The sequence below is a fragment of the Ambystoma mexicanum genome, chromosome 13, assembly GCF_040938575.1.
Source record: "Ambystoma mexicanum isolate Mex_15411 chromosome 13, UKY_AmexF1_1, whole genome shotgun sequence".
Classification (NCBI taxonomy): domain Eukaryota; kingdom Metazoa; phylum Chordata; class Amphibia; order Caudata; family Ambystomatidae; genus Ambystoma; species Ambystoma mexicanum.
In genome coordinates, this window is record NC_090938.1 from 845,671,450 (window position 1) to 845,815,628 (window position 144,179).

General features: G+C 48.2%; 1 protein-coding gene across 1 annotated transcript; it reads left to right on the forward strand.

Moving 5' to 3' along the window:
- Positions 1-16,886: 16,886 nt before the first annotated feature.
- Positions 16,887-105,402, forward strand: LOC138520611 (uncharacterized). Its single transcript, XM_069632934.1, has 5 exons — positions 16,887-17,061; positions 69,455-69,796; positions 71,866-72,162; positions 103,442-103,732; positions 105,341-105,402. Exons 2-5 carry the CDS (start codon positions 69,721-69,723, stop codon positions 105,400-105,402), a joined length of 726 nt encoding a protein of 241 aa, XP_069489035.1. The 5' UTR covers positions 16,887-17,061; positions 69,455-69,720.
- Positions 105,403-144,179: the final 38,777 nt, after the last annotated feature.

Below are 144,179 nucleotides of genomic sequence, written 5' to 3' on the forward strand. Positions count from 1 at the left end.
CAACGGCAATGGAGGGAACGCGTATAGAAACAGGCCGTCCCAAGGGAACGAGAAAGCATTGCCCATGCTCCTCGGCTGGGGGAACCTGCTGGCGAACCACTGTCACTTTGAGTTCGTCACCATCGTGAACAAGTCGATCTGGGGTTTGCCTCATCGTCGGAAGAGTCGATCCACTTGATCCTGGCGCAGTTACCACTCGTGGCACGAGCGTAGCTCCCTGCTGAGTGAGTCGGCGATGGTGTTTTGTATTCCTCCCAGGTGGAAGGGAACCAGAAACATCCCCTGGGGGATGGCCCAGTGCCACAGATCCTGGGACTCCTTGGATAGGGGTAGGGATCTGGTGCCCCCTTGCTTCCGTATGTAGAACATCGTGGTGGTGTTGTCGGTGAAGATCCTCACCACTTTGTCCTTGAGGGACGGGAGCAACGACTGGAGCGCCCAGAACACTGCACGGAGCTCCAGGATGTTGATGTGAAGAGACCTCTCCTCCGGGAGCCAAAGGCCTCTTGCATGGAGATCTCCGGTGTGGGCCCCCCAACCCTCCAGAGACGCGTCCGTAGTCACCGTCTCCTGAAACGCTGGGGTTTGAAAGTCCGTGCCCGTCGTGAGGTGAGCCTGGGTGCCCCACCATAGGATCGCCCAAAGGAACTCCTCGTCAAGGGGGATCCTGTCCTCAAAGCAGCCCCCCGCCTGAAACCAGTGGGCGTCGAGGAACTCCTGCAGCGGACGCATCCGAAGTCTGCAAAGGGGTACAAGGTAGATGCATGAGAACATCATCCCGAGAAGGGACTTGATGGACCTCACCCTGGCCACATCCGTGGCTAACAGTCGCCGTACCTTGCCCAGGATGGTATTGGTCCTCTCCTCTGAAGGGGAGGCCAATTGCTCCACTGTATAGAGCTTCGCCCACAAAAACAGTGCTACTTGCAACGGAACCAGGTGGGATTTGGGGTAGTTGATGGAGAACCCCAGCTCTGTGAGCAACCGGACGGTCCTCGCCGTATGATCGACGGCGAGTTCCCTTGACCTTGCCCGGATTAGCCAGTCGTCCAGGTAGGGGTAGACTTGGATCTCCTGCAGGCGCAGCCGCACCGCCACTGGTGCCAGGCACTTGGTGAAAACCCTGGGTGCCGACTTTAATCCGAACGGTAGGGCTCTGAATTGGTAGTGGCGTCCTTGAACCACGAACCTGAGGAACTTCCTGTGCCTTCTTAGAATGGGTATGTGGAAGTAAGCATCCTCCAGGTCCAGCGACGATAGGAAGTCGCCTTCCTCCAGCTGTCCCAGCACGGTCTGGAGGGTGACCATCCTGAATTTCTGTGCCTTGATGTACTTGTTTAAGCGGCGCAAGTCCAGGATGGTGCGCCAACCGCCTGTCTTCTTCCTGACGAGGAAGTACCTTGAGTACACTCCGGAGCCCCGGAGCCTTCTGGGGACGAGCTCGATGGCACCTTTCTTGAGCATCGCCCTTACCTCCAACAGCAGTTGAGGGACGTGATTTTCCTTCCTGGCCACGGGAGGAATGCAAGGGCACTTCTTTTGGAATTCCAGGGAGTGCCCGTTGGCCAGGGTGTCCAACACTCAACGGTTGGTGGAGATGGACTCCCACACGCCGATCCCACACGCCGACAAACTTCGTCAGCCGGCCTCCCACCGGGGTGCTTCGGTGGGGGCCCTGACAACACGGCCGGGTCATTCTTGCTTAGAGGCGTCCTTGCCTCCTTGGCGATGATGGAGGGAACCCCCTTGTTTGTTGCGACGCTGTAGGCCGCCTGGGAAGAGGAGCGGGCCGCCTGGCGGTAAGTGGAGGAGCCACCTCTGGATCCTTTGGAGGTACCCTGTCTACCTCCAGAGCTCCGAAAGGGCCGTCGCTGCTGAAGCACCCCAAGGGCCCGGGCCGTCTCCAAGTCGGTCTTTTTGGCCTGTAGAGACTCATCCACTGCCTTACCAAAGAGGTTGTTGCCATCGAACGGCATGTCCAACACTCTGGTCTGGACGTCCTGGCGAAAGTGTCGCCTTGAGCCATCCTCGACGTCAGAGGCAAACTGTTGCCCAGTTGGCGAAATCCAGTATCGGCAATGTCCGTTGCCACCGTAATGGCGTGATCCGACGCCACCTCGCCCTCCTGCAGAATCTCTAGGGCCTCTGCCCTTTTGTCATCAGGCAGGAAATCTAGCAGGGGAGCTATCTTGAACCAGAGCTCCCTGTCGTAGCGGGCCACGATCGCTAAAGCATTGGCCGCCTTAATCGTCGTCGCCGCCGACGAAATGCCTCGTCGTCTCATAGAGTCCAACTTCTAACCCTCGCTGTCGGGCGGGGAGGTGGAAGTTGAAGCGGCCGCGCCCGCTGCCTTCTTCTTAGCCGCTGCCGAGATGACCGAGGCCGGCGTGGGCTGGGCCATGAGGCACAAGGGGCGGCATCGGGGACTCAGTACTTCTTCTCATACCTGTCCCTCTTGGCGGGTGTCGTGGCAGGGTTCTTGAGGACAGCAAGCCCCTCGTCCCAGATGTCATCGAGTAAAGGCACCGCGACGACCGTCTTCCTCTTAACCATTCGTCGCTGGTACATAAACCCCTCCTTTTTCTGTTCTTCAGGGCAGAGCTGGAAGAGCTCGGATGCCCTGGTTATCATGGCGTGGAAAGAGCCAACCTCGTCGGCTGGGGACGCCCGCGGGGGAGGCGACGACGGGATGTCCGCTGTGTCATCGCCGCCGTCGTCATCCGTCCCCGTCGCCGTATCCTCTCCCGGCGAGGGGGATGAGGGGTCCGCCGGTCTCGCAGGCAGGAAGGGCAGAGCAGGGTGGGCTCTCCTCCGCTTGTTTGGAGGGCTTCCCGACGGGCCTGGCTCTGGCTCCTCCGTCGGGGTGGGTGGTAATCTCGTCCTTATCTCGGTACATAAGGATTGGATTGCCAACAAAATGGCCACCGAGCTATCCCGGGGCTCGGGCAATGGCTGCGACGGACGGGATGGCCGCTCCCTCGGGCCCTGTTCGTCGTCCTCATCGATCACGTCAGTAGGGACCGTCCCCTGGGATTGAACCTTCTCGAACCTCTCTTTGAGTTTATGAACCTCTCGTTGAGGCCTATGGACCTTTCGTTGAGGCCCCTCTCGGTCTCCACCAGTTCCTCCTCAGAGTCTGATTCCGAGTCTGTAACAGCCACCAGCCCCTCCCCCCTCTTTTTCAGCTGGAGGCTTCACGGGGGTCTTAGCGATGGGCTGGAAAGAGGATTCCCTCCGCGGCGGCAGGGATACTCTGGGCCCAGAAGCCGTTTCCATTGGCGTAGTCTCAGCCGGCTGCGCCGGTGTCGCAGAGACCACTTTGGTTGAGGCCTTAGCCGGGTGGATCAAGGCTCTCCACCTTAGGTGCGTCCTGGGCCTTTGCCTTGGGGGGAGGGTCAATGCCTCACTCCCCCTTCGAGATCGACCGGGTCTGCTCCAGCGGCCTACCCGGGTTCTCGGACTTCCTCTTCCCCGACCCAGAGCGCTGGCTCGTGGTCGAATGTGCCGGGGAAGTAGCGCCCTGCTTGGCAACCGAAGAGCCCGACCTTTCGGTGCTCCCGGAGCCCACGGACTTGCGATGCTTGGCCTTCTGTTGGGCCCCCGTCGCCGGGGTGCCCTCAAAGGACTTAAAAGCCCACTCAGACTTCTTCTTCGCCTTCTCACTTGCTGTGCCCTTCTCCAGCCAGGTGGCGAGGCAGGAACAACGATCTTGTTTGGTCCGTTCCAAAAGGTTCTTGCAGAACGCACAGTCCTTCTCCACGTGCGTCTTGTCCCCATGGAGGCAGTAGAGACATTGCGAATGCTCGTCCTCCTTGAAAACGTTATATAATCCACATCCAGGGCAGTTCCTGAACAGCTTGGATCCGGGCGTTGAGCTCCCTTTGTCCTGGGCCATGTCTTGAGGTAGGCTGCAGATCTTCCGGAATCCTCCAAGAAGTGTAAACTCGACGAAAACTTCACCCTTGAGAGGCGTAGAAGAATTCCGAAATGGGTCCCCGTTATCGGAAGTAGAAACGGTGGAGCTCAAGGCTTGATTAAACCGAAAAAATTAGAAATTCTCCTGAAAAAACGTGAAAACGCAGTAAAAAAACTCAAGAGCTAAACACAAGGACTCCCAACACTTGAGCGTGCAGTAAAAATCTGAGGATGGCTGCCAGAGGCGGGGCTAAGGGAGAGTGCAGTCATTGGCTGGGGACAGTATGACCCAGAAATCAGTGATTGGTTACTACTAAGAAAGACAGATCAGAAACAAAACTGATACTGATTTTTTCCTTTACCGAGGATTCCCAGCTTGACGACGGGGAATATTCATGAGCATGTGAATCCATGCCAGACCCCATGCTGGAGAAATAATCCCTACGTGAGATACCGGTTGCAGCCCTGAGGGCGTTGTTCTGTGCCAGCTGTAGTTTAGCCAGGTTTTTTCTGGATGTACCAACAAAAAGGGCATTACAATAATCAAGCCTAGATCCAATGATGGCCCTTGCAATAGTGAGGCAGTTGTCTCGTGATAGGAATGGCCTCACTGCATCGATTAGTTTTGAATGATAGGCTGCTGAGGACGCGATAGCATTAACTTGTCTTTCCATGGACAAGCTGGGTTCAAGGTATACGCCCAGTGTTTTGATAGTTTAAGACACAGTGATAGGAATGTTGTCTATTGTGAATGAGCACTATTGCTTGTCCAATTTGCCCAGCATTGCTGTTGATCCTATTAGCAGGAGTTCCATCTTTTCACTGTTAAGGCAGAGCCAGTTTTCTGCCATACATGATTGAATGGTAGAGTAGATGAGGTTGAGGGTTTTCATGTCAGATGAGTAGTCACCGGTCAGGGGTATGAGCACCTGGGTGTCATCTGCATAATTGGAATATGAGATGCCCATGGCGTCAAGGATTTGGAATAGGGGCCTTGTGAAGAGTTTGTAGGGAGTTGGGGCTATGCAGGATCCTTGAGGGACACCACAATTGATCTGACTAGGGGCCACGTTGGGAATTTGAGCGGCCGGGAGCTGGCTCTCCTTCCAGACAAAGTGGTTTTTGAAGCAGATATATCTATCTCCATGATTGCTTCCCCCTTGAGATTTTTTTCTACCTCTAATGAGGATGATGGCAGTGGAAATGCTGACCTAGCTGCCCATCTAGCTAAGGGACTAGCCGACCTTTCAATAAAAATAGCAAAGCAAAAACGGCAAAGTTTTTCCCGTGTGGCGGACTGCTTGCGCATTTTGGATATGTCGCTGCTACAGGCGGATGTGACAGTGGAGAAGCTGGAGACAGGTCATGAAGCTAGGGAAACCTTAGTGATGAAACACTTCTCGGCGGACGGTAGCCTGCCTCCCAATCCCGCGCTGCCTATGAATACAACTGAAAAATAAGACGGGATGAATTTAAATAATGGGTTAAGCCTAGCTGGCCCTTCAGAAAGAACTGAAGTATCTAGACCATACTAGTGGAAATGTGGTGGGGATATCCCTGACAAAGAGTGTGACAAGGAGGAGGTGTTTAATTATACTGGCTCCACCTCCTCATCTTCGGCAAGGGCATCCTCGTATGCCAGCGCTAGACGTAGGAGTAGGGGGCGCAGGAAAAGTGTGGCTCACGGAGCTTCAACAACTGGCATCACTGGTAACCTCACTCCTACTATCTACAAAACTTATGAAGCTATCCATACTAGTATGCAAGCCCAAAGTACACTTCTATCAGAGGTGAGCCGAAAGCTGATCATCCTGGAAACTTTTGAAACTAGAGTGGAAATGAGGTTGGGTAGGGAAGCCGAAATATCTACAGTTTGGCAAAATCGTCTATTCGACATGGCGCGGAATGAGACTACTGATAAAAATCTAATGATGTAATCCCTTCTTCTTGATTGTAAGTGGATGAGAGAGCACTACAAAGAACCTCAAGGCCTGAGAATCTACCCTAAAAAAACCCAGTAAAATCAATGGACCAGCTAAACAAGGGGGCGACTAAAGATTGGGCCGTCGAGGTGATGGAAATACTTGACCCCCTTGCCCAGAACAAATAGTCTCTGGAAAAAATGTCCAATCCTCTAAATTAGGGGTACTGGGAAAAAAGGATGAAGGGAAAAGGCAAGGTGGCGCTAGGAAAGAAGTCCAAGAATATGCTGAGAGTCCCCAAAAAAGAAAACTAACGGATCCAGAGCTTTGTTGCGACATCTTCGCTCCCCTCCCTCCAGAGAAAAATCGAGTAACTGAAGGACACTCTCTTAAAGATATCGGAAGGTGATAAGGACAGTATTTCTATCATGGATCTGAGCGATCTGAGTGAGGAAATTGAGATGATTAAGGAGGATGAATTATGGAAAGAAGTAAGCCTCTCCGACTGGGAAACAATTGAAAGCCAATTGGCGATGACTACAAGATCTCCCGGCTGACCGACCAGCTGGGAGTCAGGGCGGGGAGAAAATGCCTGAAATCGTTATGGGGTGGAAAAGGTCTCAGGCAGTGGTAAGGGTAAAGTTGTCCCCTCTGTAATAAAGGATAACAGAAGCAAAAATCCTTTATTGCTGGGAAAACAGCAAGGCCGGAATGGTCTTGGGAAATCGACTCAATTAAGCCCAAAACCCCTGAACCTGCCGAAAGGTAGGAAATTGCAGGGTAAAACATCTAATGCAGGGAGAAACTTCCATACTCTTGAAGAAAAGAGGAATGAGTCATCGAGGAAAAAGTACACACTCTACTAAGTACCCACAGGAGAAGGTTGTAGAAGGAAATAAGACATCTAGAAGTGGAAATGTGAAGAATGACAACAAAAAAACAACCTGAGAGTTCAAAGAACTGGGAGAAGAAGAGGGTTAAACTCTATATTAAAAGAGTAGAATCAGCACTGTGTTGCCCGCCACCAAACAGGCGGAATGTACTCAGATTGCTGAATTGCATTATTCCTATGCATAAAATGGCTTCAAGAGACATTCGAATTGTGGAATTCGTGGTTGAGAAGCAGACAGATTGGGTATTATTGCATCTATACTCAAAATATAAGAAGGACCTCATTCTATCTAGTAAAGACTTTTTTTTTAGGCTGGGATATGGAGTAAGTGATCATGAAGGGAAAATCCTAGAGAGTTGTAGGGAGGCGACTGTCTGTTACACTTCAGGCTTCCCGCGGGCATCCTTGCCGAATAAAACTTCTTTACAGGCTCCTCTATGGTCCAGGTACAAGCTACCATGGCGTCTGTACAAACGTCGACGCATTCCAGGTCATCTGACACGTCTTGTACGTGGAAGACGTACAGCAAGCCACGCCCCTCTTACGACTATAAAACCACCGTCTTCCAAGGGGCTCGTTGCTGCTAATTAGCGTTACCAGCTACACGCGGTTTCGTTCGTTTCCTCTTTGTGTCTTCCTACACGAATCCTTATCTGAACTCCTGGTTTTGACCCTTTGCCTGACTTTTTGATTGCCTCGTCTCCTCCTTCATTCCTGTCGTGCTCGTCTGGTTGTTGGACTCGGAACGCTACTGGATACGCCTCTCTTCTGTGTCTTGCGGTTCTTTCCTGGTTGCCGCTCTGCACTTCAATTTTGCTGTCTACTATCCGGATCATCTCAACAACTATTGAACTATACTCGTGTACTCAGGTACATACCTATTGTCTTCCATGGAAATTGTCTTCTGTTGGATTCTGCAACATTGAGTGACTTTTCTGTGAGATTGCTCTTAAGTGCATATGAACGCCCTCCTGAACTGCACCAACCCGGCACTAGTGCGTCCCTCGTGCCGTTCGGGGTTACTTACCTATACTAACTTCCCTGTTTGTTATTTTCTCCTGTTGTTGTCTTCAGAATCCTGGACTCCTCTTACTCCATTTATCTTTATTCAGGTCAGTTGTTTATCAATTCTATAGCTATAGTGGGAATACTGATTTAGTTTAATTCCAATCATTTGTATCATTTATCTTTATTCAGATCATCCCGGGGAAACTCAACTCCACTCCAATATCTATCTAGGTAGTTGTCCAATCATTTCAACTGTTCAAATCACTTGTATAATATCAACAGTGTTTAATATCTTGGTATTCTTTTGCAGCATTGGTATTGGCAGTGTGTGTTCTCCCCGCTCTTTTACTCAATTGACACCTCTGTCTGTTCTAACTGAAACAGCAGAGAGGTACATTGTGGAAAAGAGCCCCTCTTTGAGGAAGCCTGAGTCTTGTACTCAGGGGAGCTGGGATGGAAGGCTCAATTTGGAATCTTATACCACCAACATCTCCAAGGACATTTTCTCTGCATCTTCGGCCTATTCGGAGTGGTGAGTAACACATACAGGCAAGAGATTACATTACAAAATTTAAAACACTATCAGCATAATAACAATCTTACTAATTACATATATTACATAGGTTACGGTGCAACTAGGATTAACAGAGGATGTATCCTAGGGTGAATTGATATAGTTAGCAGAGGTAACGGGCCGAAAATGGTGTCAGGAGAAACGGACCAGAGTAAGTAGGACAGAGGAGTCGAACATTTCTTATTGCTGGTCAGAGAGCCAAGATTTGGTTTTAGTCTTGAAGGTGTTGAAGGAGTCTTTGGCTCTGATAGTAGCAGGGAGAGTGTTCCATAGTTTAGAGGCTAGGACAGGGAAGCTGGTACCTCCTGCTTTTTGAAGCTTAAACTTAGGGATCGTTAGGCAGTGAGTCTGAGCAGTTCTTAGTGGTCGGGCAGTAGAGTGGCGCGATAGCCGACTGCAGAGATAGTTCGGGGCCTTGTTGGCTAGGCATTTGTGCATGAGGGCAAGAGTTTTTAGAGAGATTCTTTGCTTCACAGGTAACCACTTTAGGCTGGTTCTGGCTTCTGAAATGTGGTGGTTGCAAGGGATGTTCAAGGCCGCTCGAATAGCATTATTCTGGGTAGTTTGGAGTTTGGACAGGTTCTCTTGGCTGGTGCCTAAGTAAAGAGCACTACAGTAATCAATGTTTGCCATGATAAGTGTTCTGGCTAGTGTGACACTGTTGGGGGTGGTGAGAAGCGGTCTGCATGCTGAGATGAGTTTGCACGTGTAGGCGGAGGCAGACCTGACTGCGTTTGTTTGTCTAGCTAAGGATAGGGTGGAGGCCAGGTAGAAACCTAAAGTTTTGGTGTCTTTCGAGACTCGAATGGTATTGCCGTCTATGGTTAATGTCTGATAAGATGGTTCAAGTTTGCTCAGGCGTTGTGAGGTACCCAAGATAAGGAGCTCCGTTTTATCATCGTTTAGACATAACTGGTGCTGGGCCATCCAAGCTTGGATGACCAGGTAGACGTCATTGAGGGCCTTGGTGTCAGCTAGATAATCACCTGAGATGGGAATGAGTATCTGGGTGTCGTCCGCATAGTTGGTGTAGGAGACACCCAGATAATAAAGCACATCAAAGAGTGGTTTCGTAAAGATGTTCTAAAGTGTAGGTGACACGCAATGAATAGGGGAGGGATCCGCGGCTGCGGACGGTGCAAAGACCCTCATGGATCTGTTGCTCAAGAAGGATTTGATCCAGGCCGCAGCGGACGGTGAGAAGTTGGCAGCCGAGGGGAGGTGCCTGCAAAGGATCTGGTGGTTAACCAAATCAAATGCGGCGGAAAGGTCAAGGAGTAATAGCATTGCTATTTTGCCCTTGTCCTTCAATACTTCGATCTGAGTTTTTAGGTCTAATAGAGCCGTTTCTGGGCCGAAATCCGGATTGTCGTAGACCTAACAGATTGTTTGATTCGAGATAGTTTTGGATCTGCAGGTAAGCTGCGCGGTCCAGTATCTTAAGCAGAAATGGTACTGTAGTTATAGGTCGGAAGTTCGTGAGTATACTTGGGTCTAGAGAAGGTTTTTTTAGGAGCGGGATCACCCACGCGTCCTTAAGGTTGTCCGGGACAGTACCTGTTTTAAAGGAGGAGTTGATGAAGGCAGTAATAAATGGAGCTAAATCATGGGCAGAATCCTTAATGATGGGAGCTGGGCACGGGTCACCTTGGCAGTTAGACGGTTTAATCCTCAGGATGATGTTTTCTACCTCAGTGACAGTGAGCGGTGAGAAGGTGAAAGGTTTAGTGTTAGCAATGTTTGAATGGGCGGGCCTAGTAGGGGAGAGTGAGCGGTTGTCACGCTTCAGGCTGTCCTGCTTTTCTTTAATTTTGGATTGGAGCATAGATATTTTGTTTAGCAAGGCTGCTTGAATGTTAGCACACCATTTGCTGTCTTTCGTGCATGTGTCTGGAGGGGAAACTGGAGTTTCGAGCTCTTTTAGGATTCTAAAGAGTTCCTTAGAGTTTGAATCAGCTTGCAGGATACGATTGTTAAGCGATTCTTTTTTAGCAGTGATGATGGCATCTTTATAAGTAAGGGAGGCGAGGAGGAAGCCATCTTTATGCTCATCAGACGGGTGGCTTTTCCAGCGATTTTCCGGACAGCGCTTAGCTTTGCGGAGGATTCTTAGCTGTGGAGTGAACCAAGAGTTGAGATGTGCTCGTGGTTTGGCCTTCCTAAGTTTGATTGGTGCTATAGAGTCTATAGCCGTGAGCATAGTTTGGTCATAGGTGTCTGCTAGGGAGGTGGGATCAGAACATGAGTTAGTAGCCGCATTAAGGGAAGGGAGTAACAGTGGGAGGAGTTGTTCCTTCGTTATATTTTTTTTATTGCGAGTGGGGAGTGCAGGGGCCATTGCTGTCGGGGCTCGCGGGGTAGCTTCAATATTAAACATTATGATGTGATGGTCGGACCATAAGCATGGGGAGTTGTTGAGGACCTGGATGTTGCAGTTGGAGCCGGCTAACCAATCGATGGTCCTGCCTTTGATATGGGTTGGTTCTTGGATGTACAAGGTGAGGCCAAGGTCAGTAAGAGCATACTCCAGATCAGTTGCTACGGGATCTTTTGGGTCCCCACGACCTAAATTAAGGTTGCCTAAGATGATTGTTTGGGAGTTGTTTTTCGTTTTGTCAAGAAGGAGAGTAGAAATTTCACTGACAAAGGTGGGTGCCGGACCAGGGGGCCTGTAGATAAGATGAAGGGTGGCCGTTTGGTTGGGTGTTAGTAATAATTTGATAGATAGCAGTTCAGCTGATTCGAGTTTGGAATCGGATACCACTCTTAGGTCAGGATGAAGGCCACGCCGCCGCCTCTAGTTCTTCTGGAGTGGAGGTCGAGTGTCCTTTCCTGGAGTTTTTCGGGAGTTGCTGCGGGGGTGTGGAAATTTGGAAGAGTTTGAGTTCTGACTTCGTGTGCGGGGTTACACGAGGAGCACGGCAAGTTCCTGTTCAGGACTGTAGTAAGTGTTTGCGTTTCAGAAATGTATTATTTTTCTATTTAATTGAGTATGTTTTCAAATGAACTGTGTTTTATGAGTAACAGTTTTTCTTGCAGGTGGACTCAAATCTGTGGGTTTTGGGACTCGTGAGTGGCAGGTTCCAGCATAATAGCGTTGTATTGTTGAGTTCAGATTATTGCGGTGTGTAACATGGTTTTATTATACAGGTTACAGGAAGAACTGAATTCGCTTTCTTTTTTTTTAACGTGGACTTGTGGGTGGGCTTTGGACCAGGGGGTTGTTGGTCCACTAAAAAGGCTCGTGGGTGGGTTGGAATTGTTGGTGATAGTTCAATTCCTTAGAGTTGCATTGTGTTTTTATCAGCATTGCATACAATCGATATCCAACATGGGAACTGGAATTTTCATCGCTTACTGATGACGTTTAGTGTCATCATTGTAATTATTCGTGTTTTTTGTTCCCTGTTTTCTGTGTGGAGACTGTGGCGAGTAAGTCAAGGTTTGGGCAATGATTTTAGGGGCAAAGTTGGTCCTGTGCTGTGTTGTGCAAAAGGGTGTGTTCCGTCAATTTTATATGGGGTGTCCTTATGGCAGCCTAGTTTGGTTTAGGGGTCCCTTAGGTGAGTGATGGTGTGCTGCTATGACGGCCTGGCAAGGACTAGGGGTCCTGGGTTGTAGTTATGGTGCGCTGCGGTGTGCAGTTGGCTTGGACTAGGAGTCCTGGGTTGTAGTGGTGGTGTGGTCCAATTGGCTGGACTAGGGGTCCTAGGTGTGTGTTTGGTGTAATGTTGTGGGCAGTTGGCAGGGACCTGGGGTCTCGTGGTGTGGTTCAAGGCGTATGTTTGGCGTTGTTGTGGCAGTTCATGGTTTCTGAAGGTGTTTGTGTAGTAGGTGTGCTGTATGAGTGCTGTTGTGGACTGATGTTTAGTGGGGATGTGAGTGTTGTTGTTCTGTTGAGCTGGGATATTTTTTTTTTTTAAAGATATTGTTTTAGTTGAATTAACAACTTTTTCAATAGTCAATACATTTCAATTAGTGCTCTTTCTTATCAGTTTCTATGATTGATTCAGTTCATAAACACATGCACAACTTACAAGGAAGCCAAATATCTCGACAAAATCAGGGAGGTGGACCAAGAAGCCAGACAACAATTTTTAGAGCAACATTACTTCAACATTATTATATCCATGCTCATTGTTATTACTATCATTACTAACATTTGTAGACATTACATGGAGTCAGTCCTGAATTCATTGTTTGGCAAAGGAAGGGTGGAAGGGGAGATGCTTGTACAAATTGGTGTTGTAAAGGAAAAATGTTCAACTCCCTTAGAAATTGCACTATGTCAATGGTAAGTGAATATTTTGGAGCATTAAACATTGCTGACCATAATTCATCATTAGATAACAAGGTAGAATGACGAAAGTGTTTATAAAGGTATTGCGTCCTCTTGCCGATCAAATATTGACAGTCCAACATCAGATGTTTCGTAGTCTGAATGGAGTCTAGTAATTCACAGTAATTGCATATCTTTGCTGAGTCTGGTAAGTTATTGTAAACGGCAGGTTTTCTTTTGGTAAGAAGTAAATCAAATCGAAATCGTAAAAATGAATCAGCATAGATACGATCCGGAAATTTGGTCAAGTAATGTGGAAGAGTATTGAGTAGCTTTGGTTCAAATGCACCCATCTTGACCACCTGATATGTGTTGATTTTATCAAGCGTTGCTATCCAGTAGGGATGTAACGGTATTACAGTATACCGTTAAAGATACCCTGAACAATAATAACCGTCACATTGTTTATACCGGTATACCGTTCATACCGTTAAGTGTGCTTTTCAATCTGATTTGGAAAGGCTGCAGTAAGCAAGTGCTGCGCAGTCTTGGTCTTGCACTGTTGGATGTGCCGTCTGCCAAGTAGTTTCAGTTGGAGCAGTTTTTAATGCCATTCCATAAACCACACGTGCCTGACACAAAATCAACATGTTAGCAATAGGAAGAATAAATACAGTGCCAAGAAGGAAAGGGGTTTACTTTTTTTAATTTACATTTTTTTTAAAGCGCTCACACAGCCCCAGGGCAACGAGGCGCTGTTAAAGAAATTGGTTTTGTTTATTTTGTTGCATAATTGTTTTTGTCTTAGTTGCGTATTTATAACATGCTTAAACACCCAGAGGTTTCTAATCGCGGACCCAGGGATCAAACCTGTATTGCTTCGTGTCGTCTTGCTTCCAAGGCACGCACGTTGCCGCTGAGCTATCCTCCCAGGACTTTGGGTTGGCGGCTTTGGCATTTATATATTTATAATGGATAATGTTTTCTAAACATATGACAATGGCGGATTTCCCTGGTTCTATCATTGAATTTACATATAATAAATCACACTGCGAAATTTAATCATCTCTGTGGGTATTCCCTGCTGCCATACCAAAGGGTAACATGTCTGTGATTACTGAACACCTTTTGGCCCAGAAGTAAACTAAAGGCTGTAACGTAAAGAGAGAGTGCGTGTGTGTGTATGCGCGCAAGCGTATACTACCATCAGACTCCATTGATCTGTGGCATGCAGGTTATCAATTTGGCAACATGTTCATCTTCACCAGTAGCCAGTGGGAGAGCTAAAAGCCTAAATGACCACTTAAGAAAAGCTATTCAGTTTGCTTTGCCAGTCGCAGCAGGGCCCCACCTCCCCCTCCTCTCCACACGTGCGTTTGTGTTTGGTGCAAGCAAGGGGTGGCATTTCAGTGGAAAGTAAGTTGAAAAGCCCAATTCTGGCCCTGGGTGCATGGTTTTGTTTGTGATGATAAATCTGACAATTTATGACCTTTTAGAAAATATTTGTTAAGATTACTTAACTCCACCTGCTATACCGCGATAACCATGATATACCGTCATTTGGCAAGAAGGTTATTGTACCGTCATAAAACTAATACCGTGACACCCCTACTATCCAATCTTGTCTCCACAATTTAGTTTTGGCTTTGTCCGGATATTCTAAGAGTAAAGCTTCCGAGATATCAGCCTCCTCTAATACTGCACAACATGGTATTTTCCATTCAAGCATAGGTCTGGATGATGAGGATTGAAATGCTTCTTTTAGGACAGGGAATAGATTACTTGAGGTATTTTGAGATATTAGGCATTTCCTATAAATTGCCAACATTAGCCAAGATACCGATGTATGAAGGGACACAAGGCCTAGTTCATAGCGAATTAATGCACTTGGTTTGCTTGCAGGCACAGGGAGTATGAATTTCCAATAGATGCCCTCTAAGATGTCCCACCGTACAGATTGTGGAGAGGCTTTGGATTGGCTCCCGTAAGTGATGATGGGCACAACTTTTTGCATATAATATATTCTCGCTGGCGTGAGAAAATGTACCATATTCCACTTGTATTGCTTTCCCCTGAATAGCTAAAAGTCTCATTCTCAAAGTCAGTTCTCCTTTATATGGTTGATCAGATGGGAGAGAATTTATGTTAACTCCAAGGTATTTGATTTCATTTATCTGGAGTAACGAGGTGCCACCCAATTTCCAGTTACATTTTTTAAAAATTGTAGTGCGAATATGTTGAAAGGTAAGTATGATCGATTTATTTGTATTGATTATTAAATCATTTTTTGAGGCAAACTCTGATAGAGCGCTCAGTTTCCTTTGTAATCCGATTGGAGTTCTGTCTAAGACAATGAGATCGTCAGCATATAGTAGATAAGACATCTCATGTTTTCCCAATTTTGGTGGAAACGAGCGTGCTGAGTTAAGTTAAAAGTCATTGATGTAAAAGTTTAAAAGTATTGAGGCAAAAGGGCAGCCTTGTTTCAGACCCGTGTTGGTCTCTATTAAATTCGATAATGGCCCATCAGTTGTCAACTTCACTCTGATTGAGGTGTTTGAATAAAACTGATAGATTAAAAAGATGATATCCAATGGACACTTAGCTTTAAAATGTTTAGACCATAAAATTTGTCTTGAAACCGAGTCAAAGGCTTGCTTAAAATCGACAAGCGCTGCAAAGGTTGGATAGTTAGCTTGAATTGCTTGTTGTTTTAAAATTGCTCAAATTAAAAGATTCAAAGTTGTTCCAACCCCTGGAACAATTCCTGAATGATTTTTGTCCATTAACTGATTTTGGGTAAGCCATTTTGTAAAATCATGTAAAATCAGTCTCGCGAAAATTTTACCAGGCATCAAGCAAGACTATAGGTCTGTAGTTGTCAGGATTAGAACAATCTCCTTTTTTAAATTTGGGTATCACTATAGCTTGCTGCCAAGATGGTGAGATTTTGGCAGTGTTTAGTACTCGTAGAAAAATGGTTTCTAGTACCACTGCCCAAGATTCAGGATTGGATTTTAGAATTGCATTGGTTAGTTTGTCAGGTCCTGGAGCTCTTGACGAGCTTCGTTTTTTGATTATCAGCTCGATGTCGAGTTTATCAGAGTTGTTTTAAGTCAGGCAAAAATGACAAAAATTAATTTGATGATGGGTAAGGTTTTAGCAAGAGTGATTGAAAGTGAGAGGTCCAAGATGCCTCTGATATCCTGTTCAGAATGACCAATTGGTGTGCATTAGAAGGCAATTTATTGATTCGTTTCCAAATTTCGCCAGAGGATTTCGACATAATAGCTTTTAACATCAACTCAGCACGTCCTTGTTTGTAAGTTGATAGTATGTGTTTGATCTTGTTTCCTTAACTTGTCTTAAACTGGGTCTTTAAACTTTTGGAGAACCTAACAGATGGAGATCTGAGTGCAGATTTAAGATCTTGCTTGAGATTGTAGATAGCATGGATTTTGGTGTACTTGTGTACGATTTTCGAGGAATTTAAAGGAGAAGATTCCTGTATTGATATCATGATGCAGTCATTGTAGAATGTTTGCGAGGAACAGGATGTTTGGGATTTTTTCCACTTTCAGTCTCTGATGTAATTTGTTGATTTGACTAGGAAACCATCTAATACGATTGCCAGCATTATTAATTTCACGTTTGTAGGAGAACTCAGATGGCTTGACAAATGAGTGAGGAAGCCAACTAACTTGCAATCTATTATGGTCACTCAGTGTGGTGGGTAGAACCTCAAAGGAGGCCATTAGCTTGTTTGAATCAGAATTAATATACACATAATCTAAAATGGATTGGCTCGAGTTCCGGAGTGGATCCGTTGAGCATGGTGAATTTTCTCGAGCTCATCAAACGTATCCATTTTGATGCTCTCGAATCCGGACAATTTTTAGAAGAAAAGAGGGTATTCATATTGAAATCACCTGCTAATATTGTAGTTTTGACTTCAGGTTGAAGTAAAATTTTGTTTAGAACATTCTCAATTTTATCTAAGAATTGTAATTCCGAGGATGAAGCAGGGTTCCAATAAATATTTATAATAATACTGGTCGGAAAAAGGGGGTGGTTAGAATTGGTTGTGGACAATTTAGTCACTTGAATGCCTGGGTCTGGAGATAACCAACCTGAAGTGCCAGTTGTGAGTCATTGCGTTGAGCTGTTTCCATACTTACCTGTCAGAGAGAAAACACCGTCGTGGGCGGGGTATAAAAGAGAGCACTGCAGGGTTGCGGACGCACTTCAACGCTGATTGGACGGCGGCTGGCAGGCTGATTGAGCTGATTGGCCAGCTCATATTTAGGTGCTGAAGCCTTTATAAAGGGCTCCCGGGAGCCAGAACTAGATCACAGCGCACCCTCCACCCCGAGCGGGCATCGCTGCTGGAACACGGACCCCCGGCAGGGATCCGGCTCATCCTCCCCAGGGCATGCACTGAACTGCAACTAGAGCGCCGCGACGCCCCCAGGTGAGTGCAGGCGCCCAACTCGCCCTGCAGCTTCAGATTCATTTCCTTTACATTCCATATTCCTAATTCCCCCAGCGACCCTCCTCTAGCTGCTTGCACACTGTCCGTAGTCGCCCGGCAGTGCGCCTCGCGTTCCTGCACTGGGCATCCAGGCGCTAGCCCAGCCGGGCTGCCGCTGTCCCGTTACATGAAGCGCGCCGCTCAGTCCCTCGCCCTGACTGCCACTGCCAGGGTGCTGGCCCAGTGCTCCAGTGAGTGCTGCCGCGTGCTGCCCTACTGCCAGGCTGCTGGAGTGGGTTCTGCTGCGTGCTGACCCGCTGCCAGGGTGCTGGGGTGGGTGCTGCGGCGTGCTGCCCCACTGCCAGGGTGCTGGGGTGCGTGCTGCTGCCCCATTGCCAGGATGCTGCCCCATTGCCAGGGAGCTGCGGTGTGTGCTGCTGCCCCAATGCCAGGATGCTGCCCCATTGCCAGGGTGCTGGAGTGGGTGCTGCTGCGTGCTGGCCCGCTACCAGGGTGCTGGGGTGGGTGCTGCAGCGTGCTGCCCCATTGCCAGGGTGCTGCCCCATTGCCAGGGCGCCGCGGCATCTGTTCAAGTGCAGGCACTTGCTCTGCAAACTTTCCAAGCGGGCGCGTTACATGTTCTCAAGCTCGTGCGATCACTTCGGCATTGTGGTGCCGCTCCCCCAGGGACGTGCTCCTGTGCTCGGCCACACCTGCACCGATTGCTGCACCCCCATGCTCTACTCCTGCCCCTACACAAACTGCGATGCCCGTTCACCCGCTGTGTTGCCCACTGCGACATCGATCTCTGATACTGATCCATATTGGCCCCTTTCCGATTACACACCAGGGTTCAAAAGGACCTAAAAACACAATTTGAAGAGTTGGACCTCCCTGCAGCGGCCAGAGGGTCCAGATACGGTCACATGGAGCCATCTATATAATGTTCAATAGCTCCTTCTTAGCTCTCCTGCAGCTGCAGACTGGAGGGCAGAGCAATGCCTTCTTTTTTCACCCTAAATACCCCCCCCCGCCAACTTCCTAGATTTCTTTGCGGGAGGGGTGGGGGCGTGATCTTGCTTATTATTTTCCTAATTGCATGCAGAATGGACCTGGGACATGCCTCGTGGCGAGATGTGCAGACATTGCCAGGGCGCTTTCTACTCAATGTAGTGCCAGTACTAGATAATAGTAAATGTTCAGAACCCCCCAAACACCCCCGCCCCCCAGTTTTGCACGGCGCATCGCGGCACATTCAACTTCTCGGGTGCAGTATAGACGTAAACGCGCAGGTATTCTATTCAGTGTAAACGGAGACGCAAGCGTGCAACCTATTTCTAAGAGGCCCCCATTTCTGACAAGAAGAAAAATGAGGGGTGGAGTTCTGCCCAGGGTCACACAAACACACTGAGGGCGGAGTGCTGCCCAGGGTCACACAAACACACTGAGGGCGGAGTGCTGCCCAGGGTCAATCAAACGCACTGAGGGTGGAGTGCTGCCCAGGGTCACACAAACACACAGAGGCTGGAGTGCTGCCCAGGGTCACACAAACGCACTGAGGGTGGAGTGCTGCCCAGGGTCACACAAACACACTGAGGGTGGAGTGCTGCCCAGGGGCACACAAACACACTGAGGGTGGAGTGCTGCCCAGGGTCACACAAACACACTGAGGGTGGAGTGCTGCCCAGGGTCACACAAACACACTGAGGGCGGAGTGCTGCCCAGGGTCACACAAACACACTGAGGGCGGAGTGCTGCCCAGGGTCACACAAACACACTGAGGGCGGAGTGCTGCCCAGGGTCACACAAACACACTGAGGGCGGAGTGCTGCCCAGGGTCACACAAACACACTGAGGGCGGAGTGCTGCCCAGGGTCACACAAACACACTGAGGGCGGAGTGCTGCCCAGGGTCACACAAACACACAGAGGCTAGAGTGCTGCCCGGGGTCACACAAACGCACTGAGGCTGGAGTGCTGCCCGGGGTCACACAAACGCACTGAGGGTGGAGTGCTGCCCAGGGTCACACAAACACACTGAGGGCGGAGTTCTGCCCAGGGTCACACAAACACACTGAGGGTGGAGTGCTGCCCAGGGTCACACAAACACACTGATGATGTTCAGGGGTATCCTCTTTCCAGAACAAACTGAATGTGTCCCAATGCACCATGCAAAACTAGAGCTGGTCTTTTGGATGTTCTAAGTGGTACCACAATGAGCAGATTTCATTAAAGTGCATTAACTGTACTCGGGTCAAATGTCACACAAATCAATTTAATAAAGGAAACCAACAATAGACATAGGAGGAAAGCAGTTGGTTAGAACAATTGGCAGAATACTGGCCCCTACCACTAGACACAGTTCTGTGTGGAGATCACCCACCCACCTGTAAAGTAAAGATATATCACAAGCCCAGTCCATATATTGTTCAATTAGTCTTATTCCCTTCTACAATGTTTCTACCACTGCAATGTACCTGGAATTGCAGAGTTCGGCGACGGATCCTTCTTGAGCAGCTCCCTTTAAAGCAGGAGCCACGGATCGTCGAGATCCCTCAAAGAAAGTGAACTCGGCATTGAGGCAGCAGCGTCAGTCCTGGCAGTGCTTTTTGATGATAGGTCGAAGACGTCCTGCAAGGAAGATGCGTGCAGGGCACCTCAATGTCGATAGTTCAGGACCGTAAAGAGTTTGAAGAACTGTGGCCCAGCAAGGGCATCGAGTCGTCCGGCATCTCTACGGTCTTTGGGTGGCGAGAAACCCACTGGTGCATGCTCCTCGGTGCGTCGACGGCCTGGCCTTCTCCGGTGGGATAAAGCGGTCGGCTATGAGAACGAGCATGTCCGGGAATCAAAATGTCTTAATCAAGGAATCGTTGCAGCTCCGGTCGTCAATGGCACGGCATCAGGCGGTCCCTGCTTCTGGGCAACACGGCTTCAACGGGCCTCCAGCATTTATATAGCAAACCTGCAAACCCTGGTTGACGAAGGTGGACGGAATGTCTGGTGCTTATCTTCGTTCTCCTCGGCGGTCCCCATCTCCGGTCGGCAGCCTGTCGAGGGTCTGATATCCAGGGAGCTTCGGCGAAGGTTAGCAATGCTCGATGGTCCCTCGGAGCACGGGAAGAGTGCGCTTAACCAGATCCTCTCTTGGATCAGTCTCGATGTCACGGCAGCTTTCAGATTGCAGTGAAGGTAACAGCAGTCAACCTTCTTCGGGTTCGGCTTCGAAATTCAGCTTCAGTTTCTACTTCAGCTCCTGAGCTAATTCTAGCAGTGAGAGGCCCCCAGATATACCAGTTGATCTCCCATTCATTCTGCTGGGTCACACTCAGGCAACCAATCACTCAGAAGGGCATTCAGCAGTCAGTCAGCCAATCAGGCGTACAGTGCATTCAGGCCACCCTCCTCCCTCTCAGACACTCACAACAAGAAATGTGGATTGGGACAAGTTCTCAGCCATTCAACACTACACACTGCATTCATACCAGTTTCGGGCAGGGCTGTCTCAGTCATTGTGTTTCATACTGCAAACCAGACATCCACAACAAGTGCATATTGATCACACACTCCATTCACTCAGGTCGCACAACATACAGTCACTGGGAAGGCTCCAGCCAGTCTGGCCTGGACTTCACTACAATACCATATATGTAACTTCCACCCAACAGCCAGTAGGGGGGGAAGGGACAGAGACGGGGCTTCCCAGGTCTTTGGGAAAACAGGGTAACCGGTAACAGGCAATAGAAAGCAAGTAGTTTGGGAGTGGCGCGCATGCCCAGTGCGGGGAGGGGGCACATTTTGGTGTTTCGCCCTGGGCACCAAATGGACTAGAAACTGCCCTACCCCTGACATACCCCCATCATTTCAATTGCCTACAAATGTATGCATAAGAGTGCGGGTGCTAACGACAAAGGCTTTACATTATTAATTGCTGAGCCTTTGTTAAAAGTTCAGCCCCAGCACTGTTTACTGTGTGTGTGTCGGGCCCTCTGCTACCACGGCTCTGCACTTCAGCCAGCTCAACTCAACATCGCCCAAAAATGTTAGGGGGGCTAAAGCCACGTCTCCTCAATGGCCGTTGTGCCACCGTCTCACGTTTTAGTTGTACGTATGCATGTGTGTTGTGTGCACACAGGGCATGTCAATGGAGGTGCGAGTGAGTGTGTGCAGGGATAGCCGTGTTGACTGTGTCTGTGAAAGAATGATAAACAATACATTATTTGTTTGTATGTTGTCAGTGGAATGAACTTTGTCAATGTTATGTTCTGTAACTGGGCGAAGATGTCTGGGGGCTGTTAGGGAGAATTCTCAGAAATGTGCGAATTCCTCTCTACCTTAGAGACCCCCAGCTCTTTTGCTTGTCTCTAGGACTTTCTCATTTTTACTTGGAGTTAGTGAGACCCTTTTTTCCCACTCTCTCATGTATTTCTTTTTTAAACTGTTTTTATTAATTTAAAAAAATGTAACATTGTATACAACATTTCACCCCCCCCTTGTCCCTTACCCCCTCCTCTCCGGAAAAGTTTAGTCCATTCTCTGTCTTTCAGGAATTTGCTGATTCACTTAGCTACTTCAGTTGAAGAGGTCCAGTGTCCTTATTTTATGTGGGCACCATTGTTCATTGTAGTCCGACTGGAGGTACCCCAGAGCTATACCCCAGTCTGTTCTGAACTTTTGATGTTCCCCCTGGATAGAGTAAGTTATTCACTCCATGGCTAGGTATGACCATACTCTTCTCGTCCAATCCACTGTGAGTGGGAGGCTATTTCCATCCATGCCCCTATCAGTAGAACCATAAAGTTTCTTTTCTGTGTCACGTTCCACTGTTTGTCCCTGTTGTCCCAGAGGCCCCCCAGCCACACTTGTTCCCCTCAGCCCTTCGCCTCTGGGAACATTCCCTGCTCTCCCCAGAAAGTACTTGGGCTCGGGCAGTCCCACCAGACATGTCGCCAGTCTCCTCGACCTCCACATACCCTCCAGCATCTATCTGGGGTAGTGCCATACATTGCGTGTAGTCGTTCTGGCGTGTAGGGCCATTGCATTATCATTTTCATCCACTTTTCCCTTGTTTGAATGGCTTTAGTGAGCTTCGGTATTCTGCCCCATATAAATTCCCACCTGTCCATGGGGAGTGAGGTTTTAAGTGTTTTCTCCCATCTTTTTATGTATTGCCACTTTACAGTTTCTTCTTGTGCGTTTAGGTATCTATATGTATTGGAGACAAACTTGCGATTACCTGTGAGTCATTCTGTATGTTTCAAACGGGGTTAGAGCTCTAGTCGCCGCGCTTTGTATGCGCTGCGTACTCAACCAATGGTGTATTTGTTCATATTTGTATCTGTCTCTGGGGGACAGACTAAACGATGTCTCGCATTTCGCAACTGATTTGATCTGCTGGTCTTGAAACATATCTCCTACCATTTTACACCCCGCCTCTTCCTGTTTCCGAAATGCCCCCTTTTCCATTCCTGGGGGGAATTCCGGGTTTTTAAATAGTGGCATAAAAGGGGCTGGTTCCTTTGTTAGGGTCCCTTTCTGTGTGGCTTTGTACCATAGACTCATGGTCGATTTCATTATTTCACTTATATGGACATTGGGGTGTTTGTGTTGTTTGCTGATCCATAGGAAGTGTCTGGGGGATGTTGTCGCCACCGCCCTATCCTGTGCTTCTCAAATTTTTGTCAGTAGGGGTTCTAGGTATAATTAATGCATTTAGTAGTGGGGATAGTGGGCATCCTTGCTTGGTGCCTCTCTCTATTTGTAATATATCGGATAGCCCCCCCGCCATTCACTGCAAGCCTTATCGTCGGGGATTTGTAGTTAGCGCGGACCATATCTATGAAAGCTTTGCCCATGCCCATTTACTTCAGTATTAAGAAGAGGAACGACCACTCCACCCGGTCAAACGCTTTCTCTGCGTCTATGGCGACCATGGCTGCGGGGAATTGAGTGACCCAATTTTTTCCACTAAATGTAAGACCCTTCTAACGTTATCATGTGTTTGTCTGTTTGGGACAAACCCTGATTGATCTAAATGGATGAGCTTCAGGAGGAGTTGTGCCAGCTTTGTGGCTAGTATCTTGGAGTATAATTTTGCGGCCAGGTTGATTAGTGCTATCGGGCGGTACACGCTTGGGAGTTGTTCATCCTTCCCCTTTTTGTGGAATACCAATACTTTTGCTTCATTCATGGTTTGGGTGACGTTCCCCCTCTCTTTAAATGAGTTGAAGAGGTCTGTGAGGACGGGGGCAAGAATATCTTTATATGTCTTATAGAACAGAGCAGTGTGCCCATCTGGGCCTGGGGCTTTATTTTTGGGGAGGTCCTGAATTGCTTTGTTTACCTCTTCTAATGAGATGTCCCTGTCCAGGTGACATTTTTCTTCCTCTGAAATTAATGGGAGGGTAACCTCTTCTAGATGTGCCTTCTGCCGTTCCATCCCCGGACGGTCCGAGGAGCACAGCTCCTGGTAGAAGCGTTTGAATATATAACGTTTTTATCTGTCCCATGTCGTCTTTGAGGGCCTCTATTGTCTGGGACTGCTCCTTCCCTTTCAGTTGTCTAGCTAAGAGTTTGTCGGCCTTGTTAGCTTTCACATAGTACCAATGCTTGGTGTAAAGGAGGTCCCTCTCCGCCTTTTTAGTGTTTCCAGCGGCCCTTGGACGTGTCTTAGGGTTTTTTGGAGTTTCCTAGTTGGTGTTTGTATGACCTTGGCTTGGATCGCCCTAATGTTTGCCTCCAATTCTGCTTCCCATTGACGGATCTGTTTCTCCCTCTGTGATTTATGAGCTATGAGATGTCCCCTTGTGACCGCCTTCAGGGCCTCCCAGAGAGTTCCTGGTGTCTATGTAGTCTGTAATGTGCTCTCTGAGAGTCTGTCCCATGACCTGATCTCTTGACAATGTCTTCTGGAAGGTGCCAGCCCTATAGTCTTGCGTGTTTTTGACCAATGGAGGGAGGCCCAGACTGGGGCGTGATCAGAGAGAGTTGTTGTGCCCATCTCAGCCTGCTGTATTTTCCCTAGGAGCCCCACAGTGGCCCAAAGATAATCTATTCTTGAGCCCGTGTTGTGTACGTGCGAGAAATAAGTAAATCCTGTCTGGTTGCCCTGGCTCTATCCACTTGCACCTCAGATAGAGGCGGAGGGTTCAGGAAAGGGGTGGGGCCCTTGATTAGTCCTCCGGCTCTATCCACTTGCACCTCTCAGATAGAGGCGGAGGGTTCAGGAAAGGGGTGGGAACCTTGATTAGTCCTCCGGCTCTATCCACGTGCACCTCAGATAGAGGCGGAGGGTTCAGGAAAGGGGTGGGAACCTTGATTAGTCCTCCGGCTCTATCCACGTGCACCTCAGATAGAGGTGGAGGGTTCAGGAAAGGGGTGGGGCCCTTGATTAGTCCTCTGGCTCTCGGAGAGGATGCTAGAGAGCTGACCAAAATGGCCACTCATCTGAGCTCCCGTGTGGCTCTTGATAAATCCTGGCTAATCGAGACTGATCCGGTGGGTATTAGACCCAAAAACTTGCATCAAATCTGACAAGAGAAGCATAAGACCGTTCACCCCAAAATCACAAAGTTTGGAGAACCAGGAGCAGAGAAACGGCCCATTGGGCAGCCAGACCAGAAACGAAAAGGACGCACTGGCCTGCAAACACTCCGCCGCCGCCCAAAACCTCTCAGTGAAAACAAGCCCAGGGATCGAGCAAAGAACTGGAGGCACGTCCGGAGGACTATTCAGAGACACCAGTCAAGACGCATAACACCAGCCCCCCACAAGAAGTCCTCCAACTACACGTCAGTGCTGGGAGGGCGCAAGAACGAGTCCCAGCCCCGCCGCCATAGCACGCACAACAGGGACGCCAGCCGGCACGCCAGACCAGGTTCTGAGGCACCCAGTGTGAAAAATCCTGATAAAGGAAAACAAGCGGGGGGGCCCCGGCGGGACATCGGAACCACGGCTGCCGAAAGACACCCACCTGGGCTGCTAGCAAAGCCGTAGACGCCTGCGGAGGGGCCCCGGCAAGCACTCGGCCAGTGAGCGGGCACAAGGTAAGCTGCTCGCTGGGGCAGAGATGAGCAGCATCTCACCCTACATAACCCAAAACACAGCCCGTTGGGGGAGAGGGCTGAAGAGGCGCTCCACCAGCGCTCCGGAGACCAGGCCAACAGCGGACAAAACGTGACAACGAGAACTCTCCACCCAACAGTATATATCGCCGATGACGGGAGACACCTGCTGCGGGCCACGGCGCTCCTCGCCGACAGCTACTACCAGAGGCTGGAACATCTTCCCCGACATCCATAGCAGACTGAGAGCTGGTCCCAACGGCGAGGCACCGAAAAGGACCATCACAGACCTAAGGTACGGAGGCCCGGGGGGTGCATACCCATTGCTGTGACATATCAAGCTGGGATTAGACTGTGCTGAGAACCCCAGCGACACCCAGAGAGCGAATCCTGGTCCTGACACTCAGCCACACCCCGGTAATAAATACACTGATACTTCTCAGCGGGAGCACAGGGAGTGAGACCATAATTGCCAATAGCAAGCCCCATCAACGCCCGAAACCAAGCGCTATATCAGCAAGACCAACACGTTGCATAAAGCAAACACCCCTGGGGTTGTGCATAAGGCAGTTCAATCCATCTAAGACCCAGCGATCATAAGACCCCCCACCCCCCGGCCACACGAACTCGAGCGCAGTGGACAACGCCCTAATACTCCTAAGCATATCCCATCAGTGCGAGAGGCAGAATCACAATCCCAGGACCAGTGCAGAACAGGCGCGCCCCACTTGCCTCTCACCACCACACACATAAGGAGACAAAGCGAACACAACGGATCAACATTGCCTTGCGTCAGCAGCTCAGCCTCTACAGCCAACATCTTCAGATTTCCCCCCTAATTTGCCCGACCACAATATGGGAAAAACAGATAAACTACAACGCAAGCTGAACTTTGAAGCTGGTACTACATCCAAAGCAGGCCGGGGTCTCCATCACAAGAGACACCGCACGAAGATGACCCCCCCCCAACCCCAAGTCCCTAGACATCAGAGAAATTCTCCTTGAACTAAAAGCAGGGATTGGAGGCCTTGACAGCGAAATTGATGGCCTCTCCTCCAAGGTGGATCAACTACATCGGCTGGACAAGCATGCTGACCGTCTAGACAATGTAGAACAACGAGTATCCGACTTGGACGACAACACAACGTCCCGGGCAACAAGAGTAACAACCTTGGAAACACAAATGAAAGCAGTACACGCAAAGAACAAAGACCTCGAAGGGCGCTCTAGGAGAAACAACGTGAGAAATGTAGGGGTCAGGGAACAACAGCAACAAACAAAAATGGAAGACTATATCAAAACAATGTGTACAGAACTCTTTGGGTTCAGAAGACTGTTCGTCATTGAAAGGGCACACAGGATCCCATCCACGAGACCGATCCCAGGAGCCCCACCCCGCCCAATCATCGCAAAACTACTTAACTATAAAGATCGCGACGCGATTCTGAGACTTGCAAGAGAGAAAGGCGACCTGCACTACGACGGTGACTCAATCCACTTCTACCCAGACTTCTCCCCAACTGTCCAAGCACAAAGAAGATCCTTTGAGTGTAAAACAAAGACTATGCGATAATCAGATACCCTACTCAATGCTCTTTTCTGCTAGACTTCGAATTCAACACGAATGGAAAATTAAATTCTTTCAATTGCCCGAAGAAACCAATGCATATCTGGACCGAGCTGGATGTGGGCCTCCCAACAATAACCCACGGCTACCACAGAGGGATAGAGCACGGAGAAACCCGCCGTAACATGGCACCCGAATCCAACCAAGATGACGAATATCGCAACAGACCCATCGGAATCAACACAAAAAAGAGAAGAGAGCCACAGGACTTGGGAAGCTCCCAATGCCCCTTGCACGGCACAGTTACAGTTCACAGGGTGGGAGCTAATGGGGAGGGCGCAGGAGAAAAAGCAATTTGGGGGTTGCTCGCGAGAAAGGGAGGGGGGAGAACAGGCAAGTTGGGGGACGCCGAGTTTAAGAATGTACAGAAGGTAACACATGCAACGAACCAAAACAAGACATCTCGAGCCCTCACCCCCCTCACCCCCCGCGCTGGAACGCACCAAGCCAAGACCCGGATATCCAACAATCAACCACAAGCCGACAAATATGGAGCCTTGAAAACAGCTCACCCGAAGGCACAGTAGCACTCAAATACCCAGCTGAAACACTGAGAAAAAAACGTACCTGTTCAACTTAACAACATGGAATATTAAAGGCGGCAACCAGTCCACCAAGACCAGGAAGATAACACAGTACCTCCGCCGACACAAAACTGATATAGCCCTTATCCAAGAAACACATTTACACCCTTCCTCCGAAAACATGTGGGCTAAGGAATGGGGCTGCCACAGGTACTTTGCATCCTTCTCCTCATACGTAAGAGGAGTCGCCATCCTAATAAACAAAACGACCAACTTCAAATTAATAAAAACTCGACGGAGAAGAGATTATATTCATAAACTCCTATGGCCCAAACACGGACGGACCCAATCATTTCAACTGGATAATGTCCCATTTAGAATCAAACAAGAAAGTCAAAATCATTTGGGGAGGAGACCTCAACACACCGCTAGATCTGTGCAAGGATAAATCCCACAACACAACAACTCCCCCCTCAAAAGCAAGTCTGCAAATCACCGAGATATGTTAGGCATACGACCTCAAAGACATCTGGAGAAGCAAACACAGGGAATCCCAAGAATATACCTACTACTCCTGGGTCCATAAAACCAGCTTGAGACTAGACTACCTTCTCGTGTCCTCCGACAGCCAATATCAATGGGGCGAATGCCACATCCTTCCCAGGTCGCTATCAGACCATTCAGCAGTTACCCTTGAGTGTATCACGTCTCAAGAAGATCCCAAAAGACCGCACTGGAGATTTAAACCCGGAGCCCTCCGGGACCAAGTGTCCGCTGAGGCACTACAAGTCAAAATCACATCCTTCATAGAAATTAACCAGGGCTCCGTGGCCTCAGCAGGCACGCTATCGAAAACGTTTAGATGCTATGTCAGAGTAGTCTGCCTAGCAAAAGAAAATGGGATACTCAAACTGATAAGAAGGGAACTGATTGCTAGCGAGACCAGGCTAAAAGATTTGGAACACACGCTTTCTTCCGCTAATGATCTTCGAACTCTAGCAATGCTTAAACAAGAACTAGGGACCTTTCAAACCACGGCAGAAAGGGAAATAAAATGTCTTACAAGACATCATAAGGTCCGACAATACGGCGAGGGACAAAAACCTGGGGCACTCCTAGCAAGACTTATAGCGACGGAGAGGAAACCCACGACGATAGAATCAGTCCTCAACCATACAGGAAACCCCTTCTACACCGAAGAAGAAATATTGGAGACCTTTCGCAAGTTCTACCAAGATCTTTGAGTCGCATTATACTGCCGACCCCATAGAACTAGCACAATACCTGGACACAATAGAGCTGTACTGGACGAATGCTGAACTTCGAGAATCTCTTAACCAGCTCATCAATAATGAAGACATTTCCAAAGTGATTAAGGAGCTACCAAACACAAAAGCACCCGGCCCAGACAGGCTAACGGGTGAATTCTATAAAGCCTATGCAGACCTCCTGGCACCACTACTGCTTCAAGTCTACGAAGAGGCCCTGATTAATGGACAACTACCGCCAACACTCTACATGGCCAACATTATCCTCCTTCTTAAACCCGGCAAACCCAAAGAAGACTGTGCCTCCTATAGACCCATATCATTAATAAATCTAGACGACAAAATGTTTGCTAAAATTCTTACCAAGAGACTATTCCCCCTAATGCCAGCTTTAGTGCTGGCTGATCAAGCAGGTTTCGTGTCAGGCAGGAATATCTCGTTTGGCATCAGAAGAATGTTTGGCTTGATGGAAGCTCTTGACCCAGAAAACCAGGCAGTAGTAGTACTATTAGATGCAGAAAAGGCATTCGACTCAGTTGAATGGCCCTTCATCTATTCAGTCTTAAAACGTATGGGCCTCGGCAAACGCTTTATACACTTGATTGCTCGACTGTACAAAAAACCCACTTCTTACATAACAATAGGCAACAGATGCTCAACCGAAATAAATTTACGACGAGGAACGAGACAAGGCTGCCCCCTGTCAGCATTACTATTTGCCTTGGTTATGGAACCCCTGGCCTCTGATCTAAGACTCTGCCACCTACATCGCGGACTCTCCCTAGGTACGCACAGGATGATAGTTTCCATTTACGCAGATGATATTGCACTATTTTTGCAAGATCCCGCTGAAAACCTAAACCCAGTGATACACACAATACTGAAATTCGGCAATTTCTCAGGACTAAAAATGAATAACTCAAAATCGATAATATTCCCACTGACGGCAACCACCAAGGAATTCACTAATGACTATGGCTTCAAATGGCAGCACTCAAAAGTTAGATACCTGGGGATCTTTATGTCCAGATCCTGCCGTGATATTATGCAAGATCATTGTGAATCTGCATTAGTGACCATTCAAAACAAAGTCAACAGATGGAAAACACTCCCACTCACACTTTGGGGCAGAGTAGCCCTGGTTAAAATGGTCATCCTTCCTTCCAAAACTACTCTCTCTTCTCAAACATCCCACTAATCCTAACACAGAAGTTCATACAACGTATCAGAAGCGTGATCCATGACCTGGTGTGGGCAGGCAAAATTGCAAGAGTGGCATACACTAAGCTGACACTCTCGGTGGCACAAGGAGGACTAGCTCTCCCAGATATAGAGCACTACTACTGGGCTGCCCAAGCCCAATTCCTCAGCCATTGGTATGCTAGTCATTTTATTAGAACTCATGTCCAGATAGAGAGAGCTCTGGCAACACCTCACCTGCTCCGAGCCGTGATCTTTGGCGAAACACAACCACCCAGAACACAGATGAATATCGTTCACACAATGTATTCAATCTGGAAATAGATGGCAAAGAGCAGAATCCAAAACAGATATTCCCCCCCTCCTTCCGGCGAAATTTATTCCGGGACTACTGCTCACCACAGAAAAGATTTTCCTCCAATGGACAGAAAAACTACAAATAAAATCCCTTGGAGATCTGTTCCCAAACGGCACATTTTTGTCACCCCAACAAGCTCGGGAAAGGGGAAGCAACAATGCACTAGACACATTAATCTATTTCAGACTACGACATACCCTCTGAGCTAAAATCCCCCACGTTCCCAGACCAGCCCGCTACCTGGCCACTACTACATGCAACAATACAAGCTCAAGGAGAAGGGTGCCTGGTCGAAAACATTTACAAGTCCCTCTCGATCAGAGACTCCACCAAACTCAGGACCTAGGAGAAAATGGGAAAGAGCTCTGAATACCACGATAACTGATAAAGACTGGAATTATATTCTCTGGCTCACAAAAAAAGTGGCAATTAACACCAGATACAGGCAGATCCATTTCAATTTCCTCCACCAGGTGTACCGCACACCGGCAAAGCTTCATGCACAGAAACCATCTGAATCCGCTGCATGCAACCGGTGCGGCGAACCAGAAGCAGACTTTGTGCATCTGGTGTGGTTATGCCCCACAATTGCCAAATTCTGGAATGCAGTCCTAGAGAAAACGTCAGCAATTATCGGAACACAACTAGAGGCGGACCCACTAATGACACTGCTAGGGCTCACCAACCAGACACAGTCCGCCGACTGATGAATCTACTTCTCGTCCTGGCCCGCCGCAGAAGAAGTGCATGTAATTGTGAAAGGCCCGGCCTCCAAGCTGGCAACGCTGGCTACAAGACATCACGTACTGTCAAGACGTGGAAACCAGCTTTATTAAAACGTTGCCATTACATGCACGTCCGCCAGATATATGGGGCCCATACATAGACTATTTGCTGTCATCTAACTGGGACTCACAAGCCTCGTCTCCAGATCATAGCCAACAACAACCAATCCAAAACACAACCTGACTTCTCGAGCTCATGTAATGTAACCCGTTATTACTGGCTCCAACGCACACCAGATCTGAAGGGTTGAAAAGGATGTAAAAAAGAAAGGGGGAGGGGGGAGAGATGAGGGGTTTGTTACACTTGTGATTGCCGGTGCATGGCCCTTGTATTTAATTGTCATGGAAAATCAATAAAGAAAGTTTAAAAAAAAAAAGTCCTCTGGCTCTATCCACTTGCACCTCAGATAGAGGTGGAGGGTTCAGGAAAGGGATGGGGGCCTTGATTAGTGCCCTGGCTCTATCCACTTGCACCTCAGATAGAGGTGGAGGGCTCAGGAAAGGGATGGGGGCCTTGATTAGTGCCTGGCTCTATCCACTTGCACCTCAGGTAGAGGTGGAAGGTTCCGGAAAGTGGTGAGGCCTTTGATTAGTGCCCTGGTTCTATCCACTTGCACCTCATATAGAGGTGGGGGGGTTTGGGAAAGGGCTGGGGGCCTTGATTAGTGCCCTGGCCCTATCCACCTGCACCTCAGATAGAGGTGGAGGGATCAGGAAAGGGGTGGGGCCCTTGATTAGTGCCCTGGCTCTATCCACTTGCATCTCAGATAGAGGTGGAGGGCTCAGGAAAGGGCCAGGGACCTTGATTAGTGCCCTGGCTCTATCCACTTGCACCTCATATAGAGGTGGGGGATTTGGGAAAGGGATGGGGACCTTGATTGGTACCCTGCCTCTATCCACTTGCATCTCAGATAGAGGTGGGGCTCAGGAAAGGGCTGGGGGCGTTGATTAGTGCCCTGGCTCTATCCACTTGCATCTCAGATAGAGGTGGAGGGCTCGGGAAAGGGGCGGGGGCCTTGATTAGTGCCCTGGCTCTATCCACTTGCACCTCAGGTGGAGGGTTCAGGAAAGGGGTGGGGACCTTGATTAGTGCCCTGGCTCTATCCACTTGCACCTCAGGTAGAGGTGGAATGTTCAGGAAAGGGGTGGGGCCCTTGATTAGTGCCCTACCTCTATCCACTTGCACCTCAGGTGGAGGGTTCAGGAAAGGGGTGGGGACCTTGATTAGTGCCCTGGCTCTATCCACTTGCACCTCGGATAGAGGTGGAGGGCTCAGGAAAGGGGTGGGGACCTTGATTAGTGCCCTGGCTCTATCCACTTGCATCTCAGATAGAGGTGGAGGGCTCAGGAAAGGGGCAGGGACCTTAATTAGTGCCCTGGCTCTATCCACTTGCACCTCAGATAGAGGTGGGGGGGTTGGGAAAGGGGTGGTGTCCTTGATTAGTGCCCTGGCTCTATCCACTTGCATCTCAGATAGAGGTGGAGGGCTCAGGAAAGGGGTGGGGACCTTGATTAGTGCCCTGGCTCTATCCACTTGCATCTCAGATAGAGGTGGAGGGCTCAGGAAAGGGGCGGGGACCTTAATTAGTGCCCTGGCTCTATCCACTTGCACCTCAGATAGAGATGAGGGCTCAGGAAAGGGCTGGGGGCGTTGATTTGTGCCCTGGCTCTATCCACTTGCACCTCAGATAGAGGTGGAGGGCTCAGGAAAGGGCTGGGGGCGTTGATTAGTGCCCTGGCTCTATCCACTTGCACCTCAGATAGAGGTGGAGGGTTCAGGAAAGGGGTGGGTCCCTTGATTAGTGCCCTGGCTCTATCCACCTGCACCTCAGATAAAGGTGGAGGGTTCAGGAAAGGGCTGGGGGCGTTGATTAGTGCCCTGGCTCTATCCACCTGCACCTCAGATAGAGGTGGAGGGTTCAGGAAAGGGGCGGGGACCTTGATTAGTGCCCTGGCTCTATCCACTTGCATCTCAGATAGAGGTGGAGGGCTCAGGAAAGGGCTGGGGGCGTTGATTAGTGCCCTGGCTCTATCCACTTGCACCTCAGATAGAGGTGGAGGGCTCAGGAAAGGGGTGGGGACCTTGATTAGTGCCCTGGCTCTATCCACTTGCACCTCAGATAGAGGTGGAGGGTTCAGGAAAGGGGTGGGGCCCTTGATTAGTGCCCTGGCTCTATCCACCTGCACCTCAGATAAAGGTGGAGGGTTCAGGAAAGGGATGGGGCCCTTGATTAGTGCCCTGGCTCTATCCACTTGCACCTCAGATAGAGGTGGAGGGTTCAGGAAAGGGGTGGGGGCCTTGATTAGTGCCCTGGCTCTATCCACTTGCATCTCAGATAGAGGTGGAGGGCTCAGGAAAGGGGCGGGGACCTTGATTAGTGCCCTGGCTCTATCCACTTGCATCTCAGATAGAGGTGGAGGGTTCAGGAAAGGGCTGGGGGCCTTGATTAGTGCCCTGCCTCTATCCACTTGCACCTCAGATAGAGGTGGAGGGTTCAGGAAAGGGGCGGGAACCTTGATTAGTGCCCTGGCTCTATCCACTTGCACCTCAGATAGAGGTGGAGGGTTCAGGAAAGGGGCGGGAACCTTGATTAGTGCCCTGGCTCTATCCACCTGCACCTCAGATAAAGGTGGAGGGTTCAGGAAAGGGGCGGGGTCCTTGATTAGTGCCCTGGCTCTATCCACTTGCACCTCAGATAGAGGTGGAGGGTTCAGGAAAGGGGTGGGGCCCTTGATTAGTGCCCTGGCTCTATCCACTTGCACCTGGGATAGAGGTGGAGGGTTCAGGAAAGGGGTGGGGCCCTTGATTAGTGCCCTGGCTCTATCCACTTGCATCTCAGATAGAGGTGGAGGGTTCAGGAAAGGGCTGGGGGCGTTGATTAGTGCCCTGGCTCTATCCACTTGCACCTCAGATAAAGGTGGAGGGTTCAGGAAAGGGGTGGGGCCCTTGATTAGTGCCCTGGCTCTATCCACTTGCACCTCAGATAGAGGTGAGGGCTCATGAAAGGGCTGGGGGCGTTGATTAGTGCCCTGGCTCTATCCACTTGCATCTCAGATAGAGGTGGAGGGTTCAGGAAAGGGCTGGGGGCGTTGATTAGTGCCCTGGCTCTATCCACTTGCACCTCAGATAGAGGTGGAGGGCTCAGGAAAGGGATGGGGGCCTTGATTAGTGCCCTGGCTCTATCCACTTGCATCTCAGATAGAAGCGGAGGGTTCAGGAAAGGGCTGTGGGCCTTGATTAGTGCCCTGGCTCTATCCACTTGCACCCCAGATAGAGGCGGAGCATTTGGCAAAACGCTATATGTAGCAGTTTTAGATTAAACGGCAGCCTTTGACAATATTGACCTAACTTTACTTTGGGAGAAGTTTAAGAGGTGGGGTATTTGTTGAGGCCTCCTGACAGTAACAATATTGTAAGTGTCAGATGAAATACCCATGGAGATTTATCAAACCCTATCACAGTTATAAGAGGGGTTCGCCAGGATTGTATTCTTGAGCCCATCTCTTTAATCTCTTCCTGGCAGATCTGTGGATGGAGTCTCTCTCATGATGGGGTGGGGTAGGGCTTGTGCCAAAATGGGGTGATTTAAGAGTACAAACCACTCGGGGAGAAACATTACTAGTTTTTTATATTCGATGCACCTCGTATGGGGGTACAGACCTTCCTGTTACATCTAGCATCACAGTATTACACAAAACAAGGACAGGTACATGGTCATTAAGTCGCGAAGCTATTTTTCAAAGTCTATTATTGTGTTCCCTGAGCTTCACCCTAGCTAGAAGAACACCCTGTCCCTCCGTGGTGTTCTCCCCCTAGATGGCGATGGGTGCTGCCTATATAACAGGATAGGAAGGGGTAAGCTAACCCTAAAACTACAATGAGAAATGCATTCTTATTAAAAACTCAATCTGGCGACCAGTCCCATGATTGGCAGCGTCGCGGTAGAGCAGTTCACGTGGGAGTACTCAGTAAGTAGTGCACTACCATATAGTTATTCACCCTCTGCGAAGTGTGCTCGACCTAACCATGTAAACTGTAATAATTGCTCTGACATCTTTGCAAGAGGAAGTTCTCTTGGGCTTGAAGAACAGAATGGCTGAGGGCGAAGCAGCATGGACAGAACTATGGGCTTAGTATTTGGTGAAGTCAACTCACTCTGTGGATTTTTGATTTACATTGTGAGAAAAGTTGTTGTACTGATGGTTTTTGCTCATTTTTGTTGCCGTATTTTAGTATTTCTTTGTATTATCCTCCTGTTTTAGTTGAGTGTAAAAGTTTCTTGTAAACTGTAAAACACTTTTAATAATAAAAAAAACATTTGGGACGAGTGCTTTGGAGAGTGCAGTTAAGTGCAGGGACGACTCATACCACTTGCTGGACTTATACTGCTGATGTTGTGCGAACATTATTGATTATAAAACATACTTCAAACAACTTTTTTTGGGAAAACTTACCTCTGGACACTTAGCCACTCGCCCCCACTTCCTACTGCCTACATAAGCACAAGGCCACGCGCATTTGCGTGCGCGCATTTGGGACGAGTGCTTTGGAGAGTGCAGTTAGGTAGTTTGGTAGGTGGGCTGTGGCTAGCCTGTAATTGCTAGTTATAATTTGCTTGTCAACCCATTGAAACTGGTTTACTGCTCGAACAGTCATTGCGTTTCTGCACCGTGCCTTGGGTAAAAAAGTTGGCCGCGTTTTGTGCTCGTTTTTTTTGCAATATAGGGAAGGTAGGAAAAAGGGAATGTCAACAGTTACTACTTCTCTTAGTGATTAATTCGCATTTTGGAAAAATATATAAACTTTAATATGAAGTAATTTTTAAGATAGACATAATACATATATTAATACACATAAAATTCATTTTCAGACACCCTAAAATGCATACACAATTGAGACATTGACAAAAACTGTTTCAGACATAATAGTTCTAAAAAATTAGAAGCGTATGTTAATATAGCCGTTTGCATTTAACCTTTGCTGTGAGTCCTTAGTTTGCGTGTGGTATTCGATCTTTCTAGATCTCAAAATATTTTAATGCAATCTATTTAAACTTTTAGATTGCCAACTCAACATGTTTCAGTCCTCTATAACAAGTGCTGGGACTTTCTTCAGGAGTAGTCATAGACATCAAAATAGAGTGGTCAAGCAAATGGTCTGCGATCTTCCTTAGGTGAAGAGTCTTTGGTTAAAAAGAGAGATGTTTGTTGTGGTAACTGTTGACAAAACCGAAAACCAGAATCCGTATTATATAGTATTCTGGTAACACAATTTAAGGTGTTGAGGAACGGGACAAGATAGATAAATTACCTTTCCGTTCTTGTGTAGGAACTCCCTTGGCGGGTAGAGAAAAATCCACATTAGTTGGGCAAGTTCTCTTGTGGGAAGTATATATTCTTCCTTTGATACCTGCAATGGGTAGAGTGAGGGAGTAGTTAGATCTGCCTTTCCTCTATTAGTCGGGGCTAAACAAAGCCATATACATAAGGCTTCATATTGTTTTTGAAGCTTATTAGAACTAGAATGTTCTGCCTTTTTCTAAAAAGAACGCCTACCTTTAAGGGAGGTTAGTAGGGTGCTACATTCTGATCCCTGCCAGTCGGGTGATTCCTCGTGGCTTGGAATATGGAGTAAGCGAACCTTCTATTTTTCAAAATTCGTGCCGGTATACGTTCTGTGCAGCATCTAGAGGGTAGTGTAGAAGGGAATTTTTCTCTGTGGATTTGTGAAAAGGTTTTACAAGTAAGTGGCCTTCTTCATGAAAGATAGTGAGGTCTAGGAAATCGAGTTAGCAGCAGCAAACTGAAGATCAACAGAACCAAAACGTTAAGCCTCACACAAACCTGGGGCCTTAACCCAATTGTGGGCCATTATCCATGTGGTAATTGCATGATGTGTAAACAAACACAAAAAACCAAAGAAGTAGATATTGGACTACTTAAAATGTGGCAACAAAAACAGTTTACGAACTGCAATTCGGAATATGTCCTCTATCTGATTACTTGTCCCTGTAATAAACATTATATAGGAAAAACAAACAGAAGAGTAAAAGTCAGAATGCAGGAACATAAAAGCTGCCTTAAGAACAAAACACTAAATGCTCCTTTAGTAAAACACTTTTCAGAAGCCAAACACGGACACAAAGATTTCAAATGGACTATACTGCTAATGGTAAAAGGGAACGACCATTTCACTAAAAGTAGAATTCTCCTCAAAAAAGAACAAAGGTTAATTTTTCTAACACAGAGTGACAAGAAAGGGCTCAATGAGTCCATTGAATGGCTAAAAATGTAAAAAATGTTTACTCTGAAAAAATGACGAATCAGTGAAAAATCTGTATTACGAAGAACGCAATGAAAAATAGAATTTTTTCAGGGCAGTAAATACTTTTTATGATAGTGAATTTCAATGTCAGCAGAATACTATAGGATAAAAGCCTCCCATTCAAATTGGTAACAACTTAGTCCTCTAAGAATTTTTAACAACACAAAAGGACAACACAGAAAATCAGGCTCTTACGGCTATTTCCTAATTTATACACCCAATATGGCGGCCGACACCGGCGTTCTTCCGGCATCAATATGCGTCTTTCGGCTCCACTAACACGATCCTACAGAAGGACTCAAACCTTGTGTTAAGAATAAGGAATCCACCAAGAAAGGACACACACGAGTCCACCTGCTTCGCTGAAAAGGTAAATAGTCCTACATTAACAATAAACTCCCGGATCCCGACACCCAACACTATGGCATAACTAATGTGGATTTCCCACCCTCTAGATGCTGCACAGAACGTATACCGGCACGAATTTTGAAAAATAGAAGGTTCGCTTACTCCATATTCCCAGCCACGAGGAATCACCCGACTGGCAGGGATCAGAATGTAGCACCCTACTAACCTCCCTTAAAGGTAGGCGTTCTTTTTAGAAAAAGGCAGAACATTCTAGTTCTAATAAGCTTCAAAAACAATATGAAGCCTTATGTATATGGCTTTGTTTAGCCCTGACTAATAGAGGAAAGGCAGATCTAACTACTCCCTCACTCTACCCATTGCAGGTATCAAAGGAAGAAAATATACTTCCCACAAGAGAACTTGCCCAACTAATGTGGATTTTTCTCTACCCGCCAAGGGAGTTCCTACACAAGAATGGAAAGGTAATTTATCTATCCTGTCCCGTTCCTCAACACCTTAAATTGTGTTACCAGAATACTATATAATACTAATTCTGGTTTTCGGTTTTGTCAACAGTTACCACAACAAACATCTCTCTTTTTAACCAAAGACTCTTCACCTAAGGAAGATCGCAGACCATTTGCTTGACCACTCTATTTTGATGTCTGACTACTCCTGAAGAAAGTCCCAGCACTTGTTATAGAGGACTGAAACATGTTGAGTTGGCAATCTAAAAGTTTAAATAGATTGCATTAAAATATTTTGAGATCTAGAAAGATCAAATACCACACGTAAACTAAGGACTCACAGCAAAGGTTAAATGCAAACGGCTATATTAACATACGCTTCTACTTTTTTAGAACTATTATGTCTGAAACAGTTTTTGTCAATGTCTCAATTGTGTATGCATTTTAGAGTGTCTGAAAATGAATTTTATGTGTATTAATATATGTATTATGTCTATCTTAAAAATTACTTCATATTAAAGTTTATATATTTTTCCAAAATGCGAATGAATCACTAAGAGAAGTAGTAATCACTAAGAGAAGTAGTAACTGTTGACATTCCCTTTTTCCTACCTTCCCTATATTGCAAATTCTCAGTTCTTCCCATACTTAAGGTAGGAATCCACACGAGTGGACCTTTGGGATCTCCCCCTTGTTTCCTCATGCATTTTGTGCTCCCAAAGTTATTTATTTTCAGTGTCTGCCACTCGCTTTTTATTAATGTCACGCTAAAGTCAGCAATGCCTTATAACATTGACTTGCAGCAGCAGGCAATAATTTCTAACGTAACTAAACCAAAAAAAATGCAACCTGCAATAGTCGATCGCATTCAGGTGAGAGATCGCAAGAGTAATAAATCATGTACAGCGGATATCGGAGGGTACTCCAAGCCGTCGTTCGAATCAAAGGCAGCCTAAAGCAGCCGTGGTAGTTCAACGGCGGGCAGAAACCAAACATGATTTAATAATTGACTTCTCTGAAGTCTCCGATATAACTATGGCGACTGTGGTCCTGGCCTCAGAGGAGGGTCGAGACTCCAAAGAACCAGTTACTCTTACTTCGGAATTGAATACAGAACATTCAGACACAGTTAATGCACATATTAAGGATATAGAATGCCAAGATTTTAAAAAAATACTTTTTATTGTCCATTTAGTTTATTACAAATTTTAGACACACACAAAAACAGATAATTATATTAAATTATAGTACTGTACAGTAGAATTAAGGCTACATGAAATACACATTTAAACAACATCTCTACATTTAATTTCATCCCAAAGTTGATACAACAAGTTTATATGTGTTAAAATTACAGCACAAATATGTCAATTTGTACATTTCCTCAAAAATTCTTTCTATATATTAAAAGCTGCAGCCGTGATTATGATTGATGATGCGTCCAGTATGGGAGACCAACATTGGTCACCAGAGCAATTGTTGATATTAGTTCAAAAGTCATTTGTAACCACGAGAATAGAGAATGTACAGTGATTTATAATTTGTCAATACATGGCGTCTTGTCTCTATTTCTGTGTAACATAATTGGCAAAGGCGGTCTTCGAAGGGAATTTTTTGCCAGATTCCAAGTATATTCAAAGTGGGGCGCAGATTGAGTCGTAGATACAAAATAAAACGTTTGCGTTAGATAGAGCAGAACTTTAACAGATGAGTAGACGGTGAGTGTCTGTGGAAACGTAGTCCTAAAAAATCGTTATCTACTTTTTGCCATAAAGTTTAACATTATTTGCTATATCCCAATATCTAACTTTTCTTTTTATTTATTTATTTTTTCTACGTAATTGGGGTCAGAAGTCAGCACGTCAGCAGTTAAACTTAGTTCAGAAATAAATGTCATTGCAGTATTCGCAGATTCCGCGAAAGAACTATTTTCAACAACCTGATCCCTCTCTTTACCCATACGTAAAAACAGGTCATTTGAGATCTGTTTGTTGCCCAAGAACGTCCCATATAAAAGGGTTCTTTGTACATACCAAGATGTTTTCAGCGAGGTGACCCCCGAACTCGAGTCGCAACGCCTCTACAGGTACACAATTTGGGACATTTCTAACCGATCTTAGTATTTTACCCTCAAATTGTTCCAATCAAGTGATCTGTTTGTTGTTCAGGACAACCGTGCCGTATACTATAGCAGGTAACATACTGGTACAATTTACTTCCAAAAGTCCCTCAATGTTATACTCACCACGGTGCATGATAAAGTATTTGAGGGCTGACCCTTTTCTCCACTTTTTTGGGTTTTTTTTTTTTTCTTTTTTCTTGATAGTAGGTAACACCAGGTTTTGAGCTGATCGAGAAAGCCAAATAATTATATTTTAGCACTCTATCTAGGCGAGTCTCATCTATATCCCAAGCATATTTACCCTTGTCAGTTCCTTTTTTACTTATGCACAATATTTTGGATTCAGGTATTTGGATAACATGGCGTTCTTTTTAGCATAGTCGGCCAAGGCGTTTATGGAGCGCTGTAGGCCGACTGGGGTGAGGTCGAGCATATCGATATCTTCGGCATATGATAGCCACAGTATCTTTGTACTGTTTATGCTCAGAGGAAAGTTATTTATAGATGAGAAAACAGTGCTCAGGTCCGCAGTGAAAAGATTATAGAAAATCGGTCCCAGCACACAGCCTTGTTTAAGGCCGCTATTAGTTTGCATATATTTAGTGCAGAGTTCCACCAAATTCAAGCGAGCTGTGATTGAGGTATTGCTATACAATTGCTGTACATTATACAGTAAATCCCCATCTATATCCCAGGCTATAGGTTTATCCCAGAGTAAAGCTTGTGGGACGAGGTCAAAGGCCTTGCTGAAATCGACACAGCAACAAAAAAGATAGTCTGTTAGGTTTTTTTGTTTCCCCTGATAGGTATTGCAAGACACTTATATTTGTGATGGTATTATAATTTTTTCTGAATCCTGTTTGAAAAGGACTAAGTATTATCGTAGGCCCATCTGGTAAGTTTGCGCAAGAGAATAGTAGCAAATATCTTTTGACTCTTATCCATCATGGCGAGTAATCTATAATTACGGGGGTTAAGTCTATCGTCCTTCTTAAAAATTGGAACCAAGATGGATTTTTGCCAAATATGTGGAATGATTCCAGTTTTTTCAATATGCTTATACAAACAGACAAATATCTGTGCCCACAGAGTAGGATGGCCCTTAAGTACGACATTAGGGAGGGGCCGTGGCTAGAGAGCCATGTAACAGGACGTGTTCTAGCTGAGGCTCCTGCTGATCCTGACTACATCCGACAAAAAACCCACATGAAACCAGACTCTAGAGCCATTATTGCTGGAGAAAAGAGTGTGTGAAGCTCTAGGGTGTAAGTGGATACATTAATGCACCCAGCAGATAGTGCGGCGCAGAAGAACAGAACTAAAGTCCGGGGAAGATAGAGTGCGGCCATCTAAAGATGGCGGCTGCCTAAGAACAAACGGATCAAATCAGCAACGGCTGAATCAGACTCCGGAGGATCGCGTGTCCGTCAACACAAAGGTCGCAGCGCACACTGCAACGGCGGCACCCTTGATGCGAACCATGGCAGTGACACAATAGAATAACGTCCTGGAGGACGAAGGGAAGAAATCCGAGGCGAGTAAACAGTGCAGGGAACAAGACAGCTGGCCGCAAGAGATCGCTTGCAAGTCCTGTGGAACGCCCATCGGCTGGGTTCAGGAGGGGGTCCGACTGAAAGGCACAACTGCGCAGAGGCGAAGCCGGGCCCGTGAAGGTGTATACAGCAACTGTATCATTGGATTGGTGTGAGCGGACTGAACAGCAACGCTCCAGACCCCGCGGAGTGGGCAGAGCTGAGAAAGCAGAGTGGTTACAAAGTATCGAGGACAACACGGACCGAGCAGAGCTGGGACAGTGGAGGGGGGGACCCGGCAGGCAGCAGAGAGTGGCCGACCTTACGCCACCAGTGATACGAGGCACAGACCAGAGGCGCTTCATCACAGAAGTAGTGAACAATGTGGAAAGCGCTCGCACAGGATGTTAAAGGCTTGGAATTATATGGCGGAACACTGTAATTTAGCCCAAAATTGACAGAAATGCTTGAGCATCATGGAACACTGCTGAGAGTGCATTCCGTAGGGCTGCCAAACTGCGCCGGTGTTTGCATAAACAAGGAAGAAAATGGCGGCCGGATTCCAAAGTGTGCAGAGACAAGTGAGATGAAGACGGGAGCTGTGCCCGCTCAGTGGAGCCTCTGACAGACGGTTGATCGGCTGAATGGACAGGCCTGCAGCCCTGGACTGGGTGTAGCAGGAGACATTTGGCCATTAATCCGAGTGCAGCGGTGTGTGCTGGCAGGCTGAGGCGCGTAATACAGTGCTGTGCATGTAACGAAGGATGGCCGGAGGCAGTGAGCAACTCCCCTGCCGGTGACACTGGTGGGCCTGCGGAGGTGCGGCTGGAGGAAAGCAGAGCGCCCGAGCGGAGAGTGGAAAGCAGGTGGCTTCTGGCGTGCACAAAGACCATAAATGAGCTGGTGCCGGTGATCGAGGGGGGAGCAGGCTCATCGTAGAAGAAGCAGCGGAAGCGCCCAATCATTCCCCCAGCTGAGACCAGGCGTAGCACTAAAGACACAGACGGTGGGGGACGAGAGGAAACCAGAGTGGATGGGGAGGCCACGCAGGACTGGATAATAAGGCGGCATAGACCCAGGGCACACCTGCCACCCACCATTCCTAAATATCGCTGAGTCCAGACGCCAGCTGCACCTGGGTGATGGCAGACTAGATGTGTGCTGCTGGAAAAGGCAGCAAGACCCTGCCAGGACCAATGGTGAGCGAAGGGCACAGGGACTAAAAGAGGAGCGAATAGATAGCAGCGGCAGACAAGTGAAATATCACAACAAGCCCACAGAGGGAATCCTGGAAGGGGGACCATAGCTGGCCCTCAAATGAAGCGCGAGCCGCAGTAATAGGAAGATTGTGGATTGATAAGGACATAATAACAAAAGGAGCCCCGCTGCAGGAGAGGCTTGTCTCCCACTGGAGTGGGGCAATCGACTGAAAAGGGGAGCAGTGGCTTTAGTAAGGCGTCCAGACCCCAGTGTAACAGCGCTGCCAAGGGAGCATTGGAGTAACACGACACGGGAAAGGGCAAGGCAACGGACCGTCTAGAGACGCCACACGGTACACAACCCACTCGTGAAACACGCCTACAGAATACGAGGACTTCTACCACAGCCTCCCTCAGGCATCATAGTTGGTTATAGACTAGCCCCGAAGTGCCGGAGACCACACATCCAAGAGCCTAAATTGAGGCATACGACAACACCGACATGCCGAACAAACAGACCAAGGCAAAGGGCAAACAACCCACGTTGGAATAATATGCAAGAACACTGCAGTCGGCAGAAGGGGCTAGGAGCAAAGGAGAAGAACGCTGCCACGGACACCGCCACGGCGAGCAAAGACCAGCAGATCCTGGAAGCAAATGCGGATCTGAAACTAGCGTGGGAAACTAAACTGGAATCGGCCATGGTCGAATTGAAGGCGGCACTGGAACTTAAAGTTGGCGCAGTACAGGAAGAGGTGAATATCCTCAGACAAGATGTTAGAGCACTAGCAGATCGCACAGGCGAACTGGAAAAGGAAGTGACCCCGAATACAGCTGCATGTGCATCTCACACATCGGAAATTCACATCCTGGAATAACGCGTGAGCAATTTGGAAAATATGGCAGAAGAAGCGGAGGGATGCGCCTGGAGAAACAACATGCGCATCGTGGGAGTACTGGAAGGTGCAGAGGGATCAAACCCAATGGACTACGTTGAGACAATGCTGCTGCAAGAAAAAGGAAGGGTGCTCACCCAAGGATTTACGGTGGTACGAGCACACATGGCCCTGACAAGGAGGCCACTGCCAGGTGCCCCCCCCAGTTCCCTCCCCCCCGAGACCAATAATCGCCAAAATCCTGAACTATCGAGACAGGGAAAAAATCCTAGAACACTTCCGGAAGGGAGGCACGATACAAAGGGCGTCAGCGAATATCACGGTATGCCCAGACTACACACTGTTGGTGCAAAGACACTGCATGAACTATGGGTCAGTGAAGAGAAGATTGCGGGAAGCAGGCTACAAATATGTTATTGTACCCGGCCAAACTGAAGGTGTACCACAAAAATAGAGCACTGTTCTTCGACACCCCAGAGGATGCGTCAGAGTGGCTGGACACACAGAACTGCCCATCGGAAACTGACAACCAGAAAGAAGACGGTGCAGATAAGTAAAATAGAGCCTACGTTGCTGCAGAATCAGACACTGGGACTAGAATATAAGACAGGGCGAAGCCAGTTGGGATAGATGCAACATGGGCTGCATAAATACGAATGCTCATACGGCGATATAGTGCAAATTTGCAAGAGCCTCAACGGACTCGCTCTCATACCCCCAAGAATAGATTAGTTAGGTTACCTATCTATCGGTAACACCCTGCTAGGTTCCTGATTTTGGCACACCGAGATAGGACCTAATGCAGGGGAGCCTGAGATCCAGGGATGGAGCTGGGCATTTGTTGGGGACGGGCAGGGAGGGGGGAGGGTATGTGTGTAGTGAACCTAGTTGGAGAATATGGAGTGTGGGGGGTTAGTTGGGGAGTTAATGTTGAATAGGGACTGGGAACGAGCCCACATTCATGCCAAGCAAAATCAGAGAGAAGAACGAGGAGGGAGAAGGGATAAAATATGGATGACAATGGGAGGTCTTAGAATAGTAACTTGGAATGTGAGAGGCCTCAACAGTTACCTGAAGAGGAACAAAGTAATGATGTATTTTAGAAGGCAAAAAGTGGATATAGCATTACTGCAAGAAACCCACCTTACCAAAGAGAAACTAGAGGTGGTCAAGAAAAAGTGGAGAGGGACCACCATGGGAGCAACGTACTCCGCTTACGCCAGGGGGGTGGTAACCTGGGTGGTACCTAATGTGCCATTCCAGATGCTTCAGGCCACGGCGGAGCCGGATGGGAGGATGATAGTGATGCGGGGGCTGCTGGAGAATAGAGAACTGAGTATCATGAATACGTACGCCCCCAACCAAGATACGGCGGCCTACTTCAGGACACTATACAGCAAAATCAGCCCCCATATGGGAGCCGCGATCATATGGGGAGGGGACTTTAACTGCACGCTATACCCTACAATGGACAGGTCAGACACAAAACTAGATAAACCCACCCCCGCCGCGAAGGCACTACAGGCCCTGCTGAGAGACTTCGGGCTAGAGGATATCAGCACTCGAATGATAGGCATTACTCACACTACGCCGCCCCGCACAACCAGTATACGAGACTGGATTATGTTTGTCACCTCAGAACTTGTAGGGGAAATGATGGGCTCAGATTATAAGGCAAGAATATTATCGGACCACTCCCCTCTGGTCCTAGAGTGGAGACATCAGCCCCCGAGAGCAAGAATTCCGACATGGCGGCTTAGAGCCGAGGCTCTGCAGGATTCGGTATTTCGAGAGGACCTAAGGGAGGAGATCATTGGGTACTTCGATACTAACACAGGGAGCGTACAGTCAGAGGGAACCCTATGGGAGGTGTTTAAGGTGGTGGTGAGGGGAGCGGCCATATCTGAATCCAGAGGGCTCCAAGGGGGCATAGAGCGTGAGCTACAAGAGACAGAGCAGAAACTAGAAGAAATAATGAATGGGGGAGGTACCTCACAGGAGGACGCTGAATAAGTGAGCCAACTACAACAAGTTAGCGGGGGCTATAATCTGAACTATAAAAAATACATTGAAAGGCAACATGCAGGGGGGGATAAACCGGGGAGGCTGCTAGCATGGCTATATAAAAACGAAACACCAAGACCAGTAATCAGGGAGATGACGGGACAAGGCCAGATCTGGAACACCCAGGAGAGGGGTTCCTCAGATTCTACAAACGTCTCTATGAAGACACAGGGGAGATCGCAGAACGGAAGACTCAGAACACACTGGAAGACACAGGATTACCTAAATTAAACGAGGAAGAAAAGGAGAACCTGGAGGCCCCAATTACAATAGAGGAATTAGAGACAGTGGTATTGCACCTACCCACGAGCAAAGCCCCAGGGACAGATGGGCTCCCCAGTGAATTTTATAAACCATATAGACAAGAAGTGCTCCCCCCGCTGCTGGCTATGCTAAATGAGGCGTTCGAGAGGGGAAGCTTGCCGGAATCCCTGAGGGAGGCAGTAATTATTCCGCTTCTCAAACCTGATAAGCCGAGCACGGAATGCGGGTCGTACAGACCCCTATCCATGTTAAACCAGGACACCAAAATTCTCATGGCCGTGTTGGCGAACCGACTCAAAAGGGTAATAAACAAACTCATACACCCCGATCAAACGGGTTATGTCCCAGGCAGGAATATATCCGATAACCACAGGAGACTCCACCATATCATAGAATAGACACAGGTCGACCCTAGCGAAATGGCAATAGTCTCGCTGGATGCAGTAAAAGCCTTGGACTCTGTGAGGTGGCCTTGGGTGATGGCGGCCTTGAAAGAATACGGGATAGGACCAGGGTACCTGAGGTGGGTGAAGATGGTGTATAGCTCTCCAACAGCTAGGGTCAAAACGGGAGCGATAATTTCAGATAAATGGCAACTTAGCAGGGGCACGAGACAGAGCTGCTCCTGGTCCCCCATGCTGTATATCCTTGCATTAGAACCACTATCGATATGTCTCAGACAGCAGTACGGAGATATAGGGGTCCATACGAAGGGGGGACCGCACTTGATATCATTATACGCAGATGATATGCTGCTATACCTGCGCTTCCCAGAGGAAAACTTGCAGTATGTCCTGGAAGTGATGGAGCACTATACGACCCTTTCGGGCATAGCAGTAAACCCTAAGAAGTCATGCATGTTCCCCCTGGGGAGATATAGGGGAGTCCCACAGGGGAACCTACCTATCCTGCAGATACCCTGGCAGACCAGAACATTCAGATACTTGGGGATCAATATATACCACACGATTGTAGACGAATATAAATACAACACAGAAAGAGCAGTGGAAGGCATCAAGAACAGCATGGGGTTCTGAGCGAAACTCCCCCTGTCCATGGTGGGACGGGCGGCCTTGCTCAAGTTGGTGGTCCTGCCTAGGCTACTACACGTCTTCACGAATATCCCATATATGCTCCCCAAACGCTTCTTCACGAAACTCCAGAGCTTATGCAGGGGCTTTATATGGCATAACACTAGAAACAGGGTGGCTCTATGGAAATTGCAGAACACGTATGATAGAGGGGGCATAAACCTGCAGAATTTTGAGATATACCACCTGGCGGGGCAGCTACAGTACGTGGCCAGATCTAGCTTCTGCTGTCTCGTCCGAAGACGAGACAGCAGAAGCTAGATTGCTCAGGAGGGACTGTGACCCATTCTTCTTAAAAGAACTGATATGGCTACCTAAACTATAGCTGCAAGGGTGAGCGAGATTGCTGGAACTAGGCTGGAAAACATGGCGCAAAGCGTGCCAAGTAGAGGGAAACCCGACCCCATGCACCCCGCAGGCGCCACTCGTGGCGCTATGCGGAGAGGATGAGCAATTGATGAAAGGTATCCGTATCTGGGAACCGGTGGGCCTCGCGACCCTAGGAGATATATGGCAAGAGGGGGAGGCACTAGACTTCCAAAAGATAATGGAAGAAACCGGAGTACACAAGGGACAATACATTACATATACTAGAATCATTAAACGAGTGGGAGAAGTGGCCCGAGGCAGTACTAGCAGAACAACCCGATACTGTCATTGAAACGATGTATGATATCTCGGAGGGTGGGCATGAAATATCCCGAATTTACGAACTATTGATGTCTAGAGTGGGTAAGGAGTTGCTCCAACGGAGGCAGGATTGGGAGGAGGAAGCAGGAGAACCTATGCAGGATGGGCAATGGGAAAGAGCCCAGAGATATCATAAGAAGGTGTCCAGGAATGCGAGGCTGCAGCAAATTCACTTATATGTCACCCACAGGGCATACATGACCCCCAGTAAAATCGCCAGGTTCGGAAGCACAGCAGTACAGAAATGCCCCAAGTGCGGGGAGGTTGGCGCCGGGATGATTCACATGTTCTGGGCGTGCCCGGAGGTGGGAAGATTCTGGGTGGAAGTTAAACAACGCCTGTCCCAAAAGGGGATTAAGCTAGAGGTGGAATCAGTATGGGCATGCATGTTGGGGGGATTTACCAGACCGCGTAACCTAAAGCATATCAGTAAACTGAACGATCTGGCCCACATTCTGGCCTAACGGAGAATTGCCATGAGCTGGAAAGCAGCCCAAAGACCTAGATTAGAGGTGTGGTGGAATGATCTCCTGAAATGGGCAGAGGCGGAGACGGTACGAAGCAGTTAGTAGGGGAGGAGGAAGCGGGACCCCTGATAGCATGGAGACAAATGGTGGCTACGATGTCGGGACTCTCCCATGTCGAACCCAGTGAATATGATACGTCTGAGAACAGTGAAGAGGATTCACCCAAGAGAAATAAAATCCGAGGCATCGAAGTAGGAGCTCGAGTTAATGGGGAGGGGGGGGGACTGTAATGTGTAACATGTAAATGTAAGCTAAGAAGCTAGCAAACGGAAATGTCTGATGTGTTGGTTAAGTTTGGTGTGTTGTTAAAAGAAAATTGTTTTAAAAATAAAGTACGACATTAGGTATACCATTAGTCCCCGAGCACAGGAACCGTTTAGACTTTTAATCATGGTACATAATAGCTGCTCGTCGATGACGAAGTTGGCCATACTGAGTAGTCACCTGCATTTTGTTTAGATCTAGCACTGTTTCAGAATCGAAGTACAGGCTAGCAATATATTCTGCCCATATTTTTTCAGAGACACGCTTAAGTTCACATGAACCAATACCCTTCTTATGATCATTAAAGTGGGCTCAGAATTTTTGCTATTGTGCAACTTCAACCACTGAACAACAAAAGCCAATTCGAATAATGTTTGTGCCAATTCTTATTTGTAAGAAAGCCTCATTGAAGACCTTAATTCTTTGTGCTGTCCAACTTATACGTTGCCCCTTGTATTCAAACTGACACTAACTGCCGTACAATTTTGTGCGTCAGTAAGAGGTATGCGACAGTGCCATTTGAGTGCAGCATGATCACTCGGGTTGTTGAATACAGTCCTAACTGCGCTAAACCTAGCTTTGGACACTGGATCAGCAATGATGTAATCAATATGCGTCTTAAAGTTGCTGTACAACCATGTATAGGTCCTCCCAGTAATAGTAGTATTAGGAATAAGCAAGAAACCCAGCTCCTAACGAGCCACAAAAGTAAGCCAATCGTTCGAACCATTCAAATTACAAGAGGAGGAGCCGTGTAGATTTCTTGCGTTTAGATCACATGCTATAATAACAGATCAGTGTCTGATGAACGGAACCATTGGAGAATATTGTCTTCGATAACTGCGATAATGATCCTGGTCTGTGATCCTCCAGGTAATGCATATAATGATGCTCATTCGTTAGACCCCCCCCTCCATCCCGTAATCATGGCACACCACTAGCAGGTCCCTGAGAAGCAGCTCAGGCCATCATATCAGGGGAGATCCCCCCCCTCCTCCCTCCCGTAATCACGGCTCGCCCCCTGGCAGGTCCCTGAGAAGCAGCTCAAGCCATGCGATCAGGGGAGACCCCCCTCTCCCTCCGCCCCTCCCGCCCTCCCATAATCAAGCCATGCCCCGGCACGTCCCTAAGAAGCAGCTCTGGCAATTGGGGCAGGCCCCCCATAATCATGGCTCACCCCCAGGAGGTCCCGGAGAAGTAGCTCAGGCCGTCAGATCAGGGGAGACCCCCTCCCTCCCCCGGTAATCACAGCTTGCCTCCGGCAGGACCGTGAGAAGAAGCTCAGGTTGTCAGATAAGGGGAGACCACCCTCCCCTCCCTCCTGTAATCAGGGCACGCCCCCAGCAGGTCTATTAGGGGAGATTCTGGCGCCAGCAGAGCCGTACCTAGGGACCGTGGACCTCCCGCTCACGGAGGGCCCTAACTCCCTCCAATGTCCCAAAGAAGTCGAGGTCCACACAAGGAGCAAAGGTTAACTGCCGTTTTATTATATCAAACGAGCAGGGACAACATACAGGCATCAAGTTTCATCCGAGCATGTCTCGCTAATTTCAGGCTCGCAGGCCTTTTTGTACACTTGTGACGTCACAATTGTCGTCACCTACCAAAATCCTTCCCCGAACCTAACGCCACCCTGATTTTATGATGTAACTGAAGAACAGGGAATTTATGAGTTTATGTTTGCCTCTTCTTTTAGAATGTAATCTTTATCTCCTGATGAAGACGTTACTTAAATAACGTAAACACGTCGAAACCGGTAGAGAAATCTGAGATGAGGTCGCATTTGAAGATCTCTGGGACCCATCTCAACTGTTGACCACATTTATAATCTATTGTGGCCATGCGTTTTTGCACATTATTTGTATAACAATTAAATTGACAATGAATTGTTTGTTATGACTTTTATAAGCTTTTTATCGTATACCCATTGTTGTTTGGGATGAGTGGATTGATGTATGATGGATGTATGTGGATGAATGGTTGAATGATTTAACAGTATGTATTTTACTTAATTGATGTGATCTTAATTTTCTTGCTATGTAAATAAGTGCAGATTAAATCGTGATTCAATTCATTTAATAGAAGATGTATCAGGGTTAATAAAATCCTTTGATACTGTATCTTGAAATTGTACCCTCTGTCTCCCTGGTGATGCCATTATTGGATGTTAGTGGGGTAGGTGATAATGATCTTTTCCTTCGCTTGTTATTTTCATCCATTTTTGGGGAAGTCGTCCATCTTGACATGTTTTTGGGGTACCACTAGCGAGGATACATTGACATGTGCTAGGGAGCATATTCCTCCCCAGTTAGGCAGTAGTTTGTCGTATGCTTTTGTCCCACATGACCAATAGTGGTCCATCAGTACCGCCCTGCCTGATCCCATGTTTCCTAGCATCTCTATTCCCCTGCATCCCTCGTTTGCCCTACTTCGACATCTCCGTCGTGTTGGTAACATAGCGTTGGTGTTGTAAGAGCAATGATTGTCAGTAGACCGTCTTCTTTATGCAACCACGTCAGCAAGCTTGTACTCTAGGCCAATTCCTTGAGGCACTTATTATTTTCTTTCTGGACCTTGTTCACTGCAGCCTTTGTTAGTGTTAAGGGTTTGCTTCCCACCACTCCATCCACCCATCCTTCCTTTGCGTATACTTTTCCGTATATCAACATCTGGGGGCGTTCCTAGCAACCAGGTTCTCCGCCTGTTTCTCTGGCTCTCCATTTGCATGGCAGGTAGTCTAGTGCCACTTCCATCGTCTCTCCTTTTTCTGGCCCGTCAGTTATGTACCGCAGTGCTTGTGTGTGCTGCCAGTAGTTGTCAAACATAGGTAATGTCTTTATGAAACTATCCTCATACGGGTACGTTGCTTTTGATCTCCAACGGAGGGTTGCCGTTTTTCCTTGGAATCTCCCTCGTGTTTGGAACAACGCAAGGTATAGGAGGCATTGGGCCGTTGTTGCTGGTACTTCTGTGCCAACAAATGTTCTGGACGCGCTCAAGGCATATGGGATCAATGAGCAGACATAGCAGCTATCCCGTGTTGTGTCCTTACCAATTTTTGACATGTGCTTGTACCACATGTTGTTTGTGACATGTGCTTGTACCACATGTTGTTTGTGACATGTGCTGTACCCGTGAGATATGTGTGAACCCCATTAACATCAGTTCCAATGCTACGCTTACCTCTCCTTACCTTCTCGTTTGTGCTTGTCGTACCACTTGACACAGTGCTCCTTGCAGCTTGGGTGGGAGGAATGTTAGTATGGGGTGTTGCGGATACATGCATAGCTGTGTAACCAATCCAGTAGACAAAACTACCCATATTATTTTTATTAAAATCTTTATTAAGCTAGTCATTTTTACCACTTACCTTGCAGTCGTTGAGATGATATAGTTGCCTGCCTGAAAATTGCTGTAAATCAGCGTTAATGTATTAGTATTGGTAAGTAGTTTAAACCCGATGAACTAGGTCATCGTTTAATGCCAGGAGAAAAGTTCCTCGCAAATCCTCCTTATTCTATTTCTGAGTATGGGTAGGATGTGGTGGAGTTGTGGGTCAGATTGTGCTATATATTCAATAAACGTGTTATGATACACGCATGGGGGTCTTGGTCTGGAGTGGGTGGGTCTTCACAGGGTGTGATTGGTGGGAGAGTGCTTCAGGGTGTTCAATGGGAGGCAACATCTAAATCACTAAATTTCCAATCTATTTTCAACATTTTAGTCCCATACATTTGTCAAACGCAGAACCCTGCATGCGCAAGACAAAAAGAAGATAACATGCAAAGACAGGGTGACAGTGTAGTCCTAATGGGTGGGTGTGTGCTACATAGCCCTATCTATGTCATAGCGTTCTTTAATTTGTACAACCAGCATTTGGATAAACTTCCACATATTTTGGTGATACCAGCAAATTTATTATAGTTCAGTTACGTTTGTGTGTGGACGTCAGATATCTGTGAGTGCCTGACCATTGAGTGGCCTGTGCGTTCTTGTTCATTCGTGTCCTTAGATGTGTCTAATTTGTGGGATACTGAAAATGGGGCCCTTCTGTTATTTGATGTATCCGTTGCTGGAGCATCGGCCCTGTCGATGCTGAGGTGGTGCGAAGTCGATGCTTTGTAGGGCTTGATGTCGTGGAGATGCAACCAGACAGTTTTATTTTCCAGCTTCACCGCCCTGTCTGCGATGCTCTCCACTACGTGGGGGCCAGTGAAACGGGGGGGCATTCCACCTGCGTGTGCAATTGCGTAGGAGTACCCTGTCTCCTACTTTGATCACTGAGTCTTTTGCTTGTCCTTTAATGTTGATGGCTTCTTGTTGATCGTTCTCTGACCTACCCTGTGTTCGTTCGATCTGCTGAGAGATAAATGAGGCACTACTAACCAGTGAAGTGACATATTGATGCATTTCTTTCCCCAATACTTCCGCTACCCCCTCACAATCATACATGGCCCTTGTGGGCGGAGACAGTGGAAGGTGCATTTGTCGGCCAGTCACCACCTTGTGGGGTGTGAGGTGGTGGTCCGACCCAGGTTTATTCGGCAGTTCAAACAGGGCCAAGGGGAGGCAGTACAGCCAATTCTTTTTAGTTGACTGTTGGGTTTTAGCGATTCTTTCATTTAGAGGGCCATTGAGGCATTCACAGACGCCGCTGGCCTGTGGGTGATATGCACACACAAACTTGTGCTTTATCCCCAGCAACGTGGTGATGTGTTGGAACAGTTTGTTGGCTAAGTGCGGGCCATTGTCTGACCTTAGGACTTCACAGACGCCCTACCTTGGAAAGACTTCTCTAACTAAGAATTTTCCCACCCTTAGTGCATCAGCATGGGAGCATGGGCCAGCTCCTATCCACCTTAAAAAGGGACAAACTACCACAATCATGTAACGGTATCCTTGGCATACGTTTATCATGTCAACATAGTCGATATGGAGGTGCAGAAAGGGACCCTCCAGTCGTGGTATTATACTTTTGATCACCTTAAGTGTATGTCTTGCTGTAAATTGCTGGCAGGTGAGGCAATTACTAATAACATTTAATTCTGGACAAAACCAAGATTCTCCTATTCGTGCCGCTATCACTTCCTTTCCAGTATGTGCAGGGTGGTGTAATTATGTTAATGCTATTTGTAATCATGCGAGAGGCATCACAACCTTTCCTGTGTTTTGTCACCACAGGGCGTCTGTGGGGGACATTGAGCACCCTCTTTTTACCGAGAGTTCTTTTTCTGTCATTGATGCAGCTGCCTGTATTTTCATTATTTGTGTTTCTGGTAAATAGTTGTAACCTTCCTTCATTGGCATCTGCCGCGCCCCTCCCCTCTTGTTTTTCTTGGAGGTCTCACAACTCCCCAAAATATGATGCACGTTTTGCATATAAATCAGCTGCTTCATTTCCTTTTTATATTGGGTCTACCCCTATTAGTGTGTGCTTGGCACTTCACTAATGCAAGTTGTATTGGGTATGTCACAACCTCAATTAGTTCCCCTAGGAGGAGTGCGTGCTGTACTGGTGTACCATCTGCCTGTCTGAACCCTCTCGCTAACCACCTTGCTAGACCAGAATGCACTGTTGATGTTATGTAGGCACTATCTGAATAGATAGAGAGAGTGAAGGAAAACAGGTCACTAATGGCCAATATCAGGGCTACTAATTCAGCTGCTTGTGCTGAATACTGGGGTGGCAACCAAACCCACCTTATAGTCTCGCTTGTCCAATCTTCTCTTAATCTTACCACTGCTGCCACGTTCTCCTCACCCCATCACCTTGGTCAATTGTTGAGGACCCATCAATGTATAATACATCTCCCCCCCCCTCAAGTGCATCTTCCTCTACTTTACGTATTTCTGAGAATAGTTCAATGTTTTTGGTACAATCATGGACATATTCTCCCACCCCCACTTCTTCTGCTAGGAATTGTGCTTGGTTAACATTTTTGCACCTTTAAATTTTCAGTTCTGGTCGGGAAAGTATTATTTCATAGCCTGTTGCTCTTTGGGTGGTCAGAGTGCTCTTTGGTTTGTGTAAAATTACAAAAAGGTCATGCGCCACGTAAAGTGTTGTGGAACATCCCATTGTTATTGAGGATGCTTTTTCTACAGCAAAGGCTGCAGCGGCCAAGTGTTGTTCACAAGGGAAATGTCCTGTCATTACTGGGTCTAACTGGCTGCTGTAATATGCGATTGGCTTGTGGCCCATGCTTGTTTTATGTGTTAATACCGTTTTCATTACCACCCCATCAGAGTGTGAAAATATGAAGAACTCTTTTTTTATAATCAGGGGTACCCAGGACTGGTGCTGTTGATATCGCCTCTTTTAATTCATTAAATGCATCTGTCATTTCCCGTGTCCAGTTCAGTGTTTTATGTCCCCTTTGTGTGTCCCTTAGGGCTATAAGTAAGGGACCTGTGTATGTGATGTAATCAAACACCCATGCCCTGCAGTAGTTGCATAGGATGAGGAACTGTTGTAATTCTCGTACTGTCTGTGGTTGTGCTGTGTTTAGTATTGTCTGTGCCCTTTGCGGAGCTATGTGTCTGCCCTTCTGCTATATCATTTGCCATATGTATAAAACCACTTACTGACAATATTGCACTTTTGCCTTGTCTACCTTGTATCCTTTTTCTGCTAGTACTGTAAGCATTTTGTTGGAGTCCTTCCTGCATTCATCTTCTGTTGTGCTGCAGATGAGAATGGCATCCAAATATTGAAAAATTGTACTCTGTCTCTATATTCCCTACGTCCATTTGTATCACTCTGTTGAAAATTGATGGTGACTCGCAGTATCCTTGAGGTAGTCTTGTGTGCTTCCACTTTGTGCTGCGATGCATGAATCTCGTTAGGTCCTGGGAATCTGGGTGTAGTGGTATAGAGAAAAAGGCGTTTTTTGGGTCAATCACAGTGAACCGTGTAGCCTCTGCTGGGATGCTGCAAAGTATTGTAGCTGGGTTAGCTGCTATGGGATATTCTGCTTCGACAATGTTGTTTAGGGGTCTTATATCTTGTATGAAATGCCATGAGCCTCCATTTGCCTTGCGGACGGGGTACACAGCAGTGTTGCAAGGTGATTCTGATGGTACCAGAATACCTTGTTCAATGAGGGTGCTTATTGTCTCATAAATGCCCTCATCTGCTTCTTTTGATAGTGGGTATTGTCTAACTCTGGGCAGGATTGCTCCTTTTTTCAGTTTTATTTTTACTCCCCCTATGCTTTTGATGCATTACATGTCGTACGGGCTTGTTGTCCATAAGGAGGATGCTACCTTTGCTAAGTCCTCCTCGCAGAATGAGGGTGGCACTGGGAGTGGTGTTTCTAGTGCCATTGCCATTTTCTGGGCCACTTCTCTATGTGTTAGCCGTATCCTGCTATACCTGGTAGGCATGCCATTGCATTGCCATGTCCGTCCCATATTGGAAAACCTCCGGGTCTACTGGCTCGCCCCTCTGCACACTCTTGCCACAATATGCCTGGAGTAGCTGTCTTGCTGTGAGCATGTCTATGCCTGGCGTGGAGCACACTATGCCTTTGTCTGTGAAGGAGATGGTCATGTTAAGTCTGCTCATTATGTCACGTCCCAAATATTTACTGGTGCATGTTTAGAATATAGTAAGGTTAGTGACAGGTCATGATCCCCAATAGATAGGGAGATGTTATCAGTGAATGGAACCACTTCTCGAGCCCCAGAAAATTCTTGATTGTTCATGGTATCGCCTGACAATGTGTAGTTCCCTTCCCGTACGCATGACCTTGTGGCCCCCGTATCAACCAAAAAGGAAAACATCTTGTCACAAATTGCCACCTTTATGCGTGGTTCCTCCGCAGGGTTAGGTGTTACTGATAGGATGGGACACAATAAGGTAGTCTGTGGGCTGTCCTATTGTGGGTATAGTGATTGCCCGTTGCCGGTATAAGGGTTATGTCCCATTATAGTCACCCCGCCCATACGTGTTACCGGCACTACAGCCGTTGTGTCCATTGGCTGTTGAATGTCATCCTGTAATTGTGTCAACTGTTGTACTGTCTGGATGTGTTGTTGTTGTTGGGGTAGCAGTGTCCCTTGTACTTGTTGGTATTGTGGGTTTTGCTGGAGCATGCTTTGCTGTTGCACCATGGGTCGTGGTCCTGCCTGTTGATAATACCCATTCTGACCCCCTTGGTTGCTTTGTGGCCCTTGCTCGCCCCACCCTTGCTGCCCTGTACCTGCACGTGCAGGAGATGTGACCTATTAATCCACATGTCCAAAATTGGGGTGGTTCTCATGCTTGCCATGGGAATCCTCCTCCCGCTCCTTGGCATTGCCATCCTTGTTGAGGGTAACCCCGGGACCCTCCTCCTGGGTAGTGTGCTGGTGGCCCAAATCCCTGCCCCCTGTTTCCCCCTCCTCGTCCCCTAAAGTTCTGTTGGTACCTGCTCACACCCATATATCCCCCTCCCATCTGTGGTTGGTACTGCAGTGCTATGTTGTATTGTGGCAACTGCTGTGGCAATTGCTGTTGTGGTTGCGGTAATTGTTGTTGTATTGGTGTTTGTGGTAGTTGTTGTATCTGTGGTTGCGGTAGTAGTTGGGGTTGGAACACAGCTGTTTGAGTTGGCGGTGCTGAGCTTGTTATTAGTGCTCCTTCTAAGGCGAATTTTGACAAATTGTTTTTGCACTAATTTTGCCTCATCCGCCTTTCTATCCTCCGCCTTCTGTTTCAACTTTTCCTGCCATAATCTTCAATGGTGTACTATTGTTAGTTGTATCTCTGACAAAGCTTTGGCCTCAATTCCCACTCATTTCTTGAGTTTTCTTTGCACGGATTCAGGAAACCCTTGGATCAAGATGTGATAGAAGATAGCTAGTGTTTTGTCCCACGGCTCCTGAGTTTCAAGGCGCCAAAGCTTTTTAATCTCTTGGATGTAGCTGACTGGATCTTCGTCGTCACGCATCTTGCGTGACGTAATTGCCCCTATGTCTGATGTGTCTGGGTATTGTATCCTTAGGGCCTGCCACACTGCGTGCCTGCAGTTCTCAAATGGGGATCCGTCATGTGTAGTGTTCTGTGTTGTTACTCCTGGGAATCCCGCCCTTTTCCAAATGTTATCTGCTGCGTCACCCAGTATGGACACTAATGGCCCCTTCATGTCCCCCACTGCCAGTCTGTGTCCTGCTGTCTGTTTTTCCATTTCATATATCCATTTCCCTGCCCCTCGGCTCAGTGATGGTAACCTATTCTTAACATTCTCTCTGTTTTAATGTTTCCATGGTATGTATTGTGGTCTGCTCCCCCCCCTCTCAAGTAGTGGCATCTGTGAATATTCAGCCCTTTCCTCAGGTGTTTGTCTGTACTGTCGTATCTGTACTGGGCCTCTCTCATCTTCGACATCTACTTCGAAGTCTGCGACATCTATATTGGGTGTTGTGCGTGATGCCCTGATGTCTGAGTAATTTCTGGTGTGTTTTGTGTGCAGTGCTTCCCGGGGCCCTGTGTGCCCGCCTTGTTGACACGAGTGCCCCCTGTCATGGGTAATTGCTGTCTTATCTCTTCTGCGCCCTGGGAGATCTCGAAGCCCATGCATGTAGGGTGTTTGTGGTGCAGCTGTTGCTGTTGCGTCCTCTGTAATTGTGTCAGTGTGTCGTCCCCTGTTCTTTTCATCTTGAGTCCTACACTCCCATGACATACCTGTGCCTGTTCGTGTAATATACAATTTGCTTAGCACTTCCTTATCTATACCATTGCTATCTTCGTCTTCCTCAGTGCAAACTCCATCTGAGAACGTTAGTTTGCGTTGTATTGGGTATCACACTGTTACACTTTCAAGATCAATGTTTGTAAAGTTTGCTGCTTCCAAATCTTCTTTCCCCTTTGAGCTCTGCTGTACGGACCCTGCCTGAGGCACTCCAGTTGTCCCCATGCTGCTCCTTGTGGGTCACGTTGGTGTTCGTCTAGGCTGGTGCTCATCCCCTTCTTCTTTCCCCGCCCGGACCTTTCTATTTCTTCCATTACTTCTTTGTGTATCCTCCGTAGCGTTGCCTCGTCCTCTTCTCTCTTGCTTCGTGCTTCCTCTGTCATCGCTAACCTTAACTCCTTCAGCCTGCTTTCCTCGCATTTCCGGGTGCTGTCCAACAATATCTTCCGTCTCCAAAATGCCATTTCTCGTTCAGCCTCAACCCTTTCTTTTTCCAATGTTCTACGCCCCTTTGCTTCCGTACTTACCTTACTCGAATCTCTCGTTGCTATCTTCTCTATCGCCTCCCGTTCCCTCCTTTCTTTGTCCACCTTTTCTCGCCTTTCTAATGCTAGCTGCTCTTCCTGTTCCTTATGCTCTAAATGGCTCACCAGTGCGTTCCTTTTCTCTTTGAGCTCCGCTATCCTTTCTTCCAGTTTTGCCTCCCACTCTCGTAATAGTTATTTTCCTGTGTCGTTTGTTTGCCCGTCTGTACATCCTTTCCCCAATTCTAATTCCTTTATTGCTCCTGTTGCCCCTTCTGGTTCTCCTGTGGTGGTCCCTTGTAACTTCAATAGTACTTGTGCTGCTATCCACTCATCTGGCCCTACCCCTGCGAACTCGCTCTTCGCCTGCCTCAGCCTTTCCTCTTCAACGTCTAGGTTACCTACCTCTGTCCGTGTGGCATGTGCCTTCGGGGCGTACGGGGGTGGTTTGTATGTGGGGTTTGAGTAGCCTTCGGCTGCAGTTAATTCTTGGGGTTCCGTAGCTTCTTTTAATTCCCTAATTGGGTATAATCCCTGTTCCTCCTCCTCATCTGCAGCGATGCTGGGAGGTGCAGGAGGTGGGGCGCATGCGCCCCCCTCCCTCCTCTTTTGCCTCCTGTAAGTTCAACCTTCCATGGTAATGTCTCTGGAACATTCTCCACAATTTGAATATTTCCAGGGGCTTGCTAGTTTCTTCCCATTGTAAGTGTTGTGTACGTAGGTAAGTAGTGACTGTAAAGTGTCCCTTGAGAAACTGCCGTTAGGCGGCCATGGTATCAATGCTTTCCCTTCCGTTCCCTTGGTCCATTCTACACTGTACTTTACTATTTTATCTCTATAGTTAGGCAATGTTTTGCAAAGGTGTTGTATTGGGGTCAATACCATCTCGGGCACCCCGTGTGATGCTCCTACCCCACCCTCGTGGTACATCATTGTCTTTCACTCATGTTCAAATTGAGGGTTTCGATACTCCGCTGTCAGAACAAGGGTGGACATTTTTTTTTGTTATGCAGTTCAACATTCACCTAGTGCTGCGTGTTGATTTTAACAGCCACACGTTTCGCGAGGCGTACTCTCGTACCGTCCTGCTTCTTAAGGAGCTGTCACTAACCAGCACGCTCCCCCAAAGTCTATGGCCCCCTGCAACCGTATACCTTATGCAATATAATCCACTTTCATGGGCGTTGTCGCCTCCCGGCAAGCCCCTTCAATGTGTCCGGCCCCCTGCGACCGTACACCAGTACGGCGTGCTCTCGTACCGCCCCGCCTTTACTGGGCTGCTGATGCTCGGCCCGCCCCTCTGATACGTGCCGGAGCTGTCTGCGCTGCCGGCAGTCCACCTGTTTTGTAATTTGAGTGCTGAGTCACGAGTTCTGCACCTGTTAATCACACATTGTCCTATGCAAAGGCCTATGGGTGACGTCACCAAGCTAAATCTTCATGCTAACATTTCATACATATACCCCCGCCCTTTTAATTTCACACCCAAAAATCCCCACAGCTGTCTTCCCACCTCCTCCGGAGTGGAGGATACATCATCAACCACCTCTTCTCCTTTTTATAGGTGTACTGAACACGTTGCGTCGCCTGACATGCGATACGCTTCCTATACCGGAAACTTAACCAGTCACCTATCTTCTGCAATCTTAAGATAAACTTATATGGGAATTCGACATCTATCGACCAAGCTAAAACGCTCAATTAATAGGAAAACCACATATATTCATCGAACTACGTCGATTTATAGGAAAGCCATAGTCTCCCCCTACACATGTGTTCACTGTCCAGACCTGTCGGCATAACAACCTTTCAGTTTCCGAGGGATCCACTGTCCGGCCCCCAATACGCTAATCTGCACAACAAGGGTCTACCTCCGCTCCGATCCCTGTACTTATGCACATGCCCATCGCTACCTTGGTTCTCAACGCTATGATATTGTGATACCACCCTCCACCCTACATACACATCCTCTCCCACCCACACAATATGTTGTTGCACGTTGTGCGGACCACACTTACATTTAGGTGCATGTCAGCAGGCACCGCTCGGCTGCTGGCTCCCCTCCCACTGGGCTCATCTCGCCTCTTCTGGACCGCGTGCAGACACTCGCCAACTGCGGGCGGGATAGATTTTGAAGTCGGCTCCCGACGGCCAATCTCCGGTTGCGCTGTCCGGTGGTGTCTCAGTTACGCGAGGGTCCTGCAGTCCTCCAAGGTTTGACAGCAGAGGGGGCCGCACCTTGCCGGGTTGCCATCGCAAGCGATCTTGCCGGGGTCTCAGGAGCGCATCTCAGCAGTGCCTCCAACTTGTTAGGGGAGATTCTGGGGCCGGCAGAGCCGCACCTAGGGTCCGCGGACCTCCAGCTCACGGAGGGCCCTAACTCCCTCCAATGTCCCAAAGAAGTCGAGGTCCACACACGCAGCAAAGGTTAACTGCCATTTTTTTGTATCAAACGAGCAGGGACAACATACAGGCATCAGGTTTCATCCGAGCATGTCTCTCTAATTTTAGGCTCGCAGGCCTTTTTTGTACACTTGTGACGTCACACTTGTTGTCACTTACCAAAATCCTTCCCCGAACCTAACGTCACCCTGGGTTAGCTCCCAGAGTGGTAGTTCCAGTATAGAGACATATGCGTTGCTGTGTTATTGGTGGGCACGCTGTCAGGTGGCACACTTGGGTCATCCCTATAAATTGCTACCTAACAATTGTTACACTAGAACCCCTGACGATTGGCTGGAGATTCCAGCCGCCAGCTTCCATCCCCCGATGTGCTGATTGGTCAGGCCGCAGGCCCCCAAGCCTGGGACTAACATTGTTTCCATCCCGCAAGACACCTGCTCTTGTACACTATGTATCAACAAGATATAACTATGTGACAGTGTGTAACAATGAAGTCTTTACTAATGCCATGAGAGAAGTCCAGTCCCATCGCATAGTGTAGGTGGATTGTTGCAATTATGTGGCAAGGTTCAGTCTCAGACGTGGAATGGCTGCAGCTTCTCTGCTCCCTGGTCTTGGCATCATGTCAGGTCGGCCGAATCACGTGTGAGGAGACCGCTAGGGAAGTCAAATTACTTTGATTTGTATTTTAGCTTGAGGTGTCCTGTCCTGTAGCTGGGCTCGTCGTGGCACTGTGGGTGAGGAATGTCACTTGCTACATTATGGCATTGGCGGTAGCAGTCCTTGCCAGGGCGATTCTGCTCGCTCAGCAGCTTGCAGCGTCGAGATCCCTGCAAAAGGAGTTTAGTGTGCTGGATTGATCGAGGCCTACCTAAATTCTGGTTATTCTTCCAATATGATTATTCAAGGGTTAAGCGTATGCAATGGGTGATCAGGTCCTTTGAGTGCTCCTGTCCATCCATAGAGTAAATAGCGAGTAGCATCTGCAAGCATATACACAAGCTCTTCTGGCATCTTGGTTACTGCGGTGCAATAGCGACCTATGTGAAAAATAATAAACATGCAGACAGAAGGTGTGTCACTGTCCTCTAGCTCATAGAACTGCACGCAGATGTTCTTCATGTAGGTTGGTGTGTGAATGGCCCAATCACGCCTATTGCACATGTGCTTCCTGTCTAGTGCGGCTATGTCGTCATGAAGACTCGAACGACCTGCAACATGGTTTGCGGGGACATCAATCGAGTTGGTCCATATAGTCGTCTCCAGCTCGGTCTTGGTTCCCGTTGGTTGTGTTGGCTAGGGCTTTTGCTATTGTGGGGTTGATCAGGCTTATGGCTGGAGGTCTGTCGTGATGAGTTGGGAGTGGTGGGACTGGGTGCAACCTCTGATAGGCGATAGTTGTTCAGTCGGGGGTGCTTCTTCCGGTTGGGACCCCCATCAGGAGGGAAGGGACACTCAGATTTTCCCTCTTCAGGTCCCTGAGAAGCAGCTCAGGCTGTCAGATCAGGGGAGACCCCCCTCCCTCCCGTAATCGGGGCACGCCCCCAGCAGGTCCCTGAGAAGCAGCTCAGCCAAGAGATCCGGGAGGACCCCCGCTCCCATAATTGTGGCATGCAACCGTCATGTCCCTGAGCGGCAGCTCAGGCCAAGAGATCAGGGGAACCCCCCCCTCCCATAACAAAGGCACTGTCTCTGGAAAATCCCGGAGAAGCAGATCAGGTCATCAGCTATGGGGAGACCCCCCCCCCTCCCTCCCTCCAGTAATCGGGGCACACCCCCAGCAGGTCCCTGAGAAGCAGCTCAGGCTAAGAGATCAGGGGAACCCCCCCCCCTCCTATAACAAAGGCACCGTCTCTGGCAAATCCCGGAGAAGCAGCTCAGGTCATTAGATCAGTGGAGACCCCCTCCCCTCCTGTAATCAGGGAACACCCCCGGCAGGTCCCTGAGAAGCAGCTCAGGTCATCAGATATGGAGAGACCCCCCCTCCCCTCCTGTAATCAGGGCACGCCCCCGACAGGTCCCTGAGAAGCAGCATAGGCCATCAGATCAGGTGAGACTCGCCATCCCCCTGTTAGGGCTGATTTTCTATACTCTGGCCTGGGGGACAGATGTATAGAAGGACAAACTATATTGTGACAGGAACAACTCTGGGAAGCTGTAGCCAAACCAGTTTAGGTAGCAGTGACAGGCAGTCTAGGCTAAGTTCTTCAGAGGTGGTTAGCTTATAAGGGGTCCACAATGAGGTACACAATGGCAATCACAGATTACACTTAGACAGGATGTATAAAAACACAGTTAATTATTTATGGCCAAAACACACTTTAGAAAAAATGACTACTAGCAGGTAGACTTTTCACACAACACTATCAAACTAAATACATATATACATTCACTTTGTTGTAGGGCATAATACACATCAGAAACTCCTGCAAAGGAAAGGTTAGACCAGTATTATGCACTTATGGTCCACAGAGATGATCCCTGACTGAAATTGTTCAGCCCTAAGAGGTTACAGTTCCACAGAAGTTAGGAGGCAGGAGAAACTGCAGGTAGGGTCTCTGGGGTCCAGTGAAGGGTTCTTCGTGTTAGGGTTCAAGTTAGACTAATGCCCAAAAGTAGCCCCAACAGTCAGAAGTCTTGCGCAAACAAGCAATGGCAAAGCCAAAAGTGTTAGAAATAAGCAATATTATAAGCCCATTGATGTATAATTGGAGTATAGGGGTAGGTTAGAAACTCTAACTTACCCCCCCCCCCCCCATACTCTGATTCTTCTCCAGACTTGGCAGAACAAAGGAAGAGTGTCCGAGGTTGCTTTTCCCACTGAAAGTTGCAGTCCTCGATTCACAGGAATTGCGGGTTCGAGCTGATTTCCGGTTGGTGTCTTTTAACATTGCAAGGACTCTCGTTCGAAGAATGCAGCAAAACTCGATGCAGGACCCTTCTCAGGACCGGACTCGGGTCAGGTAATCTATTTCGTACGGTGGTCACCGCAGCAGGCTGACGCAAAAGGACTCAGCAGCCGAGTTCGGACTTTCCCCTCTTCTCTCGGGTCCCCTCGATGCTAGGACGCCGAAATTTCGCAGGAGGTAGTCTTAGGGGCAGCTGAGGAACCCCCAAGTTTCAGGCCAAAACTCGGTACGGTGACCTTGGCAGCACCGTAGCCCAAAAACGAAGCTAGTCAGCCACAGGACGGTTCCCGGGCACTTTCGAAGGCTCTCTTTGGCAGGGCACCGAGCAGATGTTGGGAATGGATGGACCCTCCACTCCAAGGGTCGCAGCACCTTCGCAGGACTACTAAAGATCACAATCAAGACATGGCTCCTCCAGGACAGCAGCAGAAGTTGTTTTCCAGGCCTTTTTCAGTCAGGTCTCAGGTTTCTTTGCGGGTCTCACAGCTGGACAGGATACTTGGCTCCTTCAGGTTTCTCCAGGATCTCTGAAGAATGGGTGGAGGGGTCCTCTTCTTATCCTAAAAGCAAGGTAAGAGCTTCTGCCCTCACTAGCCAATAGCAGGACTAGCCCACAGACACACCCCTGCAGCAGTCCAATCAGGACCACTGGTGGGAACATTCATGCATACCACTCAGACACTCTGAAACCAGTTTGTGGATTGGGGTCAGACAGACCCAGCCCACATCCTGCCTGCAAACACACACAGCCCTCCAGTAGCCCGCAAAAAGCTCCTGCTTCCTGGGCACTGGAAGTCCTTCTAAGGATTGTCCTGGCCTCTCTGGCCAGGAAGAAGGCTAAAGAACAAGATGGCAAAAGAACAGGCGAAAATCTCGTGGCACAGCCATGTTTGACCAGTAGCCACAGTTTGTAGCCAAATGTGATGAATGTGATGAAGCTAAAATGAAAATCCCCAAAAAGTGGGGAAAAGTCACTGCTGCCCCCAGCTTATCCTTTTAGCACACCTAGAGTAACCAACTAAAACACAATAAAGTTAAAAAAAAAAGTAACCAAAAATCCTCTGAGTGTTAGTCGAGGGCAAAACAAAAATGCACCCCATTGTACTGCAGTGTAAGCTGCTGTGCACAATGATAAAAAGTTACCACAAGTGATACAAAAGTAGTAACATAGTAACACGACTAGGGGAAACAATGTTGCCCAGTACTGACAGCCTGAAGGACATATCCGTTTCCCCATAACATATGAGCAAAGGCCAGTGCAGTGAAGCTTAAGGCTTCACTGCACTGCGAAAAGTACAGGTCAGATTCAAAAAAGTTTGGGGGTTCCATAAAGATGGAAGGAAAGGTGCAGTAATGAGAAATCTTTCCTTACACCCCCCCCCGCCCCCTCCCATAACTAAGGCACCTCTCTGGCAGACCCCTGAGATGCAGGTCAGGCCATCAAATCTGAGGAAACCCCCCCCCCCACCCCCCCTCCCTCCCGTAATCGGGGCACATCCCTGAGAGGCCCCTGAGAAGCAGCTCAGGCCATCGGATCAGGTGAGAACCCCCTCCACCCCTCCCTGTCAGATCAGGGGAGTCCCTCCCGTAATCACAGCTCGATAATTTGGCCCTGTATGGTAACGTTCCACTAGATGGCACATCCACCGCATTGACAATCAACCTTGCATTCAGAAAGGCGCTCAAAACCTGGCCTTTCCCTTCCTCTTCTTGAATCCCTCTTCCACACTATGCTTTGGTTGCTCCTCGCACAGAAGTACTGGCCCATACGGTTCCATGTGTTAAAATCATGGCAAAAAGGCAGTGGTTTTGCGCAATCCATGTAATGGATGCGGGGGACAATCCTGCAACCCCCGGACCCATTATACCAATTAAGGGGAGCAGGGGACACCCCTGCAACCCCTGCTCCCCTTAAATGGTATAATGGGGTACACCTTTACCCGGTCAAATCATGGCATTTTTTCCACGATTTTTTTGTGCAGACGACTTTTTTGCTGCGATCTTATTACTGCATACCGCCCAGACCCAACGAAACGCGTCTACTTTCAAACTACGCGGATGCCGGCTGCGTTCGCAGCAGCACACAATGACAAACTGGCCCCTTCCACCCGCACAGACGATCCTACATCATTCCCTCCCAACCCCTCCCCTGCCTGGACCACAAACTCTATAACTGGTGCAAACTGGTTGCCAAAAAACACCTGAAAATCTGATTGTACCTTGATCGTTGCTAGGTGTCTGGACAAAACGCTCGATTAGACAGACCACTATTGGTAGCAACTGCAGCATACTCAGCTTGAATTAGGGACAGGCCATGTCACGCACTCAGTTGGACCACCCTACCTAATTATCAAGGGGCTTACCCAAGCACTCGGAACGCTCAACTAATAGGTTTCACTGGAGGTAGAGAGGAAATGTGCCAGTTCAACTTGGGCTATAGGACACGGTATGCACTTAAATGGCTTTTGGAGGTAGGAATGGCGATGCACTAAGACGCCCCAGGGGGCAAAGCAAACATGGCGCACTTAGATGGCTCTTTCTTTGGGAATGGGAAACAATACCATTCATTGGTCTTAGGCCATAGGTGGCAATGCCTAATTTATTTGCCCATTGCACTGCAAGAATGCCACCAGACAGGTCCTTCCCAATGGTAGTATGCTAACCCCACCACAAGATGCACTCAAACGACCAACCTATCGCTTTGGGAGATCTAGGAAAGCGATATCGAAGATAAACTCCATCCCAGTTTAAGATCAGTATAAATCGCAGCACGTCTGTGGACACATGCCGCAGGCACGGCTTCCCATCCATGCACTCTAGAATGCAGCTACGGATATGTCAAATTCGGTCTAGCTGCACGCATAGCCGTCCATACTGAAACCCCTGACGTGCCTCAACACCTCTGCCACTAGTATACAGCAATAACCTACGACAAATTCAGTCTAGCTGGGTACACATAGTCTCCTGCTCTTGCACTCTCTCTTAACCACCGACAGCACCCGGCCACGTGCCCGACCTCTGGGTTGCTTAATGAAGCCTAGCCAGCCCTTTTAAGTCCTAATCCTGGTAGAATGCACACACGCATCTTATAGCAAACTCTTAGAATGTTCCCATACCTGGACTTCGGTCACCGAGGGGGTTCCAACCACAAAGCACATTGAGGCCATACAAATAGGGAAATGGCGCTATGTAAATCACAAACTACAAACATCACTTAACAAAAACTAAGACACAAACTACACACACGCCCACACCGACCACTAGATAACTACCATGCAAAGACCACAAACCCGCACACAGTGGCCGGTTTCTCTGAACTGAAGCTACTAACAGCACATCGAAGCTCGTGCACTTTTCCCTCTATATCCCATTAACAAGCCCCCCTGCAGCCCTCTTTCCGTATTAGAATCGTCAGAGCGCCAAGAGACCACGCAAGTTAACCTACAAATTCTATCCCATACTTCCTTCGGAAGTCCCCTTATCAAGGCCCTTTCCCAGAAAGCCATACACTTGGCTTTGTCCCCCAATCCACCAATCGAGGTTGCCTCATGTAGCTTGGGTATCGGAACCTTTCTGCTCCGGTCAGAATTATACACCCCGTCTCCATTGGCGCAAGCTCTCACTATTGTTTCTTTAAGTCTAGGGTATTGAACACCCCCAACTGCTGCTATCCCCTGACAAGAGTTGCCCCACCTTTTCAAGACCTGGATCAGACCCACTCCGGGTCATTACAGCACCCCATTTCCCCGAACCAAAGGATGGCGCCATACTGAACTCCCAGAGGAGGGCCACGTGGAAAGGTAGTCATTAGAATTGTTCTCCTCCCATAGCTTCCACATTCCCCCTAATTCTTTGGGGTACATACCTACTCGGGGACCAAAGGAGTTCTCCCACTTTTCTCAGTGTGTTATGCAATCTTCCAGACATAGCTGATGCACCCTAAAGTCATCCCTCATGTGTTCCAAGAAAACCTAACCCGGGCAAGTTTAAAATACTAAAAAAAGGGTATCCAGAACACTTTCCTCCCGACCCTTGCCCCCTGCCCCCCACCCCCACCAAAGCAATTTTCATATCTCAGGATTATTCACTTTAATAAAAGTTCTCTGGCCCTATGGTTTGGGGGCCTCATAGAAAGAAAGAGGGGTCTTGGTCATCGTCCCTGCGGTCATCAACCCACGCAGTGACAACGTAAGGTTTGCTCAGCTCCATCGTTCAAAGTATCCAACGTGTCCAGTTCCCTGGATATCCTTATTCCTAAATATTATAGATTGTTGCTCTCAGCGCATCGCATGTATCTCCATAAATAATGCATGGTACGGCCTAATAAATAACATATTATTATGCTTCTGGTCTAATAAATAGTATATTGTTATGCTTCTGTGTTGAATTCTATTTCTTGGCGTTTCCAAGTGTTAACTGTACTTGGACTCCATCCCGATCTCCTAGGTCTGCCTTACTGCTCAGCCTCCGCTACTTCGGGAGAGTTGAGACCAAGTGTGTAAAGCTCTTGCTCATGACTTAGGCTTGCCTCTTAGAACCCTCCCACATGGCTGGTTCTCAAAAATCCCTCCTAACAATTCAACATTTCTAAGTACTCTGTTATCACCTTCTCATAAGGCGCTGTGATTTGTACTTACATTAAGGCTGTAAACTACATAAGAAATACCCTTTTGAATGCTGAAACCCATGTGCAAGGTAGGATTTGCACACTGACATTAAGCAGAGACTTCCAAAGTCTTTCTACTATCTCTATATTCCGCGTAATTCATTGCATTTTCGTGCATGGGCGAATGCTGGTATGTTCGGGTGTCTTATAGGTAATTTTTGGGCAAAGCTATCCTAAGCGTTTTATTACAGTGGCAGTGCTGGCATTATTTTGTTCTGTGTGTACTACATATCTACAAAACATGCATACTAAGAGCTGGGCAACTCTTTGTTTCTCTGCATGCGTGCTGCATATGTCCTGCATGTGCATTTCTGTGCAGAGTTTCCCAGTTCTATTTGCCTTTGGAAACTGTGATGGAAAACATTGCCCCCTCCACCCATCAATGACAAGTGCGCATATTTAATTAGCAATAAAAGAAAACTATGTATAAAGGAAATGCACGTCTACTAGTGGCTTGGCCGCTTTGATTCTATTTGTTGCATTAAATGTAGTAATTATTATGTGCCCTTTCGTTGTTTCAGTAGATTCTCAGTTTTTCTATGCATAATGTTTTCCCCACCGACATTTAAAAAAAAACATTTGTGGGTCTTCTTTTTTTCTGCAGATTTGTACTGCCTCCATTGGTGACCTGTGCTGCATAGAGCCTGGCTGTGCTGCTGCTATCCTGCCACTGTTGGCTGTGCTGCTATCCTGCCACCGTTGGCTGCTGCTGCTATCCTGCCACTGCTGGCTGCTGCTGCTACCCTGCCACGGTTGGCTGCTGCTGCTATCCTGCCACTGTTGGCTGCTGCTACCTGGTGGCAGCACTCCAAGCACAGCCATTGGCCACTAATCGGACGCACCAGACGAAGACACCAATCCCCTTACAGCATGAGGGCTGCGCTGTGCATAACTCTGTGCATAACTGTGATGTCCCAAATAACCTACACTGCGGATGTGCACACAGGTATCCCATGTTCAAACATTATAAATGATTTGAATCACAGGTCGAAAAAAATGAAGCCCCATGATTTGGTTCCAGGTGCTGGCTTCCCTGCAGTGATCTTAGTAAAACTCTTATGCAGCGCAAAACACCCAGCCCTTTTCAGAATGTGGTGTTTGCCATCCAAAATGTGGTGTTTGCAATACAAAAAAGTGGTAAATGTGGTTTAGTGATCTAAAAAATGGGGAATTGGGAATTACCAGGTTCCAGGGCCTCACTAATCCTTGGCAGGGGGTGGGGCATTATCACAAAACTGACTTCTTCTTCCAAAGTGACCTTGTTAAAATATATCGGCCCAGAGCACGAGCCCTGGGAGGGACCCACATTACTAAACTGGGCGACACACCACACTCCTCCTTTTCCATAATGAACCAAGAAATGGCACGCCTCACTGACATCAAATGAACTTACATTCACAAACAGTAATGCTTGGGATCACAAGTGCAGACAATAACCACATACATTGAAACTCAGGTTGTGAAGTATGTTAGCGCCAGAGCACATCCCTCTCCTGTACAGGTGTGGCGCGAGAGCACATCCCTCTCCTTGAGGGCACGTCCCTCTCCTGTACAGGTGTGGCGCGAGAGCACATCACTCTCCTTGAGGGCACATCCCTCTCCTGTACATGTGTGGCGCCATAGCACATCCCTCTCCTGTACAGGTGTAGTGCCAGGGCACATCCCTCTCCTGTACAGGTGTAGCGCCATAGCACATTCCTCTCCTGTACAGGTGTAGAGCCATAGCACATCCCTCTCCTGTACATGTGTAGCGCCATGGCACATCCCTCTCCTGTACAGGTGTAGCACCAGAGCACATCCCTCTCCTGTACAGGTGTAGCGTCAGAGCACATCCCTTTCCTGTACAGGTGTAGCACCAGAGCACATCCCTCTCCTGTACAGGTGTAGCGCCATATAACATCCCTCTCCTGTACAGGTGCAGCGCCATAGCCCATCTCTCTCCTGTACAGGTGCAGCGCCATAGCCCATCTCTCTCCTGTACAGGTGTAGCGCCAGAGCCCATCCCTCTCCTGTACAGGTGCAGCGCCAGAGCACATCCCTCTCCTGTACAGGTGTAGCGCCATAGCACACCCCTCTCCTACACAGGTGTAGCACTGTAGTACATCCCTCTCCTGTACAGGTGTAGCACCATGGCACATTCCTCTCCTGCACAGGTGCAGCGCCATGGCACATCCCTCTCCTGTACAGGTGCAGCGCCAGAGCACACCCCACTCCTGCACAGGTGTAGTGCCATGGCACACCCCTCTCCTGTAGAGTTGTAGCGCCATAACACACCCCACTCCTGCACAGGTGTAGCGCCATAGCACACCCCTCTCCTGCACAGGTGTAGTGCCATGGCACTCCCCTCCCCTGTAGAGTTGTAGCACCATAGCACACCCCACTCCTGTACAGGTGTAGCGCCATAGCACACCCCACTCCTGTACAGGTGTAGCGCCATAGCACACCCCTCACCTGTACAGGTGTAGCGTCATAGCACATCCCTCTCCTGTACATGTGTAGCGCTATAGCACATCCCTCTCCTGTAAAGGTGTAGCACCATAGCGCATCCCTCTCCTGTACATGTGTAGCGCCATGCAGTGCACTATCCTCTCACTTCATTACTTAAAATCAGGACATCCTAGCCCATAAATTTCCCTATTACAGTGAGACGGTACATTCCGTTAGCAGAGTGACTGAGGGGAAATCGCTTAGAATGGGGCCTTAGTGCACAGCTGGGGTTCCCCTGCAGGGGTCACGTGTGGGTTGCTTTGTCTTGTCTGTGTGTAGAAGGAGGCCTCACCACAAACGGGCTCAGGATAAAGTTTGGGCTGAAGCACAGGACATGGAGAACACCGTATCAGGCGTACCCAGAAGTCAATGAGTCAGTTAATCTTCATCTCAGTGCTGTAAAGAGAGTAAACCTTTCTTGCTGTTAACTGGGGCAATTATTAATGATTCTCTCCTCACCTGTTGATAATCTGTGAAGCATAAGCATTGCACATCGTTGTAATCTGCTATTTCTTTTCCCCTGAAAAGTGGAACCCCTGAGCCTCCAGATTGGGTCTTCTTTCTACATCCCAGCCATGGGTTTATCCCCTGCAGCCGTCTATTGGAACCAAACCTCTCCTCCCAGCTGCACAGGACAAAGCATCATAAGCGTAATGGTGGGAGTGGCCCGACCCTACACATCCCAGCTCCTGGGCCGAGTTGATGAGCGCCTGTCCAATGGAAGCATTGTGATCCGCAGTCTACGACGAGAGGATGGGGGCTTGTACGTGGTGTGTTTAGAGTCTTCCAGCCCACCTGTACGAACCATCCTGCTAACTGTGACCGGTGAGTGACTCTTTCCTAATACTCTCCTAAAAGGATGCAGACTGTCCGCCTTGCAGCTTTGCAGGGCTGCATGTTACAGGAGGCCTCACTACCCAGTGGCCCTTGTTTGAAGGACGTTCCTGTACTGTTAGGAACTTGTGCTTCTTTCCATCAATATAATCCACATATGTCAATGGACACCCTTCCTTTTGCTATTGTTTTGAACCTTTGCTGATTTATGGAGGTAAGTGAAACCTTTTTGTTCCACTTACCTTTCTACGCTCATCTGTTTTGGGGGCACTGACCAGTCCCTAAGGCTATTAGTTCAGGGGCACTCGGTTCTCCATTGTAAAGTTCTGTTTGTTTTTGTCTGCACAGATCTCTTTGTGGTAACTTTCATGATGTGTCCGGGATGGGCTGGTGGCAGTGGATACTTTTATGGTGCCTTCTTTTTTATAGTCTCGTGCACTTTTGCATTTTAACGCTTGATGCCATTGTAGATTACCATCCACGCTACAATGGCCGTGCCACGTGATCTTCCACTGTCCTTTGAATATCTTGTAGTGCGAATTTCTTCCTGCCCTGGAGTTTCTGGATTATTCAAATATGGTAAGCCCTTTCCCAGGGAAAGCCCCAGCTCTTGCACGATCTGAATGACACAAGGCCTAGTAAGATAGTTATTTTGTCCTCCATAGTGGAAACCCTTGTGTACATGCACGTTTTAAATGCCACAGCATATCGTAACGGGAGAGTCACTCACCGCATGAATGGGGTTGAGATGCGATGCTCATGTCCCCAGCGGTCCGTGAAATTGTTCTGTCCGTCAAGCAGTTGCAGTGTTGGATGGAGCACTGATCCTCCGCACATGGGCAGTTCTATTCAGATGGTTGCGCCCCTGTTGCATCGACCCATCGCGCGTCTGTGACCAGGAAGATCCAGCGTGTTCCAAAGACGCAAGTTCCACGTGGTGCACCAACGTGGGTAGAGCCTCCAGGCCCCAGCAAAGCGCCCTGTAGGGGCAGATGTGAAAGACAGCTGGTGGCAAACCTTGATCCAGCAGTACCTCGCTCACTGCAGCCCTGCAATGCTGGCGCTCCTCCCATGCGGAATACACACTTTGAAACCTACTCTGTTGCAGCGGGAGCCATTGTGAGGTACCAGCGGACCTGCATTTGAAAATGGAGCAGGGCTTCATTGGTGCTTTATGGTTTCTGATGTGTGTAACCCCGCCCCTGAGAGAGACAGAGAGACAGAGATTGGCCCGGGGAACCAGCTGAGGCTGTGAGCCAATGGGGAACCAGCTGAGGCTGTGAGCCAATGGGGAACCAGCTGAGGCCGCGAGCCAATGGAAGCGGTAGGCGGAGGAGGATAAAAGGGGGTGGGAGGAAGGGCCACTGTGGACATCGAGATGTTGGACGAACATCTGTCGAAGCTGAGTAAGAACTTCTGCCAAGGACTGGATCAGAACCCGAACCCTCTGATCAGAAGACTCACTGCCACCACTGCAAACCCCTTCGACCGCTACCCGCGGCCCATCACGGCGAAGACCATGTGAAACCAGCCCTACTGTGACAAGACCACACAGACCAAGAAGAATACGAACCCACGACTACATACTCAACCCGAGAAAATTGAGTAATGAGGCTCAATCCTCGGTATCCAAAATTCACAGCTGATGTTAAATGTTAAAGGTATTTGTACCATGCACCGTCACCAACGGAATTGGTCCCCAGGCGCTCTGGTGGATCTGCAAAGGATAAGGTGGGATGGGTTAGTAAGGTGAAGCGGGAGTAGGATAGTGAGAGGAGTGGTGTTCTGTTGGCAGCTTCAACTCGGTATACACCGGGTGCAGACCTTTGGTGCGGTTATTGGATCGGTGTCAGTCCACGTGTGCTGTTGCTCCGGCTTATGTGTTGTTGCAGTTTTGTGAAGTGCGTGCGGCTTGTGGTGCGAGAGGTGGTTGTGTGAGTTTTTGAGTGAGATAAGTATGCAGAGTTTGAGGTTATATTGGTTAGTGGGTTACCTGACCTTTAGCATGCTAACATTCACAAATCTATCCAGACGCGACGCCGGCTAATGTTCACAATTCCATCCAAGTGAGGACATGCTAACATTCACAGTTCTATCTAGATGCGACGCAGGCTAATGTTCACAGTTCTATCTAAGTGTGGACATGCTAACACTCCCAGTTCCATCTAGATGCGACGCAGCCTAATGTTCACAGTTCTATCTAAGTGTGGACATGCTAACATTCCCAGTTCCATCTAGATGCGACGCAGGCTAATGTTCACAGTTCTATCTAAGTGTGGACATGCTAACATTCCCAATTCCATCTAGATGCGACGCAGGCTAATGTTCACAGTTCTATCTAAGTGTGGACATGCTAACACTCCCAATTCCATCTAGATGCGACACAGGCTAATGTTCACAGTTCAATCTAAGTGTGGACATGCTAACATTCCCAATTCCATCTAGATGCGACGCAGGCTAATGTTCACAGTTCTATCTAAGTGTGGACATGCTAACATTCCCAATTCCATCTAGATGCATGCTAACATTCCCAATTCCATCTAGATGCGACGCAGGCTAATGTTCACAGTTCTATCTAAGTGTGGACATGCTAACACTCCCAATTCCGTCTAGATGCGACGCAGGCTAATGTTCACAGTTCTATCTAAGTGTGGACATGCTAACACTCCCAATTCCGTCTAGATGCGACGCAGGCTAATGTTCACAGTTCTATCTAAGTGTGGACATGCTAACACTCCCAATTCCATCTAGATGCCACGCAGGCTAATGTTCACAGTTCTATCTAAGTGTGGACATGCTAACACTCCCAATTCCATCTAGATGCCACGCAGGCTAATGTTCACAGTTCTATCTAAGTGTGGACATGCTAACACTCCCAATTCCATCTAGATGCCACGCAGGCTAATGTTCACAGTTCTATCTAAGTGTGGACATGCTAACACTCCCAATTCCATCTAGATGCGACGCAGGTTAATGTTCACAGTTCTATCTAAGTGTGGACATGCTAACACTCCCAATTCCATCTAGATGCGACGCAGGCTAATGTTCACAGTTCTATCTAAGTGTGGACATGCTAGCACTCCCAATTCCATCTAGATGCGACGCAGGCTAATGTTCACAGTTCTATCTAAGTGTGGACATGCTAACACTCCCAATTCCATCTAGATGCGACGCAGGCTAATGTTCACAGTTCTATCTAAGTGTGGACATGCTAACACTCCCAATTCCATCTAGATGCGACGCAGGCTAATGTTCACAGTTCTATCTAAGTGTGGACATGCTAGCACTCCCAATTCCATCTAGATGCGACGCAGGCTAATGTTCACAGTCCTATTCAAGTGTGGACATGCTAACACTCCCAATTCCATCTAGATGCTACGCAGGCTAATGTTCACAGTTCTATCCAAGTGTGGACATGCTAACACTCCCAATTCCATCTAGATGCGACGCAGGCTAATGTTCACAGTTCTATCTAAGTGTGGACATGCTAACACTCCCAATTCCATCTAGATGCGACGCAGGCTAATGTTCACAGTTCTATCTAAGTGTGGACATGCTAACACTCCCAATTCCATCTAGATGCGACGCAGGCTAATGTTCACAGTTCTATCTAAGTGTGGACATGCTAGCACTCCCAATTCCATCTAGATGCGACGCAGGCTAATGTTCACAGTTCTATCTAAGTGTGGACATGCTAACACTCCCAATTCCATCTAGATGCGATGCAGGCTAATGTTCACAGTTCTATCTAAGTGTGGACATGCTAACATTCCCAATTCCATCTAGATGCATGCTAACATTCCCAATTTCATCTAGATGCGACGCAGGCTAATGTTCACAGTTCTATCTAAGTGTGGACATGCTAACACTCCCAATTCCATCTAGATGCGACGCAGGCTAATGTTCACAGTTCTATCTAAGTGTGGACATGCTAACATTCCCAATTCCATCTAGATGCATGCTAACATTCCCAATTCCATCTAGATGCGACGCAGGCTAATGTTCACAGTTCTATCTAAGTGTGGACATGCTAACATTCCCAATTCCATCTAGATGCGACGCAGGCTAATGTTCACAGTTCTATCTAAGTGTGGACATGCTAACATTCCCAATTCCATCTAGATGCGACGCAGGCTAATGTTCACAGTTCTATCTAAGTGTGGACATGCTAACATTCCCAATTCCATCTAGATGCATGCTAACATTCCCAATTCCATCTAGATGCGACGCAGGCTAATGTTCACAGTTCTATCTAAGTGTGGACATGCTAACATTCCCAATTCCATCTAGATGCGACGCAGGCTAATGTTCACAGTTCTATCTAAGTGTGGACATGCTAACATTCCCAATTCCATCTAGATGCGACGCAGGCTAATGTTCACAGTTCTATCTAAGTGTGGACATGCTAACATTCCCAATTCCATCTAGATGCATGCTAACATTCCCAATTCCATCTAGATGCAACGCAGGCTAATGTTCACAGTTCTATCTAAGTGTGGACATGCTAACATTCCCAATTCCATCTAGATGCGACGCAGGCCAATGTTCACAATTCTATCTAAGTGTGGACATGCTAACATTCCCAATTCCATCTAGATGCGACGCAGGCTAATGTTCACAGTTCTATCTAAGTGTGGACATGCTAACATTCCCAATTCCATCTAGATGCGACGCAGGCTAATGTTCACAGTTCTATCTAAGTGTGGACATGCTAACACTCCCAATTCCATCTAGATGTGACGCAGGCTAATGTTCACAGTTCTATCTAAGTGTGGACATGCTAACACTCCCAATTCCATCTAGATGCGACGCAGGCTAATGTTCACAGTTCTATCTAAGTGTGGACATGCTAACATTCCCAATTCCATCTAGATGCATGCTAACATTCCCAATTCCATCTAGCTGCGACGCAGGCTAATGTTCACAGTTCTATCTAAGTGTGGACATGCTAACACTCCCAATTCCATCTAGATGCGACGCAGGCTAATGTTCACGGTTCTATCTAAGTGTGGACATGCTAACATTCCCAATTCCATCTAGATGCATGCTAACATTCCCAATTCCATCTAGATGCGACGCAGGCTAATGTTCACAGTTCTATCTAAGTGTGGACATGCTAACATTCCCAATTCCATCTAGATGCGACGCAGGCTAATGTTCACAGTTCTATCTAAGTGTGGACATGCTAACATTCCCAATTCCATCTAGATGCATGCTAACATTCCCAATTCCATCTAGAAGCGACGCAGGCTAATGTTCACAGTTCTATCTAAGTGTGGACATGCTAACATTCCCAATTCCATCTAGATGCGACGCAGGCCAATGTTCACAATTCTATCTAAGTGTGGACATGCTAACACTCCCAATTCCATCTAGATGCGACGCAGGCTAATGTTCACAGTTCTATCTAAGTGTGGACATGCTAACACTCCCAATTCCATCTAGATGCGACGCAGGCTAATGTTCACAGTTCTATCTAAGTGTGGACATGCTAACACTCCCAATTCCATCTAGATGCGACGCAGGCTAATGTTCACAGTTCTATCTAAGTGTGGACATGCTAACATTCCCAATTCCATCTAGATGCGACGCAGGCTAATGTTCACAGTTCTATCTAAGTGTGGACATGCTAACATTCCCAATTCCATCTAGATGCGACGCAGGCCAATGTTCACAGTTCTATCTAAGTGTGGACATGCTAACATTCCCAATTCCATCTAGATGCGACGCAGGCTAATGTTCACAGTTCTATCTAAGTGTGGACATGCTAACATTCCCAATTCCATCTAGATGCGACGCAGGCTAATGTTCACAGTTCTATCTAAGTGTGGACATGCTAACACTCCCAATTCCATCTAGATGTGACGCAGGCTAATGTTCACAGTTCTATCTAAGTGTGGACATGCTAACACTCCCAATTCCATCTAGATGCGACGCAGGCTAATGTTCACAGTTCTATCTAAGTGTGGACATGCTAACATTCCCAATTCCATCTAGATGCATGCTAACATTCCCAATTCCATCTAGATGCGACGCAGGCTAATGTTCACAGTTCTATCTAAGTGTGGACATGCTAACACTCCCAATTCCATCTAGATGCGACGCAGGCTAATGTTCACAGTTCTATCTAAGTGTGGACATGCTAACATTCCCAATTCCATCTAGATGCATGCTAACATTCCCAATTCCATCTAGATGCGACGCAGGCTAATGTTCACAGTTCTATCTAAGTGTGGACATGCTAACATTCCCAATTCCATCTAGATGCGACGCAGGCTAATGTTCACAGTTCTATCTAAGTGTGGACATGCTAACATTCCCAATTCCATCTAGATGCATGCTAACATTCCCAATTCCATCTAGATGCGACGCAGGCTAATGTTCACAGTTCTATCTAAGTGTGGACATGCTAACATTCCCAATTCCATCTAGATGCGACGCAGGCCAATGTTCACAATTCTATCTAAGTGTGGACATGCCAACACTCCCAATTCCATCTAGATGCGACGCAGGCTAATGTTCACAGTTCTATCTAAGTGTGGACATGCTAACAGTCCCAATTCCATCTAGATGCGACGCAGGCTAATGTTCACAGTTCTATCTAAGTGTGGACATGCTAACACTCCCAATTCCATCTAGATGCGACGCAGGCTAATGTTCACAGTTCTATCTAAGTGTGGACATGCTAACACTCCCAATTCCATCTTGATGCGACGCAGGCTAATGTTCACAGTTCTATCTAAGTGTGGACATGCTAACATTCCCAATTCCATCTAGATGCGACGCAGGCTAATGTTCACAGTTCTATCTAAGTGTGGACATGCTAACATTCCCAATTCCATCTAGATGCGACGCAGGCCAATGTTCACAGTTCTATCTAAGTGTGGACATGCTAACATTCCCAATTCCATCTAGATGCGACGCAGGCTAATGTTCACAGTTCTATCTAAGTGTGGACATGCTAACATTCCCAATTCCATCTAGATGCGACGCAGGCTAATGTTCACAGTTCTATCTAAGTGTGGACATGCTAACACTCCCAATTCCATCTAGATGCGACGCAGGCTAATGTTCACAGTTCTATCTAAGTGTGGACATGCTAACACTCCCAATTCCATCTTGATGCGACACAGGCTAATGTTCACAGTTCTATCTAAGTGTGGACATGCTAACATTCCCAATTCCATCTAGATGCGACGCAGGCTAATGTTCACAGTTCTATCTAAGTGTGGACATGCTAACATTCCCAATTCCATCTATATGCGACGCAGGCCAATGTTCACAGTTCTATCTAAGTGTGGACATGCTAACATTCCCAATTCCATCTAGATGCGACGCAGGCTAATGTTCACAGTTCTATCTAAGTGTGGACATGCTAACATTCCCAATTCCATCTAGATGCGACGCAGGCCAATGTTCACAGTTCTATCTAAGTGTGGACATGCTAACATTCCCAATTCCATCTAGATGCGACGCAGGCTAATGTTCACGGTTCTATCTAAGTGTGGACATGCTAACATTCCCAATTCCATCTAGATGCGACGCAGGCTAATGTTCACAGTTCTATCTAAGTGTGGACATGCTAACATTCCCAATTCCATCTAGATGCATGCTAACATTCCCAATTCCATCTAGATGCGACGCAGGCTAATGTTCACAGTTCTATCTAAGTGTGGACATGCTAACATTCCCAATTCCATCTAGATGCGACGCAGGCCAATGTTCACAATTCTATCTAAGTGTGGACATGCTAACACTCCCAATTCCATCTAGATGCGACGCAGGCTAATGTTCACAGTTCTATCTAAGTGTGGACATGCTAACACTCCCAATTCCATCTAGATGCGACGCAGGCTAATGTTCACAGTTCTATCTAAGTGTGGACATGCTAACACTCCCAATTCCATCTAGATGCGACGCAGGCTAATGTTCACAGTTCTATCTAAGTGTGGACATGCTAACATTCCCAATTCCATCTAGATGCGACGCAGGCTAATGTTCACAGTTCTATCTAAGTGTGGACATGCTAACATTCCCAATTCCATCTAGATGCGACGCAGGCCAATGTTCACAGTTCTATCTAAGTGTGGACATGCTAACATTCCCAATTCCATCAAGATGCGACGCAGGCTAATGTTCACAGTTCTATCTAAGTGTGGACATGCTAACATTCCCAATTCCATCTAGATGCGACGCAGGCCAATGTTCACAGTTCTATCTAAGTGTGGACATGCTAACATTCCCAATTCCATCTAGATGCGACGCAGGCCAATGTTCACAATTCTATCTAAGTGTGGACATGCTAACATTCCCAATTCCATCTAGATGCGACGCAGGCTAATGTTCACAGTTCTATCTAAGTGTGGACATGCTAACATTCCCAATTCCATCTAGATGCGACGCAGGCTAATGTTCACAGTTCTATCTAAGTGTGGACATGCTAACACTCCCAATTCCATCTAGATGTGACGCAGGCTAATGTTCACAGTTCTATCTAAGTGTGGACATGCTAACACTCCCAATTCCATCTAGATGCGACGCAGGCTAATGTTCACAGTTCTATCTAAGTGTGGACATGCTAACATTCCCAATTCCATCTAGATGCATGCTAACATTCCCAATTCCATCTAGATGCGACGCAGGCTAATGTTCACAGTTCTATCTAAGTGTGGACATGCTAACACTCCCAATTCCATCTAGATGCGACGCAGGCTAATGTTCACAGTTCTATCTAAGTGTGGACATGCTAACATTCCCAATTCCATCTAGATGCATGCTAACATTCCCAATTCCATCTAGATGCGACGCAGGCTAATGTTCACAGTTCTATCTAAGTGTGGACATGCTAACATTCCCAATTCCATCTAGATGCGACGCAGGCTAATGTTCACAGTTCTATCTAAGTGTGGACATGCTAACATTCCCAATTCCATCTAGATGCATGCTAACATTCCCAATTCCATCTAGATGCGACGCAGGCTAATGTTCACAGTTCTATCTAAGTGTGGACATGCTAACATTCCCAATTCCATCTAGATGCGACGCAGGCCAATGTTCACAATTCTATCTAAGTGTGGACATGCTAACACTCCCAATTCCATCTAGATGCGACGCAGGCTAATGTTCACAGTTCTATCTAAGTGTGGACATGCTAACAGTCCCAATTCCATCTAGATGCGACGCAGGCTAATGTTCACAGTTCTATCTAAGTGTGGACATGCTAACACTCCCAATTCCATCTAGATGCGACGCAGGCTAATGTTCACAGTTCTATCTAAGTGTGGACATGCTAACACTCCCAATTCCATCTTGATGCGACGCAGGCTAATGTTCACAGTTCTATCTAAGTGTGGACATGCTAACATTCCCAATTCCATCTAGATGCGACGCAGGCTAATGTTCACAGTTCTATCTAAGTGTGGACATGCTAACATTCCCAATTCCATCTAGATGCGACGCAGGCCAATGTTCACAGTTCTATCTAAGTGTGGACATGCTAACATTCCCAATTCCATCTAGATGCGACGCAGGCTAATGTTCACAGTTCTATCTAAGTGTGGACATGCTAACATTCCCAATTCCATCTAGATGCGACGCAGGCTAATGTTCACAGTTCTATCTAAGTGTGGACATGCTAACACTCCCAATTCCATCTAGATGCGACGCAGGCTAATGTTCACAGTTCTATCTAAGTGTGGACATGCTAACACTCCCAATTCCATCTTGATGCGACACAGGCTAATGTTCACAGTTCTATCTAAGTGTGGACATGCTAACATTCCCAATTCCATCTAGATGCGACGCAGGCTAATGTTCACAGTTCTATCTAAGTGTGGACATGCTAACATTCCCAATTCCATCTATATGCGACGCAGGCCAATGTTCACAGTTCTATCTAAGTGTGGACATGCTAACATTCCCAATTCCATCTAGATGCGACGCAGGCTAATGTTCACAGTTCTATCTAAGTGTGGACATGCTAACATTCCCAATTCCATCTAGATGCGACGCAGGCCAATGTTCACAGTTCTATCTAAGTGTGGACATGCTAACATTCCCAATTCCATCTAGATGCGACGCAGGCTAATGTTCACGGTTCTATCTAAGTGTGGACATGCTAACATTCCCAATTCCATCTAGATGCGACGCAGGCTAATGTTCACAGTTCTATCTAATCTAAGTGTGGACATGCTAACACTCCCAATTCCATCTAGATGCGACGCAGGCTAATGTTCACAGTTCTATCTAAGTGTGGACATGCTAACACTCCCAATTCCATCTAGATGCGACGCAGGCTAATGTTCACAGTTCTAAGACATGCTAGCACTCCCAATTCCATCTAGATGCCACGCAGGCTAATGTTCACAGTTCTATCTAAGTGTGGACATGCTAACATTCCCAATTCCATCTAGATGCGACGCAGGCTAATGTTCACAGTTCTATCTAAGTGTGGACATGCTAACATTCCCAATTCCATCTAGATGCGACGCAGGCTAATGTTCACGGTTCTATCTAAGTGTGGACATGCTAACATTCCCAATTCCATCTAGATGCGACGCAGGCTCATGTTCACAGTTCTATCTAAGTGTGGACATGCTAACATTCCCAATTCCATCTAGATGCGACGCAGGCCAATGTTCACAATTCTATCTAAGTGTGCACATGCTAACATTCCCAATTCCATCTAGATGCGACGCAGGCTAATGTTCACAGTTCTATCTAAGTGTGGACATGCTAACATTCCCAATTCCATCTAGATGCGACGCAGGCTAATGTTCACAGTTCTATCTAAGTGTGGACATGCTAACACTCCCAATTCCATCTAGATGTGACGCAGGCTAATGTTCACAGTTCTATCTAAGTGTGGACATGCTAACACTCCCAATTCCATCTAGATGCGACGCAGGCTAATGTTCACAGTTCTATCTAAGTGTGGACATGCTAACATTCCCAATTCCATCTAGATGCATGCTAACATTCCCAATTCCATCTAGATGCGACGCAGGCTAATGTTCACAGTTCTATCTAAGTGTGGACATGCTAACACTCCCAATTCCATCTAGATGCGACGCAGGCTAATGTTCACAGTTCTATCTAAGTGTGGACATGCGAACATTCCCAATTCCATCTAGATGCATGCTAACATTCCCAATTCCATCTAGATGCGACGCAGGCTAATGTTCACAGTTCTATCTAAGTGTGGACATGCTAACATTCCCAATTCCATCTAGATGCGACGCAGGCTAATGTTCACAGTTCTATCTAAGTGTGGACATGCTAACATTCCCAATTCCATCTAGATGCGACGCAGGCTAATGTTCACAGTTCTATCTAAGTGTGGACATGCTAACATTCCCAATTCCATCTAGATGCATGCTAACATTCCCAATTCCATCTAGATGCGACGCAGGCTAATGTTCACAGTTCTATCTAAGTGTGGACATGCTAACATTCCCAATTCCATCTAGATGCGACGCAGGCCAATGTTCACAATTCTATCTAAGTGTGGACATGCTAACACTCCCAATTCCATCTAGATGCGACGCAGGCTAATGTTCACAGTTCTATCTAAGTGTGGACATGCTAACACTCCCAATTCCATCTAGATGCGACGCAGGCTAATGTTCACAGTTCTATCTAAGTGTGGACATGCTAACACTCCCAATTCCATCTAGATGCGACGCAGGCTAATGTTCACAGTTCTATCTAAGTGTGGACATGCTAACACTCCCAATTCCATCTTGATGCGACGCAGGCTAATGTTCACAGTTCTATCTAAGTGTGGACATGCTAACATTCCCAATTCCATCTAGATGCGACGCAGGCTAATGTTCACAGTTCTATCTAAGTGTGGACATGCTTACATTCCCAATTCCATCTAGTTGCGACACAGGCCAATGTTCACAGTTCTATCTAAGTGTGGACATGCTAACATTCCCAATTCCATCTAGATGCGACGCAGGCCAATGTTCACAGTTCTATCTAAGTGTGGACATGATAACATTCCCAATTCCATCTAGATGCGACGCAGGCCAATGTTCACAGTTCTATCTAAGTGTGGACATGCTAACATTCCCAATTCCATCTAGATGCGACGCAGGCCAATGTTCACAATTCTATCTAAGTGTGGACATGCTAACACTCCCAATTCCATCTAGATGCGACGCAGGCTAATGTTCACAGTTCTATCTAAGTGTGGACATGCTAACACTCCCAATTCCATCTAGATGCGACGCAGGCTAATGTTCACAGTTCTATCTAAGTGTGGACATGCTAACACTCCCAATTCCATCTAGATGCGACGCAGGCTAATGTTCACAGTTCTATCTAAGTGTGGACATGCTAACACTCCCAATTCCATCTTGATGCGACGCAGGCTAATGTTCACAGTTCTATCTAAGTGTGGACATGCTAACATTCCCAATTCCATCTAGATGCGACGCAGGCCAATGTTCACAGTTCTATCTAAGTGTGGACATGCTAACATTCCCAATTCCATCTAGATGCGACGCAGGCCAATGTTCACAGTTCTATCTAAGTGTGGACATGCTAACATTCCCAATTCCATCTAGATGCGACGCAGGCTAATGTTCACAGTTCTATCTAAGTGTGGACATGCTAACATTCCCAATTCCATCTAGATCCGACGCAGGCCAATGTTCACAGTTCTATCTAAGTGTGGACATGCTAACATTCCCAATTCCATCTAGATGCGACGCAGGCTAATGTTCACAGTTCTATCTAAGTGTGGACATGCTAACATTCCCAATTCCATCTAGATGCGACGCAGGCCAATGTTCACAATTCTATCTAAGTGTGGACATGCTAACACTCCCAATTCCATCTAGATGCGACGCAGGCTAATGTTCACAGTTCTATCTAAGTGTGGACATGCTAACACTCCCAATTCCATCTAGATGCGATGCAGGCTAATGTTCACAGTTCTATCTAAGTGTGGACATGCTAACATTCCCAATTCCATCTAGATGCGACGCAGGCCAATGTTCACAATTCTATCTAAGTGTGGACATGCTAACACTCCCAATTCCATCTAGATGCGACGCAGGCTAATGTTCACAGTTCTATCTAAGTGTGGACATGCTAACAGTCCCAATTCCATCTAGATGCGACGCAGGCTAATGTTCACAGTTCTATCTAAGTGTGGACATGCTAACACTCCCAATTCCATCTAGATGCGACGCAGGCTAATGTTCACAGTTCTATCTAAGTGTGGACATGCTAACACTCCCAATTCCATCTTGATGCGACGCAGGCTAATGTTCACAGTTCTATCTAAGTGTGGACATGCTAACATTCCCAATTCCATCTAGATGCGACGCAGGCTAATGTTCACAGTTCTATCTAAGTGTGGACATGCTAACATTCCCAATTCCATCTAGATGCGACGCAGGCCAATGTTCACAGTTCTATCTAAGTGTGGACATGCTAACATTCCCAATTCCATCTAGATGCGACGCAGGCTAATGTTCACAGTTCTATCTAAGTGTGGACATGCTAACATTCCCAATTCCATCTAGATGCGACGCAGGCTAATGTTCACAGTTCTATCTAAGTGTGGACATGCTAACACTCCCAATTCCATCTAGATGCGACGCAGGCTAATGTTCACAGTTCTATCTAAGTGTGGACATGCTAACACTCCCAATTCCATCTTGATGCGACACAGGCTAATGTTCACAGTTCTATCTAAGTGTGGACATGCTAACATTCCCAATTCCATCTAGATGCGACGCAGGCTAATGTTCACAGTTCTATCTAAGTGTGGACATGCTAACATTCCCAATTCCATCTATATGCGACGCAGGCCAATGTTCACAGTTCTATCTAAGTGTGGACATGCTAACATTCCCAATTCCATCTAGATGCGACGCAGGCTAATGTTCACAGTTCTATCTAAGTGTGGACATGCTAACATTCCCAATTCCATCTAGATGCGACGCAGGCCAATGTTCACAGTTCTATCTAAGTGTGGACATGCTAACATTCCCAATTCCATCTAGATGCGACGCAGGCTAATGTTCACGGTTCTATCTAAGTGTGGACATGCTAACATTCCCAATTCCATCTAGATGCGACGCAGGCTAATGTTCACAGTTCTATCTAATCTAAGTGTGGACATGCTAACACTCCCAATTCCATCTAGATGCGACGCAGGCTAATGTTCACAGTTCTATCTAAGTGTGGACATGCTAACACTCCCAATTCCATCTAGATGCGACGCAGGCTAATGTTCACAGTTCTAAGACATGCTAGCACTCCCAATTCCATCTAGATGCCACGCAGGCTAATGTTCACAGTTCTATCTAAGTGTGGACATGCTAACATTCCCAATTCCATCTAGATGCGACGCAGGCTAATGTTCACAGTTCTATCTAAGTGTGGACATGCTAACATTCCCAATTCCATCTAGATGCGACGCAGGCTAATGTTCACGGTTCTATCTAAGTGTGGACATGCTAACATTCCCAATTCCATCTAGATGCGACGCAGGCTCATGTTCACAGTTCTATCTAAGTGTGGACATGCTAACATTCCCAATTCCATCTAGATGCGACGCAGGCCAATGTTCACAATTCTATCTAAGTGTGCACATGCTAACATTCCCAATTCCATCTAGATGCGACGCAGGCTAATGTTCACAGTTCTATCTAAGTGTGGACATGCTAACATTCCCAATTCCATCTAGATGCGACGCAGGCTAATGTTCACAGTTCTATCTAAGTGTGGACATGCTAACACTCCCAATTCCATCTAGATGTGACGCAGGCTAATGTTCACAGTTCTATCTAAGTGTGGACATGCTAACACTCCCAATTCCATCTAGATGCGACGCAGGCTAATGTTCACAGTTCTATCTAAGTGTGGACATGCTAACATTCCCAATTCCATCTAGATGCATGCTAACATTCCCAATTCCATCTAGATGCGACGCAGGCTAATGTTCACAGTTCTATCTAAGTGTGGACATGCTAACACTCCCAATTCCATCTAGATGCGACGCAGGCTAATGTTCACAGTTCTATCTAAGTGTGGACATGCGAACATTCCCAATTCCATCTAGATGCATGCTAACATTCCCAATTCCATCTAGATGCGACGCAGGCTAATGTTCACAGTTCTATCTAAGTGTGGACATGCTAACATTCCCAATTCCATCTAGATGCGACGCAGGCTAATGTTCACAGTTCTATCTAAGTGTGGACATGCTAACATTCCCAATTCCATCTAGATGCGACGCAGGCTAATGTTCACAGTTCTATCTAAGTGTGGACATGCTAACATTCCCAATTCCATCTAGATGCATGCTAACATTCCCAATTCCATCTAGATGCGACGCAGGCTAATGTTCACAGTTCTATCTAAGTGTGGACATGCTAACATTCCCAATTCCATCTAGATGCGACGCAGGCCAATGTTCACAATTCTATCTAAGTGTGGACATGCTAACACTCCCAATTCCATCTAGATGCGACGCAGGCTAATGTTCACAGTTCTATCTAAGTGTGGACATGCTAACACTCCCAATTCCATCTAGATGCGACGCAGGCTAATGTTCACAGTTCTATCTAAGTGTGGACATGCTAACACTCCCAATTCCATCTAGATGCGACGCAGGCTAATGTTCACAGTTCTATCTAAGTGTGGACATGCTAACACTCCCAATTCCATCTTGATGCGACGCAGGCTAATGTTCACAGTTCTATCTAAGTGTGGACATGCTAACATTCCCAATTCCATCTAGATGCGACGCAGGCTAATGTTCACAGTTCTATCTAAGTGTGGACATGCTTACATTCCCAATTCCATCTAGTTGCGACACAGGCCAATGTTCACAGTTCTATCTAAGTGTGGACATGCTAACATTCCCAATTCCATCTAGATGCGACGCAGGCCAATGTTCACAGTTCTATCTAAGTGTGGACATGATAACATTCCCAATTCCATCTAGATGCGACGCAGGCCAATGTTCACAGTTCTATCTAAGTGTGGACATGCTAACATTCCCAATTCCATCTAGATGCGACGCAGGCCAATGTTCACAATTCTATCTAAGTGTGGACATGCTAACACTCCCAATTCCATCTAGATGCGACGCAGGCTAATGTTCACAGTTCTATCTAAGTGTGGACATGCTAACACTCCCAATTCCATCTAGATGCGACGCAGGCTAATGTTCACAGTTCTATCTAAGTGTGGACATGCTAACACTCCCAATTCCATCTAGATGCGACGCAGGCTAATGTTCACAGTTCTATCTAAGTGTGGACATGCTAACACTCCCAATTCCATCTTGATGCGACGCAGGCTAATGTTCACAGTTCTATCTAAGTGTGGACATGCTAACATTCCCAATTCCATCTAGATGCGACGCAGGCCAATGTTCACAGTTCTATCTAAGTGTGGACATGCTAACATTCCCAATTCCATCTAGATGCGACGCAGGCCAATGTTCACAGTTCTATCTAAGTGTGGACATGCTAACATTCCCAATTCCATCTAGATGCGACGCAGGCTAATGTTCACAGTTCTATCTAAGTGTGGACATGCTAACATTCCCAATTCCATCTAGATCCGACGCAGGCCAATGTTCACAGTTCTATCTAAGTGTGGACATGCTAACATTCCCAATTCCATCTAGATGCGACGCAGGCTAATGTTCTCGGTTCTATCTAAGTGTGGACATGCTAACATTCCCAATTCCATCTAGATGCGACGCAGGCTAATGTTCACAGTTCTATCTAATCTAAGTGTGGACATGCTAACACTCCCAATTCCATCTAGATGCGACGCAGGCTAATGTTCACAGTTCTATCTAAGTGTGGACATGCTAACACTCCCAATTCCATCTAGATGCGACGCAGGCTAATGTTCACAGTTCTAAGACATGCTAGCACTCCCAATTCCATCTAGATGCCACGCAGGCTAATGTTCACAGTTCTATCTAAGTGTGGACATGCTAACATTCCCAATTCCATCTAGATGCGACGCAGGCTAATGTTCACAGTTCTATCTAAGTGTGGACATGCTAACATTCCCAATTCCATCTAGATGCGACGCAGGCCAATGTTCACAATTCTATCTAAGTGTGGACATGCTAACACTCCCAATTCCATCTAGATGCGACGCAGGCTAATGTTCACAGTTCTATCTAAGTGTGGACATGCTAACACTCCCAATTCCATCTAGATGCGATGCAGGCTAATGTTCACAGTTCTATCTAAGTGTGGACATGCTAACACTCCCAATTCCATCTAGATGCGACGCAGGCTAATGTTCACAGTTCTATCTAAGTGTGGACATGCTAACACTCCCAATTCCATCTTGATGCGACGCAGGCTAATGTTCACAGTTCTATCTAAGTGTGGACATGCTAACATTCCCAATTCCATCTAGATGCGACGCAGGCTAATGTTCACAGTTCTATCTAAGTGTGGACATGCTAACATTCCCAATTCCATCTAGATGCGACGCAGGCCAATGTTCACAGTTCTATCTAAGTGTGGACATGCTAACATTCCCAATTCCATCTAGATGCGACGCAGGCTAATGTTCACAGTTCTATCTAAGTGTGGACATGCTAACATTCCCAATTCCATCTAGATGCGACGCAGGCCAATGTTCACAGTTCTATCTAAGTGTGGACATGCTAACATTCCCAATTCCATCTAGATGCGACGCAGGCTAATGTTCACGGTTCTATCTAAGTGTGGACATGCTAACATTCCCAATTCCATCTAGATGCGACGCAGGCTAATGTTCACAGTTCTATCTAATCTAAGTGTGGACATGCTAACACTCCCAATTCCATCTAGATGCGACGCAGGCTAATATTCACAGTTCTATCTAAGTGTGGACATGCTAACACTCCCAATTCCATCTAGATGCGACGCAGGCTAATGTTCACAGTTCTATCTAAGTGTGGACATGCTAACACTCCCAATTCCATCTAGATGCGACGCAGGCTAATGTTCACAGTTCTATCTAAGTGTGGACATGCTAACATTCCCAATTCCATCTAGATGCATGCTAACATTCCCAATTCCATCTAGATGCGACGCAGGCTAATGTTCACAGTTCTATCTAAGTGTGGACATGCTAACATTCCCAATTCCATCTAGATGCGACGCAGGCTAATGTTCACAGTTCTATCTAAGTGTGGACATGCTAACATTCCCAATTCCATCTAGATGCGACGCAGGCTAATGTTCACAGTTCTATCTAAGTGTGGACATGCTAACATTCCCAATTCCATCTAGATGCATGCTAACATTCCCAATTCCATCTAGATGCGACGCAGGCTAATGTTCACAGTTCTATCTAAGTGTGGACATGCTAACATTCCCAATTCCATCTAGATGCGACGCAGGCCAATGTTCACAATTCTATCTAAGTGTGGACATGCTAACACTCCCAATTCCATCTAGATGCGACGCAGGCTAATGTTCACAGTTCTATCTAAGTGTGGACATGCTAACACTCCCAATTCCATCTAGATGCGACGCAGGCTAATGTTCACAGTTCTATCTAAGTGTGGACATGCTAACACTCCCAATTCCATCTAGATGCGACGCAGGCTAATGTTCACAGTTCTATCTAAGTGTGGACATGCTAACACTCCCAATTCCATCTTGATGCGACGCAGGCTAATGTTCACAGTTCTATCTAAGTGTGGACATGCTAACATTCCCAATTCCATCTAGATGCGACGCAGGCTAATGTTCACAGTTCTATCTAAGTGTGGACATGCTAACATTCCCAATTCCATCTAGATGCGACGCAGGCCAATGTTCACAGTTCTATCTAAGTGTGGACATGCTAACATTCCCAATTCCATCTAGATGCGACGCAGGCTAATGTTCACAGTTCTATCTAAGTGTGGACATGCTAACATTCCCAATTCCATCTAGATGCGACGCAGGCCAATGTTCACAGTTCTATCTAAGTGTGGACATGCTAACATTCCCAATTCCATCTAGATGCGACGCAGGCCAATGTTCACAATTCTATCTAAGTGTGGACATGCTAACACTCCCAATTCCATCTAGATGCGACGCAGGCCAATGTTCACAGTTCTATCTAAGTGTGGACATGCTAACACTCCCAATTCCATCTAGATGCGACGCAGGCTAATGTTCACAGTTCTATCTAAGTGTGGACATGCTAACACTCCCAATTCCATCTAGATGCGACGCAGGCTAATGTTCACAGTTCTATCTAAGTGTGGACATGCTAACACTCCCAATTCCATCTTGATGCGACGCAGGCTAATTTTCACAGTTCTATCTAAGTGTGGACATGCTAACATTCCCAATTCCATCTAGATGCGACGCAGGCCAATGTTCACAGTTCTATCTAAGTGTGGACATGCTAACATTCCCAATTCCATCTAGATGCGACGCAGGCTAATGTTCACAGTTCTATCTAAGTGTGGACATGCTAACATTCCCAATTCCATCTAGATGCGACGCAGGCCAATGTTCACAGTTCTATCTAAGTGTGGACATGCTAACATTCCCAATTCCATCTAGATGCGACGCAGGCTAATGTTCACGGTTCTATCTAAGTGTGGACATGCTAACATTCCCAATTCCATCTAGATGCGACGCAGGCTAATGTTCACAGTTCTATCTAATCTAAGTGTGGACATGCTAACACTCCCAATTCCATCTAGATGCGACGCAGGCTAATGTTCACAGTTCTATCTAAGTGTGGACATGCTAACACTCCCAATTCCATCTAGATGCGACGCAGGCTAATGTTCACAGTTCTAAGACATGCTAGCACTCCCAATTCCATCTAGATGCCACGCAGGCTAATGTTCACAGTTCTATCTAAGTGTGGACATGCTAACATTCCCAATTCCATCTAGATGCGACGCAGGCTAATGTTCACAGTTCTATCTAAGTGTGGACATGCTAACATTCCCAATTCCATCTAGATGCGACGCAGGCCAATGTTCACAATTCTATCTAAGTGTGGACATGCTAACACTCCCAATTCCATCTAGATGCGACGCAGGCTAATGTTCACAGTTCTATCTAAGTGTGGACATGCTAACACTCCCAATTCCATCTAGATGCGATGCAGGCTAATGTTCACAGTTCTATCTAAGTGTGGACATGCTAACACTCCCAATTCCATCTAGATGTGACGCAGGCTAATGTTCACAGTTCTATCTAAGTGTGGACATGCTAACACTCCCAATTCCATCTTGATGCGACGCAGGCTAATGTTCACAGTTCTATCTAAGTGTGGACATGCTAACATTCCCAATTCCATCTAGATGCGACGCAGGCTAATGTTCACGGTTCTATCTAAGTGTGGACATGCTAACATTCCCAATTCCATCTAGATGCGACGCAGGCTAATGTTCACAGTTCTATCTAAGTGTGGACATGCTAACATTCCCAATTCCATCTAGATGCGACGCAGGCTAATGTTCACAGTTCTATCTAAGTGTGGACATGCTAACATTCCCAATTCCATCTAGATGCGACGCAGGCTAATGTTCACAGTTCTATCTAAGTGTGGACATGCTAACATTCCCAATTCCATCTAGATGCATGCTAACATTCCCAATTCCATCTAGATGCGACGCAGGCTAATGTTCACAGTTCTATCTAAGTGTGGACATGCTAACATTCCCAATTCCATCTAGATGCGACGCAGGCCAATGTTCACAATTCTATCTAAGTGTGGACATGCTAACACTCCCAATTCCATCTAGATGCGACGCAGGCTAATGTTCACAGTTCTATCTAAGTGTGGACATGCTAACACTCCCAATTCCATCTAGATGCGACGCAGGCTAATGTTCACAGTTCTATCTAAGTGTGGACATGCTAACATTCCCAATTCCATCTAGATGCGACGCAGGCTAATGTTCACAGTTCTATCTAAGTGTGGACATGCTAACATTCCCAATTCCATCTAGATGCGACGCAGGCCAATGTTCACAGTTCTATCTAAGTGTGGACATGCTAACATTCCCAATTCCATCTAGATGCGACGCAGGCCAATGTTCACAATTCTATCTAAGTGTGGACATGCTAACACTCCCAATTCCATCTAGATGCGACGCAGGCTAATGTTCACAGTTCTATCTAAGTGTGGACATGCTAACACTCCCAATTCCATCTAGATGCGACGCAGGCTAATGTTCACAGTTCTATCTAAGTGTGGACATGCTAACACTCCCAATTCCATCTTGATGCGACGCAGGCTAATGTTCACAGTTCTATCTAAGTGTGGACATGCTAACACTCCCAATTCCATCTTGATGCGACGCAGGCTAATGTTCACAGTTCTATCTAAGTGTGGACATGCTAACATTCCCAATTCCATCTAGATGCGACGCAGGCCAATGTTCACAGTTCTATCTAAGTGTGGACATGCTAACATTCCCAATTCCATCTAGATGCGACGCAGGCTAATGTTCACAGTTCTATCTAAGTGTGGACATGCTAACATTCCCAATTCCATCTAGATGCGACGCAGGCCAATGTTCACAGTTCTATCTAAGTGTGGACATGCTAACATTCCCAATTCCATCTAGATGCGACGCAGGCTAATGTTCACGGTTCTATCTAAGTGTGGACATGCTAACATTCCCAATTCCATCTAGATGCGACGCAGGCTAATGTTCACAGTTCTATCTAATCTAAGTGTGGACATGCTAACATTCCCAATTCCATCTAGATGCGACGCAGGCCAATGTTCACAGTTCTATCTAATCTAAGTGTGGACATGCTAACATTCCCAATTCCATCTAGATGCGACGCAGGCTAATGTTCACGGTTCTATCTAAGTGTGGACATGCTAACATTCCCAATTCCATCTAGATGCGACGCAGGCTAATGTTCACAGTTCTATCTAAGTGTGGACATGCTAACACTCCCAATTCCATCTTGATGCGACGCAGGCTAATGTTCACAGTTCTATCTAAGTGTGGACATGCTAACATTCCCAATTCCATCTAGATGCGACGCAGGCCAATGTTCACAGTTCTATCTAAGTGTGGACATGCTAATATTCCCAATTCCATCTAGATGCGACGCAGGCTAATGTTCACGGTTCTATCTAAGTGTGGACATGCTAACATTCCCAATTCCATCTAGATGCGACGCAGGCTAATGTTCACAGTTCTATCTAATCTAAGTGTGGACATGCTAACATTCCCAATTCCATCTAGATGCGACGCAGGCCAATGTTCACAGTTCTATCTAAGTGTGGACATGCTAACATTCCCAATTCCATCTAGATGCGACGCAGGCTAATGTTCACGGTTCTATCTAAGTGTGGACATGCTAACATTCCCAATTCCATCTAGATGCGACGCAGGCTAATGTTCACAGTTCTATCTAAGTGTGGACATGCTAACACTCCCAATTCCATCTTGATGCGACGCAGGCTAATGTTCACAGTTCTATCTAAGTGTGGACATGCTAACATTCCCAATTCCATCTAGATGTGACACAGGCTAATGTTCACAGTTCTATCTAAGTGTGGACATGCTAACATTCCCAATTCCATCTAGATGCGACGCAGGCCAATGTTCACAGTTCTATCTAAGTGTGGACATGCTAACATTCCCAATTCCATCTAGATGCGACGCAGGCTAATGTTCACAGTTCTATCTAAGTGTGGACATGCTAACATTCCCAATTCCATCTAGATGCGACGCAGGCCAATGTTCACAGTTCTATCTAAGTGTGGACATGCTAACATTCCCAATTCCATCTAGATGCGACGCAGGCCAATGTTCACAATTCTATCTAAGTGTGGACATGCTAACACTCCCAATTCCATCTAGATGCGACGCAGGCTAATGTTCACAGTTCTATCTAAGTGTGGACATGCTAACACTCCCAATTCCATCTAGATGCGACGCAGGCTAATGTTCACAGTTCTATCTAAGTGTGGACATGCTAACACTCCCAATTCCATCTTGATGCGACGCAGGCTAATGTTCACAGTTCTATCTAAGTGTGGACATGCTAACACTCCCAATTCCATCTTGATGCGACGCAGGCTAATGTTCACAGTTCTATCTAAGTGTGGACATGCTAACATTCCCAATTCCATCTAGATGCGACGCAGGCCAATGTTCACAGTTCTATCTAAGTGTGGACATGCTAACATTCCCAATTCCATCTAGATGCGACGCAGGCTAATGTTCACAGTTCTATCTAAGTGTGGACATGCTAACATTCCCAATTCCATCTAGATGCGACGCAGGCCAATGTTCACAGTTCTATCTAAGTGTGGACATGCTAACATTCCCAATTCCATCTAGATGCGACGCAGGCTAATGTTCACGGTTCTATCTAAGTGTGGACATGCTAACATTCCCAATTCCATCTAGATGCGACGCAGGCTAATGTTCACAGTTCTATCTAATCTAAGTGTGGACATGCTAACACTCCCAATTCCATCTAGATGCGACGCAGGCTAATGTTCACAGTTCTATCTAAGTGTGGACATGCTAACACTCCCAATTCCATCTAGATGCGACGCAGGCTAATGTTCACAGTTCTAAGACATGCTAGCACTCCCAATTCCATCTAGATGCCACGCAGGCTAATGTTCACAGTTCTATCTAAGTGTGGACATGCTAACATTCCCAATTCCATCTAGATGCGACGCAGGCTAATGTTCACAGTTCTATCTAAGTGTGGACATGCTAACATTCCCAATTCCATCTAGATGCGACGCAGGCCAATGTTCACAATTCTATCTAAGTGTGGACATGCTAACACTCCCAATTCCATCTAGATGCGACGCAGGCTAATGTTCACAGTTCTATCTAAGTGTGGACATGCTAACACTCCCAATTCCATCTAGATGCGATGCAGGCTAATGTTCACAGTTCTATCTAAGTGTGGACATGCTAACACTCCCAATTCCATCTAGATGCGACGCAGGCTAATGTTCACAGTTCTATCTAAGTGTGGACATGCTAACACTCCCAATTCCATCTTGATGCGACGCAGGCTAATGTTCACAGTTCTATCTAAGTGTGGACATGCTAACATTCCCAATTCCATCTAGATGCGACGCAGGCTAATGTTCACAGTTCTATCTAAGTGTGGACATGCTAACATTCCCAATTCCATCTAGATGCGACGCAGGCCAATGTTCACAGTTCTATCTAAGTGTGGACATGCTAACATTCCCAATTCCATCTAGATGCGACGCAGGCTAATGTTCACAGTTCTATCTAAGTGTGGACATGCTAACATTCCCAATTCCATCTAGATGCGACGCAGGCCAATGTTCACAGTTCTATCTAAGTGTGGACATGCTAACATTCCCAATTCCATCTAGATGCGACGCAGGCTAATGTTCACGGTTCTATCTAAGTGTGGACATGCTAACATTCCCAATTCCATCTAGATGCGACGCAGGCTAATGTTCACAGTTCTATCTAATCTAAGTGTGGACATGCTAACACTCCCAATTCCATCTAGATGCGACGCAGGCTAATATTCACAGTTCTATCTAAGTGTGGACATGCTAACACTCCCAATTCCATCTAGATGCGACGCAGGCTAATGTTCACAGTTCTAAGACATGCTAGCACTCCCAATTCCATCTAGATGCGACGCAGGCTAATGTTCACAGTTCTATCTAAGTGTGGACATGCTAACACTCCCAATTCCATCTAGTTGCGACGCAGGCTAATGTTCACAGTTCTATCTAAGTGTGGACATGCTAACACTCCCAATTCCATCTTGATGCGACGCAGGCTAATGTTCACAGTTCTATCTAAGTGTGGACATGCTAACATTCCCAATTCCATCTAGATGCGACGCAGGCTAATGTTCACAGTTCTATCTAAGTGTGGACATGCTAACACTCCCAATTCCATCTTGATGCGACGCAGGCTAATGTTCACAGTTCTATCTAAGTGTGGACATGCTAACATTCCCAATTCCATCTAGATGCGACGCAGGCTAATGTTCACAGTTCTATCTAAGTGTGGACATGCTAACATTCCCAATTCCATCTAGATGCGACGCAGGCCAATGTTCACAGTTCTATCTAAGTGTGGACATGCTAACATTCCCAATTCCATCTACATGCGACGCAGGCTAATGTTCACAGTTCTATCTAAGTGTGGACATGCTAACATTCCCAATTCCATCTAGATGCGACGCAGGCCAATGTTCACGGTTCTATCTAAGTGTGGACATGCTAACATTCCCAATTCCATCTAGATGCGACGCAGGCTAATGTTCACGGTTCTATCTAAGTGTGGACATGCTAACATTCCCAATTCCATCTAGATGCGACGCAGGCTAATGTTCACAGTTCTATCTAATCTAAGTGTGGACATGCTAACACTCCCAATTCCATCTAGATGCGACGCAGGCTAATGTTCACAGTTCTATCTAAGTGTGGACATGCTAACACTCCCAATTCCATCTAGATGCGACGCAGGCTAATGTTCACAGTTCTAAGACATGCTAGCACTCCCAATTCCATCTAGATGCGACGCAGGCTAATGTTCACAGTTCTATCTAAGTGTGGACATGCTAACACTCCCAATTCCATCTAGATGCGACGCAGGCTAATGTTCACAGTTCTATCTAAGTGTGGACATGCTAACACTCCCAATTCCATCTTGATGCGACGCAGGCTAATGTTCACAGTTCTATCTAAGTGTGGACATGCTAACACTCCCAATTCCATCTAGATGCGACGGAGGCTAATGTTCACAGTTCTATCTAAGTGTGGACATGCTAACATTCCCAATTCCATCTAGATGCGACGCAGGCCAATGTTCACAGTTCTATCTAAGTGTGGACATGCTAACATTCCCAATTCCATCTAGATGCGACGCAGGCTAATGTTCACAGTTCTATCTAAGTGTGGACATGCTAACATTCCCAATTCCATCTAGATGCGACGCAGGCCAATGTTCACAGTTCTATCTAAGTGTGGACATGCTAACATTCCCAATTCCATCTACATGCGACGCAGGCTAATGTTCACGGTTCTATCTAAGTGTGGACATGCTAACATTCCCAATTCCATCTAGATGCGACGCAGGCTAATGTTCACAGTTCTATCTAATCTAAGTGTGGACATGCTAACACTCCCAATTCCATCTAGATGCGACGCAGGCTAATGTTCACAGTTCTAAGACATGCTAGCACTCCCAATTCCATCTAGATGCGACGCAGGCTAATGTTCACAGTTCTATCTAAGTGTGGACATGCTAACACTCCCAATTCCATCTAGATGCGACGCAGGCTAATGTTCACAGTTCTATCTAAGTGTGGACATGCTAACACTCCCAATTCCATCTTGATGCGACGCAGGCTAATGTTCACAGTTCTATCTAAGTGTGGACATGCTAACACTCCCAATTCCATCTAGTTGCGACGCAGGCTATTGTTCACAGTTCTATCTAAGTGTGGACATGCTAACACTCCCAATTCCATCTAGATGCGACACAGGCTAATGTTCACAGTTCTATCTAAGTGTGGACATGCTAACACTCCCAATTCCATCTTGATGCGACGCAGGCTAATGTTCACAGTTCTATCTAAGTGTGGACATGCTAACATTCCCAATTCCATCTAGATGCGACGCAGGCTAATGTTCACAGTTCTATCTAAGTGTGGACATGCTAACATTCCCAATTCCATCTAGATGCGACGCAGGCCAATGTTCACAGTTCTATCTAAGTGTGGACATGCTAACATTCCCAATTCCATCTACATGCGACGCAGGCTAATGTTCACAGTTCTATCTAAGTGTGGACATGCTAACATTCCCAATTCCATCTAGATGCGACGCAGGCCAATGTTCACAGTTCTATCTAAGTGTGGACATGCTAACATTCCCAATTCCATCTAGATGCGACGCAGGCTAATGTTCACGGTTCTATCTAAGTGTGGACATGCTAACATTCCCAATTCCATCTAGATGCGACGCAGGCTAATGTTCACAGTTCTATCTAATCTAAGTGTGGACATGCTAACACTCCCAATTCCATCTAGATGCGACGCAGGCTAATGTTCACAGTTCTATCTAAGTGTGGACATGCTAACACTCCCAATTCCATCTAGATGCGACGCAGGCTAATGTTCACAGTTCTAAGACATGCTAGCACTCCCAATTCCATCTAGATGCGACGCAGGCTAATGTTCACAGTTCTATCTAAGTGTGGACATGCTAACACTCCCAATTCCATCTAGATGCGACGCAGGCTAATGTTCACAGTTCTATCTAAGTGTGGACATGCTAACACTCCCAATTCCATCTTGATGCGACGCAGGCTAATGTTCACAGTTCTATCTAAGTGTGGACATGCTAACACTCCCAATTCCATCTAGATGCGACGCAGGCTAATGTTCACAGTTCTATCTAAGTGTGGACATGCTAACATTCCCAATTCCATCTAGATGCGACGCAGGCCAATGTTCACAGTTCTATCTAAGTGTGGACATGCTAACATTCCCAATTCCATCTAGATGCGACGCAGGCTAATGTTCACAGTTCTATCTAAGTGTGGACATGCTAACATTCCCAATTCCATCTAGATGCGACGCTGGCCAATGTTCACAGTTCTATCTAAATGTGGACATGCTAACATTCCCAATTCCATCTACATGCGACGCAGGCTAATGTTCACGGTTCTATCTAAGTGTGGACATGCTAACATTCCCAATTCCATCTAGATGCGACGCAGGCTAATGTTCACAGTTCTATCTAATCTAAGTGTGGACATGCTAACACTCCCAATTCCATCTAGATGCGACGCAGGCTAATGTTCACAGTTCTATCTAAGTGTGGACATGCTAACATTCCCAATTCCATCTAGATGCCACGCAGGCTAATGTTCACAGTTCTAAGACATGCTAGCACTCCCAATTCCATCTAGATGCGACGCAGGCTAATGTTCACAGTTCTATCTAAGTGTGGACATGCTAACATTCCCAATTCCATCTAGATGCGACGCAGGCTAATGTTCACAGTTCTATCTAAGTGTGGATATGCTAACATTCCCAATTCCATCTAGATGCGACGCAGGCTAATGTTCACAGTTCTATCTAAGTGTGGACATGCTAACATTCCCAATTCCATCTAGATGTGACGCAGGCCAATGTTCACAGTTCTATCTAAGTGTGGACATGCTAACATTCCCAATTCCATCTAGATGCGACGCAGGCTAATGTTCACGGTTCTATCTAAGTGTGGACATGCTAACATTCCCAATTCCTTCTAGATGCGACGCAGGCTAATGTTCACAGTTCTATCTAATCTAAGTGTGGACATGCTAACACTCCCAATTCCATCTAGATGCGACGCAGGCTAATGTTCACAGTTCTATCTAAGTGTGGACATGCTAACACTCCCAATTCCATCTAGATGCGACGCAGGCTAATGTTCACAGTTCTAAGACATGCTAGCACTCCCAATTCCATCTAGATGCCACGCAGGCTAATGTTCACAGTTCGATCTAAGTGTGGACATGCTAACACTCCCAATTCCATCTAGATGCGACGCAGGCTAATGTTCACAGTTCTATCTAAGTGTGGACATGCTAACATTCCCAATTCCATCTAGATGCGACGCAGGCTAATGTTCACAGTTCTATCTAAGTGTGGACATGCTAACATTCCCAATTCCATCTAGATGCGACGCAGGCTAATGTTCACAGTTCTATCTAAGTGTGGACATGATAACACTCCCAATTCCATCTAGATGCGACGCAGGCTAATGTTCACAGTTCTATCTAAGTGTGGACATGCTAACACTCCCAATTCCATCTAGATGCGACGCAGGCTAATGTTCACAGTTCTAAGACATGCTAGCACTCCCAATTCCATCTAGATGCCACGCAGGCTAATGTTCACAGTTCGATCTAAGTGTGGACATGCTAACACTCCCAATTCCATCTAGATACGACGCAGGCTAATGTTCACAGTTCTATCTAAGTGTGGACATGCTAACATTCCCAATTCCATCTAGATGCGACGCAGGCCAATGTTCACAGTTCTATCTAAGTGTGGACATGCTAACACTCCCAATTCCATCTAGATGCGACGCAGGCTAATGTTCACAGTTCTATCTAAGTGTGGACATGCTAACACTCCCAATTCCATCTTGATGCGACGCAGGCTAATGTTCACAGTTCTATCTAAGTGTGGACATGCTAGCACTCCCAATTCCATCTAGATGCGACGCAGGCTAATGTTCACAGTTCTATCTAAGTGTGGACATGCTAACACTCCCAATTCCATCTAGATGCGACGCAGGCTAATGTTCACAGTTCTATCTAAGTGTGGACATGCTAACACTCCCAATTCCATCTTGATGCGACGCAGGCTAATGTTCACAGTTCTATCTAAGTGTGGACATGCTAACACTCCCAATTCCATCTAGATGCGACGCAGGCTAATGTTCACAGTTCTATCTAAGTGTGGACATGCTAACATTCCCAATTCCATCTAGATGCGACGCAGGCCAATGTTCACAGTTCTATCTAAGTGTGGACATGCTAACATTCCCAATTCCATCTAGATGCGACGCAGGCTAATGTTCACAGTTCTATCTAAGTGTGGACATGCTAACATTCCCAATTCCATCTAGATGCGACGCAGGCCAATGTTCACAGTTCTATCTAAGTGTGGACATGCTAACATTCCCAATTCCATCTAGATGCGACGCAGGCTAATGTTCACGGTTCTATCTAAGTGTGGACATGCTAACATTCCCAATTCCATCTAGATGCGACACAGGCTAATGTTCACAGTTCTATCTAATCTAAGTGTGGACATGCTAACACTCCCAATTCCATCTAGATGCGACGCAGGCTAATGTTCACAGTTCTATCTAAGTGTGGACATGCTAACATTCCCAATTCCATCTAGATGCCACGCAGGCTAATGTTCACAGTTCTAAGACATGCTAGCACTCCCAATTCCATCTAGATGCGACGCAGGCTAATGTTCACAGTTCTATCTAAGTGTGGACATGCTAACATTCCCAATTCCATCTAGATGCGACGCAGGCTAATGTTCACAGTTCTATCTAAGTGTGGACATGCTAACATTCCCAATTCCATCTAGATGCGACGCAGGCTAATGTTCACAGTTCTATCTAAGTGTGGACATGCTAACATTCCCAATTCCATCTAGATGCGACGCAGGCCAATGTTCACAGTTCTATCTAAGTGTGGACATGCTAACATTCCCAATTCCATCTAGATGCGACGCAGGCTAATGTTCACGGTTCTATCTAAGTGTGGACATGCTAACATTCCCAATTCCATCTAGATGCGACGCAGGCTAATGTTCACAGTTCTATCTAATCTAAGTGTGGACATGCTAACACTCCCAATTCCATCTAGATGCGAAGCAGGCTAATGTTCACAGTTCTATCTAAGTGTGGACATGCTAACACTCCCAATTCCATCTAGATGCGACGCAGGCTAATGTTCACAGTTCTAAGACATGCTAGCACTCCCAATTCCATCTAGATGCCACGCAGGCTAATGTTCACAGTTCGATCTAAGTGTGGACATGCTAACACTCCCAATTCCATCTAGATGCGACGCAGGCTAATGTTCACAGTTCTATCTAAGTGTGGACATGCTAACATTCCCAATTCCATCTAGATGCGACGCAGGCTAATGTTCACAGTTCTATCTAAGTGTGGACATGCTAACACTCCCAATTCCATCTAGATGCGACGCAGGCTAATGTTCACAGTTCGATCTAAGTGTATTCTAAGCTGATGGATAAAAATCTATCAGTAAGAAGAAGAACAAGCGCGGCCACTGTGGGTGTTGGGGTGTGATTGAGAGAGGAGGAGCCGGGACGGGGGACTGGAGCGTGGAAGAGGATTGCCGCAGGGGGCTGAGAGATCCCACAGCATCACAATGGGCGTGTCTTCCTCTTCACAATATGCCAGCCTAGCATGAAGCTGCACAATACCAATTACCTTGCAACTAGTTTCAAAGTGGTTTCCTCGCTGTGAGCAGGATTGTGGAGAGCTAGGGACCGGGATGGGGAGAGCTGTAGAAGCAGGGCTCGTGGCCAGGGAGGGGTGACTGAGAGCAGCGAGAGCGCCCCCACTCCTTTGTTGTCAGATTCTTGCCATGTTCTTGAAGTAGATCCTGTGTTCTGCATGTACAGCCCCCAAGGCTTGCTTGGGCACTTGCTTCATGTTAATAATTCATGTATGAATTCATTGCATTTCATGTGACGTTGTGTTTTTTTTGTGTGCTCAGAACTGCAGAACGTCAGCCTTGCACCCGGCTCTGCGCTCCCCATCCCTACCCGGGGCCTAGAGACGGCTACTGTGCATTGGAGCCGCACCCCAGACTGCAGAGGGGCCCCCATCATAACAGTACTAGGTGGAGAGGCCTGGGCTATTGTGTCATCACTCCAGGGCCGCGTGGAGAAGACCCTCCTGAATGGCAGCGTTGTCATCTGTCGCATCCAGGGGGCTGATGGGGGATTTTACACCGTCTGCGACGACGCCAAGAAGTCCAGAATAACCCTCCACCTGACTGTGACCGGTGAGTGCCCTCTTCTACACACTGTTCTCATGGGCCACACAACCGACGCGTAGGGCAAGACCGTGTGACTGGAGGTGTGGGCAAGCTTTGCTCCGAGCAGGTGCAGACCAGGCCAGGCAAGCGGCACTGACATAGTTGGTTCAGCAGGCGATCTGCACTGGCATAGTGGGCACAGCAGGCGAGCTGCACTGGCATAGTGGGTACAGCATGCATAGTGGTTACAGCAGGCGAGCTGCACTGGCATAGTGGGTACAGCATGCATAGTGGTTACAGCAGGCGAGCTGCACTGGCATAGTGGTTACAGCAGGCGAGCTGCAATGGCATAGTGGGTACAGCTGGGAGCTGCACTGGCATAGTGGTTACAGCAGGCGAGCTGCACTGGCATAGTGGATACAGGAGGCGAGCTGCACTGGCATAGTGCGTACAGCAGGCGAGTTGCACTGGCCTAGTGGGCACAGCAGGGGAGCTGCACTGGCCTAGTGGGCACAGCAGGGGAGCTGCACTGGCATAGTGGGCACAGCAGGGGAGCTGCACTGGGATAGTGGGTACAACAGACGAGCTGCACTGGCATAGTGGGTACATCATGCATAGTGGTTACAGCAGGCGAGCTGCACTGGCATAGTGGGTACAGCTGGGAGCTGCACTGGCATAGTGGGTACAGCAGGCGAGCTGCACTGGCATAGTGGGTACAGCAGGCGGGCTGCACTGGCCTAGTGGGCACAGCAGGCGAGCTGCACTGGCATAGTGGGTACAGCAGGCGAGCTGCACTGGCATAGCAGCTACAGGAGGCGAGCTGCACTGGCCTAGTGGGCACAGCAGGCGAGCTGCACTGGCCTAGTGGGCACAGCAGGTGAGCTGCACTGGGACAGTGGGCACAGCAGGCGGGCTGCACTGGCCTAGTGGGCACAGCAGGCGAGCTGCACTGGCCTAGTGGGCACAGCAGGCGAGCTGCACTGGCCTAGTGGGTACAGCAGGCGAGCTGCACTGGCCTAGTGGGTACAGCAGGCGAGCTGCACTGGCATAGTGGGTACAGCAGGTGAGCTGCGCTGGGACAGTGGGTACAACAGGTGAGCTGCACTGGCCTAGTGGGTACAGCAGGCGAGCTGCACTGGCCTAGTGGGTACAGCAGGCGAGCTGCACTGGCCTAGTGGGTACAGCAGGCGAGCTGCACTGGCCTAGTGGGCACAGCAGGGAAGCTGCACTGGCCTAGTGGACACAGCAGGCGAGCTGCACTGGCATAGTGGGTACAGCAGGCGAGCTGCACTGGGATAGTGGGTACAACAGGCAAGCTGCACTGGCACAAGCAGGGGAGCTGCACTGGCCTAGTGGGCACAGCAGGCGAGCTGCACTGGCATAGTAGCTACAGGGCATGGTGGGCACCGCAGGCGAGCTGCACAAGCATAGTGGGCACAGCAGGGGAGCTGCACTGGCATAGTGGGCACAGCTGGTAATGAGCAGCACAGACCACCCCAGGCACTTGGATATAATGAAGGTCAGAGGTCAGGCAGCAGCAGAGGAAAACTTTGGTATTGCTAAGCAGTGAGCACATGTCAGCTGTGGTGGGACCTCCTAATTAACTCCCTTCCTTCTTCATTTCCTCCTTTCCAGACACTCCCCCTGCTGTAATCCGGGAACCCACGTCTACTGGCCTGACTGCTGCAGGTGAGTAAAGTTCACAAGTTGGTGTCTCGCTTCTGGGCCTTGGGATGGCAAGAGCTTGTGAAGGGGCCTTGCGATGGCAAGAGCTTGTGAAGGTGCCTTGTGAAGGGGCCTTGCGATGGCAAGAGCTTGTGAAGGTGCCTTGTGAAGGGGCCTTGCGATGTCAAGAGCTTGTGAAGGGGCCTTGCGATGTCAAGAGCTTGTGAAGGGGCCTTGCGATGGCAAGAGCTTGTGAAGGGGCCTTGTGAAGGTTCTATGTCCCCCCCCACGACCCCCGAGGCTTGCTTGTTAGTCCTTTGTGGCTGTTGTGCCACCTGCCTCCCTCGTCTTCTATGCCCCCCCCGGGCTTGCTTTTTAGTCCTTTGTGGCTGTTGTGCCACCTACCTCCCTCGTCTTCTATGCCCCCCCTTGCTTGTTAGTCCTTTGTGGCTGTTGTGCCACCTGCCTCCCTCTCTTCTATGCCCCCCCCCCCCGGGCTTGCTTGTTAGTCCTTTGTGGCTGTTGTGCCACCTGCCTCCCTCGTCTTCTATGCCCCCCCCCCCCCCGGGCTTGCTTTTTAGTCCTTTGTGGCTGTTGTGCCACCTGCCTCCCTCGTCTTCGATGCCCCCCCCCGGGCTTGCTTGTTAGTCCTTGTTGTGCCACCTGCCTCCCTCGGCTTCTATGCCCCCCCCCCGGGCTTGCTTTTTAGTCCTTTGTGGCTGTTGTGCCACCTACCTCCCTCGTCTTCTATGCCCCCCCTTGCTTGTTAGTCCTTTGTGGCTGTTGTGCCACCTGCCTCCCTCTCTTCTATGCCCCCCCCCCTGGGCTTGCTTGTTAGTCCTTTGTGGCTGTTGTGCCATCTGCCTCCCTCGTCTTCGATGCCCCCCTCCCCGGGCTTGTTTGTTAGTCCTTTGTGGCTGTTGTGCCACCTGCCTCCCTCGTCTTCTATGCCCCCCCCAAGGCTTGCTTGTTAGTCCTTTGTGGCTGTTGTGCCACCTGCCTTCCTCGTCTTCTATGCCCCCCTCCCAGGCTTGCTTGTTAGTACTTTGTGGCTGGTGCGCCACCTGCCTCCCTCGTCTTCTATGCCCCCCCCAACGGGGGCTTGCTTGTTAATCCTTTGTGGCTGGTGCACCACCTGCGTCCCTCGTCTTCTATGCCCCCCCCCCTCCGGGCTTGCTTGTTAGTCCTTTGTGGCTGTTGTGCCACCTGAGTCCCTCGTCTTCTATGCCCGCCCCCCGGGCTTGCTTGTTAATCCTTTGTGGCTGTTGTGCCACCTGCCTCTCTCTTCTATGCCCCCCCCTTCTTTGTTAATCCTTTGTGGCTGTTGTGCCACCTGCCTCCCTCGTCTTCTATGCCCGCCCCCCGGGCTTGCTTGTTAGTCCTTTGTGGTTGTTGTGCCACCTGCCTCCCTCTCTTCTATGCCACCCCCCTTCTTTATTAGTCCTTTGTGGCTGTTGTGTCACCTGCCTTCCTCGTCTTCTATGCCCTCCCCTCCGGGCTTGCTTGTTAGTCCTTTGTGGCTGTTGTGCCACCTGCCTCCCTCATCTTCTATGCCCCCCCCTGGGCTTGCTTGTTAGACCTTTGTGGCTGTTGTGTCACCTGCCTTCCTCGTCTTCTATGCCCTCCCCTCCGGGCTTGCTTGTTAGTCCTTTGTGGCTGTTGTGCCACCTTCCTCCCTCATCTTCTATGCCCCCCTGGGCTTGCTTGTTAGACCTTTGTGGCTGTTGTGCCACCTGCCTCCCTCGTCTTCTATGCCCCCTCCTTGCTTGTTAGTCCTTTGTGGCTGTTGTGCCACCTGCCTCCCTCGTCTTCTATGCCCCCTCCTTGCTTGTTAGTCATTTGTGGCTCTTGTGCCACCTGCCTCCCTCGTCTTTTATGCCCCCCCCCGGGCTTGCTTGTTAGACCTTTGTGGCAGTTGTGCCACCTGCCTCCCTTGTCTTTTTAGCCTCCCCCCACCCCCCGGGCTTGCTTGTTCGTCCTTTGTGGCTGTTGTGCCACCTGCCTCCCTCGTCTAATATGTCCCCTCCTTGCTTGTTAGTCATTTGTGGCCCTTGTGCCACCTGCCTCCCTCGTCTTCTATGCCCCCCCCCCCCGGGCTTGCTTGTTAGACCTTTGTGGCTGTTGTGCCACCTGCCTCCCTCGTCTTCTATGCCCCCTCCTTGCTTGTTAGTCCTTTGTGGCTGGTGCGCCACCTGCCTCCCTCTGAGCTAATTACGGTACCGCAATTTGCGGTACCGTAATTAGTGCCTTCCCCATTCCCATTGAGCCCTATGGGCCAAAGATGGGAATGGGGAAGGGCAATGGTGGAAGGGGGAATTACCGCCCTGCCAACCTTGGAATGGGGCGGTAATTCCCCTTTCCGCCAAGGCGGTGCCGGTATTTTACCGGCATGAACCATGGCGCTAATAGCGCCATGGTTCTCCGCCATCCGTGTAATGAGGCCCATGGACATACAGATGTATGCCAATGTTCATCAGGGAAGGCCACAATGTACTTGAGAAGAACCCACATGCAATTTGAAGCTGCACAACATTGAGAACAATCCAAGTTGCCAAATATGACACATCCATCCACATCCACATTGCACATCATGCCACACCACATAATACACAAATCTGCAACATGGCGTCAAGATAGTTATACAGAATTAGCGCAGCACAACATCAATAGAGCAATGTGCCCTTGAATGCATGCAAAGGGATCACCCCTAGCCATAGCATTGAACCACACACCTATAGTACCACTGAAGTGATGCTTCACAGCATGGCAACATCGATGTCGAATGGCAGTACACTAGCAGTGTGGTACCAATTTTGCCTGGGCCCAGGGACACCTAAGACCTGGCCTCACCCAGGACATGTCAATTACTGTCGGAGGCATGAATCGGGCATGTCCACTTGCAGGGTCGAGCTCACCTTTGCACATTGCAGTCACACAGATCGTCTGCATGCATGCTGGTAATCGTGGATTTCAATCACAATGCAAAGTCGATTTGTGTGATCTGTACAGGCCGCTCTTGAGGTGAACAGTAACAGGTCCCCATTCTTCCCCCCATACAGGTGATGCTGGCTATCCCCTGAAGAGGTGGCTCCTTACCCCTGTACGGAACCCACAGAACAGGCACGAAGAGGAATACAATCGTGCACATACCCGTACCCGCGTCGTGATTGAGCAGACATTTGGCCTTGGTGCAGGTGCCTAAGCAGGTTGGGTGGGGCCCTCCTGTACAGCCATGAGAAGGTGGCCAAGATCACCATGGCATGTGTCATGCTGCACAATATGTGTATCAGACGGAATGTGCCACTGCCCCCTGACGTTGAAATGCAACCACCTGATGAGGATGATGATGGTGATGAGGACGGAGGTGACGGGGATGCAGGTCATGCAAGAGGCGATGGCCAGGAGGGACGCGATGTGCGACAGCATCTGATCAACCAAATATTCTGAGTAACATGGTTTCACTCTGTAGGATGGATATGGGTAGTAATGCACTGGTGTCTGTGTTGAAGCGCACAATGGACCCTGTCACGAATAAAGTACACATACACAATGAAGAAGTCCAAGCCTGTGTTTTGAGTGATCACCAGTGTATTAAGGAATATTAAGATGTAAAAGTGCATGTCCCCAACTATACCACCACCCTTCCCCCCTCCCCCCACAACAGTCCCAAAACACCCTTCCCCCTCCCCCCACCACAGTCCCAAAACACCCTTCCCCACTCCCCCCACAACAGTCCAGAAACACCCTTTAGCCCCTCCCCCGACAACAACCCCTTATGTGTCTGGCACAATGTTGTTATCCTGCTGCACACGTGGAAGGTTGACCCTGCAGTCCCTATTCCCCATTACCACCACCAGCATTAGGAGGCTGGGTTGACGTGCGCCTCGTGGTGTGCATGGAGCGGCGGACGGGGCTTGTCTGCCTCGAACTAGCAGATGATGACGTGGCTGTCTGTCCCTGTGGTGGTGGTGGGAACTGGCGGTCCATCGCGTCCGCTATACGCATGAGGACCTGCCTCAGTTGGCCAATCTCCATGCACAGCCTGTTGGTACAGGCTTCAATTGCCTCCCTCGGGTGCCTGGCAGTCTCTGTTATCTCACCCCTGAAACGGGCAGCCTCTTCCACATGCTGACCAACCAACACAGTGATGTCCTCTTGGCGCTGCGTGATGCTGGCCAGTTCAAGGGCACTGTGGCGTGCTCGTGGTGTGGCTGCTGCGCCTTCCTCTGCAACAAGGACATCTGGTGAAGCCACCGGTGGGCTACTGAACCCTCCCGTGTTGTCCTTGCCATGGACACTGGACCCTGGTGATTGCTGTGGAGTTGCCTCTGTGGTTCCTGGGGGGGTTGGGGTGTGCATTTCCATGGAGAACTCCATTGGGTCCTCCACATCTGAGAGCGGCGCTGTGGCTGCCGCCTCACCTGTGGAACTTGTGGCAGCGGAAGGTGGGCCCTCCGTGGCTGGAATCTGTGGTGGGGGGTTCACATCTGAAGGTGTGGCAATTGTTGCTGTTGTGGACCTCGGTGTGGTAGCAGTGGCGCTATGACAATGTTTGCCACTCTGCATGGGAACACTTCTCCCTTTGCCCCTTGATGTAGTGGGGGTGTCCCCTGTGTCCTGTGGCCTTGGTTTTTTCTTGGCAGGGGGTGCCTGAGTCGCAGTGCCAGGTTCTTCACTGTCTGTATGTGAGCCTGTGGGGACAAAGAGGGGGATGTTATTGGTGATGGTTCAATGTACTTCATGCAGAATACGTTAATCATGCTGTTGTGTGCATTGGGACTTCATTGGTAGGGATGCAGGTGATGGGTCTGTTGAGTGGGTCATCCATGCATGGTTCTGCGTGGCACTTGCCTGTGGTGATGCGTGCATGTGTGAGTTTGGGTTTCACACTGACATGGCCAGGGTTGTATGCATGTATGGATGTTGGCGCATACATGAGGTGAATCTGGGCTCACATTTGGGGGGACCTCAACATTCACAGTGCATAGTTTCATGTGTACACTCACCTCCATCTGATGTAGTGGCCACACCATGCTCCCAACTCCCTTGATTGATTCTGCACCAATCATGTTGGCGCAGGTCTCCTCCCACTCCTTCATTTTTATTGGCGAATCGGCTCCACCTCCTGTGGCCATGGCCATGTTGCGGTTCGCAGACAGGATGTTGCTGACCCGGAGGCGGAGATCGTCCCACTGCTTTCTGCACTCACGGACAGTGTGGGTGGTGGTGCCCACCGCACTCACTTTCAGGGCAACCTCTGCCCAGATAGCCTTCTTCCGGACCAGGGTCTCTCGCCGCATGTCGTTGGTGAATACCACGTCGGCCTTCGCTGCAAGGGTCCCAGTGAGCATTGTTAGCTCCTCGTTGGTGAACTTCTCCTTGCACTGGCGGTCGGTTGTTTTTTTTTATAGCCTTGGGTATGGTGAGGGAATCCTTGTGGCTTTGGAATGGCACAGTTCTTGAAACAGGTCCAGGGGGCAGAGGATGGCAATGTATTGTGTTTTTAAGATGGCCTCCGTGCTCTTTCCCGTTCCTGTGCGATGACGCTATTTCCGGTTCCACTATTTAACGGTGACCGCTAATTGCGGTGACCGCTAATTGCATGTTGTGGGAGGTCGGAAGTGCTATCAGCGCTTTCATCGGTGCCGCTAAGGGTCTTTTTGGGGGCTTTAGCGGCATGGTGGTAGGGTCATTACCAGCATGGCGCTATGCTCGTGTCCGCGTACTCGTAATGGTACGCTATTAGCGGCCTCTTGCCAAGGTGGACACGTTTATTTATTTATTTATTTATTTATTCACATTTGTATAGCGCACTTGCAGCCCATGGGCATCGAGGCGCTGTTACAAGTAAGTGTTGGATTCTTAATTCAGCAGATATGCATGAGACGAGAGGTCTTATGGATACACAATTACAGGCATAGTTACAAGTGAAGAATGATAATCATAATACAGTGACAGAATGCAGTCAGGTACTTTTCATACAAAGAGCTTGGTTTTAACAGCTTTGCGGAAGGCTTGGTGGGATTCAATCATTCTGATGTGAGGTGGCAGTGCGTTCCAGTGGGTGGCGGCCCGCGTGGGAAAGCTGGCACCACCGGCGCGCACCTTGCGTGATTTGGGCGTGACAATCGTGTTGGAATAGCACGTTCTTAATGGTCTGGTGGCAGAGTGCTTGGTGATTCTTTGGGTCAGGTAGGGTGGAGCAAGTTCATGGAGGCATTTGTGGGTGAGGGCAAGTGTTTTGAAAACAATCCTCTCTTTCACCGGAAGCCAGTGTGCCTGTCTTCTGACTTCTGAGATGTGGTCTTTTCTCGCGGTGCCTGTGGCAGCCCTAAGTGCATTATTTTGAACTAGCTGAAGTTTGGCCAGGTTCTTATTGGAGGTCCCAACGAGTAGGGCATTACAGTAGTCCAGCCTAGATCCAATTATTGCCCTGGCAATGGTGAGGCAATTCTGGCGTGACAAGAAAGGTCTGGCAGCGTTGAGGACTTTCGAGTAATAGGCTGAGGAGGAGGCAATGGCATTGACCTGTCTATCCATTGACAAGTCGGAGTCTAGGTAGACTCCGAGTGTCTTCACATGATTGGAGACCTTGATGGGAATGTTGTCAATAGTGAAGGAAGAGTATTGTACACCGAGGTTCCCCAGCGTGGAAGGTGCTCCTATGAGGAGGAGTTCGGTTTTTTCACTATTGAGGCATAGCCAGTTGTCTGCCATCCATGATTGGATAGTGGAGTAGATGGTGGTAAGAGTTTTAGTATCCGCCAGGTAGTCGCCTGTGAGTGGGATGAGGACCTGGGTGTCATCCGCATAGTTGGTATACGAGATGCCCAGGGTGTCAAGGATGCTGAACAGTGGCCTCGTGAAGAGGTTGTAGAGCGTGGGCGCGATACATGAGCCCTGAGGCACACCGCAGGTGATGTGGCTAGGGGTGGCACAGGCTGAGTCGGAGAAGACTTTCATGGCCCTTTCTTGGAGGAAGGAGGAAATCCATTCACAAGCTTTGGGGGAAAAGTTAGCTTGGGTAGCTAGATGGTGACACAAGGTGTTGTGGTCCACCAGGTCAAAGGCGGCGGATAGATCCAGGAGCAGAAGGAGAGCAGGTTTCCCTGCGTCTCTTAGATCGTCCATTTGGTTCTTTAGGTCCAAGAGAGCCGTTTCGGTGCCGTGTCGTGGGCGGAAGCCAGATTGCCGCAGGCCAAGGAGACGGTTTTCTTCAAGGAACTTTTGGACTTGCAGGTAAGCTGCTTTGTCCAAGATTTTCAGCACGAAGGGTACAGTGGTGATAGGTCGATAATTCCCCGGGATCGTTGGGTCCAGCGAGGGTTTTTTGAGGAGTGGGCGTACCCAGGCCTCCTTAAGTCCGGTTGGAACGTGGCCAGACTGGAAGGATGAATTAATGAATGCTGTAAGGAAAGGAGCTAGGATCTGTGCTGAGTCTTTAATGAGACTAGCTGGACAGGCATCTCCCTTACAGTTGGAGGGTTTGATGGACTTGAGCAGGGTGATGACCTCGTGCTCAGTAATATCTTTGAAGTCAAAAGATGGAGAAGGATTAGTGGTGGACGTTGTGGTGGGTTGACTATGTAGGTTAGCTATGAGGCGGGAAAGGGCTTTTTGGTGGCCACGAATTTTAGTTTGAAGAGTGTTAAGCTTGTCTAGCATTGCGGATTGAATGCTATTGCACCAGTTGTCATCTTTGATGAGAGCAGGAGGAGGAGAGGATGGTTTTTCCAGTTCCCTGAATATGGTGAAAATTTCCTTTGACCCAGATTTGGCATCGTAAATCCTAGCGTTGAAGGAGGCAGCTTTAGCTAGGGTGATGTTAGTTTTGTAGGATTTAGAGATGGCTTTGAACGCATTTTTGGTGGTTTCTGAAGGGTTAGCTTTCCAAATGGAGAGGGCAGTCCCCTTTTGCGCCCGTTGTTCAAGGAGTTCTTTGGAGAACCATGAATTAGCGTGTTTGGTTTTCTTAGCTTTTTTGAGCGTCAGTGGCGCAACGGCGTCAACTGCTTGGGTGATGACTTCTTTGAAAGTGTTGGCTAGGGTTTCTGGGTTGTTGGAGAATGGGGCCTGCAAGGCGGGGTTGCGGAGGTAGGGTGCTAGATTCTCGGCTGTGAGCTGGCGGGAGCTCCTGGCGAGAGTAGCTGGGCAGGGGGCGGGAGGTGAGTTGGTCTCTTTTTTGGTGCGAAGGTTGAATTGGATGTAGTGGTGGTCAGACCATGGGACGGGCGTGTTTTCCGTGACAAGTAGCGAGCAGCTATGTTGACTGATCCAGTCGAGGGTGCGCCCCTTGATGTGGGTGGAGTCAGAGACAGATTGCGCAAAGCCCAGGGTGGATAGGGCGTTCTTGAGGGTTTTGGCAAGGGGGTCCTTAGGGTCATTGAGCCCCAAGTTGAAGTCGCCCAGGAGTATGACCTGTGAAGTCTTTTTGATGTTGTTAGACAGTGCGAAGATGAGGGTGTCATGGAAGTCAGTGCAAGGACCCGGAGGTCTGTAGACAATGTGCACAGTTATGGTGCAGTTAGGAGAAACATTAATTTTGAGTGGGAGGTAGTCACTATTGTGGTCAAGTTGCCCTGCCATTTCCCTAATAGCAAAGGTTTCCCTGGCGATGAGGGCCACGCCACCACCTCTTTGAAAGGTGCGGTCCTTCCTGAATATGGAGTACCCCGACGGAATAGCCAGAGATAGTGCCGGGCCTGAACTTTCATTGAGCCAAGTTTCTGTGAGGAAAAGGAGGTCAAGATTGTCCTTAATGATCAGGTCGTTGATGTCGAGGGCGTGGGCAGGTACGGAGCGAGCGTTGAGCAGGGCGCAACTGAGGGTGTGGACCGGAGGAGGTGTGATAGAAGTGGGTGGTCTGGGGGGGGTAGTGGGTGGGTCAGGGATAGGGGGTAGTATGTTTTTGGGATTGGTCTTGGTGTCGGCACTAGGCATAGCAGGTAATGCAGAGACAACATTGGGCATAATAAGGGCAGTAGTATAAACAGTGTCAACAATATCAACATTTGGCAAGGGGGCATCACTAGGCATAACAGGCAATGCAGAAACATCATTAGGCATAAGGGCAGTAGTATCAACAGTGTCAACAATATCAACATTTGGCATGGGGGCATCACTAGGCATAACTGGCGGTACATAGTCCACATGAGGTGTAAGTGCAGCGGAGACAATAGTAGCCACATTGGGCTTGTAGGCATCACTTGGCCTGGGCGTAGATGATAGTTCTGCGACAGTGTTAGTAATGGGGAGTTTGATTTGGGCGTCTGATGAGATTGGGCGGGGAAGAGGTGCAGTGGCTTCAGTGTACAATGGTGCCGTGGCGCAGGCAGGCCTGTGGGGCACAAGAGTGTCATCCGGGTAAGTCGAGTTAGAGTTGTGCCTGCGTGACGGTGGCAGACATCTGAGACCTACCTTTAGGTTACGGTCTACTAAATTCGGGGTGTAGGTGATGGTGGGGCGGGTGCGCGACCGGAGTCGTGCGTTTCTGAAGCTGCACGGCACTGTGGGCAAAGTAGTAGGAGGGGCCTTCCCCCATGATGAGTGGGACATGCGGATATTAAGGCAAGTGGCCTTACCTTGTGTGGGACAGCATAATGGCGCCTTGCGCGCCGTCGAGCAGCGGAGAGCTGCAGAGAGCGGCGTCGGCCTTTCCCAACGGCCTTTGCCAGACTGCGGCTTCGCCTGCCGGTCTGCCTCCTCTCCCTTTAAAGCAGGAGAGGAGGGGCTGGCGGGCGCGGCAGGCAGATCAGCTGTGCCTGGATCAGCTGTGCCGAGTCGCGCTGTGTGGGAGGGGCTCTGCTCCTCCATGTGCACCGCGGGCCGGGCCGCGTGCATCGTAATGGCGGCGGGGTGGGGGCTGCAGCTGTGGATCCTGGGGGGGTTCCTGGTGTGAGGCCCTCGCAGCGGAGCTGCAGAGAGCGGCGTCGGCCTTTCCCAACGGCCTTCGCCAGACTGCGGCTTCGCCTGCCGGTCTGCCTCCTCTCCCTTTAAAGCAGGAGAGGAGGGGCTGGCGGCCGCGGCAGGCAGATCAGCTGTGCCTGGATCAGCTGTGCCGAGTCGCGCTGTGTGGGAGGGGCTCTGCTCCTCCATGTGCACCGCGGGCCGGGCCGCGTGCATCGTAATGGCGGCGGGGTGGGGGCTGCAGCTGTGGATCCTGGGGGGGTTCCTGGTGTGAGGCCCTCGCAGCGGAGCTGCAGAGAGCGGCGTCGGCCTTTCCCAACGGCCTTCGCCAGACTGCGGCTTCGCCTGCCGGTCTGCCTCCTCTCCCTTTAAAGCAGGAGAGGAGGGGCTGGCGGGCGCGGCAGGCAGATCAGATGTGCCTGGATCAGCTGTGCCGAGTCGCGCTGTGTGGGAGGGGCTCTGCTCCTCCATGTGCACCGCGGGCCGGGCCGCGTGCATCGTAATGGCGGCGGGGTGGGGGCTGCAGCTGTGGATCCTGGGGGGGTTCCTGGTGTGAGGCCCTCGCAGCGGAGCTGCAGAGAGCGGCGTCGGCCTTTCCCAACGGCCTTCGCCAGACTGCGGCTTCGCCTGCCGGTCTGCCTCCTCTCCCTTTAAAGCAGGAGAGGAGGGGCTGGCGGGCGCGGCAGGCAGATCAGCTGTGCCTGGATCAGCTGTGCCGAGTCGCGCTGTGTGGGAGGGGCTCTGCTCCTCCATGTGCACCGCGGGCCGGGCCGCGTGCATCGTAATGGCGGCGGGGTGGGGGCTGCAGCTGTGGATCCTGGTGGGGTTCCTGGTGTGAGGCCCTCGCAGCGGAGCTGCAGAGAGCGGCGTCGGCCTTTCCCAACGGCCTTCGCCAGACTGCGGCTTCGCCTGCCGGTCTGCCTCCTCTCCCTTTAAAGCAGGAGAGGAGGGGCTGGCGGGCGCGGCAGGCAGATCAGCTGTGCCTGGATCAGCTGTGCCGAGTCGCGCTGTTAATAGCGCCATGCCAGTAAATGTCGATTTTTACCGCACAACGTGTAATGAGGCCCTATGTCTAACTTCGAACTCAAATTCTATTGTGAGGCCCTTACATACAGATCCCTACCCTGGTTCATACATGTTAGAAGATCCCCGGTGGATATGATTTTGGGAAACCTGTGTGATAACTCCCGGAGCATCACCTCAGGTGATATGGAAATAGTAAAAAGGACCTCACAGGAGATACCGGAGATTGAATTGATAAATGCGTGCAGCGAGTTGGCCATGGGAGCTACATATTTGGCCAGCAAACCGGTCTTGGGGTTAGAAGAATATCTAGATCTGGTCAACCCCCCTCTGGCACGTACTTTATATCTGACATTCAGGTTTTCTCAATTGAATCTGGCGTACCGTACACACATGTGAGAACCTGCTGGAAAAGATTGTTTGGTGTGTTGCCTTGGCAAGGAATCTATTGCCCATTTCTTGTTCTCTTGTCAAGGCTACCGAGTGGCCAGGTGCAAGTTCCTCAAGACGATATGTAATGCTCATGGCATACGCGAACATGTGAACCCTTATTGCTCTTTAGGCGAAGCAACAACGACATACATGTAGTGTTTTTGTAGCAAGCTTCATCCATCAAGCATGTCGCTCAAGAGCAAGAATAATGAACGCTGGAGAATCCGGGAACTAACACGTGATCATGTTAATATCGAGCTTAATATTTATGAAACCTCATCTTTGCACTTTGATAATGCTGCTAACACCTTGTCCAATGCACTTTACGCAAAGTTCTGCACATTCTGCCAGGATTGGGCACAATCTTGGACACTCCTTTGTCCTTTGCCTCCTGATGATGCTGTTAATACATTAACGAATGCACCTTTGCAGCTTTTGCACACTCCATTAGGACTGGGCGTAATGCTAGGAGGTGCTAGGGGCTGGGCGTAACGCTAGGAGGTGCTAGGGGCTGGGCGTAACGCTAAGAGGTGCTAGGGACTGGGCGTAATGCTAGGAGGTGCTAGGGACTGGGAGTAACGCTAGGAGGTGCTAGGGACTGGGCGTAACGCTAGGAGGTGCTAGGGACTGGGCGTAACGCTAAGAGGTGCTAGGGACTGGGCGTAACGTTAGGAGGTGCTAGGGACTGGGTGCAATGTTAGGAGGTGCTAGGGACTAGACGTAATGCTAGGAGGTGCTAGGAACTGGGAGTAATGCTAGGAGGTGCTAGGGACTGGGCGTAAAGCTAGGAGGTGCTAGAGACTGGGAGTAATGCTAGGAGGTGCTAGGGACTGGGCGTAATGCTAGTAGGTGCTAGGGACTGGGCGCAACGCTAGGAGGTGCTAGGGCCTGGGAGTAATGCTAGGAGGTGCTAGGGACTGGCTGTAACGCTAGGAGGTGGTATTGTTTACTTTGGTCTTTCCTGGACAAACTGTTTCTTATATTGTACTGCGTTTTGTGAAGATCAGATTTTAATAGTTTTATTGTTTTTAGAATGTTGTTTCCCATTTTGTTCACTCTCTGCTAAAATGATGGTATGATAATATGCTTAATGTGACGTATCAACCATTGTACTATGTCGACCACATCTTGCTCCTATTCTTTCTTTACATTTGATTGTGATTACGTGTTTTTTCTGGCTAATGACAAAATGTTGAATAAAAGCCTTATGAAATTAAATGAATTATACAGCACACTGTCTGAGAACATTTGGCTAAAAGGCCAGAGAGTTTGCAATTGTTTTGAAGGGTGACACCAATCCAAAAATCCAATACATGCAAGTCACCAACAGTGCACAGGAACATTAATGCTTTAATTAATATAATGCTTTGCTATTAAAAATGCCATGCCACAATGAAAACATGTCCAACTGGCTGCACAATGTAGACCAGTTTAGACACGTGATAACATATTACAGTAAAGCATGCCAGGCCACATTTAGACACGCCTAGACTGGTTGCAGCAAAATGCCAGTCGAAGCAATAACACTTATCATGGTTATTTTATCACAGATGCCCAGAAAAATATACAATGCTGCAGTAAGAAAAGGCTAGACTGGCAGCGCCCACATGCCAATCTAGCCAGGAAATTACACAGGAAATAGTTATTTTAGCCTTTTTTCCAAACTAACAGAGCTGTTCTATTTAAGGCTGTTTGAGGACTATGTAGATTATGGAGGGATAGGGGTCCTTGAACTGATTCGATTTCACTTCTCGCACAGACACACTGCCCCTTCACACATGCACTGTCCAACACACTGTCGCCACACACACTAATACTGCCCCCTAACACATTGCTCCCCCACGCACACACACACTGTCCTCCAAACACTGATCCTTGATACACACATTGTCCTCACACCCCGATTCAGTACCCGCCTACAGTGCCTCTCACACACACAATTCATCCATATATTGACCCACCCCACTCACACTGCCTCCCCCAAACACTGACTGCCCCACATAGATTGCCCACAAACTGCAAACTGTCCCATTTGCCTACTGCCCACCCACACACACTGCCTCCATGAATACTGCCCCCATACACAGTACCCCACATGTCCTGCCCTGCCATACAATTCCCCCAAAACACGCACTGCTTATAGCTATAGTGCCACCACACACACTTTGCTCCACAGACATATACTATCTGCCGACACACACACTGACATTTTCCCACACACTTCCCTCACAAATGCACTGCACCACTACATACTGAACCCCGTACCCACTGACCTCCATAAACACTGCCACCACACACAAATTGCAATCACACACTTCCACACACCCACTGCAAACTAACACAGACAATATCCATACAACACACATTGGCCCTCATTACGACCCTGGCGGAAAGTGACTGACCGGACCGCAACAGCGTAAATAGCGTTTCCGCCATTGCACGAAGGAGCAAAGAGCGGTCCATTCCGACCCATCGGGCACGAGCACCACGCCATGGCGGAAGTGCAAAGTCCGCGATGGCGCAAATGGCCCCAAAACGGCCCACACCGCCGCCGTACGTCGCCCTAGGTGCAATACCGCCACCCATCACAGCGGACACCGCAGAGTGCGCCTACCGGAAAGTACGGTGACCGGAAATATACGGAAACGGAAGTAAAAACATGGGCCCGGAACGGGAAACAACCCGCCGTACACCTATAAAACCACTAAAACCACACTACCACTAAAAACACAACCCTGAGACACACCCCAACCCGTCATCCACCCTAGCGAAACCAAGAAAAATGGGAAAAGCAGCGAAGAAAGCGTGCGACCGCAAGCGGCAGGTCCACTTCTCCCGCGAGGAACTCACCGTGCTAACAGAGACCCTCCAGGAGAATGCTGCCGTCGTCTTCTCCACGCAAATGACCAGGACGGCACTTGCGAACAAGAAGGCCATATGGGCTCTGGTAGCACAGCGGGTAAGCGCGGTGGGGACCGCACCCCGCACACCACAACAATGCCGAAAGCGGTGGGACGACCTGCGGATACGCGTCCGCAGCATACTCTCTGCCAACCGCAACATTGCCACAGCCACCGGGGGAGGTCCTGAATCACCCATCAAGTTGACCCCCTGGGAAGAAATCTGTGCCTCCACCATCGGAATGGAGAGCATTGAGGGAGTCGGAGGGATGGAGAAAGGAGTGCAGACATCAGAAGAATCAGGTAGGTGGGCCAGATAAAATAATGCTAAAACCACAATGTCCAATCATGTGAAGTACCATGTGTCCACATAGTGCAACAGGAACACATGTCCAGGAGAACGTCCACACACATCGCCCTCATAGCGCACCTTAAAACCACAATAAATACATAAATAATTAAAAACCCCCAAAACACCCTCATGTACCACCCCAATGCATGTGATACAATGCCATTCCAATACCCACAGACCCATTAATAACCCTCGCCCTCCTTTACTCCACCACAGGGTCCGATCCAAACGACGAGCATCAGGACACCCCTACCAGCACACCTGCAAAGAGGGCCAAGACCAACGGCCAGAGACCCTCCACCTCAGCTGCACGCATCAAGACACGGCAGCAGCACAAATCAGGTGGCAGCACAGAGGAGGGAACATCAACAGGCACCCCAGCAGCCAGCATGCCCACTACACCACCACCACAGGTCCCCCCAACGGATGCCACAGAAGGCACTGGCTCTGGTGGCAGCAGCACCATAGGTGACACCCCAATGATGGCAGCATGCTCCGACACAGAAGACGGAGAGGTCGAAGTCAGATCCATCCATGACCTGTCCCAATCCCCCTGTCTGTCCCATCCCGTACAACATGAGAATACCACGCAGGGGCACCCACAAGACGACGACTGGCCATCCCCCCCAAGCCCTGTGGCAAGGCAACATGAGGTCAACAGCCCCTCTGTGACCCCCCCGCAAATGGCCATGGCCCAGCAGAGGCAACAGTCCCTCGACAAGTTAATCGGGCAACAGCAGCAACTGGCCACGCTCCTCAAGGACCATGCCGATGAATGTGGGGGCACTAAGGCAGACATAGAAACATCAACTGAGACACTCAGGGCAGAAATGGAGAGAGGTACAGAGACACTAAGGGCACAAATGGAGAGTAGCACCGAGAGCCTGAGAGTCCAAATGGAGAGTAGCACCGAGAGCCTGAGAGTCCAAATGGAGAGAAGCACCGAGAGCCTGAGGGGGGAACTGCATGCGACGTCCAAAGACGTATGTGCCGAACTTGCTGCAGTGCGCCGTGTGCTCACGGAGCTCTCACAAACCCTTAGGGACATGCATGGACGTGAGCAGGCAGAGACATCTTCCGTTGCTAGTTCCGTCCAGGGCAGCCCCCAACGTAGATCTGGGAGGAACCTGCGCTCCACAGGCAGGGGTGCCCCTGACACCCGCAGAGGGGGCTTGCAATAGCGACAGTCCACTGACAATGAGCATCTTTGGACACTGGTGTTCGGGGGGGAGGTAGGAGGGTGGAGGGGGTGTGTTGGGCTCACTTGGGTGGCGGGTCGATAGGGTGTTCAACATGATATCACATATGCCATAAACAAGTGCACGATCAACCAATGAGATGTGTCGACAATGATCATTATGTACTAGGCCATCCTAGGCGTATAGTCCATATTGTGCATGTACCAGACACACACAGTGCCACGAGTCCCGTGTCCATGTATCAGCCACCAGGCGTGAGTGCTAGAAGCATGCATCAATGACATGCTGACGAATGTCACGGCCCTCCGGTGCCTTGAGGTGCTGCCACATCCCCACCCTCATCATGACCATCATCAGGTGCTTGCAGTTCTGCGTCTGGGGGCATGGGCACGTTTCTACGTACGCACATGTTGTGGAGCATGACACATGCCATCACCATCTTTGCAACCTTCTCATGGCGGTACAGGAGTGCCCCGCCAGACCTGCTGAGGCAGCGGAAACGAGTCTTCAGTAGGCCGAATGCCTGTTCTATGACTACACGGGTACGTGAGTGGGCATGGTTGTAGTCCTCCTCATGCTGGTCCCGTGGGTTCCGGACTGGTGTGAGGAGCCATCTCTTCAGTGGATACCCAGCATCACCTGTATGTGGACGATAAACGTATGATGTGGAATGCCATTGCTACGTACGCACACCCCCCCCCCTTCCTGCCAGGTCATTGCCGCATCACATACCCCACATCATCATGCATGAAAAGAGACTCACCGAGTAGCCAGGATCTGTTCCCTGCGTGTCGCTCCATGTAGCGTGGTATAGTAGAGTTCCTCAAGACCATAGAATCATGGGTTGATCCAGGGAATCTGGCACAACAATGTGTAATGATCCTGTTGGAGTCACACACCATCTGTACATTCAGGGAATGATATTGTTTTCGGTTGCGGTACTGGGCCTCCATGGCATGTGGGACGACCAATTCCACATGGGTGCAGTCGATGGCACCAATGCAACCCGGTATGCCGGCAAGTGCATGGAATCCCACTTTAGTGTTGGTAATGTCCTGCTCCGAGCGTGGTAGGGAGATGTAGTCGTCTGCGTGCTGCAGGAGGGCATCGAGCACTTGCAATAGTGTCCGTGAGAACAGTGGCTGAGAAATGCCATGCAACTGTCCGACTGTGTGCTGGTAGGTGCCCGTGGCCAGGAAGTGGAGTACAGACACCACCTTCAGTAGGGGTGGGATGGCGGTTGGGCTGTCTATCATGCTGACAAGGTCAGCCTGTGTCATGTCCACTATTGCGGCTATGGTGTTCCGGTCCAAACGGTAGAGGGTGTGGATCTGCTCATCAGTGAGGTTGAACGGATGTGCTCGGAGGCGTGGGATTGCGGGCTGCCTGCGTGGTGGTAGTGGCTGTGCTGGCGGCCCTTGCGGGCCCTGCCTTGGCCTCCTCCTCCTCCTGCGTCTCCTCCGTGCGGCCGGTTGTAGTTGGTGTTCGTCTTCTTCTTGGAGTTGGAGTACTTGCAGTGCTATCAGGTCCCCCAGGGCCAACATCGCGAGTCCTGCCGGTAGCATTTCGGAGTGGGTGTGGTTGTGGGAGGAGACTGGGTGTGCACTTTATGTGTTTTCAGGCTGTATGGCCTCCACCTGTGGTGATTCATTCCACCTGTGCAAGCTGCTCTCCCCTTTGGGCGAGCACGTCCCGCACACAACGCTGCTAATCGAGGAACGGCATCTTGCTATTGCAATCATGTATTTGTACCCGATGGCCGTGTAACATTTGTTGATATGTACATTCGGCTATGGTCCCATTGTTTCACATACAATCTTTGCAGTCGCGAACAGACTTGTGATGGGTCAGTGGAACGTAGTACTCGAGTAACGGTGGGCCCTCATGCATCACTGTACAGGGTTGCAACGACGGGCGGGGCGTCCCATTAGTGGGTGATGGCAGTTGACATTTTCACACACAGCTGCACTAGCTGGATTAATTTGTGATTTCAAACGGCCACAGATGCCTTTTCGACGTGATGTTGCAAATGAGGAATTCGAAGGCCGGCGCTTTCGGGCTTCGGCTAGCTGAGAGGAGATGCCCACAGGTCTGACTGCAAGTATAATGTTCTATTGTTCGATGTCCTTGAGACAGAGGCCATGGCGAGGAAGCAATGATTGATATGAATAGTTTGGGATGCGCTATATTGACGTGGGCGATGAGGCCGGACGTTCACAAAATCATGTAACTTCACAACACAGAAATTACGGGCTGGGACACTGTGGATTTTGCAGGCTGCATAACGCACAGACTCAATGGAAATCCCGAATGTCTTGTGAGTAAATATTCCGGTGTATTTATAACAGGATGAGGGAATGATGAATGGATGCATGGCCAGCTGATTTGATGCAGGGTTTGCCATGTACAGGGCTTGTTGGAATCTATCCGCCTCCCCTGCGCTATGTGATGCAGGGCTGCCATAGTGGCACCATCGTCTATCTGGCCTTGTTGAGCCCTCCCTGTCTCGACGCGCCTTCAGACACTTGTGTCCATGCACGTTGACATTCCCATCTGATGGAATCTGTTTTGACAGACGCATGCACAGGTACACTCGTTTGGGATGGTGTTTACACCTCGATATAGATAGTTATGAGTGGCAAGTGGTTTTGGGGTGGTGATGATCCTTTGGAGTGGGCTAGCATGCATATGGCTGTGGATTTAGTGTGGTCATTGGAGTGAGTTGTTCGAATGTACTTCTGATGGCCATTCTGTTCTTTTTCTTTTCTTTTTGTTGACAGGTATCTCCTACCCTTTTGCCACTGCCATCTGTATGCCACTCCTGCAGATGGCGTTTACTCACGACACCTGCTGCTTCGTGTTAAACAGTGGAGCAGCATTACGATCTTATGGGACGATCGCCAATGGGCCACATGCCCTTACGCAGTACTAGTGGCTCGGAGCAACATTTCGGCCTTTCAGTTGGACTAGTGCCTCCCCATTGGGACGGGCCTGCGGTTCTGTGCGCTTCCATGTTGCCTTTTCGTACGTGAATGTGGCTCTGTGTACCATGATGGGACAGGGCGTCACACAAGTAGTAGCTGGTCATTCCTTGCGGATGCAGCCCACAATGGTGATATGTGTTTTGGAGTTCATGGACTGATGGCTGTATGAGCTTGGTGATTTAGTTGTGCATTAAATTTCTATTCTGATATGGGCCGTGTAGCGTTCTTCTTTGCGAGTGATGTGGCATATTCCTATTTGGGGAGCGATGTTTTGTGAGGAGATCTGCATTGGGTTCCGGTTTCGGAGTATAGTCGCGTGGTACTGTGCTGGGCGCGTTTGCCTACGGAGCCCAGTGAGGTCAGGGATGGGGGATGCCAATATGACTGTTTGGATGTTGTCATGCTCAGGGGCGGGGGATTGGGTTTTGTGTAACAGACGACGGTCAGCCAGGTGGACTGGTGGAATGTTGTGATTTTCGGAATATTGCTGGTCACAGGTGCCTGTGTTTGCGTGCGTTTCGGGGGGGGAATGTGGTCATGTCCATTGGAATGGCTTCTGTATTCGTGCCATCTGTGCCCTGCAGCTCCCATTGGCCCCTCTTGTGGATCTTTTGTTCGTTGGCATGCATGGGTGACTTGTACATTTCACTGGTAGCATTGTGACTTCATTGCACCTACGAGGAGTTGTGCTTTGTGGGCAGGGAGCGGTGTACAGGCACTCAGTGGGGCCGTTTACGGTTGATTCGCGATGCCGTACTTCTCACCATGGCGGAATGGTGCTTTCCGCCATGCTTGATGGCGTTAGGTACATGTCCGCTAGGGTCGGAATTCGCGTACCCTTGCGCCATGGTGGTATTTACGGTTTGGCATGGCGCGCGCGCGCGTACTTGGTGCAGTTAGCGTTGGCGTTCACTACGGTGTCGCTAATGACTTCGTACTTTGCGGTGGCGGGTCATAGTCGCACCGAGCGCTATTCGATGGCGGTATTGCATCTCCGCCATCGTTTTCCGATTTCCGCCAGGGTCGTAATGAGGGCCATTGTCCCTCCACACACACTGCTCTTCCCACACAATGCCCCAAACATACTGACCCCACACACAGCCCAACCATATACACCACCATATGCACCCACCCTGCACACTACTCCATGTATGCACACTGCCCCCAAACATATGTGCATTCTCCCCTCACACACAGACCCCCACACACTTCCTACACACATACCCACACACACAGTCCCACAAAACTCTTGCTGCATGCCCACAGCCCACACACACTACATCTGCCCCACACAGAAAACCCCACACAGAACCCCCACAATGCCCCACCAAGCACTTCCCCATGCAGACGTCCTCTTCTACACATTGACCAGCATCACGCATGCATGCATGGCTCAAACACACTAACACTACCCCTCAACATACACTGCACAAACACACTGCCCCCTTCGCGCACACAATAATATTGCACCCAGACACATACACACAGTCCCAAGCTAACACTGATTCAACACCCACACACATAAATACATGCTTCCCCTTGAATCCACACACACTGTACCATTGTCACGCTCTCAGGAGCCCACCAATGCACACACACAACACATCCTCTCCCCGGGGTCCCTCCCAGCAGCAGCATTGTGGACAAGCAGCTTGCCACCGCTATCATCCGGCAACAAAGGGAGCTCCGTTCCTTCGGGTTCGGCAATCCTGCCGGCTGTGGCCACGGTGGCGGTTGCCATGGTGCTCAAGGAACACCCACACCATGCTTCTGGCCGCCCGCGTGTCACGGATCCAATCACATGACCTAGTGAAGCAGTTGCGATTGTTGTGGGGGAATCCCTGGCCGCCACTGCGTTGTTCCGTGAGCCCCGGACCCCCGCTGTACCAGAGACTCACACGGAGACATGCGTCAGGCTTGGGCTCCCCGGTCGCACTGACGCGGCCGGGAACGCCCCTTTTATTTATAGGGCATGCAGTGGAGTGCAACGTCACTCCGCCACGTGCTAGTCCCTTAAAGGGGCAGCACCACACTCCTCCTTTTTCATGAGGACAACAAATAACAAAATAACACTTGGCATAACTACGGTTAAACTCGGCAACACACTAACACCCTTAACCCAAACAACTAGACCCCCAATGAGCCCCTTTATTCACAGCCACCCCCTCCCCAGCTGGGCAGGCCCGTCTGGGTCGGACTCCGTCACTGCTCCAAGACAAATTCACTGAAACAAGCAGGTTTCCCTCGCCCTGTCCTCAGGGGGTACCTCCTGCTCGCCTCTGGGGTGGGAGTCCCGCCGTCAGCTGGCGCTCTCACGGGAGACCGAGGGAGGGGCTCCGAACCCCCGCCCTCATCGGGTATGTCTGCAATGTCCTGGTCTATGGGCGCCTCTGTCCTGGGCTCCCCCAGTTTCTTGAAGAAACTGACGTTCCTTGTGACAGAAGCTCGGCCTTCTGATGCAGTCACCATGGAACCCTTGACTGCAATCACATCCAGCGGCTCTGGTTCATATGTTAGCAACTGTTTCCTGCGGGGTGCCTGTTTCTTATTAGCACCTCGTCCCCGGACACAAGTTGTTGAGGGCGGAGACCCCTCCTTTCGCTCTCTTGCTCAGTCCGTAGTTGCCGCTCCATCTCCACTTGCTGCGTGTCGATGACCCCCAGCTCTTTTTCCCCCACATCCGGCAGCAACCCTCTCGGGCACTGCTTGAAGAGGGCTTTGGCCAGGGCCACCCCGGTTGAGGTGTGCAGGGTTGTTCGATAGACCTGCAAGAACTGGTAGAGGGCCCTCTCCAAACACTGTCCTTGACCTTGCGCAATCCGGAAGACTTTATTTAACGTGCGCATCATCCTTTCGGCGTTTCCATTGGCCCTTGGCCACAAAGGGGTGACCTTCCTATGATGCACACCATAGCCTTCCATCAGGGCAGCAAACCGTTCTCCTTGGAATGGAGCCCCATTGTCAGAGCAGAGTACTGTAGGGAGACCATGAGCCGCAAACACCTTTTCCATCACCACCACCACGTGTTCGAAGGCCACCAACTGGATGAACTCCACCTCCGGGTATCTGGAGTACTCATCCACCACCACCACCAGGAAGTGCGTTCCCTGCAACGTGGACTCTCTCTTTGTGCCCTGATTGGTCAGCTGGGTGCTTTTCTGCACCAACCCCAAGCCGGCAGGCGATTTCGAGCCGGCCCACTAGCACGAAGGCTCACCTACACAAAGGCTCTGCCCTGCCTGTCCCGAGCATGTCACTTGCCGTCAGGCCGTCGGCCAGAACCTTTGCCTGATCGAGCTAACTCCACGCTCGCTGACACGGTACGATACAGCCTCTCACACGTGCCCTCAATGTAGTATCACTCTGACTCTGTTAGTATCTGAGCTATTATGCATATGCCTGTACACACCTGTTAACTAACGTGGCACACTTGGTCTCCCAAGTTCCCTTGTGTTATATAAGTACGCCTGGACCCAGGACGCATTGCATATCTCCTCAGCCTACCAACCCTATGTGTCCTGGACACCTGGATTCACTGCTCTAACAGATTGTGCATACACTTGACTTATCTACTCTTACTGCATAATACCCTGCCTCATCTATGCTCCTGCACGCACTGCCTCATTGCAGAAATGACTCAGGCACCTAGACGCTTAATTGCTCTGCCTTGGCCAATGTACTATCAAGATGTTATCATTAATGAGCATTATTGAGACTGGACCCAGGACCCTCCTCTACTTGCTTCGCCCACCCCACTGTACTTCAGCCCATTTGTACAACGCACTCTGCCTATGGTGCCTTACTATGTCCAGCCAGTGCCTATTGCACTTGAGCACTATTGTGTTAGGCATCCCACCCAGTGTGTCATATTGTATCTATAGGTGCTGCACCATCTCTTAGCCAAACTGCGTCATTTGCACTTAGGTGCTACCTCTTTGTATCTCAGTCAAACTGCAATAGTTCAAAGTTAGGTGCGGCTCCTCACCTAGCACCACTCTCTTCAGGCACCTTGAGCCCTCTCTGTCCAGGGAGACCCTAACTCGGCACCTGCCTAGGCCAGAGCATTTGTCCTAGAGCTAGGCCCACCACTTAGATTCCATTATATTTGCTATAACTACTTAGCATGTATCCCTTAAGTACGAGCTTGCTCGCTTGCCCCTTGCTCCTCATAAATACCTTAGCACTGTTTAGCATGTCACCTCAGTCACCTATCATTATGTATTCGGCTATGATCAACACCGAGTCATCTAGTAGTTCGCCCCCACATATTGGTGACTTACAGCCACTGCTACCCTCCAGCCTCCCCCGCTCCACCATTGATAGAAATCTAGGACTCAGAGCTAGATTAGCTAAAATTCATGAGCCCCTCGCCCGTTCTATGCCTACCTTACAGAGACTAAGAACCACGATTTCTCGGCCCAGCCTACCTACCCTTAAACCTAACTCATCCCAGAACTCCAACCTCATACCTCCATACTGTCCCTCCAATCAGGGTAATCCTGAACTAACACAAGATCACCCCCAAATCACTTCTTCTAAAACCACTGCGAGTCCCCAAATCAAGGGAGCTTTAATCAACGCTAGATCGTTAGTAGCTCATGCAACAGAAATTGCAGACTTGATCCTCAAAGACGACCTCGACCTCCTTGCTATTACGGAGACTTGGCTACGTCCTGCAGCTGGCCCAATGCTCATGCTTGCAGTCCCAGATAATTATTTCATCTTGAGACAGGACCGACCCAACTCCAGAGGAGGGGGTATTGCTATCATACACAAATGTAGTCTTACTATGAGAACTGTAACTACTATCAACGTCCTCTCTTGCGAACTACTCTCTGTTAAAATCCCTCTTACCAATTCACAAACTCTTAACATCCACCTGATATATCGCCCTGCAGGACCAATAGGTACTTTCAATGAAGACATTAATACTATATTATCCAGCAATCTTAAAAGTTCCACCCAAGTACTCACCCATGGGGACTTCAATATGGGCTACAATGACCCGGAAGACCAAATTGCCAATACTAGACTTAATACCTTCTCCGATTTAGGATTTACCCAAAGATGCATGGAACCTACACACGCTAAAGGCAGAATACTCAACTGGGTAGCTGACTGTAATTGTCTAGCCAACATTACCGACATCTCACCATTAGCCTGGACTGACCACCATTTGGTATTGTTCATGCTCTCTACCGTCCGACCTCCACCCTTGCCTATTAGCAGGGCCCCACCCACACTCATGAGAAATAAGAAAATTATCACTGTGGAAAGACTTATCCCGAACTTACTCGACACACTCTTCGACAACCTGGATCCGGAGACCTTGGTTGAAGAATACAGTAAAATCATGTCCACCTCGCTGGACTTAATCGCTCCCCTCAAACTTAGGCCAAGCAAGCCCAAAACGCATCTGAACAAATGGTACACACCATTCCTCAAAAATTTAAGACAGCAAAAAAGAAACTGTGAAGCCACCTGGAAAAAACATCCTTCAGTAGCCAATAAATCTAAACTTACTAAACTAGCGGCCCTGTACAAAAAAGAAATCTACCTTGCCAAACGATCCTCCTTTGACTCCCAAGCAAAATCAAACATGAAGGAACTATTCTCCATCCTTGAAGAAGTAGAAACCCCTGTAGCAGCACCAGATACTTGTATCAAAGATAAAAATTGGTGCTCAGAAATTCAAAATGCCTTAGCTAATAAGATTGCTATTCTACAAAATAAAATTTCTTGCAAAAAAGCCTCCCTGAATGACCCTCCCCCTTCCAAATCACCTGAGAAGCTTACTTTAAGGGAAACTACCCGCTTCCATTTTTCTAAAGTCACCACACTTGAAGTAGAAAAAATCATCTTATCACTAAAACCTTCCAATTGTCAGGGTGATTTGTGCCCTGCACAACTCATTAAAGAGGCCGCCCGCGACCTCTTCCCCTTCATCACGAAATTAATCCACGCCTCCTTCTCCACTGGCTCTATCCCCACCAACTTAAAACAATCCTGGGTACTTCCATTACTAAAAAAGCCCACACTCGACCCAGCCACGCCTACAAACTATAGACCCATAACGACCATACCATTCCTCCTAAAAATAATGGATTAGGTAGCATACGTTCAAATACAGAAGTACCTGGAAGAACATCACCTACTAGGAGCTAGGCAATCAGTCTTCCGTCCTCAACATGGGACTGAGCCTGCCCTCATTGACCTTAAAGCACAGATAGACAAGCTTAGAGATAATGGCCAAGCCGCCTTACTCCTCCTCCTAGACCTTTCCACAGCATTTGACCTGGTCGATCACTCTGTCTTATGCACTCATTTACACACATCAGCCCACTTTTCAGTTGAGGCCATCACATGGATTAGATCTTTCCTCAACGGCAGAACCATGAGAGCTTTTTCTCCCACAGCTGCAGCAGACCCCACACCCATCCCCTGTGGTGTGCCACAGGGCTCTTGTGTCTCCCCCACTCTGTACAACATATTTACCAAGCCCCTTTTCGATGATTTAGATCATCTCGGTATCACCTACACCAATTACGCAGATGACACCCAGATCCTCCTTCCGCTTTCTGGAGATTATGGGAAGGATTTGGCCTTGGTAAAAAGAGTGTACATCATCATCCAGGCATGGATGGCCACACATGGACTATGCCTGAATGATGATAAAACAGAACTCATAATTCTAGGTACTACCGCCAGCCTAAAGAAATTGGGCCCTGCCTATTGTTCTTTCTTGATCAATGGCAATAGTATCAAAGTGGGACAAGAGGTCAAAACCCTAGGTTTTTACCTGGACTCCACCTTCTCCTTCAACAGACAGGTGAATTCCCTAGCTTCCTCCACGGCTTACACATGTAAACTGATCCGTACAGCCAAACCTTTTCTGTCCGATACTAGCTGCTTGACCCTCGCTAGAGTCCTCATACTGTCACGCCTGGACTACTGCAACGCTCTCTATCTGGGATCCTCCAAAGCCACCACCAGTAAACTTCAAACTCTCCAGAACAACGCCCTCAGAGCGGCACTGGGCATCTCCAGAAGAGAGCATATCACAGTACACTGCCAACAGAATAACTGGCTTTCTGTCAATGACAAAATCCTCTTAAAAACTGCCTCACTCACCCACAAATCCCACAACAACACTGCCCCCATCTACTTAATCGACAGATTCCATAGACAGACATCACTGAGACCCACAAGAACAGCATACAAAGACTACCTTTCTGTCCCTAATTTTAAACGTTCTACTATAGGGGGTAACAGCTTCCCAGTGAAAGCAGCCAAATTATGGAACTCTCTACCGCCAACCCTCAGACTGGACTCGCACTATCAGAACTTCCGATCTAAGGTCGTTTCATGGTTAAAAACGTAAGCATCCCAACACAGCCAGGTCTTTCACACTCCTGCAGACAGTGCTGCCTATTGCCTGTACTTATTGTTTCCGACTACTATATATGTATATATTCTGATATTGCTGCGTGTTTATATTTCATGTAAATGCTGCGCACTGTTGCCTGAGGGTATGCTTGCGCATTACAAATAATAAAACAAACAAACAAAGTCAGCATGGACAACCTCCCAGGGCATCGTGTTGCGGGGCATGGCTTTGATGGCAGGTTCCCTCTGGGCGGGCAACGCTGCCTGGCACCACACACATGAGGCTACATAGTCATCCACCTGTTTCTCGAGCTTGGGGAACCACACCTTTAGGCATAGCCGGGCTTTGGTCTTTGCAGCCCCTTGATGGCCTTGGTGTGCCAGGCCGATCACCCCATGTACTTTGAACTGCGGGACCACGATCCGATCACCTCTCCGCAATAACCCCTTCTCTGAAAATGACAGCTCCTGCCGCACTTGTAGAGGAGGTCCCAGATATGGCCTGCACTCCAGCCACCCATTTTGAGGTACCAGGAACATACTCGCCAAGATATGTGACGTATGAGGAGCAACTAAACCAACAGAGAGCAGCACTAGGGCTCTGCCCAGGGCTCTGCCCATCAGAAGAGCAATACCTGTTGAGGTGCCTATAACCAGACAACCATGGGCAGCACGGTACCCATTGAGACAACCGTACCAGCAGTTGACACTAAATGAAGACTACTTACAAACTGTCCCCCAAGAGACCCAAAGGGCCTAATGGAAGGCGAATGGTGACGGCACAAGGGCCTTGACAGGCGTACTAAGGAACGAAACGACAAGCAAAGAACGACACGTTAAGACGAACTATAGGGAATAATGGTGTGATAGACTTAAAAGAAGAAACAATGTTGCAACACAAAGAACGTAACCATGAAAGAAGGATGAAAATGTGCGACTGGCTAAATGACTGTAAATAAGCTTGGAACGCAAGAAGCTAAGGAAACGGTACTGCTTGCAATGCTTAGTAGAAGGATAGAGCGGCAAGCGCCAACTATACATCTACCTCGAGAAGCACATTACACAAGTGCGACTCCATTTTATAAAAGCATAGTTAAGCCCTGGATGGAGGAGGACACACAGGCCAGGATTCAGATACTAGCTCAAAGCCAGACGAAAGAGCAGAATCGAAACTCAGTAAGAAGCAGCTCATGCCTGGGAATCCGAGGTCAACTCCAGGAAGGGAGGAGAGCGGCAACTTCGAAGCAGCCTGCCAGTGAAGGTCGGGATAAGGAGGCCCAGGCATGTGGCAAGGCTAAAGGAAGAATCAAATACACAAATAGAGGGAAAATGAAGCCGATTCACAGTGAATAGACACGTGACCAGCCAAGCGCAAAGAGGTAGCAACGTCTGATGTCACCCAGAACCCGAGGATGTCATAACTATTCCTGATAAGCTACAGTTTCGAGGCCAACCTCAGCCAACTAATTGACACATAGCCCTAAGGTACTAATTGATGGAAGGGAGGCAGGGTGAATCTTGGGGCACACCGCATCTGGGTGTCCATTCTGTATGCTGCTAATTAAAGTGGAGATTTATGTCTAGGGTTGTAACCTACGCAATCACAATGGACCAAATAATCTAGGGTCCTATAGCTAGTAGAACCAATGAGACGTCGTACTTGTAGTGACGTCTATCACGAGTGATGTAGAGGGATGGGCGTAGATGCCTACCCGATAAGAGTTATCCAATCCTCACGCTCTGTTACCATATACAGATATAGCACCTATACTTAAGTTACCTTTCCCGACCAATGGAATTGCATGACAAACTTTGAGTTTTACACGTCAATGATGACGAATTTTGCCTATAGAAATGCTGTCTGAATGAAGAATTTGGGAGTTGAAGCGAGATGGGCGATCGCATCACTGTTGATTTCCATTGTTTCCCCGTTTTTTGTACTTGTCATTAAACAGACTTCCCTTTGCCAAACCATTGACTTGTCCTTATTGATTGGTGTTGGAGTAAGAGAATCCATTCCTGCATCCCATCCTCCTCAAGGTGCAGCTATCTCGTTTTAAGGTGCTTGAGGGTGAGCTCTGATCCAATGGGCCCGTCAGAGGTCGCTCCGCCCTCCTACACACTTGGTAGCAGAGTATGGTTTTGACCATCAACTATTGAATATTGATTATTGATAAGACACCTATTGACCGTCAACACGAAGTAACTCTAGGTTTTTGCAATATCACGAGTCCTTCGCCATTTTGGCAGAGTAGACTGTGAAGCTTCACGTGGACAATGATAGTATAAACATGTCCAAAAAACTGCAGTGGGTTTGAAGGCACCCGTTTTACAAACATAAACCCTTCCATTCCTACAGGCAGTGGATCAGACGAAAGACCAAAAAAGGCGGTAATGGAGGCAGTGATCCCGAGGGTCCAGAGAGGAACGATGCGAGCGGTGAGTGAAACAAAAATTGATGCTTTGGTAAATGTCTTTAGGCAATAGAATAAGTAAGGGAAAAGGTAACGGAGGGAGGTGGAGAAAAACAAAATAGTCAGAAGTAGAGAAGACTGTATATATATATATATATATATATATATATATTTATATATATATATATATATATATATATGGGGATAATGACTTTAGAATAACTGAATAAAATAGTGAATACCGGGGTAGACACCCGAGAAGAGAGAGGATACGCCTTGTCCCTGCACTTTAATATAGCGGTCAGAAAAAACGTGAACTCATAGTCCCTCACAATAGGGAAAGACTAGGCTACTACGACGATTAAAGACGTTGTAAAAGGAGTTTCTTTAAACTCCATGTTGGGGTATTGATTAGAAGGCAGAGATATCTGTGTCCAGCTGGTGTCTGTCTAGTCTCTTTGATGTTTGTCATACATGTTATATTGATGTGTCTCCTTGTTGTTTGAAATTGATCAAGGGATTTTACGCAATTCTATAGTTGAGAGGGAATCGCACATGAATTGATGTTCTTGAGTAAATTGCTGATATAAAATTTTGGCGGGAAAAGATTGGATTGGAGCTTGCGGTATTGGTGCTCGCTCATATTATAAGAAGTGGTGAAGTTACATCGAAGTATTATTAGAGACAGTCTTAAGCATGGAAGATATTACTCCACTAGCACACGTATATAAGCAACTGCCTAAACATGCACCCAAGCTTAAGAAATACAGTACCGAGTGGGTTAAGGGTACCGCCCACAAGATGTTTTTGCCGTGGCCACAGAACGGGTCCTTATCTAAAGCCGTCTTATAACACATGACGACTTATTTGCATGCCACATGTACAGGCAAGAAACTAGAGAAACGCCTCGCTGTTCTAGAACTTTGGAAAATGTTCGAACAGTCGAAGGATGAAGAGCGACCTGCTGACTGGATATTAAACGTATGCATGGAGGGGGGTGAGATGCCTACCGCGCCACCTGCCCAAATTAGAAACCGAGGGAAGTAAGCCTGAGGGACTCTACCCATTAAGGGAGCTTAAAGCACCCACAGGGTACAGCAACCCCGCATATGAGTCACCTACGTACAGTAGTGACGACAATAAAGGGAAGGATCAGGAAAATAATCTTACCTCCGCAGTCCCGAGGGACAAGGAGAGATGTGATGATGAGAGGAGGGACCAGGCACAGATAAGTGCATCTCTCGATAAAGAGAGAGATGGAAAGAAGTGGAAAGGAAGTGAAGACAGAACGGATGAGATAGCATTTGCAAAAGACGAATGACTGGGAAGACAGATATTGTTGAAACTCGATGGTAAAGGATGTGATGATGTGAGACTGAGAGAGAAGTCTGATGAGGCACAGAGAAGGGAAAAGGAGAAGGAAAGGGAGATAAGGGACGAGAGAATAAGAAGGAAGGATAGGCTGAGGCGAGAACAGCTATATCGTGAAGAGCAAGTAAAGCAGCTCGATCACAAACAGAAAGAAGCCTATGAACAGTACAGGCAGAATCAGAAAAGGTTGGAAGAAGAGCAAAGAGTACGTGAAAAAAGAATTAAGAGACGAAAAGATGAGGAAGTTCGAAGAGCAAATGAACGTAGAAATGAAAGGAGAAGGGAAGAAGATATGGTCAGAGAAGAAGCGAGGAAGCGCAAAGAATTCGATGATGATATTGAACGTAAGCGTAGACAGAGGGCACGCGATTTCGAATATCTGGAGCGGGAAGTTAAAAAACCCAATCCTGTTGTAGAATGGGAAGACATTGAAGAATTTTTCCCTGCGTACGATTCAGTACCAGGCACTAGTGGGGCTAATATTGAGGATGACTTTGACACCAGAAGCATCGGGGAAACTATCGACAAAGTATATGATGAAATGGGGTTAGAACCAATATTCCAAGGGGAAGACAAGCGCTTTGAATGCACTCAGCTGTATGACACTGAAGACGTCACCCGAAGTAGTGGGAGCAGGAGACTGTCCCTGGATAGGCTAGAAATCAGTAAGAACGACGATGACGCAAGGAGTTGCGTGAATTGGGAATAATCAGTTTTCGACTCCGGAGAGGAGACGGAATGTGAGACCAATGAAGAAGGGAGACGGCTCGAAAAGCAGCTCCCAAGGGGCAAAGGGGTACGATGGTCAGATGCTAGCGAGTCTGCACCGAGGGCATCAGACTCTGCCACACAGCCTGACCGGCATGAAGGAACACCCCATGGTCAGAGGGGGGTGTCGGCACCCGCCTATGTAGACAGGTTGAGGACATTGCCAGGCAGACAGCGATGCAGGAATGTTACTCCAGCGATAGACAGAAGAGCTGCGCATTCCAATTTCCACTGTTAGAAAAGGGGGGAGCAAGACCGCACTATATTCCATGGCCACACATGGATCGAGAGAACTTCAAAAACAAGTTTCCAATGCTGACATCGGGAGCTGGGAAGTGGATACACGAGTTAGAAAAGATGACAGGGGGTGTCACGTTAGCTATAGGAGACATTAAAGGTCTCCTGATTGCCATACTCGGTGAGAGAGCTGACGATGTATGGGCACCGGCTGGGTACCCTGGTGTTACCATAATTAACACTGCCCACGACGGAGCGCCATTCAATAATTGCACAGCAGCAGTATGGAAAGCGCTTCGAGTGCTTTACCCAGACACTTCCGATATGGGAGCTATAATGACTCGAAAAATGAAGGAGTCAGAAGATTCATTGATTTATATACAGAATTTTCCAAGACGCTTGGGTGCTCGAAACACATGAATCTTGGACGAAATCTATACCTGTATTTTACCACATATTATGCCAAGGGTTACCAGAACCAGTGCAGAAACAGCTCAAGAAATTGGTAGGGGTAGAGGCTAAACCTTGGGCCGAAATACAGTTGACCATGGCACATTGCTGTAGATTGTTGCAAAAAAAGAATCGGAAAAAGGAGGCAACTCGAAAAGGTGAGGAAGCGAAGCTGGTGCAAAAGAAATTATCAAAGTATGCTCTTGAAGGAGCCATGCTGACCAGCCCAGCCGAACAGAACGTACAACAGGTGGCTAACAACCAGGGTATCGTAGGACAAAACCCAAGGGGAAGGGGATTTAGAGCAAGAGGATGGCAGAGTAATCAGGGAGGTTTCCAGAGTAATCAAGGAGGCTTTCAAAATGTGCAGATGGGCAGTCCAGATATGTCAAATGGACAAATAGCCCGGCCACCGCCAGTGTGTTGGCTGTGTGGTTTGACAGGGCATTTGGCGCGCTTGTGCAGAAGCCAAGGCGTGGGGAAAAAATGGACAAGGAATGGGAGCAGGCACGGCGAATCCACCTGCAATCTCACAACAGGGCGGTGCACAGAATCACACAGTGCAGCAGCAAGCACCAGGCATGCAGCAAGGTGCACAACAAGGGGTTCAATCCCCGAACATGGGGAACTTGCCACAGGGGCAATTCCAACAGGCACCACCGCAAATGTTTCAGGGCACAAACTCTGGAAGGGGAGGCAACCCTGGAAATGGAGAGAATCCACAAGTGTACAGTGGCTCGAACTTATATATGAACTAGGACAGCTCACTGGGAACCCTGATGTGCTCTATCCTATCAGTGACACCAGACCCTAACAGGGAACCAAGGGTGAATGTCGTCATAGGGGGTAAAGAATATTCATTCCTAGTTGACACGGGTGCAACACACTCGTGCATACAGGAAGGTAAGTTTTCCTTGTCCGGCGAGGCCATAGATACTCAGAGTTTTACATGAGCTCACAGTCGAAGTCCCTTTACAGACGCACTCCCAGTCTCCGTAGGAGAGTGCAAAATGAATGTACCTTTATTGTATTCGCGTCAGACCCCAGTAAACATTTTGGGTCGAGACTTACTGACAAAATTGAATATGACCATCTCATTCACGGAGGAGGGCATAGTATGCTCCACTCCAGGAATGCATTATTCAAACGTGTGCGAAATGATCAGGGCATACTCAGGTCACATAGCCATGAGGGCCATACCATTAGAGCTAGAGGTCTTCGCATATGGCATGCGTGTGCTTATGGCAGGATTGCCAAGCCCCACAGATAGAACTATGAGAACCCCTGATAAGTTTCTAGTCAGACAAAGAATACCTATGCATGAAGAGGAGGGACAAGTATTTCCCTTGATGATACATACTGCAGCAGTACGAGGGAAAGTAGCATTGGTCAAAGCAGACGATGATGAAGGCAGACAATGATGTGTGATTATCGCCATTGAAAAAGGGTATCGAGTGACTGTCGTCACCAATGACGATCTGTTTGAAGAACAACCAGACTCAGAAGAGACAAGGGTGGAAGTGAGTCTCATATTTTGGGTAAACATTATTAAAAGAGAACTGCCTCAGAGAATGATGCTGGCACTGGTACGTCCGGAATACTTTGATGACGACATGGCCCAAGTGCCTGTCTCAGTATTTTATTTATTTATTTATTTATTTATTTATTTATTTATATATTTATATATTTGTAAAGTACCTGGCAGCCCGGAGGCATTGTGGCGCTGTTTCAAGAATGTGACTTAGTTACAGGGGTTGGGGTAGGCATACATTATACATTGTTAACAGGCAGTGTTGCAATGATCATAGGTTATACATTTTTACAGACAGTGTTCCAGTGGTCAAATGCATGACAGGTAGGCATGACAAGCGGTAGGCATGACAAGCAAGCGGCTTACACGAACAACATGGTTTTTAAAGCTTTTCTGAAGGCTGTGTGGGATGCCATGCCTCTGATGGCGGGAGGTAGTAGGTTCCAGTTGGTCGCCGCAAGGACTGGGAAGCTGGAGCCGCCTGCTCTAATCCTGAGGCTTTTGGGAATAGAAAGACGGTTGGTTTGACCAGATCCAGCAGGTCTGCTTGATGGGGGTGCAGAGAATCTTTGCGCAAGGTAGCGAGGTGCTGTGTCATGGCGACATTTGTGGGTAAGTGCAATGGATATAAAGAGGATGCATTCTTTAACGGGCAGCCAGTGGATGGATTTTCTGGTGTCCTAAATGTGTTCTCTTTTTGAGATTCCTGTGGCTGCTCTGAGAGCAATGTTCTGCACTGTTTGAAGTTTCTTGATGTTCTTGGCTGATGTGCCTAGTAAGAGTGCGTTGCAGTAGTCTAGGTGAGATCCTATGATTGTTCTGGCAATGGTAAGGGAGTTTTGTTGCGTTAGGAAGGGCCAGGCAGCAATGATAAGTTTTGAATGGTAGGATGCCGCTGATGAGATAGCATTCACCTGTCTTGTCATGGTGAGGTTGGAATCCAGGTAGACTCCCAGTGTTTTGACTGACTGGGATACAGGAACACGAGAGCTGTCTATTAGAAAGGAGTCATTTGGAGGGCCCATTTTTTTATTCTGGTTGGAGAGCCGATGATAAGAAGTTCTGTCTTTTCGCTGTTGAGGCACAGCCAGTTTTTGGCCATCCAGGTCTGGATAGTGGTGTAAATGGAATTGAGGGTTTTTTGGTCTGCCTCGTAGTCGTCTGACAGGGGGATGAGGACTCGCGTGTCGTCGGCGTAGTTGGTGTAAGAAATACCCATGAAATCGAGGTATTTGAATAAGGATCTAGTGAAAAGATTGTACAAGGTGGGTGAGATCCAGGACCCTTGAGTAACCCCACACTTGATTAGATGTGGGTGTGCGCAAGCTTAGTCTGAAAACACTTTCATTGCTCTCCCACTGAAAAAGGATGCAATCCATGCAGTGGCATTTGGTGAGAAGTTGCCAGCCGTTGAGAGGTGGTGGCAGAGGGTCTCATGGTCCACCAGGTCAAATCTGCAGAGAGGTGGCGGAGTAGAAGGAGGGCTGGTTTGCCCACGTCTCTGAGGTCGTCAATTTGGTTTTTAAGGTCCAGTAGCGCGGTTTCGGTGCCATGGTTGGGTCGAAAGCCTGACTGTCGGAGGCCAAGTAGAGGATGCGTTTCTAAGTATTTTTGGACTTGGGTGTATGCTGCTTTGTCCAAAATCTTCAGTAGGAAGGGGACCGTCGTGATGGGCCTGTTGTTCGCTGGAGATTTAGGGTCGAGTGTATGTTTCTTCAGCAGAGGGCGCACCCAGGCTTCTTTGAGGCAGGAGGGCACTTGGTTTGATTGGAAGGAAGCGTTGATGAAGGCGGTGAAGAACGGTGCTGGAGTCGGGGCACTGTCCTTGATGATCTGGGCAGGGCATGAGTCTCCCTTACAGTTGGAGGGCTTGATTGAGTTTAGTAAGGTGAGGCCTTCCCCTTCTGTCATCTCTTGGAATGAGAAAGCAGGGATTTCATCATGGGTGTTCTTGTGAAGATCGGAAAGTTGTAGCGTTAGGGCTTTTTGGTGGCTGATGATTTTGTCTTGGAGGGTGTTCAGTTTGTTGAGCATGTCTTCTTGAATGCCGTTGCACCATTCTTTGTCTTTGTTTAAGGGGTTGGCTGGGGGAGTGGGAGACTCTAGTTCTCTGAAAATGGCAAAGATTTCTTTGGACCCAGATCTAGCATTTGCTATCCTGGAGTTGAAGGAGCTTGCTTGGCTGAGATGATGGCGGATTTGTATTGTTTAGCGATGTTTTTAAACGAAAGTTTGGTGACTTCATTAGGTTTTGCTTGCCAGGTAGCAAGAGCTGAACGTTTTTGTGAACGTAGTTTCAGGAGATCCTGGTTATACCAAGAATTGGTATGTCTAATGGGTTTGGCTTTTCTTTGCTTAAGGGGGGCAATAGTGTCTATGGCTTTAGACATGATGAGGTTGTACGTGGTTGCGAGGGTGTCTGGGATGCTGAAGTTCTGGAACTTGGAGATGTGGGAGTAGCCTTTCCTTGGTGAGTTGCTTAGCGCTCCTGGTGAGGGCGGGTGGCAGAGACCCTTGGTTGGTGGTTGGGACTTTAGCATAGTTAAGATTGAAGTGTATGGCCGTGTGGTCTGACCAAGGGATGGTGGCGACAACTGGAGTAGATAGTGGACAGTTGTGTTGAGCAATCCAGTCCAAGGTATGAACTACAAGACCATATGACATAGGCCTCCTGAAGAGGGTGGGAGAAGTGAAAATTAAATTAAAACCAAGAACAATTTTACCAAAAGCGCGACAATATCCCATGTCCAGAGAGGCGGTTGAAGGGATCGCGAAGACAATTTCCACCATGATGGATCAGGGCATCCTAGTGACGTCAAAGTCACCCTGTAATACGGTGATTTATCCCATCAAGAAATCAAAAGGAGGATCTTGGTGTTTAATCCAAGAGTTAAGAGCATTAAACAATATTTTTGAAGCTGAGTTCCCTCTAGTCCCTAACCCATCTACAATCCTATGTAACATACCAATTGAGGCAAAATATTTCATGGTGATTGACTTGAAAAATGCCTTTTTCTCAATCCCATTGCACCGTGACTCTCAAGATCTGACATCATTTACATTGAGACAAATGCATCTGAAAAGCACAAGGTTTCCACAGGGGTACTGTGAGTCCCCGTCCATTTTCAACAGAGTCCTACAGATGGACCTAAACAACATTGCATTAGAAAGTATTGTCTTGCAATATGTGGACGACATCTTAATCTGCAGCACCACTGAAGAGCAATGCAGGCGCGATTCTGTTAAACTACTGACCATACTGGCTGAGAAAGGATATAAGGTTGACAAGGAAAAGCTACAGTATTGTCAACAGGAAGTGCTGTACATAGGCCAACTCATTTCGCATGAAGGAAAAAAGGTGACACCAGAAAGGGCTGAAGCTATCATGAACACGGCAAAACCACTCACAATAAAGCAAATGCAGAGCTTTTTAGGCCTGTGCAATTATGTCAGAGCATGGGTCTTCGACTACAGCTCTTATACCAAGCCCTTGCTCCAGGCGTTAAAAAATGTCCAGGTGATGAAGGAAGAGATTGAATGGACCGAGGCAATGGAAAAGGGGTTTGCAGAACTCAAGAGAGGGATTTGTACGGCTCCAGCTCTCGGGATTCCTAATTATGCAGAGGAATTCTACCTATTCTCACACACAGATGGCAGCGTTATGACGGCAGTGCTCGCTCAAAGAACCTCGTTGGGGTACAAGCCCCTAGCGTATTACAGTGGGAGCCTGGACCCAGTCATGAGAGGCCACTTCCCATGTGAACAAAGCCTAGCTGCCGCAGCATTCGCCATAGAGAAGGTGACTACCATTGTAATGGGATGTTCCATGACGTTATACGTTGAGCACTCATTGTTTGCCATCTTAGAGAAACCAAAGGGTACATTGACATCTCAAAGAGCTTCCGCCTATGAGGTGATCATAGCTAATCCATCGATCAAAATAGTTCGATGTAAAACAGTAAACCCAGCTACGTTCATAGCTGAGCCAGTCACTGAAGGAGAGCCGATACATGACTGTGCAAACTATGAAGAATTCTATGATGAAATCCCCAGGGTGAAAGAAAATGTCCTGGCGGGAGGTGAGATCGTTTTTATTGGCGGTTCGTCAAGAATCGACCAAGAAGACGGACAAAGATATACATGCGTTGCTGTAATAAACACATAGCAAACGGGGAATTTCAAGTACTTGTCAGTGCACGAATACCATCTCATTATTCAGCACAGGCTGCAGAATTATTGGCGTTGATACTCGCCATTGAGAATCACGCAGACCAGGAAGTCACAGTGTACAGTGACTCCGCCTATGTGACGTCCACAGTGCACGCAGGACTAGCACGCTGGAAAAGGAGGGGCTACCTCTGAGCAGACGGCACGCCAGTGCAGCACGCAGCTTTATTGGACAGGCTGATAAAGGCACTACAGCTCCCAGTGGGCATAGCGGTCGTGAAATGCGCCGCCCACACCAAAGGGACAGATTTCGTGTCACGCGGAAATCATTCAGCAGACACGGAAGTCAAGTGTATGGCATCGTAAAGTGAGACGATCATGGAAGTAGAAGTGGCGTGCACCCATGAACAGATGATGATAGCACGAGCCACACCAGAAGCCTATAGCAATATGGGGCAGACACAACTAATGGAGCTTCAAGGGGAGGCACCTCAGGATGAAAAGAACCTGTGGAACCGTCAAGGGTGTTCTTTAAACCCCTCTGATGGATTGTGGCGGCAAGACAGCACTGATAAACCAGTAATGCCTGTAGCCCTACTAAAGATAGCATTGGAGCAATTGCATTACCCATTTCACATGTCAAAAGAGAATCTAGCAGCAATGCTCGCAGAAGACTGGTTTATACCAAATTTAGCTGAGCATGTTGCATTCTTTATGGTGAACTGCATAATCTGCCAGCATTTCACCGCTGGGCACACATTAAAAGTAGTGAGAGGAATCATCTCCCGGCCAAATGGGCCTTTTCAGCACTTACATATCGACTATGTTGACATGATTCAAGTGTGTAACGGGTACAGGTACTTAATTGTAGTGGTGTGTCCATTCTCTAGATGGATAGAAGCCGGTCCCTGTACACACTCAGACTCAACCTGTGCTGCCAAATTCCTGGTGAGGGAAGTATTCCCTAGATGGGGGGGGGGTGTGAGGTGATGAGATCAGACAACGGGGCTCATTTTGTTAATGCAGTCTTTGAGCAGATCAGCTTGCTGCTTGGTATAAAGCACAAGTTCTCGTTGGTGTATCATCCAGAGGGTAATGGTATTTGTGAGAGGCTCAGCGGCTTGTTAAAGGAAAGGATAGCCAAGTTGAAGCTTACTCTAAAGAGGGGATGGTTGCACTGCCTTCCACTGGCATTGTATGCTCTTCGGAAACCAACCAGGCTCCGACCATCATGTTACGCCGCAGGAAGAAGGAGTACCCCCCTTAACTCCCGAGATAGAGCTAGATGTGATGCCCAGTCAGCCCGAGAGGTCCTGGGAACCGAGTTGCAAGAATATCTGAACTGCATGACATCCAGCCTTACTGTAATTTCAGACCAACTACAGCGACGATGAAAAGGATGCAGCGCAGCACAAAACACAGCAGGAGATGCTGAAACAGACGCAGTTCAAGGTCTACGTACTCCACTCATCTTCCCTGGAGACGCTGGGTTGGTGAAAAACCACACGAGGAAAAGGTGGGACGAGCCAAGATTCAATGGCCCTTTCATTTTAGAGGACTGCACTCCTTCAGCTGTCAAACTGCAAGGCAGAAGAGCATGGATCTTTCTCAATGACATTAAGCCCTATATCGGAGAAAGCCCCCAAACTGCACCCCACCACGAAGAAATTACAGACAACGGGGAAGAAC

Coding starts and splice junctions, on each gene's coding strand:
- LOC138520611 (XM_069632934.1), top strand. CDS start 69,721: ATGAGGGCTGCGCTGTGCATAACTCTGTGCATAACTGTGATGTCCCAA. Junction 72,163..103,441: donor CATCCTGCTAACTGTGACCG/GTGAGTGACTCT, acceptor TTGTGTGCTCAG/AACTGCAGAACGTCAGCCTT. Junction 103,733..105,340: donor CCTCCACCTGACTGTGACCG/GTGAGTGCCCTC, acceptor CCTCCTTTCCAG/ACACTCCCCCTGCTGTAATC.